Raw genomic sequence first — 132,128 nt, 5'->3', positions numbered from 1 at the left:
GGGCAGCGAGAAAGGCCGGAGCACCTGCAGCTGGCCCATGGAGGTGGCGCCCAGCAAAGATGCAGACTCCTGGACCACAACTCCCAGGGTCCTCCCTGGACTCCCGCCCCCCCCCCCCCCCCCCCCCGCGCCTGCGTGCGCCCTGACCGCGTTAGCGGGGAGCCGTCTGTCCGTGGGAGCACGGGACCTTTTGCCAGCGTCTCCGAGCTGAGAGCCGCGCTGGCTGCGGGCAGCTGCGACGTGGGCGGAAACGGAGGGGGAGCTGAGCCTGGCGGGTGAGTAGGAGCCGCACGGGGCGCCAGCTTGCTTCTCTGTGCCTCAGCGGTGTCATCTCCTAGGTCGGTGGTGCGGGAGCGCGGGAGTCCCGGTGCGGGAGGCGGGTCGCCCCCGCTGTTGCCCAGCTGCTCCATAGCGGCCCGGGTCCTGTCCCCGTTGGGCGGGAGAGATATCCTACCCGGCCTGGCCCGGCCTGCGAGGACCGAGCGGTCTGTGCTGCAGGTGGCCTGGGCAGGCGGCCGCCCCCTCCTCTCGGGCCCCGCGGGCGGGGGTGGCGCAGGAGCCCGAGACCCGGGCCAGGCGCCTGCCGGGGCCTGTGGCCGGGGGCCGGGGCGGGGGTGACCGGGGCCGGGGGCGGGGGGTGGGGGGTCACTCGGGCTTCCGCCGCCGCCGCGACTGCGTTGCTAGATTTTTTTTTTTTTTTTCTCTGATATCCCGGGACACTTCCAAAGGCACTTTGGGTTAGTTTGATAGTTTCCGTGTGCTACCTGATTGTTTAGAGCATTGGTGTCCATATTTGTAAATGAGATTGTACAGTTCTTTTTCCTCCCGTTTTTTTGTGAGCTCCTAATTAGAATTATGCTCTCCTTGGTGATTAAATCGGGAAACTTGTCATCGTTTTCTGCACTGTGGAACAGAAGAAGAATGTGCTTCTGGAAGTTTGGCAGAACCTGAGTGCAGACTGCTGGTGTTTTGTCTCGTTTCTGTCTTGCAGTGCCGAGGATTGAGTCCAGAGCCTAGGCCAAGTTAGGCAAGTTTTCTAGCACTGAGTTGCACCCCCTGCCCTGCTGCTGTTTGTGGAAAGTTAAGTGCCGTGTAGCTTTTTTCCATGACCATTGATGATTTTCAGATTTTCTATCTCTTCAAAGTCAGTTTGGTACTTTTGGTTGTCCTAGAAGCCATTCATGTCATTGAATTTTAACCTAGGGTAGCACAGTGCTCTGTATAGTTCGTTGGAGGAAAAGAAACTCATACATCTGTGATGTTACCTTTTTCAACACTAGTGTTTATTGGCCAGACGTGCTTAGTGATGGCTTATTTTATTAATGTTTTGGAAGAACCAGCTTTGGGAGTTGTTGGTGAGTGCTGCTGATTTTTATCCTTCTACATCAGTCATTTCTGTTCTTACTATTTATCTTTCTGCTTCATTTAAATGTACTTTGTTCAAGCTCTAGCCTCCCGAAAATCAAAAACTTGAATCATTTGTTTAACCAGCTGATCCTCCCCCTGAAACAGGCAAGGTGTTGGAATTCATTTTGTTGGGCTCACATGTTTTTTTGCCCTCCAGTAGCGGGGATTGAACTCAGGACCTTGCGCTTGGGAGGGAGGCAGCTGCACCACTGAGCTAATTCCCTGGCCCGAGTTGGTTGTGTTTCATCCTTGCTCCGTCAAATCTGACTCAAGGTCCTGCCGTGGTATCTCTCCCTGGGGTCCATGTGTATAACTCCAGAGAATGTCCTTCAGAATCGTGACCGTAAAGCCCATTGGAGGAGAACCAGCTTGAGGGAAGTAGAGAGTCCTGGGGTGTTTTGTGGGTTGGTTGGTTGGTTTGTATTTGGTACCGGCGATCGAACTCGGGGCCTTGAGCTTGCAAGGCAAGCGACGGAGCCACTGAGCTAAATCCCCAGTCCTGGAGAATCCTGGGTTTTTTCGTGACCTTGAGTTTTGGGTGTCTTGGATGCAGGCTAGAGATGGTGTTGGACATGGTATAGAGTGAGAGGAGAGGCTTAGGCTGGGAGATCAATTCCTGGTTTTCCTGCAGTTTACCTAGGGGCACACAGGTAGGTTTGTATGTAGGTATGTATGTAAGAACAGTCCTGCCATAGGAATCCTAAGCTCCTTGGAGCGGGCAGGGGGAAGCTTAGTCAAGTTCTCAAAGTCAGAATCACTTGAGGTGCCTGCGAAACATTGTAGATTGGTGGGACCCACCTTCCCAGTTTGTTGTTGTTGTGTGCTTGTTTGTTTTGGTACTGGCAATGGAACTCAGGACCTTCTGCTTGTGAGGTAAGCAGCCGAACCACTGAGGTAGATCCCTGGCCCCCTTCAGAGCTTTGAATACGGTAAAACCAAGTAGACCTAGAGGTGTAGCTCAGTGGTACAGTTCTGACCTAGCAAATGTGAGGTCCTGGGTTCCTTTCCCAGTGCCACCAAAAGAAAGAAACAACAAAGCAAAAACAAAATAGCCTTGGTAGGTAGGAGAACGTGCAGTTTTATCAAGTTCCTACGTGATGCTGAAGCTACTGGTCCCAGTACCTCACTTTGAAATAATTGTTTTTCAATATTTGGAATGTAACCCAGGGTCTCTGCACCGAGCTCCAGCCCCAGCCTATGTGTATATGGAGAGAGAGAGAGAGAGAGGAGAGAGAGAGAGAGAGAGAGAGAGAGAGAGAGAGAGAGAGAGAGAGACCTTGTATCCAAATGTATATATGCATGTACATATATATACATAGTATATATACATGCATATATATGCAGATGTATCGCAAGCCGGGGTGTTCCGCAGTCACTGAGTTGCCCCAGCTGAGCTGAAGTTGAGATCCTCCTGCCTCAGCTTCCCCAAGCACTGAGATGACAGGAGTGACCCACCGTTTCCACCCTTGAAGAACGCTGGTGTGCAATGCCAAGAAGGGGAGAGGCTGTCCAGGTCTTTCGTGGAAACACTCCTCCATCATCCAGGAGTGGAAGACGAGTCCTTGAGGAGACAGAGGAGGCAGCGAGAAAGGCCGGAGCACCTGCAGCTGGCCCATGGAGGTGGCGCCCAGCAAAGATGCAGACTCCTGGACCACAACTCCCAGGGCTCCTCTCCTGGACTCCCGCCCCCCCCGCCCCCCCCCCCCCCGCGCCTGCGTGCGCCCTGACCGCGTTAGCGGGGAGCCGTCTGTCCGTGGGAGCACGGGACCTTTTGCCCAGCGTCTCCGAGCTGAGAGCCGCGCTGGCTGCGGGCAGCTGCGACGTGGGCGGAAACGGAGGGGGAGCTGAGCCTGGCGGGTGAGTAGGAGCCGCACGGGGCGCCAGCTTGCTTCTCTGTGCCTCAGCGGTGTCATCTCCTAGGTCGGTGGTGCGAGCGCGGGAGTCCCGGTGCGGGGAGGCGGGTCGCCCCCGCTGTTGCCCAGCTGCTCCATAGCGGCCCGGGTCCTGTCCCCGTTGGGCGGGAGAGATATCCTACCCGGCCTGGCCCGGCCTGCGAGCCGAGCGGTCTGTGCTGCAGGTGGCCTGGGCAGGCGGCCGCCCCCTCCTCTCGGGCCCCCGCGGGCGGGGGTGGCGCAGGAGCCCGAGACCCGGGGCCAGGCGCCTGCCGGGGCCTGTGGCCGGGGCCGGGGCGGGGGGTGACCGGGGCCGGGGGCGGGGTGGGGGGGTCACTCGGGCTTCCGCCGCCGCCGCGACTGCGTTGCTAGATTTTTTTTTTTTTTTTCTCTGCTATCCCGGGACACTTCCAAAGGCACTTTGGGTTAGTTTGATAGTTTCCGTGTGCTACCTGATTGTTTAGAGCATTGGTGTCCATATTTGTAAATGAGATTGTACAGTTCTTTTTCCTCCCGTCTTTTTTGTGAGCTCCTAATTAGAATTATGCTCTCCTTGGTGATTAAATCGGGAAACTTGTCATCGTTTTCTGCACTGTGGAACAGAAGAAGAATGTGCTTCTGGAAGTTTGGCAGAACCTGAGTGCAGACTGCTGGTGTTTTGTCTCGTTTCTGTCTTGCAGTGCCGAGGATTGAGTCCAGAGCCTAGGCCAAGTTAGGCAAGTTTTCTAGCACTGAGTTGCACCCCCTGCCCTGCTGCTGTTTGTGGAAAGTTAAGTGCCGTGTAGCTTTTTTCCATGACCATTGATGATTTTCAGATTTTCTATCTCTTCAAAGTCAGTTTGGTACTTTTGGTTGTCCTAGAAAGCCATTCATGTCATTGAATTTTAACCTAGGGTAGCACAGTGCTCTGTATAGTTCGTTGGAGGAAAAGAAACTCATACATCTGTGATGTTACCTTTTTCAACACTAGTGTTTATTGGCCAGACGTGCTTAGTGATGGCTTATTTTATTAATGTTTTGGAAGAACCAGCTTTGGGAGTTGTTGGTGAGTGCTGCTGATTTTTATCCTTCTACATCAGTCATTTCTGTTCTTACTATTTATCTTTCTGCTTCATTTAAATGTACTTTGTTCAAGCTCTAGCCTCCCGAAAATCAAAAACTTGAATCATTTGTTTAACCAGCTGATCCTCCCCCTGAAACAGGCAAGGTGTTGGAATTCATTTTGTTGGGCTCACATGTTTTTTTGCCCTCCAGTAGCGGGGATTGAACTCAGGACCTTGCGCTTGGGAGGGAGGCAGCTGCACACTGAGCTAATTCCCTGGCCCGAGTTGGTTGTGTTTCATCCTTGCTCCCGTCAAATCTGACTCAAGGTCCTGCCGTGTATCTCTCCCTGGGGTCCATGTGTATAACTCCAGAGAAGTCCTTCAAATCGTGACCGTAAAGCCCATTGGAGGAGAACCAGCTGAGGGAAGTAGAGAGTCCTGGGGGTTTTTGTGGGTTGGTTGGTTGGTTTGTATTTGGTACCCGCGATCGAACTCGGGCCTTGAGCTTGCAAGGCAAGCGACGGAGCCACTGAGCTAAATCCCCAGTCCTGGAGAATCCTGGGTTTTTCGTGACCTTGAGTTTTGGGTGTCTTGGATGCAGGCTAGAGATGGTGTTGGACATGGGTATAGAGTGAGAGGAGAGGCTTAGGCTGGGAGATCAATTCCTGGTTTTCCTGCAGTTTACCTAGGGGCACACAGGTAGGTTTGTATGTAGGTATGTATGTAAGAACAGTCCTGCCATAGGAATCCTAAGCTCCTTGGAGCGGGCAGGGGGAAGCTTAGTCAAGTTCTCAAAGTCAGAATCACTTGAGGTGCCTGCGAAACATTGTAGATTGGTGGGACCCACCTTCCCAGTTTGTTGTTGTTGTGTGCTTGTTTGTTTTGGTACTGGCAATGGAACTCAGGACCTTCTGCTTGTGAGGTAAGCAGCCGAACCACTGAGGTAGATCCCTGGCCCCCTTCAGAGCTTTGAATACGGTAAAACCAAGTAGACCTAGAGGTGTAGCTCAGTGGTACAGTTCTGACCTAGCAAATGTGAGGTCCTGGGTTCCTTTCCCAGTGCCACCAAAAGAAAGAAACAACAAAGCAAAAACAAAATAGCCTTGGTAGGTAGGAGAACGTGCAGTTTTATCAAGTTCCTACGTGATGCTGAAGCTACTGGTCCCAGTACCTCACTTTGAAATAATTGTTTTTCAATATTTGGAATGTAACCCAGGGTCTCTGCACCGAGCTCCAGCCCCAGCCTATGTGTATATGGAGAGAGAGAGAGAGAGAGAGAGAGAGAGAGAGAGAGAGAGAGAGAGAGAGACCTTGTATCCAAATGTATATATGCATGTACATATATATACATAGTATATATACATGCATATATATGCAGATGTATCGCAAGCCGGGGTGTTCCGCAGTCACTGAGTTGCCCCAGCTGAGCTGAAGTTGAGATCCTCCTGCCTCAGCTTCCCCAAGCACTGAGATGACAGGAGTGACCCACCGTTTCCACCCTTGAAGAACGCTGGTGTGCAATGCCAAGAAGGGGAGAGGCTGTCCAGGTCTTTCGTGGAAACACTCCTCCATCATCCAGGAGTGGAAGACGAGTCCTTGAGGAGACAGAGGAGGCAGCGAGAAAGGCCGGAGCACCTGCAGCTGGCCCATGGAGGTGGCGCCCAGCAAAGATGCAGACTCCTGGACCACAACTCCCAGGGCTCCTCTCCTGGACTCCCGCCCCCCCGCCCCCCCCCCCGCGCCTGCGTGCGCCCTGACCGCGTTAGCGGGAGCCGTCTGTCCGTGGGAGCACGGGACCTTTTGCCCAGCGTCTCCGAGCTGAGAGCCGCGCTGGCTGCGGGCAGCTGCGACGTGGGCGGAAACGGAGGGGGAGCTGAGCCTGGCGGGTGAGTAGGAGCCGCACGGGGCGCCAGCTTGCTTCTCTGTGCCTCAGCGGTGTCATCTCCTAGGTCGGTGGTGCGAGCGCGGGAGTCCCGGTGCGGGGAGGCGGGTCGCCCCCGCTGTTGCCCAGCTGCTCCATAGCGGCCCGGGTCCTGTCCCCGTTGGGCGGGAGAGATATCCTACCCGGCCTGGCCCGGCCTGCGAGCCGAGCGGTCTGTGCTGCAGGTGGCCTGGGCAGGCGGCCGCCCCCTCCTCTCGGGCCCCCGCGGGCGGGGGTGGCGCAGGAGCCCGAGACCCGGGGCCAGGCGCCTGCCGGGGCCTGTGGCCGGGGCCGGGGCCGGGGGTGACCGGGGCCGGGGGCGGGGTGGGGGGGTCACTCGGGCTTCCGCCGCCGCCGCGACTGCGTTGCTAGATTTTTTTTTTTTTTTTCTCTGCTATCCCGGGACACTTCCAAAGGCACTTTGGGTTAGTTTGATAGTTTCCGTGTGCTACCTGATTGTTTAGAGCATTGGTGTCCATATTTGTAAATGAGATTGTACAGTTCTTTTTCCTCCCGTCTTTTTTGTGAGCTCCTAATTAGAATTATGCTCTCCTTGGTGATTAAATCGGGAAACTTGTCATCGTTTTCTGCACTGTGGAACAGAAGAAGAATGTGCTTCTGGAAGTTTGGCAGAACCTGAGTGCAGACTGCTGGTGTTTTGTCTCGTTTCTGTCTTGCAGTGCCGAGGATTGAGTCCAGAGCCTAGGCCAAGTTAGGCAAGTTTTCTAGCACTGAGTTGCACCCCCTGCCCTGCTGCTGTTTGTGGAAAGTTAAGTGCCGTGTAGCTTTTTTCCATGACCATTGATGATTTTCAGATTTTCTATCTCTTCAAAGTCAGTTTGGTACTTTTGGTTGTCCTAGAAAGCCATTCATGTCATTGAATTTTAACCTAGGGTAGCACAGTGCTCTGTATAGTTCGTTGGAGGAAAAGAAACTCATACATCTGTGATGTTACCTTTTTCAACACTAGTGTTTATTGGCCAGACGTGCTTAGTGATGGCTTATTTTATTAATGTTTTGGAAGAACCAGCTTTGGGAGTTGTTGGTGAGTGCTGCTGATTTTTATCCTTCTACATCAGTCATTTCTGTTCTTACTATTTATCTTTCTGCTTCATTTAAATGTACTTTGTTCAAGCTCTAGCCTCCCGAAAATCAAAAACTTGAATCATTTGTTTAACCAGCTGATCCTCCCCCTGAAACAGGCAAGGTGTTGGAATTCATTTTGTTGGGCTCACATGTTTTTTTGCCCTCCAGTAGCGGGGATTGAACTCAGGACCTTGCGCTTGGGAGGGAGGCAGCTGCACCACTGAGCTAATTCCCTGGCCCGAGTTGGTTGTGTTTCATCCTTGCTCCGTCAAATCTGACTCAAGGTCCTGCCGTGGTATCTCTCCCTGGGGTCCATGTGTATAACTCCAGAGAATGTCCTTCAGAATCGTGACCGTAAAGCCCATTGGAGGAGAACCAGCTTGAGGGAAGTAGAGAGTCCTGGGGTGTTTTGTGGTTGGTTGGTTGGTTTGTATTTGGTACCGGCGATCGAACTCGGGGCCTTGAGCTTGCAAGGCAAGCGACGGAGCCACTGAGCTAAATCCCCAGTCCTGGAGAATCCTGGGTTTTTTCGTGACCTTGAGTTTTGGGTGTCTTGGATGCAGGCTAGAGATGGTGTTGGACATGGTATAGAGTGAGAGGAGAGGCTTAGGCTGGGAGATCAATTCCTGGTTTTCCTGCAGTTTACCTAGGGGCACACAGGTAGGTTTGTATGTAGGTATGTATGTAAGAACAGTCCTGCCATAGGAATCCTAAGCTCCTTGGAGCGGGCAGGGGGAAGCTTAGTCAAGTTCTCAAAGTCAGAATCACTTGAGGTGCCTGCGAAACATTGTAGATTGGTGGGACCCACCTTCCCAGTTTGTTGTTGTTGTGTGCTTGTTTGTTTTGGTACTGGCAATGGAACTCAGGACCTTCTGCTTGTGAGGTAAGCAGCCGAACCACTGAGGTAGATCCCTGGCCCCCTTCAGAGCTTTGAATACGGTAAAACCAAGTAGACCTAGAGGTGTAGCTCAGTGGTACAGTTCTGACCTAGCAAATGTGAGGTCCTGGGTTCCTTTCCCAGTGCCACCAAAAGAAAGAAACAACAAAGCAAAAACAAAATAGCCTTGGTAGGTAGGAGAACGTGCAGTTTTATCAAGTTCCTACGTGATGCTGAAGCTACTGGTCCCAGTACCTCACTTTGAAATAATTGTTTTTCAATATTTGGAATGTAACCCAGGGTCTCTGCACCGAGCTCCAGCCCCAGCCTATGTGTATATGGAGAGAGAGAGAGAAAGAAGAGAGAGAGAGAGAGAGAGAGAGAGAGAGAGAGAGAGAGAGAGAGACCTTGTATCCAAATGTATATATGCATGTACATATATATACATAGTATATATACATGCATATATATGCAGATGTATCGCAAGCCGGGGTGTTCCGCAGTCACTGAGTTGCCCCAGCTGAGCTGAAGTTGAGATCCTCCTGCCTCAGCTTCCCCAAGCACTGAGATGACAGGAGTGACCCACCGTTTCCACCCTTGAAGAACGCTGGTGTGCAATGCCAAGAAGGGGAGAGGCTGTCCAGGTCTTTCGTGGAAACACTCCTCCATCATCCAGGAGTGGAAGACGAGTCCTTGAGGAGACAGAGGAGGCAGCGAGAAAGGCCGGAGCACCTGCAGCTGGCCCATGGAGGTGGCGCCCAGCAAAGATGCAGACTCCTGGACCACAACTCCCAGGGCTCCTCTCCTGGACTCCCGCCCCCCCGCCGCCCCCCCCGCGCCTGCGTGCGCCCTGACCGCGTTAGCGGGGAGCCGTCTGTCCGTGGGAGCACGGGACCTTTTGCCCAGCGTCTCCGAGCTGAGAGCCGCGCTGGCTGCGGGCAGCTGCGACGTGGGCGGAAACGGAGGGGGAGCTGAGCCTGGCGGGTGAGTAGGAGCCGCACGGGGCGCCAGCTTGCTTCTCTGTGCCTCAGCGGTGTCATCTCCTAGGTCGGTGGTGCGAGCGCGGGAGTCCCGGTGCGGGGAGGCGGGTCGCCCCCGCTGTTGCCCAGCTGCTCCATAGCGGCCCGGGTCCTGTCCCCGTTGGGCGGGAGAGATATCCTACCCGGCCTGGCCCGGCCTGCGAGCCGAGCGGTCTGTGCTGCAGGTGGCCTGGGCAGGCGGCCGCCCCCTCCTCTCGGGCCCCCGCGGGCGGGGGTGGCGCAGGAGCCCGAGACCCGGGGCCAGGCGCCTGCCGGGGCCTGTGGCCGGGGCCGGGGCCGGGGGTGACCGGGGCCGGGGGCGGGGTGGGGGGGTCACTCGGGCTTCCGCCGCCGCCGCGACTGCGTTGCTAGATTTTTTTTTTTTTTTTTTCTCTGCTATCCCGGGACACTTCCAAAGGCACTTTGGGTTAGTTTGATAGTTTCCGTGTGCTACCTGATTGTTTAGAGCATTGGTGTCCATATTTGTAAATGAGATTGTACAGTTCTTTTTCCTCCCGTCTTTTTTGTGAGCTCCTAATTAGAATTATGCTCTCCTTGGTGATTAAATCGGGAAACTTGTCATCGTTTTCTGCACTGTGGAACAGAAGAAGAATGTGCTTCTGGAAGTTTGGCAGAACCTGAGTGCAGACTGCTGGTGTTTTGTCTCGTTTCTGTCTTGCAGTGCCGAGGATTGAGTCCAGAGCCTAGGCCAAGTTAGGCAAGTTTTCTAGCACTGAGTTGCACCCCCTGCCCTGCTGCTGTTTGTGGAAAGTTAAGTGCCGTGTAGCTTTTTTCCATGACCATTGATGATTTTCAGATTTTCTATCTCTTCAAAGTCAGTTTGGTACTTTTGGTTGTCCTAGAAAGCCATTCATGTCATTGAATTTTAACCTAGGGTAGCACAGTGCTCTGTATAGTTCGTTGGAGGAAAAGAAACTCATACATCTGTGATGTTACCTTTTTCAACACTAGTGTTTATTGGCCAGACGTGCTTAGTGATGGCTTATTTTATTAATGTTTTGGAAGAACCAGCTTTGGGAGTTGTTGGTGAGTGCTGCTGATTTTTATCCTTCTACATCAGTCATTTCTGTTCTTACTATTTATCTTTCTGCTTCATTTAAATGTACTTTGTTCAAGCTCTAGCCTCCCGAAAATCAAAAACTTGAATCATTTGTTTAACCAGCTGATCCTCCCCCTGAAACAGGCAAGGTGTTGGAATTCATTTTGTTGGGCTCACATGTTTTTTTGCCCTCCAGTAGCGGGGATTGAACTCAGGACCTTGCGCTTGGGAGGGAGGCAGCTGCACCACTGAGCTAATTCCCTGGCCCGAGTTGGTTGTGTTTCATCCTTGCTCCGTCAAATCTGACTCAAGGTCCTGCCGTGGTATCTCTCCCTGGGGTCCATGTGTATAACTCCAGAGAATGTCCTTCAGAATCGTGACCGTAAAGCCCATTGGAGGAGAACCAGCTTGAGGGAAGTAGAGAGTCCTGGGGTGTTTTGTGGGTTGGTTGGTTGGTTTGTATTTGGTACCGGCGATCGAACTCGGGGCCTTGAGCTTGCAAGGCAAGCGACGGAGCCACTGAGCTAAATCCCCAGTCCTGGAGAATCCTGGGTTTTTTCGTGACCTTGAGTTTTGGGTGTCTTGGATGCAGGCTAGAGATGGTGTTGGACATGGTATAGAGTGAGAGGAGAGGCTTAGGCTGGGAGATCAATTCCTGGTTTTCCTGCAGTTTACCTAGGGGCACACAGGTAGGTTTGTATGTAGGTATGTATGTAAGAACAGTCCTGCCATAGGAATCCTAAGCTCCTTGGAGCGGGCAGGGGGAAGCTTAGTCAAGTTCTCAAAGTCAGAATCACTTGAGGTGCCTGCGAAACATTGTAGATTGGTGGGACCCACCTTCCCAGTTTGTTGTTGTTGTGTGCTTGTTTGTTTTGGTACTGGCAATGGAACTCAGGACCTTCTGCTTGTGAGGTAAGCAGCCGAACCACTGAGGTAGATCCCTGGCCCCCTTCAGAGCTTTGAATACGGTAAAACCAAGTAGACCTAGAGGTGTAGCTCAGTGGTACAGTTCTGACCTAGCAAATGTGAGGTCCTGGGTTCCTTTCCCAGTGCCACCAAAAGAAAGAAACAACAAAGCAAAAACAAAATAGCCTTGGTAGGTAGGAGAACGTGCAGTTTTATCAAGTTCCTACGTGATGCTGAAGCTACTGGTCCCAGTACCTCACTTTGAAATAATTGTTTTTCAATATTTGGAATGTAACCCAGGGTCTCTGCACCGAGCTCCAGCCCCAGCCTATGTGTATATGGAGAGAGAGAGAGAGAGAGAGAGAGAGAGAGAGAGAGAGAGAGAGAGAGAGAGAGAGAGAGAGAGAGAGACCTTGTATCCAAATGTATATATGCATGTACATATATATACATAGTATATATACATGCATATATATGCAGATGTATCGCAAGCCGGGGTGTTCCGCAGTCACTGAGTTGCCCCAGCTGAGCTGAAGTTGAGATCCTCCTGCCTCAGCTTCCCCAAGCACTGAGATGACAGGAGTGACCCACCGTTTCCACCCTTGAAGAACGCTGGTGTGCAATGCCAAGAAGGGGAGAGGCTGTCCAGGTCTTTCGTGGAAACACTCCTCCATCATCCAGGAGTGGAAGACGAGTCCTTGAGGAGACAGAGGAGGCAGCGAGAAAGGCCGGAGCACCTGCAGCTGGCCCATGGAGGTGGCGCCCAGCAAAGATGCAGACTTCTGGACCACAACTCCCAGGGCTCCTCTCCTGGACTCCCGCCCCCCCGCCCCCCCCCCCGCGCCTGCGTGCGCCCTGACCGCGTTAGCGGGGAGCCGTCTGTCCGTGGGAGCACGGGACCTTTTGCCCAGCGTCTCCGAGCTGAGAGCCGCGCTGGCTGCGGGCAGCTGCGACGTGGGCGGAAACGGAGGGGGAGCTGAGCCTGGCGGGTGAGTAGGAGCCGCACGGGGCGCCAGCTTGCTTCTCTGTGCCTCAGCGGTGTCATCTCCTAGGTCGGTGGTGCGAGCGCGGGAGTCCCGGTGCGGGGAGGCGGGTCGCCCCCGCTGTTGCCCAGCTGCTCCATAGCGGCCCGGGTCCTGTCCCCGTTGGGCGGGAGAGATATCCTACCCGGCCTGGCCCGGCCTGCGAGCCGAGCGGTCTGTGCTGCAGGTGGCCTGGGCAGGCGGCCGCCCCCTCCTCTCGGGCCCCCGCGGGCGGGGGTGGCGCAGGAGCCCGAGACCCGGGGCCAGGCGCCTGCCGGGGCCTGTGGCCGGGGCCGGGGCCGGGGGTGACCGGGGCCGGGGGCGGGGTGGGGGGGTCACTCGGGCTTCCGCCGCCGCCGCGACTGCGTTGCTAGATTTTTTTTTTTTTTTTTTCTCTGCTATCCCGGGACACTTCCAAAGGCACTTTGGGTTAGTTTGATAGTTTCCGTGTGCTACCTGATTGTTTAGAGCATTGGTGTCCATATTTGTAAATGAGATTGTACAGTTCTTTTTCCTCCCGTCTTTTTTGTGAGCTCCTAATTAGAATTATGCTCTCCTTGGTGATTAAATCGGGAAACTTGTCATCGTTTTCTGCACTGTGGAACAGAAGAAGAATGTGCTTCTGGAAGTTTGGCAGAACCTGAGTGCAGACTGCTGGTGTTTTGTCTCGTTTCTGTCTTGCAGTGCCGAGGATTGAGTCCAGAGCCTAGGCCAAGTTAGGCAAGTTTTCTAGCACTGAGTTGCACCCCCTGCCCTGCTGCTGTTTGTGGAAAGTTAAGTGCCGTGTAGCTTTTTTCCATGACCATTGATGATTTTCAGATTTTCTATCTCTTCAAAGTCAGTTTGGTACTTTTGGTTGTCCTAGAAAGCCATTCATGTCATTGAATTTTAACCTAGGGTAGCACAGTGCTCTGTATAGTTCGTTGGAGGAAAAGAAACTCATACATCTGTGATGTTACCTTTTTCAACACTAGTGTTTATTGGCCAGACGTGCTTAGTGATGGCTTATTTTATTAATGTTTTGGAAGAACCAGCTTTGGGAGTTGTTGGTGAGTGCTGCTGATTTTTATCCTTCTACATCAGTCATTTCTGTTCTTACTATTTATCTTTCTGCTTCATTTAAATGTACTTTGTTCAAGCTCTAGCCTCCCGAAAATCAAAAACTTGAATCATTTGTTTAACCAGCTGATCCTCCCCCTGAAACAGGCAAGGTGTTGGAATTCATTTTGTTGGGCTCACATGTTTTTTTGCCCTCCAGTAGCGGGGATTGAACTCAGGACCTTGCGCTTGGGAGGGAGGCAGCTGCACCACTGAGCTAATTCCCTGGCCCGAGTTGGTTGTGTTTCATCCTTGCTCCGTCAAATCTGACTCAAGGTCCTGCCGTGGTATCTCTCCCTGGGGTCCATGTGTATAACTCCAGAGAATGTCCTTCAGAATCGTGACCGTAAAGCCCATTGGAGGAGAACCAGCTTGAGGGAAGTAGAGAGTCCTGGGGTGTTTTGTGGGTTGGTTGGTTGGTTTGTATTTGGTACGGCGATCGAACTCGGGGCCTTGAGCTTGCAAGGCAAGCGACGGAGCCACTGAGCTAAATCCCCAGTCCTGGAGAATCCTGGGTTTTTTCGTGACCTTGAGTTTTGGGTGTCTTGGATGCAGGCTAGAGATGGTGTTGGACATGGTATAGAGTGAGAGGAGAGGCTTAGGCTGGGAGATCAATTCCTGGTTTTCCTGCAGTTTACCTAGGGGCACACAGGTAGGTTTGTATGTAGGTATGTATGTAAGAACAGTCCTGCCATAGGAATCCTAAGCTCCTTGGAGCGGGCAGGGGGAAGCTTAGTCAAGTTCTCAAAGTCAGAATCACTTGAGGTGCCTGCGAAACATTGTAGATTGGTGGGACCCACCTTCCCAGTTTGTTGTTGTTGTGTGCTTGTTTGTTTTGGTACTGGCAATGGAACTCAGGACCTTCTGCTTGTGAGGTAAGCAGCCGAACCACTGAGGTAGATCCCTGGCCCCCTTCAGAGCTTTGAATACGGTAAAACCAAGTAGACCTAGAGGTGTAGCTCAGTGGTACAGTTCTGACCTAGCAAATGTGAGGTCCTGGGTTCCTTTCCCAGTGCCACCAAAAGAAAGAAACAACAAAGCAAAAACAAAATAGCCTTGGTAGGTAGGAGAACGTGCAGTTTTATCAAGTTCCTACGTGATGCTGAAGCTACTGGTCCCAGTACCTCACTTTGAAATAATTGTTTTTCAATATTTGGAATGTAACCCAGGGTCTCTGCACCGAGCTCCAGCCCCAGCCTATGTGTATATGGAGAGAGAGAGAGAGAGAGAGAGAGAGAGAGAGAGAGAGAGAGAGAGAGAGAGAGAGAGAGAGAGACCTTGTATCCAAATGTATATATGCATGTACATATATATACATAGTATATATACATGCATATATATGCAGATGTATCGCAAGCCGGGGTGTTCCGCAGTCACTGAGTTGCCCCAGCTGAGCTGAAGTTGAGATCCTCCTGCCTCAGCTTCCCCAAGCACTGAGATGACAGGAGTGACCCACCGTTTCCACCCTTGAAGAACGCTGGTGTGCAATGCCAAGAAGGGGAGAGGCTGTCCAGGTCTTTCGTGGAAACACTCCTCCATCATCCAGGAGTGGAAGACGAGTCCTTGAGGAGACAGAGGAGGCAGCGAGAAAGGCCGGAGCACCTGCAGCTGGCCCATGGAGGTGGCGCCCAGCAAAGATGCAGACTCCTGGACCACAACTCCCAGGGCTCCTCTCCTGGACTCCCGCCCCCCCCGCCCCCCCCCGCGCCTGCGTGCGCCCTGACCGCGTTAGCGGGGAGCCGTCTGTCCGTGGGAGCACGGGACCTTTTGCCCAGCGTCTCCGAGCTGAGAGCCGCGCTGGCTGCGGGCAGCTGCGACGTGGGCGGAAACGGAGGGGGAGCTGAGCCTGGCGGGTGAGTAGGAGCCGCACGGGGCGCCAGCTTGCTTCTCTGTGCCTCAGCGGTGTCATCTCCTAGGTCGGTGGTGCGAGCGCGGGAGTCCCGGTGCGGGGAGGCGGGTCGCCCCCGCTGTTGCCCAGCTGCTCCATAGCGGCCCGGGTCCTGTCCCCGTTGGGCGGGAGAGATATCCTACCCGGCCTGGCCCGGCCTGCGAGCCGAGCGGTCTGTGCTGCAGGTGGCCTGGGCAGGCGGCCGCCCCCTCCTCTCGGGCCCCCGCGGGCGGGGGTGGCGCAGGAGCCCGAGACCCGGGGCCAGGCGCCTGCCGGGGCCTGTGGCCGGGGCCGGGGCCGGGGGTGACCGGGGCCGGGGGCGGGGTGGGGGGGTCACTCGGGCTTCCGCCGCCGCCGCGACTGCGTTGCTAGATTTTTTTTTTTTTTTTTTCTCTGATATCCCGGGACACTTCCAAAGGCACTTTGGGTTAGTTTGATAGTTTCCGTGTGCTACCTGATTGTTTAGAGCATTGGTGTCCATATTTGTAAATGAGATTGTACAGTTCTTTTTCCTCCCGTCTTTTTTGTGAGCTCCTAATTAGAATTATGCTCTCCTTGGTGATTAAATCGGGAAACTTGTCATCGTTTTCTGCACTGTGGAACAGAAGAAGAATGTGCTTCTGGAAGTTTGGCAGAACCTGAGTGCAGACTGCTGGTGTTTTGTCTCGTTTCTGTCTTGCAGTGCCGAGGATTGAGTCCAGAGCCTAGGCCAAGTTAGGCAAGTTTTCTAGCACTGAGTTGCACCCCCTGCCCTGCTGCTGTTTGTGGAAAGTTAAGTGCCGTGTAGCTTTTTTCCATGACCATTGATGATTTTCAGATTTTCTATCTCTTCAAAGTCAGTTTGGTACTTTTGGTTGTCCTAGAAAGCCATTCATGTCATTGAATTTTAACCTAGGGTAGCACAGTGCTCTGTATAGTTCGTTGGAGGAAAAGAAACTCATACATCTGTGATGTTACCTTTTTCAACACTAGTGTTTATTGGCCAGACGTGCTTAGTGATGGCTTATTTTATTAATGTTTTGGAAGAACCAGCTTTGGGAGTTGTTGGTGAGTGCTGCTGATTTTTATCCTTCTACATCAGTCATTTCTGTTCTTACTATTTATCTTTCTGCTTCATTTAAATGTACTTTGTTCAAGCTCTAGCCTCCCGAAAATCAAAAACTTGAATCATTTGTTTAACCAGCTGATCCTCCCCCTGAAACAGGCAAGGTGTTGGAATTCATTTTGTTGGGCTCACATGTTTTTTTGCCCTCCAGTAGCGGGGATTGAACTCAGGACCTTGCGCTTGGGAGGGAGGCAGCTGCACCACTGAGCTAATTCCCTGGCCCGAGTTGGTTGTGTTTCATCCTTGCTCCGTCAAATCTGACTCAAGGTCCTGCCGTGGTATCTCTCCCTGGGGTCCATGTGTATAACTCCAGAGAATGTCCTTCAGAATCGTGACCGTAAAGCCCATTGGAGGAGAACCAGCTTGAGGGAAGTAGAGAGTCCTGGGGTGTTTTGTGGGTTGGTTGGTTGGTTTGTATTTGGTACCGGCGATCGAACTCGGGGCCTTGAGCTTGCAAGGCAAGCGACGGAGCCACTGAGCTAAATCCCCAGTCCTGGAGAATCCTGGGTTTTTTCGTGACCTTGAGTTTTGGGTGTCTTGGATGCAGGCTAGAGATGGTGTTGGACATGGTATAGAGTGAGAGGAGAGGCTTAGGCTGGGAGATCAATTCCTGGTTTTCCTGCAGTTTACCTAGGGGCACACAGGTAGGTTTGTATGTAGGTATGTATGTAAGAACAGTCCTGCCATAGGAATCCTAAGCTCCTTGGAGCGGGCAGGGGGAAGCTTAGTCAAGTTCTCAAAGTCAGAATCACTTGAGGTGCCTGCGAAACATTGTAGATTGGTGGGACCCACCTTCCCAGTTTGTTGTTGTTGTGTGCTTGTTTGTTTTGGTACTGGCAATGGAACTCAGGACCTTCTGCTTGTGAGGTAAGCAGCCGAACCACTGAGGTAGATCCCTGGCCCCCTTCAGAGCTTTGAATACGGTAAAACCAAGTAGACCTAGAGGTGTAGCTCAGTGGTACAGTTCTGACCTAGCAAATGTGAGGTCCTGGGTTCCTTTCCCAGTGCCACCAAAAGAAAGAAACAACAAAGCAAAAACAAAATAGCCTTGGTAGGTAGGAGAACGTGCAGTTTTATCAAGTTCCTACGTGATGCTGAAGCTACTGGTCCCAGTACCTCACTTTGAAATAATTGTTTTTCAATATTTGGAATGTAACCCAGGGTCTCTGCACCGAGCTCCAGCCCCAGCCTATGTGTATATGAGAGAGAGAGAGAGAGAGAGAGAGAGAGAGAGAGAGAGAGAGAGAGAGAGAGAGAGAGAGAGAGAGACCTTGTATCCAAATGTATATATGCATGTACATATATATACATAGTATATATACATGCATATATATGCAGATGTATCGCAAGCCGGGGTGTTCCGCAGTCACTGAGTTGCCCCAGCTGAGCTGAAGTTGAGATCCTCCTGCCTCAGCTTCCCCAAGCACTGAGATGACAGGAGTGACCCACCGTTTCCACCCTTGAAGAACGCTGGTGTGCAATGCCAAGAAGGGGAGAGGCTGTCCAGGTCTTTCGTGGAAACACTCCTCCATCATCCAGGAGTGGAAGACGAGTCCTTGAGGAGACAGAGGAGGCAGCGAGAAAGGCCGGAGCACCTGCAGCTGGCCCATGGAGGTGGCGCCCAGCAAAGATGCAGACTCCTGGACCACAACTCCCAGGGCTCCTCTCCTGGACTCCCGCCCCCCCCGCCCCCCCCCCCGCGCCTGCGTGCGCCCTGACCGCGTTAGCGGGGAGCCGTCTGTCCGTGGGAGCACGGGACCTTTTGCCCAGCGTCTCCGAGCTGAGAGCCGCGCTGGCTGCGGGCAGCTGCGACGTGGGCGGAAACGGAGGGGGAGCTGAGCCTGGCGGGTGAGTAGGAGCCGCACGGGGCGCCAGCTTGCTTCTCTGTGCCTCAGCGGTGTCATCTCCTAGGTCGGTGGTGCGAGCGCGGGAGTCCCGGTGCGGGGAGGCGGGTCGCCCCCGCTGTTGCCCAGCTGCTCCATAGCGGCCCGGGTCCTGTCCCCGTTGGGCGGGAGAGATATCCTACCCGGCCTGGCCCGGCCTGCGAGCCGAGCGGTCTGTGCTGCAGGTGGCCTGGGCAGGCGGCCGCCCCCTCCTCTCGGGCCCCCGCGGGCGGGGGTGGCGCAGGAGCCCGAGACCCGGGGCCAGGCGCCTGCCGGGGCCTGTGGCCGGGGCCGGGGCCGGGGGTGACCGGGGCCGGGGGCGGGGTGGGGGGGTCACTCGGGCTTCCGCCGCCGCCGCGACTGCGTTGCTAGATTTTTTTTTTTTTTTTCTCTGATATCCCGGGACACTTCCAAAGGCACTTTGGGTTAGTTTGATAGTTTCCGTGTGCTACCTGATTGTTTAGAGCATTGGTGTCCATATTTGTAAATGAGATTGTACAGTTCTTTTTCCTCCCGTCTTTTTTGTGAGCTCCTAATTAGAATTATGCTCTCCTTGGTGATTAAATCGGGAAACTTGTCATCGTTTTCTGCACTGTGGAACAGAAGAAGAATGTGCTTCTGGAAGTTTGGCAGAACCTGAGTGCAGACTGCTGGTGTTTTGTCTCGTTTCTGTCTTGCAGTGCCGAGGATTGAGTCCAGAGCCTAGGCCAAGTTAGGCAAGTTTTCTAGCACTGAGTTGCACCCCCTGCCCTGCTGCTGTTTGTGGAAAGTTAAGTGCCGTGTAGCTTTTTTCCATGACCATTGATGATTTTCAGATTTTCTATCTCTTCAAAGTCAGTTTGGTACTTTTGGTTGTCCTAGAAAGCCATTCATGTCATTGAATTTTAACCTAGGGTAGCACAGTGCTCTGTATAGTTCGTTGGAGGAAAAGAAACTCATACATCTGTGATGTTACCTTTTTCAACACTAGTGTTTATTGGCCAGACGTGCTTAGTGATGGCTTATTTTATTAATGTTTTGGAAGAACCAGCTTTGGGAGTTGTTGGTGAGTGCTGCTGATTTTTATCCTTCTACATCAGTCATTTCTGTTCTTACTATTTATCTTTCTGCTTCATTTAAATGTACTTTGTTCAAGCTCTAGCCTCCCGAAAATCAAAAACTTGAATCATTTGTTTAACCAGCTGATCCTCCCCCTGAAACAGGCAAGGTGTTGGAATTCATTTTGTTGGGCTCACATGTTTTTTTGCCCTCCAGTAGCGGGGATTGAACTCAGGACCTTGCGCTTGGGAGGGAGGCAGCTGCACCACTGAGCTAATTCCCTGGCCCGAGTTGGTTGTGTTTCATCCTTGCTCCGTCAAATCTGACTCAAGGTCCTGCCGTGGTATCTCTCCCTGGGGTCCATGTGTATAACTCCAGAGAATGTCCTTCAGAATCGTGACCGTAAAGCCCATTGGAGGAGAACCAGCTTGAGGGAAGTAGAGAGTCCTGGGGTGTTTTGTGGGTTGGTTGGTTGGTTTGTATTTGGTACCGGCGATCGAACTCGGGGCCTTGAGCTTGCAAGGCAAGCGACGGAGCCACTGAGCTAAATCCCCAGTCCTGGAGAATCCTGGGTTTTTTCGTGACCTTGAGTTTTGGGTGTCTTGGATGCAGGCTAGAGATGGTGTTGGACATGGTATAGAGTGAGAGGAGAGGCTTAGGCTGGGAGATCAATTCCTGGTTTTCCTGCAGTTTACCTAGGGGCACACAGGTAGGTTTGTATGTAGGTATGTATGTAAGAACAGTCCTGCCATAGGAATCCTAAGCTCCTTGGAGCGGGCAGGGGGAAGCTTAGTCAAGTTCTCAAAGTCAGAATCACTTGAGGTGCCTGCGAAACATTGTAGATTGGTGGGACCCACCTTCCCAGTTTGTTGTTGTTGTGTGCTTGTTTGTTTTGGTACTGGCAATGGAACTCAGGACCTTCTGCTTGTGAGGTAAGCAGCCGAACCACTGAGGTAGATCCCTGGCCCCCTTCAGAGCTTTGAATACGGTAAAACCAAGTAGACCTAGAGGTGTAGCTCAGTGGTACAGTTCTGACCTAGCAAATGTGAGGTCCTGGGTTCCTTTCCCAGTGCCACCAAAAGAAAGAAACAACAAAGCAAAAACAAAATAGCCTTGGTAGGTAGGAGAACGTGCAGTTTTATCAAGTTCCTACGTGATGCTGAAGCTACTGGTCCCAGTACCTCACTTTGAAATAATTGTTTTTCAATATTTGGAATGTAACCCAGGGTCTCTGCACCGAGCTCCAGCCCCAGCCTATGTGTATATGGAGAGAGAGAGAGAGAGAGAGAGAGAGAGAGAGAGAGAGAGAGAGAGAGAGAGAGAGAGACCTTGTATCCAAATGTATATATGCATGTACATATATATACATAGTATATATACATGCATATATATGCAGATGTATCGCAAGCCGGGGTGTTCCGCAGTCACTGAGTTGCCCCAGCTGAGCTGAAGTTGAGATCCTCCTGCCTCAGCTTCCCCAAGCACTGAGATGACAGGAGTGACCCACCGTTTCCACCCTTGAAGAACGCTGGTGTGCAATGCCAAGAAGGGGAGAGGCTGTCCAGGTCTTTCGTGGAAACACTCCTCCATCATCCAGGAGTGGAAGACGAGTCCTTGAGGAGACAGAGGAGGCAGCGAGAAAGGCCGGAGCACCTGCAGCTGGCCCATGGAGGTGGCGCCCAGCAAAGATGCAGACTCCTGGACCACAACTCCCAGGGCTCCTCTCCTGGACTCCCGCCCCCCCCGCCCCCCCCCGCGCCTGCGTGCGCCCTGACCGCGTTAGCGGGGAGCCCTCTGTCCATGGGAGCACGGGACCTTTTGCCCAGCGTCTCCGAGCTGAGAGCCGCGCTGGCTGCGGGCAGCTGCGACGTGGGCGGAAACGGAGGGGGAGCTGAGCCTGGCGGGTGAGTAGGAGCCGCACAGGGCGCCAGCTTGCTTCTCTGGGCCTCAGCAGTGTCCTCTCCTAGGTCGGGCTTCGGAGCGCGGGAGTCCCAGTGTAGGGAGGCGGGACGCCCCTCTGGGAAGATGCGCTGCGGTCTCCTCCGCTGTTGCCCAGCTGCTCCTTAGTGGCCTGGGTCCTGTCCCCTGTGGGCGGGAGAGCTCTCCTGCCCCGCCTGGGCCGGCCTCCGAGCCGAGAGGTCTGTGCTGCAGGTGGCCTGGGCAGGCGGCCGCCCCCTCCTCTCGGGCCCCCGCGGGCGTGGGTGGTGCAGGAGCCCGAGACCTGGGGCCAGGCGCCTGCCGGGGGCTGTGGCCCGGACTACGTTGCTAGATTTTTTTTTTTTTCCTCTAATATCCCGGGACACTTTCAAAGGCACTTTGGGTTAGTTTGATAGTTTCTGTGTGCTGCCTGGTTTTTTAGAGCATTGGTATCCGTATTTTAAGTGAGGTAGTATGCGGCTGTGCTGGAAACTAAATGCATTTCAGTTGCACTGTTGGTCCTCTTGTTGTGTACTCCCAATTTACAAGTTCCTGAATGTTCCTATGTAAATGTTTGAGCCATTTTCTGAAACTATACTTTTGTTAATGATTTAGAATTGCTGGTTGTCATCGCAGTAATGAGTAAGAGTGTCTAACAAATTCCCACAAATCCAGTCTAAAGACAAATCACTAAGCGTCAAAAATTATTTGTAACGTAATACAAGTAAAAGTCACTGCAGGAGTAATTAATTTTAATAACAATGACAATAATGAGAACATTTGTGGAGCATTTTCTTTGTGCTAGTTACTGCGCAACCGTTATTTAATTAATTTCCGCAGCAGTCGATGAAGTGGGTATAATAGGATACACTAAAGCAACCGATTATGAAGCCAGCCGGTGCTAGAACTGAAATCAAGCTATGTTGGAATCAAAGCTTATTCTACAGGGCACCTTGTGAAGAGAATCTTTGTTTCATTTGAACAACAAACATAGGTTCTATATCTGCTACAGAACCTGAAAATGCAGGAAGTTTTGGCAGATATTTGAAGTGATGTGAATTGAAAGACTAATGAATTTGAGTAGTAACGTCTATGTGAGAGAAGCAAATAGGTGAGAGATCCTAAGCATCTCCGGTTAGAAATGAAAGTTGGATTTTCAGAGACAATGGTTAAAATCAGGAAATACCATCTTTGTGGACAGAGGAAAAAAGCAAGTTACTAATTACAGAACCGCATGGAACATGAACCTAAGATGCCGGGGAAGGAAGAAGACCCTAGAGGAGAAAGAGGTGTCAGAAAAGACCAAGGAGAAAGTGTCTTTTTATCAGTTACCAGAAGAAGAAAGTTATCTGTGGGTTTCATGCTAAGATGGCCAACAAGTCCGAAGAGATTTCCAAGTGAACTAGTGAAAACAGCTTCTGGAGAGGGACTCTGAGGGATCTGGGGATGGTGAGCAAACATCTGAGAAAGACTAAAGGCCTCAGTAGCCTGTGGGGTGTGATGTTCAAGTGTGGTCCTCAGATCAGTTCCTGTCCAGTAAGTGTTTGCTGTTGGTATATGGTGGGATAAGATTAGAAACATTTGGAACAATTTGTCTTTGCCGTGATAGCCAAAGGTGTTATCTGTGGACTTGTATTCTCTGTGTGTGTTCTTTTTCTATTTCTTAGTCATCCGATTTATTGTATTTTATGAAAGTGTCACTCTGTACTGGATTAAGGCAAACAAAACAAACAAACCCTTATCCTTCATGGCGTAAAGTTTTGAGAAGCAGTGTTCCTCGGCCATGAGAGCAAGGAAAGGAGAAACATTGGAGAAAATAGATTGAAGAGGAGTATTTTGGATTTGTTTTTGTTTTGTTGAAAAAAAATACAATGAAGAAAAATAAGGTATAAGAAGGAAATCTATCAAAATGCTGATGATGTGGAAGGTATAAATAAGGTCAGGGACCAGGAAGGGTAAATGAGGTTTAAGAAAGGACTTAGAGGGCTGGAGATTTAGCTCAGTGGTTCCGCTGCCTGCCTCACAAGTGCAAGGTCCCAAGTTTGATCCCTGGTACCAAAAAAAAGAGAAAGGACTTAGTGCTAGGCATACGTTTTTCAGCATTGTGATGAAATTTTCTTCTTAAAGAATTCAAAACAATATGGTTGTCTACCACCAATTTAAAGATATTTTAACTATAAGGCCACTGGCGTCATGAAAGTGCATCCTTGAGTCTACTGGGTGGTGATGGTAGTGATGGATTGAAGGCCTCTGAAGAAACCAAGCCCTGCGGCCGGGTACCGGAGCGTCTTGGAGAAGCGGCAGACAGTGGCACCTGTGTTCTTTGTAAACTGCATCAATTTCATCAGAAAGCTATACTGTGTGCTCTTCAGGTTCCAGCAGCTAAATATCTGCAGGATTCAAAGAGAAAAAAGTATTTAGAATTAAAATAAGTGGTCTAAATGTGTTGTTTGTTTTTGTGAGTTTGGTACAGGAAAGCAAACACGGACTGGCTTTTATTGTTTGCGTGATGCTCCCTACGTGTTTTACATTTTCCCAAGAAAAGTAAAGGGTAATTTCTATCTTTGAATTTCTTTTCATTTATTTCTAAACCTTTTCCTGGAGTGTAAATTAATTTTATATATTGAACCTCAAGAATTTAGTATTTTACATAGGTATTTTTTTATATTGCCCTGAAAATTGCCTAGAGAAATCTGTATCGAGAGGAGTTTACAAGGTGTTTAATGTAAACTAAAGAAAATTTGATTATTCTTCAACGATAACTGCTAACCAAATGGGGTAAAAAAAAATTGCTGTTGGCCTAGTGTTGGAAATTCATGTATGTGATTAGATTTGAAATGTGGATTTTGCTCAACTTCGGGCACAAGAATCCATTTCTGATTCAAGGAGAGAAATTGCCTTAGTGTTTAACAATGTGTTGAATTCTGTAAAATCCTGTGTTTATATTTTTCCTAAAGCCCTTGGGGAGGTGCCAAGTGGTAAATATTACCTTTTATCAAATATAATGAACAGAATTTAGAACTATGGGGCAGTGGATTTTACTGCAGTTGCAAACTGTGTATAAATGTGTTCTTTATAAATTTGTGTTGGCTATTTCACTCAGTCACACTGTTCCACAGCATCACGATCATCATGTCTTGTTCAATGGATTTAAATTTTTTTCTTTTCTTAGGGACAGCATGAATCTTTTTAACCCAAAGATTTGAATAAGAAATGTAATTTGAAAAACTAGGTATATAGGACTGCTCTCTTAGAAAGTCAGTTTTGGCCGGGGATTTAGCTTAGTGGTTCCGGTGCCTGCCTCGCAAGCACAAGGACCCGAGTTTGATCCCCTGTACCAAAATCATCATCATCATCATCATCATCATCATCATCATCATAAAATAAAGTCAGTTTTTTCTTTCTCACATTGACAGTCTGTGCCTGAAATTATTCATATTCCTGTACACTTTAGATGCATTTTCTTTTTCTTGTAGAAGCAGTTAATTTGGATGACACTAGTACTGTATACCATGAATACATTTATTGATTAAAATGTTTTGTGTATTTGGGGGTTTCTATTATTTTTATATAATTGTAGTTGAGATTTATTTTATAAAAAGTTCTGGTTTTGGGAAAAATTGATGAAATAGTGTTACTGAAATGCATTTTTTGTTCGTATTGTTTATTGGCATGGGACTTGGTCTGGACAGTATTTGATGGATTTTCCACCTTAGGTTTAAAATGCATCACCCACTTTAGGTGGGCCGAGTTGACTTCATGTGCAAATGATTTCCCATAGTGTGGTAATGTGTCACACTCTGGTAGCTGAGCGTGCTCCTCAGGCTTTCATCCTTGGCAAAAAGACAAGAAAGCCATTTGGTGCCTGGTAAAATATTTATTTTTAGAGTGCATCCATGTTCCCTAGGACTTTCCTCCTGTCCTTTGGCTTAGATTTGGAAAACCAACCCCTTGTTTCTAAGTTTTTCTTTTTCCTATGCCTGTCACTTGACTCCTCTCCCTGGTTAAAGGTAGCTTTCTGGCATTTCCAGTTGTTTGTCCTGGAAAGAATTTTAAATGGATCTGGCATCTGGGAGCCTGCCTTACAGAGGAGAAATCAATTCTTCCCATTTGATGATTTCTTAGAGAAAATTCTCATGCTCTTCTTGTGGTTGGCATGATCAATTTGCAATAGGCCTGCAAGATTATGTGTCTTAAGAGAGTTGAATTAAGAAATAGATTTATGTATGTGTGTGTGTTGTGTGTATTTTATGCTTCAAATTGTGTTTCTTACAATATTTTCTTGGAAATTGTTTCTGTGATAACTTGTTAAATTTCCAGAAGTGATGTTTACTGAGTAGTATAAAACTTTAAGGCTACTTGAACGTAGTAAATTGGTGGAAAGATTTTTTTCTCCCCTCAGCATTTCATTTTTATTTTCACCTCATAATGGTGCATTTATTTCCAAATATTTTGTACACCTTTACAACCACATTTTTAATCATTAGGATTATAGGTTCTCCTTCAACATGGATCTTTAATGACCTTCATTTTGTTGTCTTGCCGCATGTGTTCTCTTTGTGCTTTTATTATGTGATCAAATATTGTAATCTTCATTTGAACTATTCTAAGGTTTTTGTGATTTTATTTTGTTTGTTTGTTTGTTTTGGTACCGGGGATCAAACTTGGGACCTTGCGCTTGCGAGGCAGGCAACAGAACCACAGAGCTAAATCCCCGGCCCACGTGATTTTAAAAAAATAGAAAACTCTGATGTTAGAAGCCTTTAGATTTGTGTCACCAGGCAACACTGTAGGTGAGACATTTTAGTAACTCCAAGGATCTGTCTGTGCTTTTCAGTAATAAGGACTTAGTTTTTGATACAAACTTGCTATATTTGAGTTCTATATGTTGTAAAATAGAATCTAGAATTTAATAGTAGGGGCTGTATTTTATTTATATTAAACAAATATAAAAATTTAAATGGTCTACTGGCAATTATGGCTGTTTGTAGACTTTCTTCAGTTACACCTAAACAGTTGAAGAATTTGGTTCCTGTCATACACACTTAAAATAATCCAAGACATAGTCTACTAGCACATGGGTACTAGGTATTTTTCATATTGAAACACTTAAAAATATATTAAAATATTTCTGATGCTTTCATTTTCTTGTGTATTCAGCATCCTTCCAAAACAATTCATTGTACTAGAGCTCTGTATTTAAACTTAGCATTAGAAATGGATTTTGTTTTTTAGTATGTAATATAAAGATAGTCTCTAATCCATGATATTTTTGTTTGATAAACTCATATTATGTGTCTAGGTTTATTATCTTCAGAAATAAAAAATTATAGTAGTTTCAAAAATTATTAGAAAAAAGATTTATATTTTGTTTTATCTCTATTCCCTTTGTTTAAAAAGTATTGAAAGATTTTCCTTATCTACACAAAAATTATTTTGTAACTACATAAAAATGACATTTTTAGTGAATATTCATGGATTTCAACTGTATGGCTATACTTACAATGAGAGTAAAGATGTGTTTCTACCAAAGTGTTTTAAACACTGTTCTATCTTTTCATAAGAATTTTAGTGAGACTGTTTGTTAATATATCTTGTATTCCTCATCATATAAAACTAGTGAATGAGCATATTTTCAGCAAGCCACAAAGTCCATCATAACTCCTAGCCGCTTCCTTCTCATGGTTTGCAATTTGAAAGAAATAGCTCTCATGATTTGTTTAGTTTTCTAAAATATTACATGAGGATAAAAGCCAGGAATAGAAAATGCCTAAAATACTCAGTAATCTGAGAAGGGTAACTGTAACTTGGGTGAAGTTACAGATATTGATGTATAGATTTGACACCTTTCCTTTGGATTTCTTTTGATAAATCAAAATCATCGATGGTATATGTAAGTTACAATCTAAAGAAATGTGATTTTCAGGTATTTGCAAGCATTTTTATGCATGCATTGTGTAAAATCACATTGCATACCAGTGTAAGGAATTTGTTTCCTTTTGAGAAATGAAGGAATATTTACTTGTGCTCTTACTAGTTCTGACCAGGAGGACTTTATTGTTTTCTTTAACTTACAGAACATTCATGTTCTGGTGCATGTTTTGGAGTGTATACAAGTTTGTGTTTCCCATTTTAGCATGTGCTTTTATAACTTTTATACCCTGAATTTCCAGAAGTTTTCCTAAATGGGGAAGTACTTAGAAATGAAATCCCTATGTTAATCAACAATAAGCATGTATAATGGTTCTAGAAAATTCAAGCCAGAATGGCCTAATACAGTAGTAATGCCATGATACAGTAGTTGCATGCTTGGGATTTGAGTTTTGTTGAGCTCAAATGTTTAGTTCATTTTCTATAAGCATTTATCCATTTATCCATTTTGATTTTAGGAATTTTGCAGTTCCATGTGATAAGAACACCTCCTGGTCGAGGAAATGTTACTGTTGACTGGAAAATTATTGGGCAAAATTGTGAACTCAATTTTTCTAACCTTACTGGACAACTCTTCTTTCATGAGGTAATACCACAAAGAAAAGCTTCATGACAAATTTCCAGAAAAGAAACCATTGTATTTTCAGGAAAAGGGAATAGAAAATCAACACCACTTGTAGTTATCATCATTCTCTCTTCTTCATACCTACTTGGTAGTAATTTGGATAAGATTTTCATTGATTAGCTAGCTCAGCATTCAAAATCTTTACAATTAGGGCCGGGGATTTAGCTCAGTGGTTCCGCCACCTGCCTCACAAGTGCAAGGTCCCGAGTTTGATTCCTGGTACCAAAAAAAAAAAAAAAATGGGTAACAAAATCTTCACAATTAGTTCCTCTCTACTTGCTTTAAATCTGGCTTCTCATGAGCCAGTGGTTCTTATTTAATTAATTTTTTAAGCCACAGAATTCTTGTTTAAATGAAAACATGTTTGGATGTAGTTTATAAGGGCGATAAAAGCGGTAGGTAATTTATGTTCAGTAGCAACACAGGTATGGATTTCCTTCTGTTTGACACAGGGAACAGTGAACACAACGATACTTGTACATCTATTGGATGACAACGTTCCAGAAGAGAAAGAAGTATACCAAGTCATTCTGTATGACGTCAGGACACAAGGTAGTTCAGAATTCAAGTTTGAGTTGTCTTTGTTATTGTCTTTTTAGAAAAAACAAAGAAGAAATAGTTGCTATCTCTGTATTTACCAATTGATACATACCAACTTAAAAATACAACTTTAAATATTGTCTGTCCCATAGAAATATTAGATCAAATTTTAGTATATGTGCTGCCAAAGAGAGCACAGGTCCAAAAATCACTAGCAAAATATGGGAATGCTTATCTTTATGGACTAAGAGAAAAGTGCTAAAAATTTTCCTAGTTATTTATGGAATTAAAATATACTTTCGAAGGTAGAAATTTCTGAAAATAATTTTATGCTAACAAATCAGTTTGGCTTCTGGACAATTATAATACAGTATATGGACAATTCAAAATTTAATTATTTTCAGAAAATTATCTGGATACTCTCTTCAGTTTCTATTCAGTTTCTATAATTCTGATAAGCCATGTAGCTAATAAGGGCAATAATCTGTCAAGTGAAAGAAATCATGACTTTTAAAAATGCAATATAGATTGTCAGCCTGAAGATTTCTGTTAGGGATGTGAACAAAGTAAACCCTTTTTGGTTCCTTTAATATGCTTTGGAGACCAGGGTTCTATTTTAAGTATGTAGAACTTAGTGCCAAATCACGGTTAGATTTCCTAATGGAGTCCCTGCTATTTCTAGGGGTTCCACCAGCAGGAATTGCTCTGCTGGACACTCAAGGATATGCCGCTGTCCTGACGGTTGAAGCCAGTGGTGAACCGCATGGAGTTTTAAATTTTGCTCTTTCATCAAGATTTGTTTTACTACAGGAGGCTAATGTGACAATTCAGCTTTTCATCAACCGAGAATTTGGATCTCTAGGTTTGTGTTATGCTAGAATAAATTGGGTTTCTGGGCAAAGGGATTTTTACTATCCTACTTGTATGGGTGAAAGCCATTATGAAAATAAGCAAAGAAAGGAAAAATTAATATTTATTAATTCAGAGCAGTACTTTATAATAGCTTCACTTCTGAAAAATTTGAAGGAGTTATTTATTTTCACAGAAATGCTGTGTAATGGACAATCATGAATTATCCATACCATATGGTAGCGGACCGGCTGTGGATCCATTATGAGGCTGGCCTTGTATATTTTTCTCTGTATATTTTTAATTTTCTCTGAAGTAGAGGCCGGAGAAGGAAATGAAAACATGCAAGCCCTAGGAAGTCTAGGCTTAGAAGTAGCACATCCTCACTTTTACTTTGTACTATTGGCCGAAGCAAACCACAGGGCCACCCACACTCAAAGTCCAGGCAGGGAAGCAGGCCTCACCCCCTTTGGGGTGTCACTGAGCCATGACATGGGCACAGGAGAAGGGATGAATTTGGGGCAATAATGAAAGGTGCTGGAGGTGTTACAAGAAAGGCAGGGTTCACAGTGAAATGTAATTTTCAAAATTTAAATAATTCCAAAATCTTTTTTGCATCCAATTCAGTTAGGGACTATCAATGTCACATACACCACAGTGCCTGGAATATTGAGTCTGAAGAATCAAATGGAAGGACACCTAGCTGAGCCAGAAGTTGATTTCATCCCTGTTGTTGGCTTTCTGATTCTAGAAGAAGGACAAACGGCAGCAGCCATCAACATTACTATACTTGAGGTAAAGCTCTGATGATTTTCTGTGTTAAACCTGAAGTCACCGCATGGGAAGTAGGAATCGATGGAATGTTCTGACATCAGCAGTCACATTTAGTAAGAGGCTTCCCATTTCAAGGTATAAAATTTCACGCGAGGCAAGATTGTATAACTTTCAGTTTTCTCTGTATTAAAAAAATGTTGCTCTGTTCTGTGGATGTGGCTCAGCAGTTGAGCACTTGCCTTGCATTTGTGAAACCCTGGGTTTGATCCATCCCCAGCGCATGTACATGTGTATGTGTGTATATGTGTGTATGTAATTTTTCCTTTAATATAAACTTTGTATATTTTATAACCATAATCTCTAGAAATTTAGTGAATTCAGTTCCGATAGGGTTCTTTAAGTCTGATTGGTTCCACTCTGCTGGTGCCTTTAAATCAGCTTATTTCTTTTTGCGACTTTTTTTTCAAACCACACAGGAGTTCCTATTCTTGATTAGATAGGCTGGCCTGGTGTTATATATTTGATTACAGAAACATCTCGTGATAAACAGAATTTCCTTAGTGCAGTTCCCTCTACAATGGCACTGGCCTGAGAGGTTCCAGAGGAGCCCTTTGATTACTCCAAAAGACTCACTGGACCAGCAGATCTGGGGTGGTCGGAATCTTTGTGTGGAAGACCCGCTAAAACAGAGATAGCAGGAAACTCATTAGAGGCTGAGGGCAAAGAATATGATTACAGTCAAGCCTAAGGAAATCACAGGGGACTGAAATTGCATTTTAAATGATTTCTCATGTGAAATTTCGTGCTGTTTTTGGACTTAGTGTTTCAACTTCTTCAATACATTTAAATACATTCTTAAATACATTAGTGTTTCAGCTTCTTAAATACATTTATAGGAGTTTTAGAAAAATAGTACTATGGAAGGGTTAAGGGATGGATGTGAAGGGAAAGAGAAAATGAATATTACATTTGAAAAAAATGTTAGTTACTACAGTATGTATTTGGAGGGGTTTCATGTTTAAAGGGTTTTACTCTCTCAAAGTCTTTTACTTTTACTTAATTATAAATAGCATAAACCATGCATCATCTAAAGTCAGTCACTCTTATTTTGTTGATTACCCTGGCATTGTAACCTAATGTAACATCATGAAAACTCTAAATCCACAAAATAAAAGATAATGTCAGTAGGTAGCCGGTAACACAGGATTTGAAAAAAATTGTAGGGCAGTCATCTTTCAAATGTCTCATGTATGTTACCGAATACAATTATGTGGATTATTCCTTAGTTACATTAATTTTTAACCAGAAAATATTTAGCACTTTCTTTTACCTAGAGTTTACCTTTTTGAACCTAGGATTTCAGTTCCACTTTTCTTTCTCCTAGCTCTCTGCAACTTTTCTGCTCCCTGAGTAGCACTAGATTAAAACATTGTAGCCCTGACATAAAAGTAAGCGGTGTCTTAGTCACTTTCCTTGTCTCCAGGACACGATCCCTGACGCCTACAACTGAAAGGAGAAGTTTATTTTGCTCGATGGCTACAGGCCCTGGCTGGCTGGCTCCAGGGCAGGATAGCAGGGCAGAGGGGCATGGCAGAGGAAAGTTGCTCGCATCATGGCAGCCAGGAACTGTTGCTCGAAGGGAGGAGACAGGGAGGGGATGTGCTCTTCCAGATCGTGACTCAGTGGCACAGCTCTCTTGACTGGACCCCCTTCCTAACAGTAAGTCAGCCCTGTCACCCCCATAGTTCAGTCATCTTCCAAAAGCCCCTTGGGGGCCATTCTCCATCTCAGGCATAGCAGATGGCAAGCGGGGAGCTGTGGCATGGGCTGGGGCAATGGGAGTAGGTGGAAGACAGTCCTTTGATATCACTGATTCTCTAACTTATGTTTTTCCATATATTACAGGAGATAATCTAAAGACTAATTTTTCACTTTTTATGTTTTCACTTGAAATAAATCTTTATTAAAATGCAAAGCATATATTGGTGTGTGTGTGCTGATCTTTTATATACACACATGCATGCACACACACGCACACACACACACACACACACGAGTTTTTACTGCTCCATTTCTACATTTTTTTTTTTTTTGTACCGGGGATCGAACTCGGGTCCTTGTGCTTGCGCAGCAGGCGGCAAAACCACTGAGCTAAATCCTCAGCCCTACTTTGAGTTTTTGTATCACTCCTGACATGGATTTTGCTAATGCTTATGTTCTAGGCATCTGCCTGATTTCATTACTATTATGTGGATTAGTGATTAATAATGATAGCTGTAGTTCTAAAGGCCAGTCACTGTACATACATTATTTTTCTTTATTATTACAACCCTACGCCAAAGTAGCCATTCTTTCCCCTAATAAAAAGATGAAAGAATTTAGGCCCTGAAATGTGAGTAAATTTGGTACTAAAATTACAGAATTTGGTACTAGATCTCCTTGATTGCAAAGCCTATATTTTTTTTTGTGGTACAATGGTATTCTTCATTTTAAATATTGGCTATTATAGACAGTTAAATATTTTATTGTTATATTTAAAATAATTGTGTTTGTATATTTGCATAATTGGTTTACCTATTATATGGATCTAGGTTAAAACTATTAAATTTAAATAGTTTCATATTATTCAATCTAACAACTTCCTATAACCAAGTATAAGTTTAATACTTTTATGTTTGTTTTTCTAATTTAAATAATTTCCTCTATTTGCTTACAATTTAATATTTTCTGTATACTGTTTATGCAAATGTATATGTAAGAAAAAAATTTAAAACAGCTCACGAGAGTTAATTCCTTTTGAGAACATCCTTAAGGCATGTAATGGGGTTAATTTTTCAGGATGACATACCAGAGCTGAAAGAGTACTTCCTGGTGAATCTAACTTCTGTCGAGCTCATCATGGCTCCTGTAACTTCACTTCCTCCCAGACTAGGTAGGATGGACTTTTTGTTTGTTTCTTTTATTCACTTCAAATGACATAACTTCATTTTGTGTGTGTGTGTGTGTGTGTGTGTGTGTGCTGGGGATCAAACTCAGGTCCTTCCACTTTCGAGGCAGGCAGCGGAACCACTGAGCTAAATCCCTGGCCCATAACTTCATTTTTCAATCAGAAGTGACTCTTGTGATGTTTGTTAATTTCAGCTCTGTGTGAAGAGATGATGGGTTTTTATATTTATTTTAATAGAACGTATTATTACAGTTCTGTACATTCAACACTATAAAGATATTAAATATTATTATGTCATACTCTTTACATTTTACAACTATTTTATAACAATTCATTTAATCCTCAAAATAGTATTAGTGGTTTGGAAGGAATTTTCCTTTCATTTTATTTTAAAATTTAATTACCTATTTTATTAAATCTCCAAACTCTGAGGTGTTATTTTCTTTTAAGTTAAGCAGATCTTTTATTTGTTGTGTTTCCTGGTCCTTTTTTGACCTTTGATCTTTTCCTTTTCATGCTTTTAGAAAAGACTGAGTTAATTCATTACAGACTGAAAGGTGAAACTTGGACCTTGTTACAAATTTACGTAAATTTCTTTAAAAGTAATGTATTCTTCGGACACAAACTCCTATTTGCAGTTTGGATTGTCTGTAGGTGCGATTGCCCAGTAGGGGGCGATAGTGAGCAGCACTGAGGGTCGCCGGTAGAAGGTGGGCTGGACATGGGGAAGATCAACATGGGTTAGAAGAGAAGCTGGACAAATGCAGTGACCTGAGGAACAGCATTCCTCATTCCCTTCCATCTCTCAGAGTGACAACTTTGCAAACGTTGAAATAATCGTTTTCCTAGATAGTAGTATTTGGCTGGTTTTGGTTCTTTTGTAAAAGAAACTAGAAAGCTCCAAGGACTAGATGGTTTACATCAAGGATTATTGCAAGATGATTATTGTTCACACTAAGAAACTAATGACAGCCTTCCTAATTCCCATGCTCACACTGAGTGTAGCTGGAGTTGCTGACTTCTGCCGAGCTCCTGTTGGTTTGCATCTTCTTCCTGTTTTATAGATATGGGAGCAGAGGCTGAGAGAATCGGAGCAATATGCTCCAAATCATGCCACTAGGAAGTGGTAGAGCGATGCTCTTAACAGCGTGGTCTGGTTTTAGAATCTCTGTTTTTTAGCCTCTTGTTCGATGGGCGCAGGTCCCGATTTTCTGTTCTCTCCAGACACTTGCGGCTCGTGTTATCACTGAAAGGTCTGAAAGGTTTGCCAGCACTGGTCTAGAGAAAATTACACTCTCCCTCCTTCTTCCCCACGGTGGCAGAGTGGGGAGTACCCTGAACTAAGATAAAGGACAAAAAGTTTTTTTAAAAAATTAACATGCACCAGCAACAAGATGAGTTACTATTTCAAGATTGAGTAATAGGTACTGTATGAATAACATACTACACTTAATTCACAGAATACAGGATAAAAAGGTTCAGAGAAGTTTGTGTCATTTGTCCCTTTTTACTCTCCCTTTCCCTTCTTTCCTCCTGTCTAGTTTGTATTCCTGTCCCTCTTGGTTCTGTCTCACACCTGTTCTTTCTGCATCACTCCCCACCTTCCTTTTCCCATTTCTCTTTCCTCTTTTCTTGCCCTTCTCCTTCCAACGGTGCCCATTTTCCCTCCCTCCCAAAGTGGTGATATTATAAAGGTGTCAATTTTTTAAAAAATTAAAATAATAGAAATAAAGCCATGTGCTCCACTGCTTATTATTTCTTGCTGTTTTTAGTTGGTTGAATTTTTATATCTCAGTGGCTCTTACAAGCAAGAGTGTCCTTTTATGGACACTATAAGCGTTTGTGCCTTTGCTTTCTAGAAACATCTTCTGAGTCACATCAACAATAGCTGTATATTAGGAATTATATAATCTCAAAGAGACTGTCTAAATTCTGTATCAAACCGTGCTTTTAAAGGGAATTTTAAGTAAGATTGATATTAATAAATTTATATTCATTTTAAAGTATGTGTCTGTGTTTTTTCAGATGCAGAAGGCTTGACTGCACAAATTATTATTGATGCCAATGATGGTGCCCAAGGTGTAATCGAGTGGCAGCGTAGCAGGTAAGCACCAGGCTGTGTGAAGGGCATTTCCTGGGCTTACTATCTCCCATGGAGAAGTTTGTAGGAGAAACAGGATGCATTCTCTTTGTTCTTTGATAGATATGAAGTAAGCGAATTGCATGGAAGTGTGACCTTGGCTGCCGAGAGGAGAAGAGAGGCTCTGGGCCAGGTGTCCTTGTTCGTGTACGCCCAGAATTTGGAAGCCCAGCTGGGGCTGGATTACATCTTCTCCCCAGTGGTAGGTGCCAGTGGTGATCGGGGGTGACTTTTATGAATTACTTTATCATTGTTCTTTCTTCTGAATTATCATGACTTAGGTCTTGCATAAATAAATTAACCTTAATGAGCTGTTATATAAACTGTTCCACAGTAAGTCAGGAAAAAATATTTCCATAGGGTAGATTCACTTATTGCACTATTTTAGCAAATAATGTAATTTGAATTTTTAGTACTATTCTAAAGATTCATGAACTATTTTATCACAGTATTTGATACTGGAGGACACAGTATTTTGTATTAAAGAATTTATATCATAAAATGACCTCACAGTTTTTCTTATGCTTCTTGAAAATTTTAACTTGTTTTTCTTTTAACTTACGAAACACCCTTAGTAGTTTTAAGTAGGTTTTACTTTGTCTCTTCCTCCATAATCTTTTTTCTTTTCCTCTCTAATCTTTGATTTTTAAAATAAAATATTGTCCATTTAAATTAAAAAGGTATCATGCAAAAACTTTTTAAAAGGATTTCATGTAAAGTAGCTTATTCTTTACATTTACAACTATATTGTATTTCTTTTCAAACATTTTATAAAGCCTCAGGGTATATTTAAATATAAAACTGTTTCCTTTTACCTTTTTGGCCAGATTCTTCATTTTGCTGATGAAGAAAGGTATAAAAATGTAGACATTGTGATTCTGGACGATGATGTTCCAGAAGGAGATGAAAAATTTCAGCTCATATTAACAAATCCTTCTCCTGGAGTGGAGCTGGGGAAAAATACAATAGGTAATCAATGGTCTCTTTATCTGTAACCCTCTCCATCATGCTGGCTTCCCCAGTACGGGGACAAGAGATTTCTGTACTCAAAATAGAAGATGTTTTAATAAGCATTTCAGAATGTGTGTGTGGCAGTGAAATGGTGCTTTATCCTGTGTGTGTTTATGCTAATAAACAAAAGTAGGTTGATACTAAAGGTAATATTAAAGTATTTCCTCAAATATCACAGTTGTATTTAATTTGCAGGCATCTCCCCTTCAGAATACAGTTCTGCTCTCATTTCCTCCTTAGCTGCAGAAGGAGTGACAAAGGTGTTTCAGTCTCCCCTGACACCACAGTATTCTGCGTAGAGCGGTGGGTGGGGTATTGATCTCTGGGACCACTGCAGCCCTAATTCTTCATTTGGAATGGGGTGACATTGTTACTAAAACCTACCCTATCCTATTTCACTGCTTATTAGGTGCTACTTAGAGAAGGTAAAGGAAGAATAAAGGAGGAAACCGTGTGAACATACAGAACATCGGGTTAGAAGGGCTCTTAAAAACTCGCTTCTTGGGGATTTTAAGTTAATTAACCTTTGAATTCCTAGCATTAATGCCCTTTCTGTGGAAAGAAGTTTGATGTTTATATTTGAAAAATATGAAAGAATTTTGAGTAACCAAAGATTGATCTTTACCTTTTTTACTGTATTCTATTTATTGGTGTATTGATAAAATAAATTGATTATTTCTAACTGCAGAAACCTGTTTTCAAGGGTGTGGCTGTTGTTTCATGTTCAGAGAGCATATGTTTGAGATGAAATGATTTTCTTGTAGAACATAGAGAGTTACAGGTACAGGATTTTGGGAAGGGACACCATGTGCTGGTTAAGAATTGTCTATGTGTGAGCAATTCAAAATTCAATTCAAATGGATTTAATCAGGGTTCAGAGATATATGGCCTTAGATGAGGTAGGACCAGGACTTAATCCTTCCAGACTCCGAGGTCTTCTCTCATCTCCTGGCCCTTTTGGAAATAGCTTCATCCCAAAGCCAAGATTACTCACTGTTACAAGACAGATGGTGTTCAGCATCTTTTTTCTGTGTTCCACATAACAGGAAAGAGAGGACATTTAAATTCAAGTATTCCTAAAGAAGTCTTGAGATAATTCTGATTGGGATCATATAGGTTACTGCCCACCACAGTGAGGGAGGTCATTGCACTCTGTTGAGCTTACTTTAGCCTTGTAATTTTCTATTTTTAAAACTTTTATGGAAACAATAATTGCTTTGTGTGGTGTTTTGTTTTTTTTTTTGTACCAGGGATCAAACTCGGGACCTTGCGCTTGCGAGGCAGGCACCGGAACCACTGAGCTAAATCCCCGGCCCTGCTTTGAAAGTAGATATGTCTTAAACCATGCCTGATTAATGGACCTTTTGGTCATTTCCAAAAGCTTTACTAAATGCGCCTGTGCCTGCGTCTTTGTAAGCGGGGACAGTCAGGACTCCGGGTCAAGTGCAGTGGGTGCTGAGTGAGGGACAGGGTCACCGCCTCTGTCGTGTCCGCGGTCCTGGGCACTGGGGCTATTGCCCCATGTCCTCACTAGCAACTGCTTTTGTCTTAAAATTTTTATACTGATTCCAACAAATGAAAGATACGTGGTCATATTGTACATTTTTATGCATTTTTCTTCATTTTCCTTTCATTAGTGGCTTTGGCTCTGTTCTTTTTCCTTTGTGTGACCCTGGTTTTTAGGATCTTTGTGGACTTTCCCGTGGCTTGTGTTTGTATTGGTTTATAGGAAAATTTTTAGTATCTAAATTCAGTCTTTCACTGCATACATATATCACAGATATTTCTCCTGCACTGGCATACGTCTTTTAAGTTTATTATGAAGCCTTTTATTAAAAGGGTTTTTTTAAAACGTAAAGTATCAAATATTTTCTAATAATTTGTTAAATGCTACTTATTTCTTTCCATCCACTCTAAAATATTTTACATTATAATATTAGAAAATACAATAGTTATGAAAAATATACTTTATCGTAGTTTTTCTTTACATTTACTATTTAACATGGAAAGAATTTATTCATTAGTAGCGTGTGAGACAAGGATACAACCTTATTTTTGTCCTAAATGGTATAAAGCAGTGCCCTGCCATCATGGAGAGAATGAAACACCATTAGGCATTGGGTTTCAGTGTGAAGTTCTTTTGCATCGATCCAAAGCTGATGAAAGATGAGGTAGAGCCCGGCAGCTCTCGGTCCTGCCGATGTCCTGTGACACAGCTGGACGAAGCTCGGGCATCCCCTTACCAAGGAGGAGGCCGCTGCCTCCTGCCCCTCGGAGTCAGGGCCACTCTTGGGAGTTCGGGGCCCAGCATCTGCAGCAGGGCTGGCCTCACTCTCACAGGTCAGCGTTGTCCTCGGGTGCAGAGAGCGAGCACTGGGCAGGTAGGGACTGCTGCGTGTGCCCGAGAAGGGGTCGGGACAGGGACATTGGAGTGTGCACCAGCATCCGCCACAGCTGCACATTGCAGTGCTGGGGTTTTCTCCTGTGGCTCTTAGCGTTTTCGTGATGCCATCCGGGTGTGTTCCTGCACGAACGAGGCCCCTTCTCTTCCTGTTTAGACCCTCATAGCCAGTGCGCAGATATGTAGTGAGTCTGTACCTGTGTTTTCCTCTACGTGTGCAATCCTGGCCTTGCACACTGGCTCTGCCGCTTCCTAGCTTTTGAACCTCAGACAGCTTTAGCTATAGGTTCTGTGAGATGGGAATAATCATACAATCTACCTTGTACAGTTACTGTGAAAATTAAATATATGGATGAGAAAGTTAGTAAGTTGTTGATAGTATTGGTTGTTGCAGTTACTAATATTTTTATTAATGATTGTAAAAATAGAAAGCTCTTGATATTTGGGGATTTCTAAGCCTCTGTTTTTGACTCATAATAATTTTTTTCTTGTACATTTTCTTAGTAGACAAACATTTCATTTAGAAAATAGTGACAGTTTGGCCCTTCCTTTCCGTTCTTTGTGCCAGTTTCCTGGGCGATAGCCCTAGGACTCTGCTGCCTGAGCAGGGAGGAGAGATGCCGCCGCGTGTGTTGTTTCTGTTTATAATGGCAATGTTTTTGCTCTTTGAGCATTAAATGGGGTATTGCTAGTGACTCCTGGGAGATGCCATTCCACTAGCTTGACAAACATGCCTTCTCTTCCAAGATTACAGACTGTTTTTATATCACGAGGGAATATGGAATTTTATTAAATGCTTTAGACAATTTTCCTCTTTTGTTTTGTTTTGTTTTGTTTTGTTTTTTTGGCACCGGGGATCCAACTCGGGTCCTTGCGCTTGCGAGGCAGGCAGCAGAACCACTGAGCCCCCAATTTTCCTCTTTTTAAAGAGAAAAACTTACGTAAAATAATGGCTTTAGGTAACGAATAGGCCTCATTTCCAATGACACAACCACGCTCCTCTGGCATTCAGAGCTCGCTGTTTCCGCTCACCTCCGCTCCTCGCCCTCGCAGACCTGGTCACTGTACTCGCTAACGTCGATGGCCCCGGAGTCCTGTCCTTCAACAACAGCGAGCGCCTCTTCCTGAGAGAGCCAGTGGCTGCCTCGGTCTCCCTCTCCACGCAGCAGAGCGAGGCAGTGCTGTCCGTGGTCTGGGAGCCCGCACAGGGGCTGTTCGGTACCGTGACCGTGCAGTTCCCGGTGACCGAGGCCAACTACTCTGCGGAGTCCCAGGACCTGACCCCTTCCCGAGGCTACATTGTTTTAGAGGAAGGAGTTCGATTCAAGGTGCGGTGTGGCTCTTTTATCTTTAATGTTGCAGAGGGCTTCTCTAAAGGTGCAACCTACCTATCCTCAAAGGGAAAGGAAGCATTCCCAACTGAGGATTTCCTACAGACCCGGAGAGGAGTGTGTGGTCCCAATGAGGTGCAGCTGGAGAAGTCGCTCTTCATGGAGCAAGGGAGGGAGAAATAATAAAACGACATAGAGCTAGTTTGAATTTCAAGCCCATGTCAATGGCAAAATTCTCTTTATATTGTGTATTAAGCATAAACTAAAAACAAAAAAATCCCAGCCTCACTCAGACACTTCTTTTTGCCACAGTTTAAATGTAACTGCTTATCTTAGATTGCTTGTTTGGGCGTAGGAATAGTATATTAGAGGAAAAATGCTGAGTTTGAGTTGAATTATGACTGTGATCTCATGGAAGTTTACCCTCTAAATTTTTTTATATTTTTTATTTTCTATACTTGTTACTAAACTTTATTTTTAAAAACAGTTTAATTTTAAGATAGTTATACTACCTTTAGACATTTTTCTCTAGCTGGCTATATAAAATATAACTCCAAACTAATATACATAATTCTTTCATCTAAAATAGTTCATCCCGTTAAATAATTTTCCTCATGATAATTTTGTGTAAACTTCAGCATACTTTTATGCTGGGCTGTTTTTATGTTCTTGGAAATGTAAACCTTTAATTGTTCAGAGACACTTAAATCCTGAAATGATATAAAAATTCAGATTTGAAGTTTATTATGATTTTGCCCTTCTTTTGCTGTGTTCACATTTTTTCATTTTTAAATTTTAAATTATTTGTATTGTTTTTTTCCTGTTACTTTTTCATAGGGTGAAGAAAAGCCCTTTCTGTTCATTAGGCAAATTAAATGTTAGGGCAAATTGGAATAAATTTTAATGCACATAACTGCTTTCTTCCCCACATTTTTAATCATGAAATATAATATACAAATCTTAAATGTGTGCATGAATGACTTAAAAGACATATGCACACGTGTAACCACTCAGATTAAGATACTTAACAAGTCTCTCACCCAGAAGCGTTCCCTTTGCCCTTTCCCTCTTCCAGAAGAAATTGCTTTCTAATGTTTATAATTACAGACTCATTTTGCTGGTTCTTGGGCTGTGTCAATCGACTCATGGGGTATCTACTCTTTTGTGTTTGACTCCTTTCACTCAACATAATTGTTGAAATCTGCATGATTGCACAAAGCAGTAATTTCTTCCTCTTGTGTTACGGAGTAGTGTTCCAGTAAAGAGATCCCACTTTGTTGATCCAGTCTCCTGCTGGTAGAGATTCAGATTGTTTCTGATTGGTGCCTGATCCCTCACTACACTTGAGCAGTGACTCCTAGTTTACAATGGGATCAATAAAGTTATAAAGTCAGGGCAGCATAAGAAGTTAGCAAAAATGAAGATGTGAATTTAATCTTTTAATGAGTGTTATTTTAAAATGCTTAAAATATTTATGTTTTAGATACTTTCTTTCAATATATGCCTGTTTTGAAAATCCACATACTAGTACCTTGAAACAGTTCTAGCTATCACATTACGGGGATCATTATTATAAAGAAAAAAGGTGGTATTTCTCAAAACATATTATTTTCTTGTCAGAATGTGTAATAAAGTTCTGTGTGTGTGTGTGTGTGTGTGTTGCAAACTGTATTCTAGTAACTGTATCTTTTGATTTTGTTTTCAGGCCCTACACATATCTGCCATATTAGACACGGAACCAGAAATGGCTGAGCATTTTGTTTGCACCTTGTTTAACCCAACTGGAGGTGCCAGACTGGGGTCACGCGTTGAAACCTTGATAACGGTTTTGCAAAACCAGGCCCCTCTGGGGCTATTCAGTATCTCTGCCGTTGACAATAGGTATAATTTATAAGGAGATTATCACTTCAAAAACTAAGTAGGGAATGTTTTTTGACATAAAAAATGTTTGATTATTTGAGAAAGGGCCTTTTAGAATGACCTCTGGAAGATAGATTCCGAGAGGTTGTGCATTCTCTCCCGTAATAGGGAACATCCAAAGGCTAAACGTGTCTGATGTGGTGATGTTATTAGAATTTTTCTGTTCTCAGGTTTTCAAGTAAAGGCCTGCATTATTTTGTGTGTGTGTGTGTGTGTGTGTGTGTGTTTTGTTTTTTTTTTTTTACCAGGGATCAAACTCGGGATCAAATCCCCGGCCTAGGCCAGGGATTTAGCTCAGTGGTTTTGCTGCCTGCTGCGCAAGCACAAGGACCTGAGTTCGATCCCAGGTACCAATAAATAAATAAATAAATAAATCCCCGGCCTATTTTGTGTTTTTAAAAATAATAAAATCAATATATATGGCATGTACTTAATTGCTCAGACCAAATGAATGACTCTTCAAACATATATTAACATGGCTGTAGTTCTAAAGTTTCCTCTGGGAGCTACAAATGTTTATATTTTATGTCTTAAAAATACTTTAAGTGATAAATGTTTATTAAAATACAAAGAATTTCCTGACTCAGGACTGGGAATTTAGCTTAGTGGTTCTGGCGCCTGCCTTGCAAATGCAAGGACCCGAGTTCGATCCCTGGTACCAAAAAAAAAAGAAAAAGAAAAAGAATTTCCTGACTCATTTTCCCCTAGTTAGAAGTTTTTGATTTACATGTGAAGAAATTTAGAAATAGGGTTTTTTTTTTTAGAATGTATAATGTGAAGTTACTGATTCTTAATATTTTCTTAGGATTATAGTATAAGGGTACTGCATTGGGCTTTTTGGAAAAACTCCATAATTGAATGATTTTTTTAGTTCTAGAATCTAGTCTCCCTGGTATATAAAATTTGTGGATGTTACTTGAGTTGCATAAATGTAGTAACGTATCAAGTATGTGCTGGCAATGTGGTACATATTTTAAAATGTATAAATTATTCCTTTTTCTGCTTTCCACAATCCATTTTTTTCTCTTTTTAGGGCCACCTCTATTAACACAGAAGAAGCCAACAGGACTGTATACTTAAATGTATCGCGTACTAATGGCACTGAATTAGCTGTGAGTGTGCAGTGGGAAACGGTATCCGAAACAGCCTTTGGCATGAGTATGTTTCATTTCTTGTATGAGCAAAATATCCCTGCTGGGGCTTCTCCCAGGGCTGGGAGGTGGCTCCTGGGGCCCAGTGACTGAGAGCCCTGCAGAACCCAGGGCTGGGCCATGTTGCTGCAGGGCCAGAGCCACCCAGAGCCCACCCCTGTGGTGACACCCCCCACTTGAGATAAGGAAGTCACTGAGGCCTGTGCTGGGGGCTGAGCACTGGAGGCCCTGCCAGTCCTCTTACAGACATGGGGTTTCCCTGAGGCCCCATCCTGCCTGCAGTGACTGGGACTGCTTCTTCCTGGAGTTGGGTGGAGGCAGGATCTGAGGGCCACTCACTTGTTCAGGATGAAGTAGATGTCGGAGACGCCTGGGCATGGCGGCTGATCTGCATTCCTCTTATGCCAGCTGTGCACTGAGACCTGGGGTTGGAAACTTCCGGAGCCCAGGCCAAGTCCCTGGACATTTCTCGAGCTGGCAACTACATCCGGGGGGCTCCCTGTGCTAAACAGGGCTGAAAGGAGCAGCAGCAGAAGCAGGAGGAAGAGCACAGAACTAGGGCCATGACTCCCCATTTTCTTGGCTGTCTCTGTGACCGCTTTGCTTATGAACCCTGCCCCAGGGCCTCCTGGTTGACAACCTCCCCTGTGCCCAGGGGCCTTGGCTGGCCCCTGGAGCCCTGTCACCAATGCCCAATGTGCCCACACAAGTTCCCTCTCGGAGCACAGAGACTGGGAATCCTGCTGCCCCAGGTGTCCTGCTGCCAGCTGTCCCCAAGGCCCTTGCCTCCTCCTCTAGGCAAAACACTGGGATTATGATGGACAGAATGGTTGTCATGGTGACTTTGTGAGCTACAGCTCCGCCCAGGGACCTGCATGTGGTCATGATGCTGACCATGATCCTGATGCTGTCAACAAGCAGGTCCCTGGGCAGAGCTGCGGGTCACAAAGTCACCATGCCAACCATTCCGTCCATCATAACCACAGGGTATTCTGCCCTGGGGTGGGGGGAGGGCCTTGGGGACAGTCCGTGGCTGGACACCGAGGGAAGCAGTGTCCCCAGTCACTGTGCTCTCAGAGGGAACTGGTGTGGGCCCACTGCGCATTGGTGACAGGGCTCCAGGGGCCTTGGTCCCTGGGCACAGAGGAGGTGGCCACACAGGAGGCCCGAGGTGGCTGGTGTTCGGCCTCCCTGGGCTCTGGACAGGGTCCCATGAGCAAGGAGGTCACAGAGACCGGCAGCAAAATGGGGAGGCACAGCCCCTGTGTGCCCTGCTCTGTGCTCTTCCTCTGCTCCTCCTGCTGCTATGTGTGTGGCTTTCCAGAGCCCAGAGCTTCCAGGACCCTGGCTCAGGCTGGAGAGCTTCCCACTCCTATTACCCGAACTCTATCCATTTCTCAGCTACGGACACCCACAGGCCAGGCAGAGTGGGAACCAAGATGAGGACGTTCTGCAGTACTGTGATGGCGCTTTTGATGTCTACTACCTCCTTGACTCGTGAGTGCTCTTCTTACCTCGGCCTGGGTGGGCCCAGCTGTCTGTCCCCTAGGTCACTGTAGGAGGATGTGGTATGAGGGGTTATGAGCCTTTGCCAGAAGAGAAGCAGGGCCAGTGTGCTGTAAGAGAGGAGAATCCAGCCTCTGTGGCTTCCTGATTCCTGGAGGGGGACTAAGGACCCAGCAAGGTGGTAGTCTTTTGCATCCAGCTGAACATCCAAGCCTTTATTGGTCAGCTTCTCTTTGGAGTGAGTTAAAGAAAATAAGTGAGTCCCTTGTGTGCCAGAATTCTGTCCAGGTGATCTCTGAGAGCCATTACGGGAGCCATCGGTGCAATGCCCTATGATTCCAACCTGGGAGTCCAAGCAGGACCAGAGTATGAGGAGAGGGTCGGGCAAGAGGGGGAAGCCAAATAGGGGTCCCTGAGACAAAGGCTTCTGTCAGAGGAGGGATGGGTCACATCTGTGATTCCTAAAAGACTGGCAGCCTTGGGGAGGATCAGTTGGAAGGGGAAGGATGAGACTGGGTGGCAGTACAAAGAGGAAGGGTCCTAGGCGGCCTGGGGAAGGCAGGAGGGAGCCTGGGACAGGTGTGTGCACAGCAGAGGTGGCACCCACAGGCTGGAGCTGGCAGAGGAAGGAGGGAGAGTGAGGGGGGAGCAGAGGAGCTGATGTCCATCCTCCTGACCCCAGCTCTGGGCAGTGTCACCTTGCTGCAGGGGACAGGGGCTGCAGCCCTCCCCGGGCATCAGGACTGTGGTAGCTGCTGGAACACACAAACCAGGGTCGCTGTACTCTGGAAACAGAGAAGCCTGCGTGCCTCTGCCCTGAAGGGGTGTCAGCAGAGTTTAGATGGGAAGCGGGCAAATCTGCCTCTGACTGTCTCCTGAAAAGCAAAGAAAGGGCTGGATTGAGAGGCTGCAGTTCGGATCTTTCCTGCATCCCCTCCCCTATCCTCTGCTGTCCACAAGGGTCTGTGGAAATAGTTGTTCACTGTATTTAGGGAATGACGATAAGAAAAATGTCTATACATGTACAGGGCCCATGCAATTTTAAAAATATTTTCAGTCCATCTTTAGGTGAATGGGTAGATGGAAAAGCTGGAGATATGGAAGGCAATGGTACTGTGTCCTGGGCACCAAGGTTTCCATGAGGACGGCTCACATCCACCAGGTCTACTCTCTTGGTTTGCAGACTTCCTCCTTGTCTCTACCTTTCAACTATTTCATTATGACGTGTCTTGGTGTAGGCTTCTTCGCTTTATCCTACGTGGATGGATTGGATTTGCAGATGAGTATCAGTCGTGAAATTTGGGATGTGTTTGGCCAGTATTTCTTCAAGAAATGTCTCTACTCCTTTCTCTCTATTTCTGAGACTCTTACATTGTCTATAGTGGTCTGCCTGGTGGTACCCCACAGATCCCTTAAATATCCATCACTTTTCTTCTCTCTTTCTTTTTTTTTTTTGTATTAAATTCTTTTATTGGTACATTGTAGGTATCCAACACAATTACATTTCTCATTGGGAATTGTACCTTTATATAATGCATCTTGGTTCTTATTTTTTCCCCATTCCTAGCCCTCCCTTCACGCCCTCCACCCTTCCCTATTTACAAAGACTTTATTTTCATTTTTTCCATTTCTCATCAGTTTTTCCTTTCCCTTCTTTCCTTTCCCCTGTGCCTCCCACTACCCCTACCCCTTTGGACCTTTTCTTCCTATTTTACATTATCGATTATTCATTCTAATAATTGGTACATTTTAGGTATACAATATAATGACATTCATCATTGGAAATTTGCACCTTTACATAGTCTCTCTTGGTTCTTGTTTTTCACCTTTGCCCAGCCCTCCCTTCAACCCCTCCAGCCCTCCCTATTTACAAAGATTTTGTTCCTATTTTTCCATTTTCTCATATTAATCCCATTCCCTTCTATCCTTTCCCTTAGCCCTCCCACTTCCTTCCCCTTTGGGACAACGGCTCAGAAGCCCCTACCTCTGGGCCGGGAACAGTGGGACTCAGTACCTTGGTCTGGTGGTCTGGTGTCCTCTGCGCCTTGGTAATGTGGAATCAGGTGGCTGCCTGTCTGCAGTGGGGTGATCCGGTGTCTTCCGCGTGACTCAGGACCTCGGTAGGGTGTGCGCAGACCTGCCTGTCTGCAGCGGGCTGATTCGGCGTCTTCCGCATGACTCTTCTCTCTTTCATTTTCATTTCCTTGAAATACGTGCTTTAAATTATACTGTACTATAATTCAATTGGCTTATTCTTTCTTTTGCTGTTCAACTGTTCAGATTTAGAGCTGAACAGCTCCACAAAATAAATGAATATTTATACTGAAAAAAATTATATCATCCATCTATGAGGCACTTCATCACCAGCATTTCTGTTTGGTTCCTTCTTAATGTTCTCACTCTTTGTTGTTATCCTGACTTCCTTTAATTTTTTTGTCTTTGTTTTCCTTCAGTCTTTAAGCATAATTAAGACAGTTGTTTTGAATCAATATGTAGTAAATCTAAAGATTTGACATCCTTTGGAGTGGTTTTTGTTGATTAATATAGTTCCTTTGAGTGAGGTGTGCATTCCTATTACCTTGTATGCCTTGTGGAGTTTTTATTTATTCTTTTTTTGACAATTAGGTGTTTGAACATTATTATATTGTAACTTTAGAAATCAAATCCCAGCATGCTTTGGCGGGGGGGCGGGTAGATGTCTGTATTCATTCATGTATTTTGAGACTTTTCCAAACTATTTTTGCAAAGACTTCCTAGCTATATCTGATTACTGAGTTGGTGGCCCTTCAGCTCATATTCAGGTAATATCGTGACAGATTTCGCTGAATTCTGGAAGCTCAAACAAAAGTACAAACACCATAAAAATTAGGCAGAGAAAACATCCACCAGCCTGTCTTTACAGTTGGTTTGTGCTGAGGTACAGCTTTGTAACTTAGCTGAGGTTGTTCTGCATCTAAAGATCAACCTGAGTCAAAAGCCTATGTTTGGATTTCTCTAAACACAATCCTTGCTCCTGTACAAGTGTGAACCTCAAAACTCTGGACACATTGCTGGCTGTGAGCATCCTAACTCCCAGTCTCCCTCCCCTTGCCTTTGATGACCTAGTGTAGGTCCCCACAGAAAATAGGCTACTCCAGGTGTCTATGGAATTGTCCAGTTTCCTCACTCATGTTCTGACTTCTGTGAAACAGAATCAGCAGCAAATCCTTCAGATGTCCCCTAGGCAGGTGAAAACGAAAGCTCACAAGTAAAGCATGTGTGTCCCCCTGTGGTTGTGGAGAACCACTTGGCCTGGACCATGCTGGGAAGCGGGTAAGGGAAGGGTTCCACAGAACACCTCACACTTTTCCACCCTTTAGAAGGGGGCTTTTTTAACAGTGGCATGTTTGCTCCATTTCCATAAAGCACTGATGGGCATTTTGCAGAGCTCCTGCAAGATGAGCACACAAGCATTTCACTTATTTTGTAAGTTTCTGTAGGAGAACAAGGGCCCAAAGCATACTTGGCTGTTTATTCTAACATCCCTCCATGATACTAACTTTTACCTAGAATTCCATTTTTCCCATTTGTCAAGGAATGGTTTGAAGAAAAATTTAAATGCCAAATAGTAGAAAGAAACTCACAAAAAACTGAGAGCTCCTTCCCAACCACTCTCTGTGTCTGAACCCAATAGCCAAACATAGCTCCATGCAAATCTCTAGTTTTCTTTGACAATGTACAGATGTTCGTGATAACGTGTTTGTAACAACTGTCTTCTGCTGCTTTGAGATTTACCCATTGTTCATCAACTTCTTTTTATGGTGAAATTTTCTCAGCTTCTACTCCCCTATACGATTTGATCTCACATCCTTTCATCTTCTCAACCTGGTGCTGTCACAATGATGTTTCAATCAGATTTTATCAGAAGTGGAAGCCTATGAGGAGGTGGGCCCTCCCCAAGGCACCTACTTCCTGGGCACCTGACTGTGCCTGTGTCCTTTCCTCTGCCCACGAGCACTTGCTTTCTCCTGTGTCCTACAATCCAAGCCCTCTTTCAAAATCCTCACTCCTAGGACTCCCCAGGAGCAGGTGCCATAAGCAGGTGAAGAGTGATGAGAGGGAAAGCAAAGAGTGTGAGGATTAGGGAAATGAGGGGACTTGCTTCTTAATCTTGGAGTTGCTGAGGGCAAAGCCTGCATCCTGGAAAAGTCTTAGGGTCTGGTGTTTGCTTACACAGCAACTGTCAGACAGCAGTGTCACTCACATATGCCAAATACAGTGGACAGTGCATGGGGTATGAAGAAAGACCTGGCTATAGATTTATCCCGGGTATGGACATTGTGACAAATAGCCTGAAAAGAGCTCATTTTCCTCAATCATGAACTGGGAATAAGCAGACATCACAGGGTGGATCTGGAGGGAAAATGACCTCTACGTGCCTGGGACACATGTGCTCCCTGTCTGTTACCAGGAGATTGTTAGGATGATTTAGTTCTTCATTTCCTCCTGGTGTCTACACTGATTTAGACCCAGCCTAGCAGAGTAGATGGAACAGGAGGAGGTGGCTCTTGGAGTGTGACAGTCAGCACACATTTGTGTGACCTTCGGGGGTCCCACTTGTGGGCATGATCATCTCTGGAGGGGAGAAGGTGGCCTCCTGGTGGGTGCCTCTCACCCACTCACCATGGAGCCCTGAGTATCACAGGTCCCTCCGCACCAGGCGCAGTTCTCTTCTGCCCCCTGATGCTTCACCGGCAGAGCTGTGGGGACCCAGAGACCTTTGCCAGGGACATAGGGCAGATGTGACTGGTTCCCACTGGACAGGAGTCACGAGGCCCCAGGCTCCTCCTGCTCCTCACTCTCCATCTGGGGACAGAGTGGGACACAATGGAGCAGGATGCTGGAGTGGGGATGGGAAGAGCCTGCAGCCATCCCTGCTGGTCCACAGTGTGGGCACCAGGGCAGCAGTGGCCAGCCTGTTCCCTTTCCCTGGCAGTGTCTGCTAGAAAAGGCCTCTTGGGCCTGCAGGGGCTGGACTACAGGCTGGTGACAAAACCAATGTCGCACAGTCTGGGGTGCTGGTCCCCCATGCTGAGGCCCAGGTTCCCATGGGAACATGTCCCCCAGCCTCCATGCTGCTGGGGAATGTGGAAAGGAAGAGGAATCTGGGGTGTGAGGAGGAGGTATGCAAGGCAGATACAGTCTACAAAAGGTTCCCGTTCCAAGGGCAGGTCTGACATCTGGAACCCAGGAGTCCAGCAGGGAAGCCACAGGCCACATCTGGTCACCTCTGGACCTGGTGATGGCTCTAAAAGGCTTCCAATGGCCATGGTGCCAAGGTCACTACCCACAGGGACCTGGGAAGGTCACATCATGGGCAAGTGATGGCAGAGAACCCACAAGTCAGAGGTGACCAGAGACTTCTTCCAGCATGTCCCCTTCTTCCAGTTGGTGTCACAGCCATCACCTAGTGTGACCAGCTGCACTGGTCGGCCACCAAGAGTCCCTTGTGCTGGGAGGCCCCTCAATCCCAGCAGATGGCCTGGTTGGCCAGCCTCTTCCCACTGGTGGCCCTGATGACAGTCACCTCCAGGATCCCCTACTGTGGTCAGAGGCATTGGGGTGGGAGCCAGTGTTAAGGATCCTGAAGAGAAGGGGCAAAGACAGAGGCCAGGTGTTCCTTGAAAGGGCACCTCATCCCTTAACTCCTGTATCTTCATTGCAGATCCCAACCCACGTTGACCTGGGCTACCTTGTCCTCATGTTTGGAAGATTTGGCGGAGAAATATGTAAAGTATGCTTCTCTGTGATGCAGGCTGCTTGAACATCCATTAGACTTGGTGGGGTCCCTTGGGTGGGGGCACAGAGCCCAGCATGACCAGGAAGGAAAGGGGACAGGGTGCACTGGTCCTCTGGGTCTCAGCTGTGTGCCTGCCCTGCCTGGGAACCTGGGCACCTGCAGGGACACCGTCTGCCCTCCAGACCCCCAGGTTGGGAAGGAAGTCAGGAGAGCAACTCAGTAGCTGACACCTGGACACAGGGTGCTCAGGGCCAAAGGAAAGGGACAGAGAGTGTGCCAGGAAGGTTAGAGGGGAAAACAAGGATTCCTAGAGGGAAGTGGTCCTGGGCAGCTTCCCAGAGGAGTGGGAAGTGAACTTGACCTTGAAGGCTGGAGAAAAGTCAGGGTCACAGTAACCCTCAGGGTGCCCTCTAGTGGGTGGTCTGTTTAGGCTGAGGAGTGTGGGTAACTCAGGGGAGGGTTGGAGACAAATCCTCACAAGTTGCTTGGGGCCAATGTCACAAGGATTTATTGTTCCAGGCCAAGGAGGGCCTTGAATTCTTCCTCTGTGTCACAAGGAGCCATGGAAGATTCACAGGCAGGGGAGTGATATAGTGCTCCAGGAAAAAACCTGGCAACTGTAGGTGAACAGAGCCAGGAAGAAGAGCAGGAGCAGTGGTCAGCTCAGCCAAGAAGGCTGCAGCCACTTTGCCGAGGGTCAGAGGTCCTGGGCCAAGGGCAGTTGGTCAGTGGCAGGAAGGGGAGGCATTGTGAGGGAGTGGGATTTCCTGAGCTGGAAGGAGGGAGGAGGAAATGGAGGGAAAGAGGGATGGGGTTAGGATAGAAAGAAGGTGACTGTAGAAGACAGGCCAGGTGGGAGGGAGGCCCCATGAGGAATGAGGAGGCTCTGTCTCCTTTAGTGTGTGTGTGTGTGTGTGTGTGTGTGTATGTGGTTATAGCCTTGATATGAGTGTGCCTATGTACAACTGTATGTGTGCATGACGATATGTGTGACTATGTACATGTATGACGGTATGTGTGACTGTATGTGTGCTGTGAATGTATCAGTCTATGTGCATGTGAGTGTGAGTGGTAGCGTGAAAGTATGACTTTGAGTGTTGTAAATATGTGTGTACTGTATCTGTGTGTGAGTGTTGAGTGTGTGTGAATTTGCATTATTGTGTTTTAGAATGTGTAGATCAGTGTGTGATTGAGTGAGTATAAGTGTGTGTTGGGGTGCTGGCCCAGAGGCTTGGTCATGAGGTCACCCTGACTCTCCCTGGGTCCCTGGGTCCCCACAGGGGACTGCAGCATTGCCTACTGAGGCTCTTTGCCCGTATCTGAAATGACCCTGGGCACAGAGCTGTGAGCAGCAGGGTCCGTGCTTCCCCTGGGGATGTGTCCTGGCGTCAAGTTCCCTGGCTTCTCACAGCCATGCTTCTCCCCAGCCCCAACCTGCGCATGTCCTTCATTGTGATTAACACAAGGTCAAGAATTGAAATGATGCTCACCTCAAATAGGTAGGTGTTGGTGGGACCCGGGAGGTGGGCCCCAGGGGAAGAGCTGGAGGTTTGTGCTGGGCAGCAAGGTCCTCTGGTGGGTCCCAGACAGGCAGCCCCAGGGGGCCCTGTGTCCTGGGCTCCTAAGGGTGCCACAGGGAGGGCTGTGGGGAAGGTGGCCTACATGTACACACAGGCTGAACACCAGAGGGGTTCTTGGGAGCTGCTGATGGGCTAGGCGGTGAGGGACCTAGCCCCTTAATGCAGTGAGGGACCTGACAGAGTGAAGAACGGAGGAGAGGAGGAGTGCTGTCTGGGGGCAGGGGAACTGCTGCCAAGAGCCTGGGATAAGGCAAGGGACAGAGAGGGGAGCGAGTGGGACAAGCCAGCAGCCAGAGAGGAGAGGGCGGGGGCTGGGCTGGGCAGGACCTGGCTGGGCCTCCCCTGGGCAGGGCTGGCTGTGTCTCCTCCTAGGCAGGGCCCAGGCAGAGATGCATCCAAGGCCCTCAGAGCTTGGCCCACAGCAGGTCTCTGCCCCAGGAGGAAGCCGCCCTCAGCGTCTTCACTCTAGGTGGCCTTGCTGTGCGGGCTCAGCCCTGTCACAGCCAATCAGCCTGAACACAGTCTTCCTTTTCTGTCCCAGTGCTGCCACCAGAGCTGGTGCTGCCTGCCCCGATCAATCCTGTCTCTAACAGCCCCTGACAGCTCTGTCCTGGCAGCCTGAGGACAGGGCTCGGCCGCCTCAGCAGCCTGCGGCCACGTCCCCACCTCAAGCCTTTAGGGTCAGGAACACTGAGGTTCTCAGCCCCGCTGCTCACGAAGCAGCCTGGCTCCTTCCTTTGGTGGCTAAGGGAGGGGCAGGTCAGGGTCTGTGCAGTGGAGACAGCACAGGACAGGCTGAGCTTGGGACCTGTGAACCAGCCTTCATTGCTGGAGGACAGAGCCTCAGCAGGGTGTCCTTGGCTTCCACTCAGCATCAGGCATGGGGGTCTCCCTGAAACCTCAGACTCAAACTGCATGTCCCTGGGTCCCACTCCACCCTTGCTGAAGCACCCCTGGGGAGGGGTCCCTGAGGGTGGGGTGCTTGAGACAGGATGAGCTCAGAGAAAGTCAGGTTCCTGAGGGACCTGCTTTCAGCCTCCCCACCACCCAGAGGGCTCAGAGGTCAGGGACAGAAAAGGACACAAACCTGGCAATGATCCAGCACACAACTGGGTTGGGAGAGTTGCTCATGTTTCCCGTCCATGGCATTTCCACAGTTCACCCAGCCATAGGATGGCTTGAGGGCTATTTCTTTCTGTCCACTTTCCTCACCTCCATCTTTTTGCCATGAATTTTTCAGAACGACAATCTTCCATCATCTTGTCCAGTTGGAGACCATTCCCACTGGTGGGGAAATCTACCTGCAGAAGGCACTCAGACAGGTGGGGAGCCCACTTCCTGGAGTCCATGCTGGCCCTCACCTTAGAGCACTATCCCAGTCTACTGCTCTCTCTATGGTGTTTCTCTTTCCTTGCAGGCGAATGATCAGATTGCAAGAGCCAATTCCAGAGGTGAGCCCCTGCCTTCCTCCTCAGGTGGCTGCACCGAGCTGGCCGCCCTCCAGGGAGCTCTATGTGCAGACCCCATGGTTCCCCAGCCTGGCTCTGGGAGCCCATTGCTCCCCTTCCCATCCCAGTACTTTTCAGTGGGCAGAGCACCTGCCCCAGCATGGCTCTCACAGGACAGGAGGTCCCATGGGTCCACACAGGGCACTTGGTCACTCTGAGCTCCTGGACTTTCACTGGGCCCTGTGTGCAGAAGGAGAAGGCCGAGATCCCAAGCTGCCTGAGAACCACCATAAGGAGCCCACTCTCTCCCCAGGGCCAGACCTTCCTCCCCTTCTCCGTTCCTGTCTTCCATGGCCCACTTGCTCCTGGACCTGCATCTCCTACCACGAAAATGGCTGGCAGCTCTGGGCCAGAGTGGTGGGGCCCAGTGGGGACTGTGCTGGGGAAGAATGGGGTCCCCTGTCCAGGACCCCGCATGAGAGTGCTGAGCAGCTGGGCCGCTGTCCCAAGCAGAAACCTGCAGGTTGTAGCCAAAGCAGGCACTGGCACCACCCCTTCCTGGGCTGCTCTGCAGGACAGGCTGCTGCTTCCTGTGCCCAGAGATGGGCTGGGGCTGGTGGACACATGGCTGGGCTGTCCTCAGGGCAGAGGGTGTGCCTTCTGGGACCAGTAAGGGTTCAGGCTATCTGGTAGGGAGATGGCCCTGGGCAAGAGCCCCTTCTCATTCTGGGGTCTCTGGGTGGTGGGTGCTGGGGTAAGGGTTAAGGTGTGAGGAGCACCCACCTGCCTTCCGTGGGCAGTGCTGAGGCCTAGCAGTCTACGGTGGTCCTGGGTCCCCTGCTGGTCACTCTTGGACCTTACTCACCACCCCTCTTGTTTCTTGACAGGCAACAGGGTGTCTAGCATGATCATCGCTCTACTTACTGGACAACTGAAGCCAGATGTACTTAACAAATCTGTGGTGGAGGTGAGTGGGCTTGTCCTCAGCGTTCTCTGTTCCATTCTGTGCCAAAAGCTCACCCAGTTCTTTCCCTCAGGCTCACAAGGCTCGGACCATGGGAGCGTACATTTACTGCATTGGTGTCAGCGAATACAACGTAGAACAGGTATTTTGGATCGGGTGACTGGGGGCCCTCTGCAGTCCCGCTGGTGACAGATCTCCAAGACAGCTCCTCAGGGCACCAGGAAATGCGGGCAGCAGGTGTGCCAGGCAGAAGGACAAAAATGGGTTTCAGTACACCGCACCACACTGAGTGGTGCAGAGCTTCCTATGTCCTGAGCCTGGGGTGCGTGCAGGCGCCCCCACGGCCCAAGGGCATGACACTGTGCCCTGGCTCTGGGGCCCTGGTGCATCGAGGAGTCCCTGCCTTGGGGGCCAAGCCAGTTCCTCTCTCTTATAGTTGACAGCAATTGCAGACAGCCCAGAACACGTGTTTGGCATACATGGGGTACCCAGGAACCTGCATGGAAGAGTTAACTACGTGCGTGAGTGGGCAGGGTGCGAGCAGGGGGACAGCGGCATCTCTTCAGGGCCTGAGGCTCACATTCCTGTCCCTTCTCCTGCTCTCCATCTCAGATTGGAACAAGGGCCTGTCTTGAACTCAGATCAGTGGAGCCTTCCCCTCTGTGCACAGGTGAGAGCTGAGGGGTGACAGCTATGGGCAGGGCGGTGCAGGGAGTTGTGTGCACAAGTAATGTGTGGTGTGTGTGGTCTGTGGGATGTGTGGTATATGTGATGTGTAATATATGGTGTGAGTACTGGGGTATGTTGGTGCTGTGTGGCTATGTTCCGTGTGTCCTTGATTGATGTATGGGTATGCATGATGTATGTGTGATATTTGATTTATATGTGTGTTTTATGTTATGTGTATGTGTTTTATGGTATGTTTCTGATGAGTGTGATGGTGTTTTCATTTTGACATGTGTTGTTTGTTGTTCTTGGTGGATGAACTATGTGTAGTACATGTAAAAGATACATGTTGTGTGTGGTAGGGTATATGCTTTGTATATTTGTGAGTGTATGTGGTGTATATTAGGAGTATGGTAGATGGATGTTATATATGATATATGTATTGGTGGTGCGGTGTGTATGTGTCCATTGTGTGTTTGGAAAGTGTGTACATTATGTGTTGTGTTGGTTTATGAGGGGTGTTTTTGTGTGTTTATATGGTGTGTGTTCGGGGTACAATTTGTGTATGTTTGGTAAGTTTGTGGTGTGTGTGTTTGTAGTGTGTCTTTGATGATTGTGGGGCAGGGTGTGTTGTGATGTTGTTGTATGATATGTGTGGTATGTGGATTTGTGGAAATACGTTAAGCTGGTATCTAGATGGTCCCCCAAAGCTTCATGCACTCATAAGTGGGGCTTTGAGGAGTGACTGGATCATGGGTATGTGGTACTGGATTAGTCCACCAATTGTTTTAGCATAGTTCTAGGTATGGATGATGGATTTATTGAAGAAGGAAGCCCCTCCCTGGATGTGGGTGGCACCAACCAATAGTCTTGCAACTTGGATGAAATAAAAAGGGAAAGAAGGAAGTGCTGCTGCTTCCTGCTTGCCATGCCATGAGTTCTTTCTCCTCTGCCATGCCCCTCTTCCGTGCCACCCTGCCTTGTAGCCAGCTAACTATGGACTGAAACCTCTACAAACTGTGAGCTAACATAAACCTTTCCTCCCATAAGTTACAGATGCCAGATATTTTGTTCCAGCAACAAGAACCTAACTAAGACAGGATATATAGTGTGTTTTTCAGTATGACATGTATAAGGAGTGGGTATATATGTCTGTGGTACAGGCTATGTGTATCTTTGAGAAATGTGGTGTGTGATGTGTTTACATTTGCCATGAGGGGACAGTGTCATGTGGAGTAGGCAAAGCAGGGTGTGCTCTGTGATTTGTGGTGTGTGTATTTGGAATATATAAGATGTTTTTGGTGGAGTGTGGGGGTGGGTATAGTCCACATGACTCTGCATTGTGTATACATATATAATGTATATTCAATGGGGATGAAAGTCAAGAGTGACTGTGAGTATCTGTGAAATTACTTATTCTATCTCATAACAAAAAAATTTCATGTAAAATTATTAAAAATACATAGTATTTAAAAATTCTGAAGAAAACCCCAGAATTCAACAACAGATAAATAGGTCAAAACATGTTGAGTATTCCTTTCCTTAATGCTTAGTTTTAGAAGGTGTTTCACTTAATCTTGACTGAATGAAGAGACTCCTGGAGAGGTAATTGGATGGTGAGAGCACAACCTCACCAACAGGTTAACCCACTAATGAGCTCATAGACAAGCAGGTTTAGAGGAAGTGGGAATAGTTTAAAGAAGTGGGTTATGGGGCATGACCTTGGGCACTATTAACTGGTCTCCAGCTCCTTCCTCTGTGGCCTTTCCAATCTGCTCTGTTTCCTGGCTGCCATGAGTTGAGCTTTCTTCCACTACACCCTTCCTCTATGATGTCTCTGCTTTGGAAACAGCAGCAGCGAACCTGAACCCTCTGAAACCATAAACCAAAAGAAACCTTTCCTTGTTTGAGTTGTGATGTGAGATATTTTGTCCCAGTGACAGTAAGCTGACTAATACAGGAAATTGGTACCAGAAATGAATTATTGCTGTGACTGAACCTGATCCAAATAGTTCAGAAGCCTTTAAAATTGGTTTGCAGAGGGAGTTTTGAAAATTTTAGTGATGTGGGCTACATAAGCCCTACAATGCTGTAAGCAGAGGTTGATGGATGAGTGATTCTGGTAGAAACTTATTAGATTAGAATGGTGACAGGAAGAGATAGTAAAGACTGCTCATGAGGTTTTAGATGGGAATGGGAATTGCTCTGGAAATGTTCATTTTACAACTGGCAAAAAATATGCCTATATTATGTCTGTGCACTAAAACTTTGTGATGCCAACTTTAAAGGCAATGATCTAATTGACTCGATGGAGGAAATTTAAAAGCGGCCCAAAGTTCAGGCTGTAGCATGGGTACTACTGGAAAATTTTAGCAAGACTTACGGTGAGGATCAGGAGGAAAAAGCAGAGAAGAAAGATTTCTAAAACTTTCATTTGGCCAGAAAAGAATAATGTGTAAAGTGGGAGCCAAAGGAGGGATGATTGCTGAAGAGATTAGCACCATTACAAAGAAACCAAATAGTTTTTATTGAAACATCTTAAAAGGAAGGTGCCTTGAAGATATCTCAGAAATCATCAAGATGCCAACCCTTACAAAGTATCACAGTGTAAATATTTCATTTGAGGAGAGAGCTCCAGGAACACCTGTTTGAGAAGGGTCCCAGTGGAATTTGTTCTTCAGCACTCATTTCATCATTCTCAGCCACTCAGACATGCAGACACCACTGCAGCCATGGTCCAGGTGGACACAACTCAAGTTAGCAGAAGATTTTAGCACCATCCATGTGATGCTGGTTTTGCAGGCATGCAAAATTCAAGAGTCATGGGATCATAGAGGTTTCCACTCAGATTTCAAAGAAGGTCTTGGAGAGCTGGTAATATGTCACAAGGCTCTAGTTTCTGGCTGTAGACCCTGAGAGTGTAGTGCACGAACCTGAAAGAGTGAAATCAAAGCTGCAGTGGAGATCCCAGGAAGTTGGAAATGCCAGGAGCATGGAATGCCCACAAAGCCAGCACAAGAGAGAGACCATGTGTACTGCAACCAGTAAGGCTATTGGGATGGGGCTATCACTGCCTTTTGAAGTTCATATCATGCCACCACATACCTCGATGTCAGACATGGAGATATAGCACTTAATTTGCATTGCTGTGGATTTTTCTTACTGTGGTCCAATTGGTTTCTATCCCCCCATTCTTTCCATTGTTTGCCTTGCATCACTGTACCTTGGGATTATGTGACTTGTTTTTGATTCTTACAGGGGTTCACAGCTAGCTAAGAATATTTCTGCTGAGCCTCAGGGGAGTCTTTAGACTTTTGAGTAATGCTGAAACTTTTGAGTCTTTGGGGGAGGAATTAGTGTACTTTCACTTGTATGCAACTAAAAATTTTTAGTATTGAGTAGTTAGTAGTTTTATTTGTATGCAGCATTGTTGCGTCATGTCAGGCAGAATTATGGCCTGGTTATCGTATTGTGTAGAAATTAGGTTTTAAGAAGGTGTACTTAGGCATCAACTTGACAAGGTGGGTACTTGTGCAAGTTAATCTTGATTGTCAACCAGACTGGATCAAGAAACTCGTGAGAGGTCTTGGATTGTGAAGGTGCCAATGTCACAGTGGCTTAGCACACCAGTGAATTCATAGCTGAGAGGGCTATCAGTAGATGGTATCGCTAGATGATATTACTCCTGCTTGGAGTAAGTTGGACATGGGGGCATGACCTTGGGAACTATATCTGATCCCTATCCCTTCTTCCCTGGCTCTTTCACACTTGTTCTGCTTTCCCTTTGCCATGACTATAGCAGCTTTCCTTCACCATACCCTCTGCCATGACCTTTCTGCCTTGGAACCAGGTGACCATAGTCTGAAACTTCTCTTTGGATCTGTATAGATGTTTTTGGCTTTGGATTTTTTGAGGATTTGGAATTTTGTCTAGACACACTAGGATATCCTGGAGATGAGATACAAGTCTCATCAGTTATGCTTCATGTACGCTCAGTTATGTTTCATGCACACTGTGCATATGTAGCCTGAAGGTGATTCTATATATGTTAGTGCATTTGTATTTTAATCATGATTTGTCCCAAAAAGTAAATTGTGGGATTTTCCACATTTGCTCTCATATTTAAGCTTAAAAAGTTACGGATTTTGGAGCATTTCAGATTTCATTTGTACAGATAAGTGATCCTCAAAATGTTAAGAGGAATTTAGAGCTCACCCCAGAAAGGCCGTGCTGATGTGGAATTTGAAATATCAAAGGAATTCTAAATACAAATCATGGGGGAAACAAGGCAATCACATCGCTGAATAAAACAAAAGTGTTGCACAAATTCAGCACCGGTATTGTACAAGACAGAAAGTAAACCTCCATGCCTGACCCGGCACCACAGGAGCAGCCATTTGTTCCACCCCACCCCTCTGTGGAAATGACAGCACTTATCCCAAGGCTGGAAGTGATAAGGATGCCCCCAGTCCATCCCAGGTCCCTGCCTTGGTGCACTGAGGATGCTCCTAAGTGGTCCAGAGGGTGGCCACCTGTCTTTGTCATGGGCACTATGTATGCAGCCATCATCCCCATGTGGCTGGCTTCTGACACCCAGGTGGAGGGGACAGGGAGGGTCAGGCTCTTCCTCCCACAAGTGACACCTTGGCTGCTACAGCTGCTGGGTCCTGGCTTCTGTGTCCCTTGTGGGAGGCGCCATGACTGCAGGCTGTGGGAAGACAGAACTGTGCCCACTTTGAGCTCTGCCACCCACGGCCCAGGAGAGGGATGAGGTGCCAACCACCTGGGCTGCAGTGTGGTCTTCGATGGATAGAAATAGCACTGTGGGGACATTGGGGGACAGACGGACAATGATGGCATAGCATCAGGACGTGGATAGGAGCTGAGGATGGCTGGACCTGACCTCTCCACCCTGGACCTCTGCTCTGCACCCGAGCCCCTCTGATGCTGGGCAGGGTGGGGGCTGCAGTGCTGGGTGGAGGTGGGTCAGGGACCTCACCCCAGGGTCTCTCCTGCTTCTGGTGTGAAGCACCTCAGCAGATCAGCTGCCCTGACACACAGGCCCTGACGTCTGGGCAGCCAGAGAAACCCCAGGTGAGGACAGGAGCTGAGGTGACAGGTGCCTCCAGACACCAGCTCCACTGCTGACCTGTTACACTCCTGGGTGTCCTGAGCAGAGCTGCCATACACATAGTGACTCAGGGGGAAGCTGACGCAGGAGCCTGGGCCCCAGGTGACACAGAATGGGTTGGGTACTCAGGCCGGCATGGAGAGCCAGTCCATGTGCAGGGACTGGGGGACAGGGCTGTTGCAGCCCAGGGTCCTGGGCTGGGTGACCTGGGGCCACACCAGGGCCATGGTGACAGGAAGGATACAGGCCTGGGCCAGGAGCTGCTGTCAGGCCAAGGAGCTGGGAAGTGCAACTGGAAGACCCACAGGAAACCAGCCTGGGTGCTGCAGAGCTGCCCAGCTGCCCTCTCTCGTCCCTTGTGGCTTGGCCTGAGGGGCATGGAGGCCCACGCTGGTGGAGTGAGGGACTTTTGGGTCCACAGGGAGATGGGCTGTGTTCCTTGTGGTTCAGGGAGAGGCTGGGTTTGGAAGGAGGTGTCAACCCCCATTAGTCCCCCTCCTGGTAGGACAGGGGCCTCTGGTGCCCCCATCCTGGCCCTGCTCCTGGGGTCTCCAGTGGGGACCATGGGAATTCAGGATGGGAGGCCTCAGCTGAGATGGCCCCTGGCAGTTGGGTGTCTGTCATGCTGCTGTAGTCGGGGATGGTGGGAGGAGGACTCCCATGTGTGTAAGGCTGGTTCTGCTGCATCCACATGGACCCTTGGTGACAGCAGATGTGAATTTGGCCTGGGGGACACAGATAGTCAGATGCAGCTGCTGCCTCTTGGGGCCCCTTTGGATTTGTCCTACAGGTGATCACAGTGAACAGTGGTCTGAGAGAGGCCACAGAGTACAGGTCCCTCACTCATGCCTTTGAATGTGCCCTTACAGCAGCCAAGCAGGTGATTCTGAAAGGCTACGGCTTCCATAATGCAAGGAACAGAGACCAGGTCATTTGCAGATTCAAGTTCAGTAACAATGTTGCCTTCGGTAAGGAGCCCCTTTGTTTTCTGAGCCACTACCATCCTACACAGTTGTACCCCCTCCTGTCTGTCACCTGAGTCCCTGGCCCTTTGCTGACCTTCTTGGAGACTGTCACGGGGTTCCGGGCACTGAATGTTGACAGGTGAAGAGGGGCCTGGCTGGGGTGCAGCCACCTCTCTGTTCATCTGGAAAGCAGGGAGGTAGGAAGTGTCCATCTCTCCACAAGCAGGCCAGAGCAGGCCTCCCCTCAGCAGGTTTGTGTGGTGGGTGCTGTCTCACAGCAGCATCTGTCCCATCCTATCCCCACCCTTTTCTGAGAGCCTAAGACTTGCACCAGACCCTGATGGCAGGACAGGCAACAGAACTTAGAGTGCTTACAGTGTCAGGTTTGTGTAACTTTAGGTGAGGTTCTTTACTATGACAACCAAAGTATTCAGTGCAGTCCGTTCATGGCTGGAAAACTATTCTCCCTTCAGCCAGGTTGTGCTGGGCTCTCTGCTTCCCCTGACTGGGGGACCAGGTCTCCGTGGGCCAGGTAACCTGCCCTGCAATACCTCTCTACCCTGGGTCAGTGGCAGCAAGGTAGGGATAGCTTTCCACAATGAAAACCAAGTATCCCACCCCCAGAAGCAAACCCTTTCCCTGGCCAAGTGTCCTCCAGCCATTCTCATGATCAGCAGCAGAGAAGGCATAAAATGCTCGGCATTCACCTGGACCAGGGCTCAGGAGGTATAGGGAAGGTTCTATTGCTGCATGTTAAGGAACTCTTCTGAGTTTCCAAGCTCTTACAGAAACAGAGAAAGATAGATGAGGAGAAGACGGAAGGAAGGAAGAGAAGGGGAGAAACAGAAATCACCAAACATCCCCATTTCCTCCGCGGGCTGCCCCAGCTCAGTAATGATCCCACCTGGTCCCTATGGTCAAATCCCAGGGTCACCCTTGGTCATTTCAGCCCACCCCACACCCAGTCCCCCAGCTAGTCCCACATGACTGCTGTCCACACGGTGCCCAGGATCTGCGCACCCACAAAGATCCACTGCACCAGGAGCAAAACCCTGTTCTCTGCTCAGTGTCCACCTCTGGGCTCCTGTCCTTCCCTCCTTAGTGATCTCTGAATTTCCTGCCTCAGGGCCTTGGCATGTGACAGCCCCACAGCTTAGAACACACTTTACTCCCAACATTCCCTGGCTGCTGCTTGTCTGGTTACTCTGAGCTCAAACATCAGATGCTCAGGAAGAAGTGATGTTAGTGGACGTGGCTCACAGCACAAGAATGTATCAGAACCATCAAATACCTGTCCCCTTCTATCAGTCTAAGCCAGCACCTCTGCTTTCCCTTTCCAGAAGACAGTGGTAGCAGGGTAGGTGACTTGTGTAGTGATGTCCGCTTGTGTCCTTTTCTTTTAGATGAACATCCAATCAGGATGAACATGACAACCATAATTTGTCCCAAACCACAGGCAGTGAAACCTGGACAGTAAGTCACCATGGTTCTGGGTCCTAGGGGCAAGGACAGTGTGGCCTCTGTTTGCCACTGTCTCCTGTCCTGAGGTCGGCCTGCTCTGCACTGAGGCGCCCTCCCCACCTGCCCTTGTGGGTGACCTTCAAGGTGCCCAGGGAAGCACAGAAGCCCAGGCACTGCAGAGGGCAGGTGCAGGAGAGGCTGGGCCAGACATGGCTGCCTTTCCTCCGGGTCACCTTTCCCGGCCAGGACCACACAGCGCGTGATAGAAGTGTGACGGTGATGCTGTTCAGACCTCCCTGGTCCCTCAGCCACGGCCAGGATGGCACCATCTGCCGTGAGGGCCACTCACTGCCTGAGCTGCAGCCCTTGCTGAGGCTGACCTCACAGTGACTTGGGGAACCAGCTCTCATGACCCACGTGACTTCCCTCTGGTCACCCTGAATGTGTGACTTTCAGAGTCATTGTCCTGAGCAGAGCTATGAGGTCCTGGTCCCCATAGGTTGGGTCCCTTGTCTGTCCCTCCTGTGCATTAGGAACATCACAGTGGAAGTCAGCCTGAACAGTGGGAGGGACTTCCTTGCCCGCAGCATCAGGGTGAAGGCCACCGCCAACTGTGTGAGTATTGGAGGCTGTGTCCTGGGCTGTGCCGAGCACTGCCCTGGGTGCACATACACCTGGGGAGGCAGAGGCAGGGGGTCCCATGTAGGCCAGAGGGCAGCTGTGCAGACAGTGAGAACTGATTGCATGGACAGGGTAGGGTTCACAGCACACAGAACCACCAGTAACCCCAGCGGCCTCCTCTGAGCCAGCGTGTGACTCGGGAAGGCTGGGCAGACAGCCCGTGGGCCCTCATTGTGAGTGACAATCAGGGCCAGCCCTGTCCCTTTTCTCGCAGGCAGGAGGGAACACCCTAAGCCTTCTAAGCCAATTCCCCAGGCAGGAGGGGCTCCCACCCCTCTGCACAGGGGCCCACTGAGGCTCAGAGAGGGTGAGGTGAGCCCAGGATACAGAGCCAGGATATGGGCGGTGAGGCCTGGGGTCTCCTGTCTTCCCCTGAGTCCCCAGCAGCCCGGCCTCCCCAACATGGCACCTGTAGCTCTGTGTGTCCTCAGGACGAGCTGTACTGGCCCCGAGGTGAGCAGGGAGGCTGGGGTCACGCAGGGTCTCCTAGGCCTCCTTGTCCGGGCTGAGTGCAAAGCCCTGAGCAGAGCAGAAGTGCGTCCTGCAGCCTGGGGACCAGGGCCGGCCCCTCACCACTCTGGGGACGCTGAAATCTGTCCGAGCTGTGTCAGCAAAGATGAGTAGAGGGTAGCCATGAGCAGATGCTCCAGTTGCTCTCCTGCCACCTGCAATTCATGCTGTCTGTGTGCTGGCCATGGTCACATGACAATCTCCTCCTGCAGAATCGGCCCCCCACAACCACCACTAGGCGCCCCAGGCTGCGTCCACCATCACCATCGGTATCGACCACAAAAACAACGACTCCAGCCCCAGTCACTCCTCGACCCCCAGACATCGCTGTCTCCCAGACCAGCCCACCCCAGCTCACGAAACCACCAAAAACAATGCCAAGCAAAGCGCTTCTGCTGCTCACAGCAGTGCTGGGGCTGCTGCTGATCCCCATGGTGCTCTGGTGGGTCTGGTGGTTGTGCTGCGGGAAGGTGAGTCCCTCTGCAGCCAGGGACCAGGACATGGGACAGCCCCCTGCTCCAGCCTGTGGGCCATTTCCCATCTGCCCTGAGCCAGCAGAGCCTAGCATGTGCCATGAGAAACCCAGACCCCAACCCAGCCAGAATCCCATGGGTGAGGGTGCCCCAGGATCCTGGAACAGGGAAGACTACCTCCCAAGAATGTCTGCTTGTGTCGCTTTATGTTCTCCTTGGGATCCAGTGCTCAGGGCTTTGGGAAAGGAGAGCAGGCCCTGTGTCCACCCTGGCTGCGCTGGGCTCCTTTGGATTTGTCTTCATCTCTATGTCCTCCGGGGCCAGGGCTGGGCTGGGCTGGGCACAGCCTTGGGGGTACAGGGCTGAGGATGGAGGGCATCTGGGGGCTGAGCTGGGAGGCTGTCCCCAAAGGAGCACAGGGATGGGGCAGGGGCAGTCTGGGGCTCAGCTGAATGGGACCAGAAGTGTTAAGTGGCTGGGCCAGGGGACCTGGCTAGGGGTGTCAGGAGACAGGGTGCTGCCTGGGACCTGTGCTTGCTGCACCGTGGTCTGGGGAGGTGGCAACTGCAAAGCCAGGCCCAGGGGGAGGGGACAGTCACCTGCCAGTGCCCTGATCCTTGCACAGCCCCCTGCCAGGCTTCTGCCAGCCAGGGTGACCTCAGGAGACCAAGGTTCCACCATGGGGCTGTGGGCAGGTGGGGCAGAGGCAGACTTTGGAACAAAGGAGTTTGGCTGTCACTCCACACAGGGCCCTCCCCAGTGAGTGATGCTCACTGTCATTTATATCATCCCAAATCCTTAGCTGACCCTACATGCGGATAGCCACTCCCCAAGGGCTGCAGATAGGGATGTGAACAGGTGAATTTCTCTTGTAGAAGCAGAGAGCTAAGAAACCTGCTCGTCCTCGTCCTCGTCCTCGTCCTCGTCCTCGTCCTCGTCCTCCTCCTCTGGCTTCTCCTCCACCTCTGGCCCCAGCGCCAGACCCGCCACCTGACACCGCGTGCCTCACCATTGCCGTGTGCTGCTGTGCATGCCGTGGCGTGTGTGAGAACACGGGCCCGGAGGTGAGGGGCTGGGGACCACGACCCCAGCTGGGGCTCTGGGGAAGAGGAGCTCTGGAGCCCTCTGAGGGGACATGGCTGCGTGGACTTTGCAGGGATCCTGTGGTACCAGAGGACAGCTCAAGACCTCCCCCCCCCACCTTGGCCAGGCAGGGCAGCACCCAGAGGAGCTCGCCCTCTCACCCCACCCCAGCCTAGCCCAGCCCCAGGATCTGTGGCTTCCACCTGGGAGCTTCTTGCCTCTGTCTCCCCATAGCACTGCTAAGAAGCCAGCCCTTGCTAGAGACACTGAGAAGCCACTAACTGCCCTGTAAAGAGGGAGGACACCATGACCAGTGGCCAGTTCTAACTGTGGGGCCATCCTTGCCCACCCACAGGACCCAGAGGCCAGCACTTGGTCATGGAGCCAGTGTGCCCCCACCCTGGGCCAGGCTACTCCTGTCCCATCTCTGCCTTCCGCTCCTCTGCCTTGGTTTCAAGCACACACCCTTGAGCTCAACATGGGCCTCCTTACCCTCTCTGTGCCCACGTGCTACCCTACCCTATCCTGGGACTCTTGCCCAGCCACATGCCCACACCCGTTCCCCTTGACACCCTCTATGTCCTGCTCACATGCCTCCAACCTCTGACCTCCAACACCTGCTGTTAGCTAACTTGTGGCCCAAACATTCTGACCTCCCAGACACCCAAGAGTGCCAGCCTCCCCAGGGCATCCAGAATAGGGCCTCAGCATGGCCCTGGGGACAGAGCTGTCAGGAGCTCTGGTCCTGACGCTACTGGAGGCCGAGTCCTGGCCCTGCCCTTCCTTTTTGCCCCTGTGTCTTAGTTACTTTTCTTGTTGCTGAGGCAAAACATCCCACACCCGAAGTTAAAGGAGGAAAGGTTTATTTAGCTCACACTTTGTAGAAGTTTCAGTCCATGGTCAGCTGGCTCCAAGGCAGGGTGGCATGGCCAAGAGGAATCACAGACAAGACACAGTTCATGGTGGGCAGACGTCAGCAGAAACAGCAAGCAGCAAGAGACAAGGAAGGACCCTCTTTCTGTCCCTTATAGTCCACCCAGGCTACACAGCCTTGGGGCAGGCAGCGCTCACACCCAGAACTATGTCAAACCAATCAGTGGACTGACTTAGTAATCACACGCCCTTAATCCCAGTATCACACACTCTAGATCCAGCTACCTCTGAAAGAGACCCTCCTCTAGGACCACGTGAGGCTTTGGGGGGACACCTAGACACAAGCCATAACTCCCAATCTGCTTTTTAGGGCACCATGACCTTGTGTAACTTCGGTCACCCCAGCTGCCACCAGGTGCCACTGATAAGGTCTCAGCCCAGTGACCAGATAAGGAGAACACAGTTACCCTCCTGGTGGACACAGTGGGCACTGCTCTTCCCTGACCCCTGTCCTCTGGGACTGTGGCTCAGGGTTGCGTTGGGGCAAGTGCTGGGGGGACACACTGGTTGGGGGACACACCAGGTTGTAAAGATCCATTTCAGTCCTTTCCTGGGACACGGGGAAATCCACATGGTTATGAGCGTCCTCTGTGGAGGTGTGATGCTCAGGGCTGGGGGTCGCCAAAGCTTCCTGTGGCTCAAATCTATGCCCGGGTGTTCTGGTGTCCCCAATGAATCATCCCAGCAACTGTGGGAAAGTTGTGTGCACTTTCCCAGTTCACACCAGAGACAGAAACCTGCAGAGGTTGTGACCTGTCCCTGGTCACAAAGCCCAGGCCTGGCTCCCACCTCCCCTCCAAGGATGCAGACTGGCACCCCTTTCAGATCCACTGCTCAGCCCCCAGCCTGCCTGCTGTCAGATGCCTGGACTGAGCCTGGAGGCAGTGGAGGCTGGAGGGCAGCACCAGGGAAGGTGCCTCATCCAGGCCCACCCTCCAGCCAGGTGCTTGCATCCTCTGGCCCAGTTCCAGGGGCACTCAGCCATCTCCCCTCTCTCTGCTCTTCCCACCAGGGCAGCTGTACCAACTTCAACCTCCTGGAGGCGCTCTGTGCCCAGGGCCCCTTGGCTCCCCTGATCGGTCTTCAGCCCAGCCAGGACAGCCTCTCCGTGGAGTACTGCTCCCGGTGCCATCCACCCCGCAGCCCAGAGTGCGAGACCCCCTTCTAGAATACTCCCCCTGCTGCCTCCCCCTTCCCGGACAGCCTGTAGGCCTGCACTGTCACTCCCACCTCCATAGACCACCTCTCAGGCCCCGCTTACCCAGATGAGAGGTCTTCTTGCTGAATTGGACATGCCATGGAGTCTTGGATTCTAATAAACTAGAGTTGTAATTTGTTGCTGCACAGTGAGGGTTTGTCACTGGGGAGATGCTCCCCCGTCTGAGTGGTGCCCAAATATGCACTGTTATCCTTTGGATGCCAGGTATGCGTGACCCCACTGCTACCACTTTGTCTTCATCTGTCACCAAGGGACGGGAAACATGGATGTAATGTTAAGAGCTCACTGAACAAACAATCCATAATTATTCAACAATGAATGAAGCAGCTGAATTTATGCTTTTCACTTGACTTTTTCTAGGCACAAATAGGTTGAATATGCCCAGTATGGTTTGTGATCTTTATAGACTGAATGGGTGGATAGTGATGACCCTATTTTCCCCCTGTTGGCAAAAGAAATATTTTGGTGGAATGGCCCTAAGTAGATGTGTAGAGGTGGTTTTTTGCATTTCACTAGATCAGTAACTTTGAACTTGTTACTGTTTAGTAGTGTGACAGCCTTGGGAACCAGCTCTGTTCACCTGTGCCTCAGTTTCCTAACAGTGGATGAGGATACTATTTGTGTTACAGACTTGTGGGGCCCCGGGGAGATGTAGAGCGAGTAGAGCCTGGGTAGATGTCCCCACCCAGTTGGGTCTGTGTACTCCATTGTCATCCTGCAGTTTGAAGCCATCCCTACAAAGATGGTCCCTCGTTCCTGCCCCTCCAGGGCCACCTGCTCTCTGAGCTGGACTTTCCTTCTTGGGGTGCCCCTGTTATACGTGCAGAGCAGGGAAACAGGACTGGATTCAGGACCTCCAGGGCCACAGTGTCCCTGGTTGGAGAGTTGCACCCAAATATTGGGATTCCCCGGTCCCTTGAGGCTCAGAACCTGGGCTGCCGGGACTGTGGCTTGGATGTCTTGGACCCAGAATCTGTCTGTGGGGTCTGTTTCTTGGGCCAGAGTGACCAAGGCTTTAAGTCATCCTAATGATCTAGGGTTGACATAAGGACTTCCAGATTATATAAGGGAAATACTATAACTCCCAACCTGTTAGATGTCTGATATGCAGAGTTCATATTCTCTAAAATGGAAGAATGAATTCTAGGAACAACAGAGGTTAAGAGTAGGAAATATTTATTGAGAAAAGGATACTTTCTGTCTGGGACAGAAGGGGACCCAGAAAGTGGGTTGTCTATGAGCCCACTTTTCAAAGAAGTTTTAGACACCAAAATCATGAGTTGGCATAAGGTGGGACAAAACTATGGTCAACCAATGCAATTGCAAGTAGAGTCACTTAGGTAATATTGATCCAATAGGGAAGCAAGTCACCTACCAAGTGTGCATGGAAAGAACAAGGACCTTTCCTGGAAAGGATGGGTTAAGGTGTTGGTCCCCTGCCCAAGTGATATGCCTATTTAGAATATCAATCCTTGTTGTTTATCCCTGGGGAACTACATGTAGTCATTTCATCGTTGTCATGAGGCCTGGCTTTCAATGAATGAACCTCCACCCACAGTTGTAATGTGTTCTCATCCTCTGCACTGACTTCTTTGAGGGCCTAGTCCTGTCTGACTGTCTAGAATATCTCTACTTAACTTAGCTGTCTGTAATAATAAGAGTCTCAGAGGATACAGGTGGGCAGTTCAGGTGTTCACATCTGCCCAAGCCATCCTGATATAGTGCACCAAGTAATAGGAGGAACACATGATATAGAGGGAACAGATGTTAACTCCCAACATGGTAGATGTCAGATAGTCTGAGTGTGTGTTCCCCAAAATCAAAGAATGAATTCTAAGGAACAACGGAGCTTAAGAATAGGAAAAATTTACTGGGGTATAGGAATGCAGAATAAGAATAGCTTCTGAGAGATAGGAGGGGTCTCAAATGGGTTGCCAATGAGCCCACTTCTCAAGGTAGTTTTATAGCGCAAAGTCATGAGGAGTGTGTACAACATGGGTAAAAAACTATAATCGATGGATAAGATTACAAGTATAGTGGCCTAGGTAATATTGACCCAATAGCAACAAGGGTATATGGATGGCATCATTAATTTTGGTCAATAATCTGTAATCTTAGTCTTAGTCTTCTTAGTCTTAGTAGTCTTAGTCTTACTGGTCTTAGTGTTAGTGGATGGAGGCGGATGACTCACCCTCAAGGAGATAATGGTCTATCTATATGAGAAAGCCCAAAAGGGTGGTACCAATAATCTCAAACTTCTGTTCATCCCTTAGGGAAGTATGCAATCTGGCCACGGTGACTTTTAATCTTCTTCAAATGAACCTCCAGCCACAGCTTCAGTGTGTTCTCATCCTCTGCACTGACTTCTAGGGCCCAGCCCTGTCTGACTGACTAGAATATTTCTACCTAACTAGGATATCTATATCAATCTAAATAAGCAAACTAATCCAAATAAAATAAGGCAATATTATAACCCCCAACCTGCTAGATTTTTGAAACACCAAGTTCACATTCTCTAAAATTGAAGAATGAATTCCAGGAACAACAGAGGTTAAGAGCAGGAAAAATTTATTGAGAGAAAGATAGCTTCTGTCTAAGAGAGACAGAAGGGGGCCTGGAAAATGAGTTTCCCACTTACTCTGTTTCTCAAAGGCATTTTATTGAGCAAAGCCATGAGGTGAGACAGGTACAAGGTGGGACAAAACTATAGTCAACTAATATGATCCAATGGGAAATCACAAGGTGGGCCCCTAAGGTGGGACAAAACCCAATCAACCAATAAGATTACAAGTACAGTCACCCAGATAATATTCATTAAATGGGGATCAAATGAGGAAACAAGCTATGTAGCAAGCATATATGGAATGAACAAGGAATTTCCAGAAAGAAAATGAGCTAGGGAGCTTCTGGTCCCCACTTAAGGGGATTGATATCTATTTGCAATATCAATCATTGCTAATCATCCCTAGGGGAAGTGAGTGTAGCACTTTTTCTGTTTTTATATAATGTTGAACTTCAGTGGATATGTCTCAATTGTCTTTCATATTGACTCCTCAAGAGCTGACCCTGTCTAATTGTGTACAAGATATCTAATTTACTTAGCTGTCTACAATATTTACCCCTCTGAAGAAGTATCCCTAACTGTGGTTAGGGGAGAAAAGGGTATAATTTCTATCTAACTGCTTCAAGCTGAGAAGGATTAATGTGAGGGAGACTGCAGTCAGAGGCCCTCTCCAGAGAGCTAATCTCATGGTAGAAGTCATGCTACAGTTTACCAGTTACGAACTTTCCATATAAGGTTGATCTGCTGGATCCCAGTAAAAGGAATCTAGCACATTTGTTGTTTGTTACTTCTGTGTGATCACCCAGAGTTTGGCAGCTTCTAGGCAGGAATAAACAAAAATTTCAAGAAATTAGAACATATATAATCTAAGCATGAGCACTAGAATGGAAAGGCAGGTTGGGGAAAAGGCCACATTTAGGAACTGAATTAGTGATTGTAACCCACTGGCTCTTAGACTCTTTTACTGATGGAGGTTATCTGTAAGTCTGATATTTTGTCTTAAGTCTCTCTCGTTTACACTGTAAGAAGATAGAGACAATTTGAAGGACAATTTTACCTAAGAAATTTAGAAACTCTTAATGAACTCATATACATTTTACCACGGTTTTCTTAATGACCCACAACAGTGCTCAGCTATCAGTGTAGCTAGAAACTGCCAGAAATGATTAGCACTTGGAGCCCCTTTTTATATCTAGCTGTATTATTATGGTCTTGATTTAATATCTTCACTTATACTTTTCTACTTGGGCATTTAAGACTAAGTTATAGTGAGACCTGTGTCAATCAAAATTAACCTCTTGCTATCTATCAAGGTCAATTAAGTCTCCTCAAGCATTACTTTGGATCATGTATAGAGCCTCTTAGCTCTTCTGTCAGTGTCAGGCATCAGGATGGGTCATGGTCTTGCTTGACCGTGTTGCTTTTGGTGAAAGCGTGGGAGACTTTCCCTCTTGATGATCCTCATTTGGCATACTATTCTTGATTCTGTCCTCGGGCACGAGACAATCTTCCTGCTTGGGAGGTTGGGTGACTCACCAAAGTTGTAAGATCCTGTAGAAAGGTTCCCTCTTGTCCTGGCTCCTCACTGATCTTGAAGGGCCAGGGCCAAAATATTGGCTGTCTTTTTAGCCCAGTTACTTTTCTAGTTCTGGTCTCTAAACTTCAGTTGTTGAACACCCAAAAGAGAAGATCAGTGAGAGCAGCATTTTAGTAGGAGCAGTGAGCTTAACTTATAATTTTACCTGAATATCAAGAACTTTGAAATATAAAATATAGTTAGAGAACTGTTATTTTTTATTAACTATGGTTGTTCTAGTAGTTGAATCCCTGCAGAATGTTAACAGACAGCAGTTATATAGTTTTATAGAGAAGACGAGATCAAGAGCCACACATAGTATTTTATCATGACAATCATGATGATATTATTGTTACACACTTAAATGTCTATGTTACCACAGAATAGTTTTTTCGTCAAATACTTCCATCTGATCATAAGGCATTAAAGGACACAAAGAAGACTCTCACCTAATTTGTTATTCTTTAATAGGATACCATCTAAAGAGAATGTACATACCAGCCTATAAGTGTACCTTAAAAGTTTATCATGTCTAGCCTCTAATTTTAATGTGTGACTTTGTCTGGACAGTTTGGTGCCTGAGCATCCATCCCTAAGTGTGCTAACACGTATAAAAAACGCATCGCATATGTTCTTAAGAAAATTACTATTTGACTGGTTATTTCATGTAAACTTGACATGTACCTCTTCTCACAAGTACCTGGGGTGCATGAGAAAGGCAGATACCTGAGTCAAAGAAAGGTTATTACCATAAACAATACTTTGAAAGCCTGTACACCCAGAAGGCATGAATACATTTACCACACCATGAAATTAGCAACAATGAGTACCACAGCTATATTAAACACTTTGTTCCTTTAATTTAGTTTTATACCAAGAGCATCTTTTAATAAAATCTTATTATTTGCTAACAGAAAACTTAGCCTTTTGATGATAACCAATGTGAACATATCACAATAACATGTTTAGCAATGTTTATTGGTGTATGTTTTGCCTGAGGCTATGGAAATTATTGGGGTCCCCTTTGTGAACAAAGGCTGGAGAATATTTCCAGGCAGTTGCTCCCTTATTCACCAAGGGGAGTCCTGTCTAGCGGGTTTTTGAGCCTAAGGGTCCCCATTTAATTATGCCAACAAATTTTTAGATGACCTATGAGAATCAAATTGTAACAATTAACATATTACTTTGACCAATGAAAGATTTCCAAGTTATTATACACCGAAAAAAATATATATTGCATTTATAAAACCAGCCTTGACATCATTTTGATCACCTGGCAACCTAAGGGGAAGCAGGTCTTTAACTCTAATGACATTTATGTATAAGTCAACTTAAGTTTTAGGCAATATTTTTAAAATCCGAAAAGGCTAAAAATAGAAAACATTTTTTAGCTCAAATGAAACAGCTGTATATATTGTAAAAAATTTGACAGACAGACACACATAAGACGACTTGCTTATAAACCAGAGAACACTGAGATATATTTGGCCAAGTTGAATTATAATAACTTTTATAATTTTTAGGTTTGTGACTATAAATAAAACTAGTCAGAACTTTTGTAGGTCAATTAACAGAGATCTCTTGCAATAAGAATCAGAAGGAATAAAAATCCTTTACACCTGTGAAAGCAAAGACAGCTCTTTTTTTGGTAGTAGGACTTGAACTCAGGACCTTGTGCATGCCAGATAGCACAGCACCACTGAGCTACATCCTCTGCCCCAGCAAAGTCAGGTTTTTTCCCCCATTAATTTTATTGGTACATTTTAGGTATACAATACAGTTACATTCATCATTGGTATCTTGTACCATTACATGAGTCTCTTGGTTCTTCCCCCCCCCTTCCCTTACCCTCCCTTCACGCCCTCCACCCTTCCCTATTTGCAAAGACCTTGTTTCCATTGTTTTCCTCTTCTCATATTTTTTCCTTTTCCTTTTTTCCCTTCCCCTACCCCTCCCAATTCCCTGGGTCTTTTAGACCTTTTGTTCCTGTTACACAATATCAATTATACATTTTTAAAATTACAATATTAAGATCTAGGAGACATTACCACAGATTTTACAGAATTTAAAAGGATGTAGAAAGCATATTACAAAAGTCTTTTTTGAAATAAATTTGACAACTTCTAAGAAGTAACTTAGAGGACAAAATAATGACACTAACTCAGGAGGAAATATAAAATTTGAATAGCACTTATTAAAGAAAGTATATTCCTAGCTTGAAAACCTACCTATATGACAACAGCAGGCTCATAAACATTTTAACTGATAAATTATATCAAACAATTAAAGCAGAAAAAAGGAACACTTCTCCCCTCATTTTAGGAACTCAACATTGTGCTAATCCTAAAATTGGATAAAGATAATAAAAGAAAAAAGTATGAACATAGATAGAAAATTGTTTAACAAAACAAACTATTAGAAGTTTTTTGTTTTTGTTTTTCTTTTATTAGTACATGTTTGAAGTACTGCTTCAATGAATGATGATTCCATTTGTCTTGGAAGTGGGTATGTGTACTCATGGAGGTTATTAGGTTCCTGTACACGGTGTATCTTAATTCTACTTACTTTCCCCTTTTCTTCCTCCTCTCCCCTAGCCCTTGGTCTCCTGGACTCATTCCTATTTCCAAGAAGTCTTGCCCCTTGTTTCCTTCTACCTGTTCTTTACTACTCTCTTTATTTGTTCTTTGCTTTACTCAGATGAGAGATACCATATGGTATTGAAGCTTGTGTGTCTGATTTATTCACAAAACATTATATTATCCAGGTCCATCCATTTTTCTAAAAATGTCTTGAATGTATCCTTCCTTACAATGAAGTAGTATTCTACTATGGGTAGTACCACGTTTGCTTTATCCATTTATCAGTTGATCAGCACACAGACTGTGTCCAGTTTTTAGGTATAATGGATTGTGCTGCTATAAACATGGGTGTGGATGCACGTATCATTGTAATATGATGTCTTTAGCTCTTTGGGGAAGATATCTAGAAGGGGAATAGCTGGGTCATACAGAATTTTTAGTTTTAGTTCTTTGAGAAATCTCCATACTGATTTCCATACTGGAGTACTAATTTGCATTTCCACCAACACTGTAGGAGGGTTCCTTTCTTTTTGTTTTATTTATTATTATTATTATTATTGTTTACCACAGCCAAGCCAGCATTTGTTATTCTCTGACTTCTTGATGATAGCATTCTTTATGGTGGAAGGTGGAATCTTACTGTTGTTTTATTTGTATTTCTCTAGTGGTCAGAGATGTTGAGCATTTTTTCATACATTTGTTGACCATTTGTGCTTCTTCTGAGATGTATCTATAAATTACACTTGCCTATTTCTTGGCTGGGTCTTTAAATTTCTTTTCTTTTGAGTTCTTTATACATTCTAGATATTAGTCCTCTGTCTGATGAATAGTTAGAAAAAGTATTTTCCCATTCTGTAGGTTGTTTCTTCAGTTTACTAATTGATTCCTATCATGTGCAGAAGTTTTTTTTAATTTGGTCAATCCTTGTTATTCTTTCTTGTGCAATTGGGGTTATATTCCGGAGAAGCAACAGTGAGGGGCAATGAGAGAGGATCAGGATGAAAGAAGAGTACAACAACAGCAAAAATAAGACAAAGGAAAAAGTCGTGTGGTGGCTCATGCTTGTAATCTTGGCATTCAGGAAGCTGAGGCAGGAGGATTGTAATGAGTTGGCGATCAGCCTGGGGTATATAGTAAGTTCATGTCCAGTCTGAACTACATTGCAAGACCTCATCTCAAAGAAAGAAAGTGAGGGAGAGAGAGAGAGAGAGAGAGAGAGAGAGAGAGAGAGGGAGAAAGAGAAAGAGTAAAATACATGAGGGTGAGATGGGGAGCTGGCTAAAGTCTGTCATCAGTGCAGCTCATTTCCCTACCGGAGATGTCTTCAGAGTCCACAGCACCTGTCTTGGAAGTGTTAAGAAGGGGGACACACAAGAAGAACAAGCGATGTATCTGCACTGTTTCTCCCAGCACTTCTCTCCTATTGGTCAAAATCAAACCCATGTTGGAGTTAATTCTAACAGTAACTTTCAGGCTACAACACAGAAGCCATCCAAGCAGCCACCTGGGAAATGAGCACCCCGTGGAAAAACTGCTGAGATATGGCTGTGTCTGCACTGAATAGATAAGTGCAAGGGCCTCTCTGCAAGGAGTGGCTGCAGCAGCAATGTGGTGAGCTTCATTTCCACAGGAATACCGGGGGACAGGATGAGCCTGGCTGCAGACAGGATATTAGGTGTATGTGTGCTGTGCATAAGAATAGGGTGATGAGTGTGGAAAAGGAAATCGGTGAGTGTGAACATTTAGTTCATGATAGTCATTCTCACTTACACAATCGCAGCCTTCTATATGAAATTGACCGATACATAATGAAAACTTTGCTCTTTCCAAGAAAGGCCTATTCTTCTTTCTCACTGTCTGCACTTTATATCTGTTTCTCTTATATAAGCCCAATAGACATCCAGTGAACTTTTTCATGGGAAGAATCTTGGATACACAAGGAAGTGCTATCAACTTCCATAAGTAACTGAACCTGATGAATGAACATGTTCCATTCAATGAGACTGACGACACCTGATGTCAAAGTTATATAATCATACCAAAGGAGACAAAAATTTTTAAAAATCCCTCAGGAATACTGAAGCAAGTAAAATACTAGCAAGCAGAATCCATCGATGTGTACCAAAGACTTTGCACCATGACAGTGTAGCACAGCTTTTAAAATGATGGGTAACTTTATTTGTCTACCCACTGCAATCACGCATCCCGGTTTCTGAGATAAACTGGCTAGGAATAATGTCCATATAAGTAGAGAGACACCTAAGAACTTTCTCTCCTCTTTCTTGCTGTCCCTTCTCCCCTTTTTAAAACTGAGTACACACAAAAAAGCTCCGTGAACATGTACTGAGCAACAGCCACCAAGAGAAGCAGCCCTAGATGAGATCTACCATGCAAGCACACAGATCCTGGACTTATAACATCCAAAACTGTGAGAAATGTCTTTTTATTGTTTCTGTGACATTTTGTTATAAAAGCCTAAGCAGATTAATATGAGGACAGAAAAAAAGTCTCAATCTGCCTAACTTGATCTATAAATTCATTGATGTTTGACATAACAAAGAGAAAAACCATTTGCCACAGCTTGGGTATGACTTCAGTGGGTAGCACCCAAAGTTCATGTGTTGAAATTTAATCTTGTGAGGTAGTAAGAAGATGGAACTGAGGGCGCCCCACGGAGCGGCGGGCGGGCTGGGGCGCCAGAGGCACGGCGCGTCAGGTTCCTGGGCCCAGGGTGTCCCGCGGAGCTGCCCCTCAAAGCCCACGGGGAGATGGCAAACGCGACTGGCGGGCTCCTCGCGCGCCGTCTGCAGCGCGGGGGACCGGACCTCGGCCCCGCGGGACAGCGTGCCCAGAGCGGAGCCGGGAGCCCAGAGCCCAGCTGCGGTGGCCGCCAGCCGACCAGATCTGAGGCTGTCAGAGATGACTCTGGTTTTATCCCTGAATAGGTTCTGCCAGCCCATTGTCTCGGAAGGAGCTGCTGAACTTGCTGGGTACCAAGCACCATGGGAGGCTGACAGCTAGCGAGGTCTGAGGCCCCGGGGCCGGAAAGGCTCCCCTGCAGGGAGACCCGGGAGCCGGGCACCCCTGGCAGGGTCCCATTACAGGAGGATTTCAAATGCTGTAACACCCAAGATCACATACTCTAAGAGAAAGTATGTGGAAGAAGAGGATTTTCACCCACCACTCAGCAGCTGTAGCCATAAAACCATCTCGATTTTTGAGGAACGATCCTGAAGTGCACCTCCGAAGATTCGTTCTTATAAACAATTTGATGAAGAGGACCCATGGCGAAATCATCATGCAGAGTAACTGGTGCTTCCCGGCGGCCTCCCCCGTTGGCAGCGCCTCCGCCCAAGAGTGGTTCATGGCTCAAGACTGTCCTTACCGAAAATGACCGCGCATGACCAAAGAGCAGCGTAAAAAGTTCTATGCCTGCTGTTTTTACCAGGAGCGTGGGGCCACTACCTGAATCTATCCCTTCCAGTCCATGCGAGTGTCGGAAGCGCCTGCACCGCCTCCTCCGCCTCCGCCGCCTCCTTCTCTCCCCCTCTGCCTTTGCCCAGTTGTTCCCACCAGTTGAACTTCGATGTAGGCAGTGCAGCTATTTACAAGAGTGATGGCCAGACATCGGCCAGTGAAATCTTTGATACGAATGCCAGGTCTCTTGGTGTCCAGGAAAAGGCCAAATGAAACGATGAGAAGGCAAATGACATTCACAGAGGTGGTGACCCCTCAACCAGGACCCTCTGGGAAGTGACCTTGAGGTTGAGTGCAAAGGCCAATTTTATGATTTTTTTCCCCATTAACCTTATTGGTACATTTTCGGTATAAAATACAGTTACATTCATCATTGGGATCTTGCACCTTTACATGAGTCTCTTGGTTCTTTTTTTTTTTTCCCCTTCCCCTGCCCTCCCTTCACCCCCTCCAACCTATCCTATTTGCAAAGACCTTGTTTCCATTGTTTTCCTCTTCTCATATTTTTTCCTTTCCCTTTTGTCCCTTCCCCTACCCCTCCCAATTCCCCTGCTCTTTTAGACCTTTTCTTCCTGTTACACAATATCAGTTATACATTCTTAAAATTACAATATCAAGATCTAGGAGACATTACCACAGATTTTACAGAATTTAAAAGGATATAGAAAGCATATTACAAAAATATTTTTTGAAATAAATTTGACACCTTCTAAGAGTAACTTAGAAGACAAATTAATGAAACTAACTCTGGAGGAAATATAAAATTTGAATAGCACTTATTAAAGAAAGTATATTCCTAGCTTGAAAACCTACCTATATGACAACAGCAGGCTCATAAACATTTTAACTGATAAATTATATCAAACAATTAAAGCAGGAAAAAAAGAAGGAACACTTTTCCCCTCATTTTAGGAAATCAACATTGTGCTAATCCTAAAACTGGATAAATAGAAGAAAAAATAAGAAAATAGATAGAAATTTGTTTAACAAAACAAACTATTAGAAGTCAGATCTGGCAGGATGTAGAAAGTGGTTTTGTTATAGGGATGGCAGTGTTGGTTCAGCCTTGGAAGATCCACCCCCAAAAGTCATCCTTTTAACAGAGGAAAGGAAAAAGCCATATGATCCTGTCACTAGCTGGAGAAAAAGTATTGGACTAAATTCTACAGCTGTTCATGGTGAAAGCTATCAGGAGACTAGAAGTAGAACAGAACCTTCTCAACAGATTAAAGACATCCACTCCATACTTCCAGTGAGAATGCCTGGTATGAATGGAGAAGATATAATGCTTTCTCCTTAAGGTGGGGAACAAGGGCAGATATGCTTACTCTTTATCTGTCCATTAAACTTTGAAACCTAGTCCCCACCAAAATAGTCTGGCAATAAAATGACACAACTAGGATAGGACTAGCATGGCAGAAGCAAAATCTTTATATGTAGATGAAATGATCATCTACAGAGAAAATAAGAAATCTCTAGGAGACCCTAGAACTTGTACTTGAATTTAGCAGGATTAGAAAACACAAGGTATATAAAAAATTCAGGTCTGTGTATACTTGCTATAAATGAAGAACTGGATATTGAAATTTAAAAGTTATGTAGGAGGACAAAGGACCCAGAAAAGCCAAAAACAGTGTTGGAAGACATTTAGCACCCAATTTTAAGACTTCTTCTAAAGCTACAGTAATCAAGGCAGTGTTGATGTAAGGAAAGACATATAGATCATTTGAATAAAACAGAGAATCTAGAAATAGAACCACAGATATATGGTCCATTGAGTTTTGAAAGATTACTTAACATTAGCATTTTATAGACTATAAACTCGATTCAAGAGCCAAGGAAGAGAGAGTGTCTTCAGCAAATGGCACTAGAACACCTGGTATCCGTATATAAAGAATTAACCTCAACCCTTTTTTTCCATGCATGAAAATAACCTGAAGGGATCTATGAACCTAAATAAGAAAGCCTAAAAGTATAAAACTTTAAGAAGAAATTATAAGGGAAAATATTTATGAATTCAGAGTAGGCAAGAACTACCTAGGATACAAAAGCCATGATGCATAAAAGAAAAAATTGATAAATGAGATTCCGTCAAAATTTAGAACTTTAAATGACATCATTAAAATGAAAAGTAGTCCTTAAACAGACCATAATTACAATGCATATAACCTATGAGCAGAATACATAAAGAATTCTTAGAGCTCATTAATAGACAACCCAATTAAAATGTAGACATAAGATGATAAATAGCCAGTATAGCACAAGGAATGGTGTGCAACTCTAGAATCAGAAAAATACTAATCAGTACAATAATAAGATTGAATTATACACTCATTAGGGAGATGAAGTCAAAAGTTTTTAAAGCCTTGTCATGAGTTTTTCTTTTTGTTGGATTCTCCCCCTTTGCATTTAATTTGTCACACCCAATGGATTCATTCTGCTGGGTTTCCTGGGGTTGTGATCCTCATTGTCTTTCCCTAGGGTATTGTCTAAAATTTTTTGGAGTGCCGGTGTGGTATTCATGAAGTTCCTGAGGTGCTCTTTATCATGAAAGAATCTTATTTCTCCACCAATTTTGAAAGATAGTTTTGCAGGGTACATCATTCTGGGTTGGAGGCTGTTTTCCTTTAGGGCTTGAAATACATCACTCCAAGCTCTTGTTGCCTTGAGGGTTTGCATTGAGAAGTCTGCTGTGATTCTGATGGGCTTTCCTTTGTATATGATTTGTTTTTCTTCTCTCAACTGCTTGTAGAATTTTGTTCTTCTGTTGGATTTCTGGAATCCTAACTATTATATGCCTATGTGTACATTATTTTGATCAAGGCTAGCTGGAGTTCTATACGCCTCACTTATCTGTATGTCAAGTTCTTTTCCCCTCCTTGGGAAGTTTTCTGCCATCACTTCTGTGAACCGTTTTTTGATGTCATCTGCACTCTCTCCTGTTTCTTCATTGACTCCAATCAGTCTTATGTTATTCTTCTTTGCATCGTCTAGCAGCTGCTGGATTGATTCCTCATGTTCCCTTACAATTTTAAAGCAATTTTTCTTTTCCTGGTCACTCATTGCAATCTTATCTTCTATATCTGAAATTCTATCCTCACATTGCTTCATTCTGCTGCGCAGACTTTCCGTGGAGTTTGTAATCTCCTGGAAATCTGTTTGCATCTATATTATGGATTCCATTTGTTTCCTATGTTGGGGATTCCATCATGTTCCTTAGCTCCTCTATTTTTTATCTGTATCCTCTCTAGATTTATTAATCATGTCTTGCACTATGAGCACAATCTTTGCTGTTATCTGAGTAATTATTTCTGATTTCATTTTTCCCAGATCCTCTTTTGTTGCCAGTTCAGAGTCCAGGTGGTTCAGTATCACATTGTTCCATCTCGTTTCCCTTTGGGGTTTCTGTAGGTGATCTGGAAGTCTGTTTTTGAGGCTTGTTTGCATGTCTTCTTATTTCCACGGTGTGGGGGGAGTTTCTTCTGGCGCCCACAGGGCTCACCTTCTCTGCTCTAGGATCATGGAATGGCAGCAGGGGAGCTTCCTTATGGGTGCTGGGACTGGCTCAGCTTCTCTCTTCCCCTATCCTTCTACCTACCTATCCATCCCTCCCCAACTCCTTCTAACTCCCCATTTATCCCTCCATTTACTCCAAAGGGTAAAGTTGCCATACTGAAGAGTTTATTCACTATAAACATATGTTGGGCTGGCCCTTGTCTTTGATTTAATTCACACAGTTAAAGGCGACAGATTAATAACTACCACAAATTGTCATTTTCTAAGAGGTACTTGATGCTATTGTGTTGCTGATTGTATCACTTGGGCTAAGGTATCGTGATTGATCTAATCAGTTGTCCTTCCTGATACAATGAAAATGAGACAGCCTCAGCACCATTACAGATTCAAAATCTTAAGGCTAGCTATATCTGGAAGACACCTCTGAGAAGCAATCATTCCAGAAGGGTTCTAAATACATCAACAAAGATACTTACAATAAGCAACTTCAAAGTATTAACCCAGGAACTAAACCAAAGACAGTACCAAAAATAAAAATGAGAAGACATTTAAGTAAGGTGACTTCCACCTCACAAAAGTCAAATACTGGGGGAAATGAGGTGGAAAAGTCTGATAATCAACCACCTGGACACCATGAACTGATAGCACAGGAAGTAACAAAACAGATGCATGAGGCTCTAGAAAAATTCAAAACAGAAATAATCTCCAAGATAACTACAGAGATGGTGAGCAGAGTGAAAGACATGATTAGAGGCTCTAAAACAGAAACAGATAAAAATAGATGACCTCAAAAATATGCTGGAAGCCACAAATGCCCAGCATAAGAAAGAAATGGAAACCATGATTGTCAAACATAAGAAAGAAATGGAATCCATGAAACAGATTCAGACAAATATTCAGGAAATTAAAAACTCCACTGAAGGCATACAGAACAGATTAAAGGAATCTGAAGATAGAATATCAGATATAGAAGACAGGATTGCGGTGAAGAACCACAAAAACAGAGATTTCTTAAATATAGTAAGGGACCACAAGAAATCAAGCCAGCAGCTGCTAAACGATGCAAAGAAAAACAACATAAAACTGACAGGAGTCCACAAAAAGACAGGAGAAAGTATAATTGACATAAAAAAAAAAAACCTGTTCACAGAAGTAATAGTAGAAAACTTCCTGGACAGAGGTGGAGAATTGGACATACAGATAAGTGAGGCATATAGAACTCCAACTAGCCATTATCAAAAATATCTACACCTAGACATATAATAGGCAAGATCCCAGAAACCCAACAGAAGACCAAAATCCCACAGGCAGTTAGAGAAAAGAAACCAATCACCTATAAAGGAGAGCCCATTAGAATCACAGCAGACTTCTCAACACAAACCCTCAAATCAAGGAGAGCCTGGAGTGAAGTATTTCAAGCCCTAAAAGAAAGTAACTTCCAACCTAGACTGTTGTATCCTGCAAAATTACCTTTCAAAATCGATGGGGAAAGTAGATACTTCCATGACAAGGAAAACATGAGAAATTTCATGAACACCAAACCAGCAGTCCAAACAATTCTAAGCAACATCCTAGAAAAAGATAATGAAGGTCACAACTCCATGAGACCCAACAGAGGGAAGCCACCAGGCAAGGTAAGACACTAAAGGGGAAGGGGGAAAAATGAAATAAAAGAGCCAACAACAGCAAAACACCATGACAAGGATGAGTCAATATCTATCAATTTTAACTATCAATATTAATGGCCCCAATTCACCAAGCAAAAGAAATAGACTGGCAGAATGGATTTAGAAGCGAAATCCAGCAATATGCTGTATACAAGAAACACATCTAACTCAAAAGGAAATTTATAGACAAAGTACAAGGATGGAAAACAGTTCTCCAGGAGACAGGAACACAGAAAAAAATCAGGTGTAGCAATCTTATTTGCAGACAAAGTAGATTTCAAATCAAAACTAATTCAGAGAGGCAAAGATGGTCACCACATCCTTGTGAAAGGAACAATCCAAGAGGAAGAGATGACAATCCTAAACATATATGCACTAAATAGAAATTCACCCAACTATACAAAACAAATATTAATGGACATGAAAAACCAAATAACCACTAATACAATTATAGTGGGAGACCTCAATACCCCACTCTCACAAATAGACCATCTAGACAAAAAATTAAAAACAAAATTCTAGAACTGAACCGAACTATTGAACAAATGGACTTAATAGATGTTTACACAGTGTTCCACTCCACAAAATCAGAATACACATTCTTTTCAGCTGCACATGGGTCATTCTCCAAAACACACAACATGCTAGTTCACAGGACATGTCTAACTAAACGTAAAAGAATTGACGTCATCCCCTGTATACTGTCAGATCATAGGGCAATAAAATTGGAGATCAATAACATAAGAATCTGCAAAACACCCACAAACACATGGAAATTGAATAACACCCTCCTGAACAACCCATGGGTCACAGAAGAAATTAAAGAAGAAATTAGACAGTTTCTACAAGTAAATGATAATGCCAGTACAACATGTAAGATTCTACGGGACACACTGAAAGCAGTTCTATGGGGGAAATTCATAGCAGTCAATGCCCATATTAGGAAAACAGAGAGAACTCAAGTTATATAACCTAATGCAGAACCTCAAGCTCCTAGAAAAAGAAGAGCATAACAAACTCAAAGCTCATACAAGAAAGGAAATTATAAAGATCTGAGCAGAAATCAATGCAATGGACACTAAGAGAATGGTACAAAACATTAATGAACCAAAGAGTTGGTTTTTTGGAAGAATAAATAAAATTGATAAATCTTTAGCCAACCTTATCAAAACAAATGGAAAGAAAAGGCTCAAATCCATGCAATTAAGAATGAAAAAGGTGAAGTCACGACAGACCCACCAGAAATCCAGAGGATCATCAATCCTACTTTGAGAACCTGTACTCTACTAAAATGGAAAACACAGAAGAAATGGACAGATTTCTAGATACATGCGAATTACCAAAGTTAAATGAAGAAGATATAGAAATTCTAACCAACCCAACTACAACGAGTGAAATTGAAAATGTAATAAAAAATTTACCAACAAAGAAAAGCCAATGTCCTGATGGCTTCACTGCTGAATTCTGCAAGACATTTAAAGAAGAACTATCACCATTACTCTTTAAACTCATCAAGGAAATTGAAAGGGAAGCAAGGCTTCCAAATTCATTCCTGAAAGCAAGTGTTACTTTGATCCCCAAACCAGGGAAAGACCCAACTCAAAAAGAGAACTACAGGCCAATCTCCCTAATGAACATAGATGCAAAACATCCTCAACAAGATACAGGTAAACAGAATACAGAGGGTAATCAAGAAGATCATACACCCTGACCAAGTTGGATTTATCCCAGGGATGCAAGGATGGTTCAACATTCATAAATCGATAAATGTAATACACTACATTACCAGAGTCAAGGACAAAAACCATATGATCATCTCAATAGATGCAGAAAAGGTATTTGACAAAATTTAACACCCATTCATGATAAAAACCCTACAGAAAATTGGAATACAAGGTCTTTATCTCAACCTGATTAAGGCTATTCATGAAAAAACAATAGCCAACATCATATTAAATGGTCAAAAACTGAAAACTTTCACATTAAAATCAGGAACAAGACCATGATCCTCACTATCACCACTCCTGTTCAATACAGTTCTGGAAACATTAGCCACAGCCATTAGAAAAGAGAAAGAAATAAAAGGAATAAAGACAGGAAAGGAAGACTTTAAATGGTCATTATCTGCTGATGATATGATACTTTACATAGAAGATCCAAAAATCTTGGTCAAAAGTCTTCTAGACCTAATTGACAGATTCAGTAGAGTAGATGGATATAAGGTCAAAACTCAAAAAAAACAATAGCCTTCTTATACACAAACAGCAGATTCACTGAGAGAGAAATTCAAGAAACAATTCCTTTTACAGTAACATCCAAAAAAAAAGAAATATCTAGGAATCAACCTGAAAAAGGAAGCAAGAAACTTCTACACTGAAAACTATAGCACTCTGAAAAAGGAGATCAAGGAGGATGTAAGAAAATGGAAAGACATCCCTTTCTCCTGGGTAGGAAGAACCAATATGGTGAAAATGGCCATACTTCCAAAACTACTATATAGATTTCATGCAATGCCAATTGAAATTCAAACAATATACTTCACAGAACTACAGAAAATCCAAAAATTCATTTGGAACCAGAAGAGACCTGAAAGAGCAAAAGCAATTCTAGGCAACAGAGACATGCCTGGGGGTATCACAATCCCCAACTTGAAACTATACTACAAAACTACTGTGATAAAAACAGCATGGCACTGGCAAAGAAACAGACCTGAGGATCAGTGGAATACATAAGAAGATGCAGAAACAACTCCAGACACACTCAGCCACCTCATCTTTGATAAAGGAGGCAACCACCCTCACCAGAGGAAAGATAGCCTCTTTAATAAACGGTGTGGGAAAAACTGGATTTCAGCCTGCCACAGATTAAAACTAGACCCATACCTATCACCATGCACTAAACTAAGATGGAAGTAGATTAAAGATCGAAATATTAGGACAAAAACACTAAACTTGCTGGAAGATAAGTTAGGTAGAACTCTTGATGACATTGGCATAGGAAAAGACTTTATGAACAAATCTTCAGTAGCACGAGAGCTAGCACAAAGAATCAACACCTGGGATCTCATCATATCAAAAAGCTTCTGCACTGCAAGAGAAACTACCAACAGAGCTAAGAGACAACCTACAATGTGGGAAGAAATATTTAGCAGCTGTAGCTCAGACAAAGGTCTACTACCAAGCATATACAAAGAACTGGAAAGAAAAAAGACCTCCCAAATTCAAAGACCCAATTCAAAAATGGGCATCTGAAATGAACAGATATTTCTCAGACAATGAAGTAAAAGCACCAAATGAATATATGAAAAAATGTTCAACATCACTGGTCATTCAAGAGATGCAGATGAAAACAACACTGAGATTCCATCTCACCCCACAAAGAATGGCTGCTATCAAGAAATCAACCAATAACAAATGCTGGTGGGGGTGTGGAAAGGAACCCTTCTCCAATGTTGCTGGGAGGGCAGACTGGTGCAACCACTGTGGAAATCAGTATGGAGATACCTCAAAGAACTAGGGCTAGAGGTCCCATTTGACCCAGCTATTCCCCTGCTGGGGATCTTCCCCAAAGAATTAAAGGAATCATACCACAGTGATATATGTGCACCCATGTTTATCACGGCACAGTTTGTAATAGCTAAAACTTGGAAACAGCCCAAATGAACATCAACTGGAAACTGGATAAAGATGTGGTTGTTTTTATAAAATGGAGTACTACTCAGCCATGAAGAATGAGAAACTAGAGACATTTATAGCTAAATGGATGCATCTTGGGCCATACGCCTAAGTGAAATAAATAGGACACATATGTGTAAATATCAAATAATTTCTCTAGTGTGAGAAATTGAAAGTATAAACAAAGATTAAAATGAATAATTGATAACTTGAAATAGAAAAAGGTCCAAAGGTGTAGGGGTGGTGGGAGGGGAAGGGGAAAGGGAAGAAGGGAAAGGAAAAAGTATGAGAAAAGAAAAAAAATGGAAACAAAATTTATGTAAATACGGAAGGGTGGAGGGGATGAAGAGTGCACAGGCAATGGGGAAAAAATCAGAAGGAAGATACATCATATACGGGTACAAGCACCTGATGATAAATGTAAACATATTGGATACCTAAAATGCACCAATCAAAGAACAAAAAAACCACACCACTGTTCCTATGGAGGTTCTGTTTCTTTTCTTCAATTAATGTTCACTGGGTTGTTGTAAGCTTTGGGTTTATTTCTAGTTTTGAAAGTATTGATTTCGATAATTTTCCAAGTATCCTCTCCTCACTGTCATGCAGAAATGAATTATTTAACTATTCAAGAATTTCTGCCTCCTCCCAAGACTTTGTAAGAGTATTTCCTCAGGTTGTCCCAAGTCATTTTAAAACCATCAACTTTAATCTTAAAAAATTCAAACATTATTCCCCTTCCCTAACAAAATCAATTCAAATTCAGTTAAAAATTGCAATGCTGAAATTCCCAGACAGGCATCTCCAAATCTATCCCCATATAACTTTTGACCCTGGGCGCCTTTCAAACACTTCTCAAAAGATATACTCATTTCATATTAGGATGGGCAAACCATAGTACACAGACCGTTATTTCACTGGCTGGAAACTAAAAAAGATCTCTACTGTTCTTAAAGATTGTAAAAATAAATTGTAAAAAGATGAAGAGCAAGCATGTGGCTTGCAAACTTAAACGGTTTACTCACTGGATCTTCAAAGAAAAACATATTTTATTTGTGGTGGTGCTGGGACCTCAGGGCTTGCTGCCTGCCAGGCAAGTGTTCTCAGCCCCAGGATGACACTTTCTATCTACTACACTTGGAACCACTCTGAAATTGAAGTTAAAACTTCACTGAACTCCAAAAAGATGTGTCTCTGCTAAGGCTTCATTAACCATAACAAATACAGTACCAGAAACTGTGTTGCTCAACCACGCTAGTACACAGTATTGTTTGAAAATTATATATACTGGCAAACTTCTTACATATGGTACTTAAATGGAAAAGATCAACATGCTAACAAATCCATCCAGCTTCTCAATGATCCTCAAAATTGTTCTGACTCTCACAACCACTCATGAGAGAGAGAGAGAGAGAGAGAGAGAGAGAGAGAGAGAGAGAGAGAAATTATGCTAATATTCCAAATGCATAAAGTAATTATCACAAGAACTTCTGTGCTGAAGCAACTGATCTGGATTCCTTTTTCCCACTCTGAGCTCCACACTCTCCACCCTTTCCCCCATCTCAAGCTCCTCACCCTGAATCCCTGCTCCCACCTCCAGCTCCTCACCAGCTACCCTGCTCCCATTTCCAGCAGCTCACCAAAGAAGGTGAACCAGTTTCTTACCTTACTAAAACAAAACCAGTGAGAACAAGCTCTCTTAACTTCTTTTAGAGCTACTTTTACATTCCCCCTAACACTTCTCTATATAATTCTTGCTCTTGTATTCACCACCTCAGAAGAGAGAGCAGCTCTCCTCCTTCCACAGTTAGCTTCACAAGTTGTGCCCTTCATGTTCCCATGCCAAATATTCCAGACTTTGCTCCTTCAAGTCTTCCCTTTCTTGGAGCCTCCATCTCACTCCCTCCCCTGAACCTTTCCCTTCAGTCTTTCCTTCTCCTAGAAGCTAAAACTCTTCCCATGAGCCAACAGCCCTTCCCCCTCTTCCCATTCAGCAACAAGGTTCTTGGCCTACTTCCATTTTTTTATCCTTTTATTGGGACATTTTAGGCGTACAATATAATGACATTCATCATTGCAGATATGCACCTTTACATACTCTCTTGGTTCTTATTTTTTCCCCTTGCCTGCCCTCCCTTCAACCCCTCCATCCCTCCCTATTTACAAAGACTTTGTTTCTATTTGTTCATTTTCTCATATTAATTGCATTCCCTTCTTTCCTTTCCCCTACCCCTCCTACTTCCACCTACTTTTCTTATAAGCTTCCATAATTCTCTTACTTGACCAACGTTTCCATTATCAAAATCAATGGCCTCCCTCAATTTTTAAGCTTTTCTATCTTTTTGCAGTATTTGATCAGATACTTGTATTTTTCTAATCTTCTGTCATACCAACTCTCCTGGTTTTATTTTTCTAAATACTCACATATTACACCGTTAACCTGATTTTTAATTCCTTTTATCTCTTCAAGTTTAAAAGTTTTCCCAAAGTACATTTACCTACGGCCCTTTTCTCTCCATGATGATATCCCTTGAAAATCTCACCACATCTTCAAGTTTCACTTCCACTTTTACAAAGATAATTTTCCAATCCATAATCTTTATTCCTGGATGACCTTTCTCTTCCTTTCTCTCCCCTTCCCATCTTTTGGATCTTGCCATCTATCTAGTCTTTGCAATCTTTCTCCATCAACTCTCACCTCTGTCCTCTCCTATCCATCCCTACCGTTGCAACCCTCCTTTACACCACCGCAGCCCGGAGTCTAGTAGTGCTTTGACAACCATGCTTCTCCTTTCTCGGTCAATGTCCAATCCATCTAGGCACTGCTGTCGTGTTCACTGTGAACTACACTTCTGATCAAGTCGCTCTCCTACTTAAAAATCACTCAGTGTACTACATGCTACTGTACTTAAAGTGGCTCATATGATTTTTAAAAGAGAAGAACCAACTCGTGCCTTCCTACAGAATGAATGCCCTGCTGCCAACCATAATCAGGCTCTCCAGGACTGGTGCCAAACAATCTTCCAACCTGCTTCCCACTTCCTCCTCTTTCAGAAACTCTTTTCCAGCCAGACTGTTCTCTTGCTGAGGGACCCTGGTGACCACCACCCTGAAGTTCCGCCAGCCCCCAATATTTCCAGCACAGGCCGCACACATCCAAAGCTTAGCGCTATTTGTTACAGTTCTAATCCTACCTTTTCCTCAAAGTCTTTGCCGATCTCCTTTCCCATTTCCAACCTGAAGTACGATTTCCCTCTTCTGAGCTCCAGAAACACTGCCACGGTCAGTCATCACTGCAACTCTCATCAGGTGTCTTCTGGGGGACAGACCCCAGCGGGTTGGAGCTTGGATTTGGGGAAACGGTTTCCAAGTCCTGATGATTCTGGCTGCGGATGTGTCTGTGGTCATTTTAACACAGCTGTTAAAATCTCCATACCACGTTTCAGACAGGGTCTTACACCACATCCCCCAACCAGACAACAAAGGGTGGAAAGTAGTGGCAATAACTTGCACGGAGAGACATCCAACCACATCCCCGTTCCTATCAGGAGCCGCCTGAACAAGGGCTTCACTCACCGTTGGTGTCACTAAGACAACAGCATTTCAGTTTTCTGTCAAGCTACAGAAAACAAGGGCTATAAATGGAGAAGGAAAAACCTTCCAGTGCTTACATTTTTAAAAGCCTACAATTTTAGATATTAAAACTCTCCAGCAAGATGGAAGTAAACCGGTATCAATCCCCAGGAGCATACTGTCTGTTCTAAATGCAGGGCAACCTAACGTCAGTCCACGAGAGGCAGCCAGTCATTTTTACAAAGTCTGAAGCTGGCTGTTAGCACTAAGGTAACTTTTGCAGGCACAGGGCTGAGCGCTGAGCCCCGGATCCTGGACACAGCCTAAGCCCCTTCAGCGTGGGTCCCCATCTGCCCCATCTCCGTCCAGGCTGCAACCCCTGCAGGCCCCGCGCGCTCCCGTCTGCTCACTGGGTCCAGTCCACCCCATGTCTGTCCAGGCTGCAGTGCCCCCTGCAGGCCTGGCGCCGTCCCGCCCCCTTGAGAGGCCCAGCATGGCACCCCGGTGGGTCCCAGGCTGCTGCAGGGTGCGCGCCTTCTCGGGGGGCCCCCGCCAGGACGCCGGGCGGGAGCCCCCCCCCGGGAGGCCGGCCAGGTTCCCGGAGGCCTCGTCCACGCGCGCGCGGCTGCTTCTCTAGCTCGGGCTACCCAGGCGCGGAGGTCAAGAGCGGCTCCCGACTCCGCCTCTCTGCACTTCTTACTCCTGCCCTTTACCATGTCCTCCCAGACCCTGTTTGGAGGCTGTGGGTCACTTCCGGGCGCAGCCTCACACCTTGCCTGCCTGCTCATGGCCACTGTTATGGGCCACCGTTAGGGGGGAGGGGACCCCAATGGCAGAGTGCACCCCCTCCCACGCGCAAGTTCCCACCTCCTCCTTCCCTGGCACACGCCCCCTCTCTGGCCTGAGCTCCTCAACGCTGTCTCCCAAGTCCCTTGTCAGTTCAATTTCATCAAATTGAACTGCAGGTGACCCAAACAATCGGGCTGATTTTCTTTTCTTACTAGAAATAAATGTTTTTAATATATTCCCATTAGTCACTTACACATCTTTCCTTCCAAAGTATTCAAACAGTCCCACTTTTCTACCCATTCCTTATAACTATATAACAAACTGAAAGTTCTGCGTACAAATGTAACTATCACACACACACACACAAAATCTACAATGAAGTGACACAGTGCTCTCTACCCCTCAGATGCAATGAAAATGTTTATTGAAACTTTTCTTCGGGCTGGCAATTTAGCTCAGTGGTTCCGGCACCTGCCTCGCAAGCGCAAGGTCCCGAGTTCGACATCCGGTACCAAAAAAACACTTTTCTTCAAATAAGACATGAACTACTACTACAGCCAATATTTCAAGATAGGATAACTATATTTAAATCCACGGAGACGACCATGGTACTCTAGGGATACTACTACTTAGAAGACGATAAAGATAATATTTACTTCTCTCCCCTTTTGACATCAATCATCAACATTGTTTTCAACGAGTCAATTACTACAATTAATATGTACCTGACATATGCAAAAGAAGGGGAGCAGGGAAGAACCCGTGGAAAGACACTTCAAGATCATGAACTATATTTCCATCCACTATTCTATCCCGATATGAATAATGATTTATCTTAAAAGAGAAAAACGTTGTTGTTTTTGTTTGTTTTGTTTTGGTTTTGTTTTGTTTTTTGGTACCGGGGATCGAACTTGGGACCTTGCACTTGCAAAGCAGGCAGCAGAACCACCGAGCTAAATCCTTGCCCCAAGAGAAAAACTTTGAAAATAGTAGACTGGAAAAACACTATAATCTACCACACATCAAAGTAAATATTGAGCTTTAAAGTTCAAAATATTTATTTAAAATTGTCCCTAGAATGAAGAATAGTAGCTTAATGCTTCCAAACAATTCCTGCTTTTCCAACTTGATATCTAACTAAGCTTCTCTTTTCAAACTTGAATATATCAAATGTATAAAAAATGATGGAAAAATTCTGTAAGATTTTCCTTAAATGCATGACATAAATGAGATACAAACAGTAACAAATCCAAAGTATACCTTTTACTTTTATAAGGAAAGTAAAATAAATTCTATTAGAAAATGTGATTTCTCTTTGAATGGGGGAATAAAATGTATACTCTTATTTTAGCATACCCAACGTTAGACATTAACTACAATAGCTCCCTTAACTGAGCTATCTCCATTTACCTGTCCTACCGTAGCCAATATAGTTTTAGCCCTTTACTAAATATAAATGTGGATACGGCATTCTAGCCACTCTCAACTAACTATTTTTGTTACAATTAAGAACTTTTAATTTTTTCAGTGCTGGGAACTGAACCCAGCACCTCAGCACTGAGCTACATTCCAAATCTTTTAAAAATTGTTTATTTTGAGATAAGGTCATGCCAAGTCATTCAGTTATTCAGGCTGGGTCTGAACCTGGAATCTTCCTGCCTCAGCCTCCCAAAAGGCTGGAATTACAGGCATAAGCTGCTCCATCCAGCCATAATCAAACACTCCTGATCCCAGTATAACTGAATTACATGCTAAACAAGTCAGTTGTTATTCCCAAACCTGTTTAGGCCAGTCCACTTTTTATTCTTACACAAATGAATTACATTAAGTCTATGGACTGCAGTCCAGAGTTGAATGTAAACTAAGTAGAATGACTCAAAAGTGAGTTATTCCTTTCAAAGGTGTTACACTAGGGCCGGGGATTTAGCTCAGTGGTTTCGCTGCCTGCTGCCCAAGCGGCAAGCACAAGGACCCGATTTTGATCCCCGGTACCAAAAAAAAAAAAAAAAATGTTACATTAGATAAAGGTGACACAATTGCAAGATGTTAGGGAACATCACAGAAAGAGCCCAGAATCAGTTTTTCAAAAGTACCTTTCAACTCTCACTCCACTTTAGGGGAAGCAAAACTGGAAACTAGATTGGACATAATTACGGATACAGTTAACACAGTAACAATTCTCAGCATCACAAAAGATGACATTTGCTCAACATGAAAAACCTGGCAAATGAATATATATTCATATATTTTAAGCTGAAAATAAGATGTAAATTTTATATGATTTTCCTGATTTAACTCTTTCCATAATTTATGAAGTAAATGTCCCAATTTCACTGGATATGAAATATTACATACCTATACAAAACAACACTACATAGTGATAAGCACGCCAAAATAACTGATGAAAAAGTGTAAGAGGGCCGGGGATTTAGCTCAGCAGTCCCGGGGCCTGCCTCTCAAGCGCAAGGTCCTGAGTTTGATCCCCAGTACCAAAAAGAAAAAAAAAAGTATTAGAAAACATGCTCCACCAAAGCATGGATGTTCATTTTGTTCACAGATGTATATGGTTCCTGACTATAGGTGATGCTCAATGAATCCTTGTTGAAGAGAAATAGGAACTCACCATGATCACAGCCTTGCTAATGCGGATGGATCCCCTTCAGCCATACTCTGTCTCATCTTCAGATCTGTAGTAACTCAGAGTATTATTCTTCAAAACTACCCAACGATCCTGCCACCCATGAATGTAGTTTGCCCACTGGGGGTGGAAAAGGGAAGGCACAGGAGGAAAAAAAAATATCAAAGTCAGAAATCCAAACTTTTAAAACCAAAACATGAGTTCTAATTTAGTTATGAGCATAAGCAATAAAATGGTAACATGAAAAGTTGAGATTTTTGAGACTATATGATTTTTAGTCATTTTTACAATAGTTTAAATAGGCAGGAAATAAAATACAACACTTTCTTATCTCTAACATCTGAAGAATCAAGCCAAAGCAAGATTCTGATGCAAGGTTCTGCTTTGTTCTTTGCATGCTTTTATCCTCCCCCTCCTCAACCTTCATGACATTTAGAAATGGTTCTCGGCCCTGTCACAATGACCTCAGTCAACAGAAAAGTAAGTCCAGTTATAGTCTCTCTCTCACACCAGGTACTGTGCCAAGGCTTCTAAATCAACAGAAGTGTGGGGCCAAGAACTGCCAAAATTCTCCTTTTATTGTAAGTTAACCTCGTATGAAAACTGATGACAGTCATAACGACATCAAAGTAAAAATACTAGATGAGATCTTCAGTCCACATCAACTTTAATTCTTCCCCTATAGAACTCAATACTATGTATTTAAAATGCTCAGTTCATTTTCCAAGTTTCTCTAAGGATATATTTTCTAATTAATTGGTATCTGGGGTGGGGGGGTAACCAGAAATCAAACTTAGGACCTTGCACTTGGCAGGCAATCATGGCACCAAAGAGATAAATCCCTGGCCCTGGTTTATTTTCTAATAAATTGGTTTTTGAAAAAATACTTGGTATATTCTCCTTGGTATATTCTTATTCTGTACCTAAAGGTGATTTCTATGTCACTCAAACACTGATGCACAGAAATCACCATCAATAAAATGGCAAAGAAAAAAATGGAACTTCTATGAGAAAACTTAATTTTGCTTGTTTTTCTTTATGCTCTGGGGTTTTAAGTATAAACAATTCCAAAAAATATCTACTAGTTCCAAAAACTACTTCAAAATTGATTGTTTCCATGTAACGAACTGGCTCAGGTTCTTCACCTGTGGAGAAATCTTTCTTTTCCTATTCCCTAATTGAGCATGTTTGAGATAGGTTCAACTTTTAAATCTTTAAAGCCCATTTTTACAACCCTCTGTAAGAACTCACCTATACTAACAATCTCTAGGGGCTCCCTAGTCACTATTCCTTATTTGTAACTGCTTTCAACTTACCACCATTTAGATACCAACTTCAAGTAAATGACTGTTACAAACAAAACTGAACTCTCCTTCTTCTGCAAGGTGTTCTTCCCTCTGTTCCTATTTTCTTGGCTGTACACAATTCTGTAGTCAGGCAGACTCAAACCTCGTGTAGGCTTACAGTACATTACCTGAACAGAATAGCAGATACAAGATTAAATAGACTCAACTACTTCACTACTTCTTGTGAAAAGAGCTTTGAGGAGTGAATTTCTTGGAGCTTGTGTTTCTCTACTTATTGTTTGAATGGCTGAATAAAATAATGAAAATGCTTAGTCACAGAACATAATCTGTCCCTTCTCATTCCTTGTAGCTCATCACCGAATTCTATTAATTTTTCCTTCACATTAAACCCTTAAGATATGCACGCATAGCCATATTTATAGTAGCACAATACATAATAGTTGAATCTTGGAAGCAGCCTAAATGTCTGTCAAAAGATGAATATATAAAGTATGGTATTTATATATAATGGGGTACTACTCAGCCATAAGGACGGATAAACTTGTAGGAAAACGGAGGCACCTTGAAACCATAATGTTAAGTGAAATAAATCAAACACAGAAGGTTAAATATTACATGGTTCCTCTTCTATGAGAAGCTCAAAATACAAATACTGTAAAGAGAAAATAAAAGACAGTAGAAGCGTTGGGAGCCACGCTACATAATTTCAGGGTAAAATCATTTGGTTAGCCTAGTTCTCTTGCCTACAGCCCACCTATGGAATTCTGAGACTTAACTCCATTTTGGCCTCTGGTCACAACTGAGACCTCAATGATCCCATGAGGCTGTGATTCTCCAGGACAAGAAACATCCTGGGAGCTGAAAACATCCTGGGAGGAACAAACATCTACTCCGTTCCTCATTGTTCTTGGACTGTTACATCTTGTTTAGGCAGGATGTGCTGAACTCTCCGCAAGTCTTTTGTTACATTTGTTTCTCCTGATGTACTGAGGTAAGCTGGGGGCTTTCCTCTTTGCCGCCCAGAGCAGCACTGATCAGACCCAAAGCTCAGCTTCTTCTCAAAGTTTCAGGTTTCTACCTTTCCTGTAATTAATTCCCCTCGTGCTGCCTTGGCTCGCAGGAGACTAGGACTTACTGCAGAGGTTCTAGTAATGTCCCCTTGCCCTGGTTCCCTACAAGGAAGTAGGGAGATGAGGGACTGAGATGTGTCATCTACAGGTACCAACTCCCCCCAAGAAATGTAACTATTACCTGCAGCAAACATGTACTAATTTAAAAAAGGGAAAAAATTCAATCCTTACATTAGCCTTGTCTTCCACATATTCAATTATTCAATAAAATTATCAAGTTTCTTGATTCCTGAGGCCTAATAACTTTGTCTAGTATCTTCTGCTTCTTCATAAGTTACATAAACTTATTTACACAAAAGGCGTATTGCCCACACATGTACCTACATATTAATTTTATTGTGACTCCAGCTCCTCAATTTACATGGGCAGCTTCCCACTGCCTACTTTAACAGTGGATGGATTGGTATTTAAGACTCTCCATATATTTACCCTTCCTTGCTTCTCATCACTACCATTAAGATTAAACAATAAATTTAGTGTCTAGCACACAGTATTTGCATGCCTAGCTAATGAAACTGTCAATGTCTCTTGTTAGACCCCTTCCCAAAGGACCAGAGGGTCCCAAGCAATTACGTACCTATGATGTGTATTATTTCAGTATAGAGAAATCCACAAATTATAGAAGCTCCAGGACTCTACTCAGTAAATTCAAGCTGCTATTTGGGGTTTTTTTTTTAACCAGGGATTGAATTCGGGACCTTGCACCTGCAAGGGAGGTGCGGTGCCACTGAGCTAAACCCCCAGCCCTGAGCTGCTATTATTGTACCTGGAAGGCAAGTTTCCACCTTCGCTCTCAGGTTCATTCCCTTACTTCCCCATTTAACAATTCAGACAAGGCAATATTCTAGACATGACAAGAGAATCCAAACCCCTGTAGCCTACAGTCCAGCAAGCACAAATTTAAGAACAAAAAAAGATATACTTAGAACGAGAGTCAGAAGCAAATTGAAAAAAAAAACACTATGGGAAATCAAGGGAAGGCTGTCTTCAATGACCAGCAAAGAAAAAGCTCTATGAAAAGGGCAGCACTGACAGGGACTCACAGAATTTTAGGCAACAGGTAGGGGCGAGGATTCAGAAAACCATGGGGGAGATTGAGATAAACTTTATTTTACCAGGCTAAGCTGCTTTCAAGTCCTACTAAGGTGTAAGTCTTTTCCCAACAATGTTTCACCTTCACATGTGTGATGAGCACCTAAAATCACAATCTATCCACTATTCTGGGAAACTTTCATAAGTATTTCAGATTATTATATAGAAGAAAAAAACTTTGGACTGGCATATTTTTAATACAAATTCAAACACTCTCCTGTTTCAGATCCATTCTATCCTAGGGGAGAAGAAATTAGTATTGGGACTTATTGACATTACTCCATAGAAGGAAAAGAACAGAAGCTGAGTTGTAACTGTTGTTTCAGTATCAGGTACTGTATTCCTCACATGGTTCATAACTGTGAGGAGCCCAACTGCTTCCCCATATCTACAATATACACAACATTTGACCATGATGAAAAATGAAACCTTTGTTGTGTCAAGCACTATAGATAAGTAAATGATCAAGTAAAGAACTTGAAATATGTAACGTGTTCTTTAAACTTAAAAACAGGTACCGTCCCCAGTGTGTTCATTTAATATAAAGTACGCTTCCTACAGCTAGGGCTATGTAGCTCAGTTGTAGAACACTCAGCTAGCATTCGACAGACCCTAGGTTTGATACCCAGCACCTTCAAAAAACAAAACACCCTTAACTAAAATCTTCCAAAAAACAGATATAACCATAAATTTTTGAATTTCAGGGAAATGTCCTTCACAGGCATTCAGAATAATACCAAAGGGCTGGATTTAGCTCAGTGGTTCCACCACCTGCCTCACAGGTGCAAAGTCCAGAGTTCGATCCCCAGTACCAAAAAAAAAAAAAAAAAAAGAATAATACCAAAAGCTTTATTCATGTTGATTCTACATACAGAGCAACAGTCAAAATTGAACCTATTACCCTTGATAGTGGTCAAATACTGCATTTGTACACACTTAAATACCAAGGAGATAGTCTTCCCATTTTTTAATCTCTGGTATATCTACTATTCTACTCTGCATACAGTTAATACTGTACTCAGAGCAGGAGACCTTTATTCACCAGTTACACCCCTCCTCGGCACCTTCAAAAAAGTGATAACAGGTCAAAAGTACAGCATGTTTTATAAAACAATATTACAATGATACTAATATGACAATCTGCTTCTCATCTAATGAGAAAAGGGATGAAACTCTCAATAAATCATTGAAAACAACACACTTCACACTTCCCCATCTGAAAATGTTTATCTATTACACGGTATGGTCAATGCAGAGTTCTAAATTGTAAGATACATTTAATCGAAAGAAACCCTGGGGAGATTCTATCAACACACAACACAATTTGTCAGCTATATAACGAAAAGCCTTGAGTTTGACATACTCATGCCTTTCCTACACCGCTTCTCATACATAAAAGCCTAATATGAAACAATCCCACAAATGATGTCCAAATGACTCAAAGATGGAAGCAGAGTGATTTCTTAATAGCCAGTGGTTGCACATGACCTGGTATCTGATGACCAGCTTGTTGAGGGACTGGCCTCAGCTCCCCCTCTCCAAGTTAACAGCTGGCTCCAGCTATTTCTGAAAGTTTCACAGGAAGGGAGAGAAGTAGAAAACGCTATGAGTCTACTCATAGCAAAAACTTTTTAAAAAAGCATTATCAAGAGATCACTCAATTTCAGTTCTGTACATGACTATTTACTTTGCTAAGATTTTGGAAAGGAGTTTTTAAAAACACAGAAAAAAAAAATAGAATGTTTTTGCCTTATTCTGTGCCCCTTACTACAAAAAGACATTTTATTAAATACTACTCTTCTTCCTGGACTAAAGGTTGGTCTCCAATCTGACAAGCTCCAAATTACTATTAATAGTTTTATACCCAAGGCACCACGTGTCAATTAAACAGTTCTTTTCTGAAACAGGGTAAGGAGTGACGGGGAAAGTACACAAGCGCTCCACACGGATACCTCACACTACACCGAAAATGACTACCGCCTCAGATTGCGGGTCCAAACCGAGTCAACTGGCTTGTCTATACAGCCTCGGCAGCAGAGTCCCCCGAACCTTTTCCGAGAAGCACCTCCAGACTCACCTAGTTAGAAAGGTCAGATTTGAACCGCCACCAGGACCACCACCCCACCCCTCCCGGCGGCCCAGTACTACTTGGGATGCCGCCTTAGCCCAACGCAGATTCCCACGCCCGGGACAGCTGGGACTCGAGTGGCGGTGTGCAGCGCATCTCCTGAACTGGATCCCACTTCCCCGGTCCTCAGCGGCTCACAAGCCGCAGGGAAGGCGAGTAGGGCGAGTAGTTCCCCGCTTCCCCAGCCCACCCTGACCTAGGCGCTCCAGCGGCGCCGTCAGCCCCGCACCCCGGCACCTTCCGGACGGTCCGCGGGCCCGCGGAGGCTCACCTTGCTCAGGGCCGCTGCAGTGCTCCACAGGCGGCCCGGGCTCCGTCTCCCGGTCCTCCTCGGAGCCCGAAGAGTTCCAGCGCTGGTTATCCGACGTGGAGGCGCGACAGGCAAGCAGGAGACCGGCCCCCGCTCCGCGAGCTGCGCAGGCGGAGGCGCCCACCACTGAGCCTACATGAGGCCCTGTGCACAGTTTCTCTTTCACACCATCCACATGAAATAGTCCTCTTCCCATCCTAAAACCAAAGTGCCCGAACTGTGTCTTTTGAGGAACAGGCCTTCAAGGCTGATCTAAGTGCTGCCTCCTTGAGAAAGGCGTATTCTCCAGTTTCCAACTTGTTTCTCTCTACTGTCAGGAGATGAAACCCCACCTGGGATTGTGATCCCCACAGCCCAGAGTCCTGACTCTGAGCACGGTAAACGGCCTTTCTTCAAAGGGCTTAAGTACAAGCAAAGGCTACACCTCTCCCCCAACTCTGAGTCCCTGATATTTGACACACGAGTGTGTCACTGACCACTGTCAGTTCTAACAGTGAAACACACGCTCAGGGAGCCCAAAAAACATTGTCCTTTCACCTTGTAGTGAGACACTGTCATGTCTGAGTTCTTCATCACAGAGTCTATTACCATGTATTTAATTACTTAATTAAAAATAATAAGCAATAGGCCAGGGATTTAGCTCAGTGGTTTCACCACCTGCTGCGTGGGCACAAGGACCTGAGTTCGATCCCTGGTACCAAACAAAAAACAAAACAAAAAAAAACACTAAGCAACTAAAATAAGAAAAATGGAGAGTGACAAGTACAACATTTACCTCATCTGGAAGGGAGTATATGGTGATACTTTTTGAAAATTCCTGATCGCCAAAGAAAATAGTCCCTTGCACAGGAAATACATCTTGTGTAAAGTCAGGACTAATCACCCATGATATGCTAACGTCACCAAAGTTGCCTCGATTTCTTATTACACCATAAACAGCTATGGAGTACAAACATAAATTATAATAAATATGAACACATATACCAAACTTTAAAACAAGTAAAGAAATTACTCAAAATAAAAATGACACCTCTTTTCAATAAAAGCCAATTATTTGTTCAGCACATTCTCCAAGGTTCATATAAAAATATACTAGCCTAGTCATCCTTCAGCAGTTAAATGATTAATAAAAAAATAGACTTAATCTTTTCCATCACCATGTGGAATTTAAGAGTCATGTGGCACAGGGACAGAAGAGTGGTCAGTTTGGTGCAATTACAATGAGGTCCTATAGAGGACCCTAAATGCTGAAGGCCTTTACAGGAAGCTTCACTTGCCCACCCAGAGTGATTTTCTCACCATGAACTGCTTTAAAAGTAAAATATTTCTCATTTTCTGCCACTGAAATAGTTTACTAGCAGTGGCACTTACTTTGCATGTTTTTCCAACTTATTGGACTTGATTCATCCCTGGGTGTTCGAACTATATTACATATGATTAACTGAAATCATCAGTGTCCTTCCAACACTTTGTAAGAAACAGAAACAGCAATCCTAAGTATGATTTTTAAAAAGACCAATTTCTATACTACTTGTAATTGCTAAAGCACGATGGGCAAATGAAAAGAACTAACTGCTGAAGAAATGAATTAAAAACATGATTCATTTCCTATTCAGTAGATGGAAATAAAACATAAGAAACAATAAATTACCACTGTAGACATCGTCTCCTTTGCTTTCATTTATCATCACACTGAGACCGTCAGAAACAAACTCTGTAACTCCGTGAGGGTCGTCGTTTTTTAGAATCGTTATGTTAACAACTGTGGCACTTCCCAACTCACTTTCCCTTTCACCATGGCTGCTGAGGACCACCCAGTAGTACTCATCCAGCTAAGATGAACAGGCCAGATGAGAAAATGCAAAGACATTTTCACAAGTAAAATATGCAGGTATTTGACAATAGGAATATGCTCAGTTTTTCAGAAACACACAATGCCTAAAAAGGCAAAAGAGCTGATATTATTCCTAGAAATATTTTTAACATTCCCCTATCAATTAAAATATATCGGGATAAGAGTACATTATCCAAAAAGGAAAAAGATGAACATTGACACTTTTCTAAAATGGCAAGAAGTTAGGGTCATGTTGCTGACAATCTACAGTCAGCTGTGCATTGGTGTGTAAACATAATGGTACCATACGGTACCTGATTAAAACTTAAATCCACTGGCAAACTTAGTGCAAAGCCACACCATTAAAAATTTAGTCAATAAAGATCACATAAGGCTGATCATAAATAAAACTTAACTGATCACACACAGTCTCACTGTTTGGTGGGTTTAGTTATTTCTTTCTGGAGGATAAAAATACACCTTTCTGATTAGAGCATCTATCTAATTTTCCAAACATGGGTACTTGTCCCTTCTTATGTCTTCTTGCCAATGTTCAAAATATTTATTTCATGATATACCAGATACTACCAACCTTCCATAAAACACAAAGGAAAAATGCAATCCAGTACCTCAGGAATGCCATCCAGTCTTGAGAGCAACGTGATCACTATTTCCCTTTCCCCGGGTTTGAATTCCAGGACCCCCATGTTTCCATAGAATTCACTGCTATCTCTTGGCTCTACTTGGTAGTACAGAAACTGCTTTACAAGAGCTCCCTGGGATCAAATAATGTGGAGCTCTACAGATTCTCCTTCCTTAAAAAAAAAAAAATCACAAAAGTGCAAGTCCTTCTACATCATTCCTCTGAAGTGGTGAACACAGAATGAAGTTTAATACTTACATGTATAACATAGGGTCCTCTGGAAGCAGGAGAAAATTCAAAAACTCCCCCAGGATCATCATTTTCCAAAATAATTAGGTCACAGCTAGTATACCCAGATTTCAGCACCTCATTTTCTACATTAGCCCTGGAAGTCAGAGGGCAGAAAGGCACTTGTTAGCAGTAGTCTTACTTCTGAAATCTGCAGGCACCTAAGGCAATTCACAAGCCTTTCAAGTAATTAAAAGAAAGGTGATTAGAAATTAAACTTTAAAGTGAATCACTTAAGACACACAGTTTTACTCATAACCTTGTGGAAAAACTAATTTTGGCTTCATTAAATCTTTTTTCATTTGAATGAAATAAACACTGCATATGTAAACCAATATAATACCCAAAAGCTGTAGATATTTATAGCATATCAAAATTTACAGATTTTATTCCAGTTTTAGAAATATTTAATCTGTAATATGTATTTAGAAAATATTTTAAAACCAAACTTTTACTTTTATATACATTGGAATTTCTTTTAAAATCTCATTACATAAGATTATATTGACTGACTGAGGTTATATACACATTAGGTAAAATAACTATACAAACTAAAGCAAGCCACAATAAAAAATAAACACAATCATAAGTAGGTTTTGAAGTATATTTTGTGGCTTTCAGATCCCTTCTTATGCCTCAATTTTTAACCTCATACATTTTTTCCTTTAATGTAAGACATACATGGAAGAAAGAAATAAAATGGGTTTGTGACGCATAACATGCTATAACAATTTATAAATGTATCTCAAAAGAACATACTAATTTTTTTTAAAGTTCTGGCTTTCATCCTCAGTGTAGAATTGGAATGATCAAAGAAACTATGTGGTTCTGAGGGTGTAAAGGCCAGCAAGCTCTTAAGAATTTTCAATCCTGCAACCAGGTCTAAATCTTTCCAAATGTGACTTCCTATTGAACCACAAACTATTCATGATCAGACCTCAAAGTCACAATTAAAATGTAGGAACATGGAGAACAGTCAGCTCAGTTCCTACATAATAAATAACATAATTCCTTAGCTTTTGGAAATCTGACAACCAACCCTAGCATGCCAGTGACGACAGAAGAGATAATTCAAATAAAAGGACAATTATTTATATTGCTAATTCTGTCATACAATTTTCAAAGCAAATCTGCCTATATTTCACATATATCACTATCCTAATTAAAATTTCCTGTCCACATTTAGCTTATGTAGACATGAAAGCTGGATCAAAATGTAAAATATGAGCATTAAACAAATGAATTTATTTTAAAACTTTCTTGAAATATGCTACCGATATATAAAATGCAAATTCTGCAAAGTTCTATATATTTAACACTCTGATAAAAGCAAAATTGCTTAGCTACATTCATAAAAGCAATAGAAGAGTTTAAGTTATTCATTGCTAATTCTTTGTTATACATAAAAGATTCCACAATAAAGCACAATGATTGTGCTCTAGGTTATGTGTAAGCTATACGGAGATTTACAGTTTTAAATTCCTCAAAATATTTGATAACTAATTCTCAAACATTTTATCAAGCATTTTAAATGTATTCATATTTTACAACTCTTAGGACCAAATAACCTAAAAACTTCATAAAAGTCCCTGTTAGCATTAGAAAATAAAGCTACACACAGGCATGCACAGGCAAGTGGACAAGAAAAATTTCTCAAGACGTGATCATGCAGAACAGCAGTCTGTCCAAAAACAATCACTAGCAAAAAAAATGTCAAATCACCAAAAACAAGCCATTACTTTGTGCACTTACCCAAAATGCATGACAAATCTTTCAGTCTCTACCCTGTCAATACAGAAAGAATTGTGGGAGGGGGCAAAGGAGGTGAAAGCACCATTTGCCAAAATCTCACGAATACTGCTAGAAATGTAGAGTGGCAGGGTAAAAATAAAGCTACAGAAAGCCTTTCTTTCTTTCTTTCCCGAGAGCCAGTAATCTTCATGTTATGGAAACTGGGCACGGGGCTCTTTGCTATTGACAACTGCTCACCGTCCCCACTTAGGGAAGATGGCCCTATGGCAGCCAGAGTGCCAAGACCCATTCACAGCATTCCTTTCCTGGCCTCCTCCGAGCACTGCCTGCCAAGCACCTTACAGGCTCTCAGACCACAGCAGCTGAGCAGATTTCATTCAGCCCTGCTTATAATCACTTAGTGGCTTTGATTAGGTTTTAAGAAATTCCATCCTCAGATCCAGAGCCAGTTGTCCCGAGTTAGTAAAATCAAATCTCTGTAAGCACAGAAATCTGTGCCTTTCATTGTTTACACATGAATGCATCCAAGAAGTTATAAAATACAACTTTTAATTAAAACTTTATCAGGAAATCTAAGTATGTTTTCAAATATCCAATTTATTTCATTTTCAAATAAGCCTTTGGAACCCCATGTCAAAATGTAAAGATTATGAGCTTAATTTTTACAGTCAGATATACCATTTAGAAATAATGGCTTATATACCAATTACATTTAATTAATTACATTTCTCTAAAATAATCTGGTATAATGAAATTGTTTCTGATTTGGAAAAAATTAAACAGAATCTTTTCAAGTGGTATAGTATTAGAAGTACCATAAATTGTTTAGTAGGAAGGCAACTTTTGGCTATACAGTACTTAGTTGGTGTATAAAGAATTTCACTTGACATTAAAAGAAGATTATGAACTGTATTGCAATAGTGTTATTATTTTTGTTGCAACATTGTATTGCTTCATTGTAATCACACAACCACTCATTGCTTCACTTTTGTTAAAATTTTGCAAAAATTAAAAAGTTTTGATATAATAGGCACTTCCAAATCAGACATTATTCTCACATTCATTTAAGTAAATCTTTGAACACTGAAGCATAATTTCTTTATTCTTCTTCATGCAATAGTTACAAATAGAATTAAGACACTTCAATATATTTTAATCAATTTCTTCTATTTAAAAAGAATCAATAATTTCTAAAATTTTCTACCTTAGAATTTGTACTCCTTGCATACCATTTTTAACTCCATAGGAGAGAAAGAGAAAAGAGTAAAAGCAAAAAAGGAGAGAAAAAAGAAAGAAGGAGGAAGGAAGGAAGGAAAGAAGGGAGGAAGGGAGGAAGGAAAAGAAAATAGAACTTTTAAATCATTTTCATTTTCATTTCAAATGTTTACATGATGTGATTAAAAATGACTACTTGAAAAAATATGAAAAGTCACTATGAATTTGCAAAAGCATGATTTAAATAATTAAACATTCAATTGAGAGCAAAAACTCTTGGCTGAAGGACCAAAGTTTTTATGTATTGCTTTTGGTTTATAATCACTCAATTTTTCTGTAATTTTCTTCAAGATTGTTCACTGACTTAGTAGGTATTCACACCTAATGTAAGGCAAAAATGACATACATAAAAAAATAATTTTCAGTTTACTTTACATTTCACTGATTTTTTCCTCATATAAAATACCTTTTCTTAAGATGACATCTAAAAAGTATACTAGGCAAAAAAAAAAAAAAGGTACAAAGAAAATTTAGGCCAGGGATTTAGCTCAGTGGTTCTGCCACCTGCCTCACAAGCGCAAGGTCCCAAGTTCGATGCCTGGTACCAAAAAAAGATATAAAAAGTATACTAGGCCCATGTCATTTGAACTGTGTGTGCATGATATTTGGTTTTCATTTTTTGGTTTTTCTGTTGTTTTGTTTTTGTTTTACTTTTCATGGAAAGGAGAAAGTAAACATAATGTGGTTCTGAGAACAAAATAAATCGTGGTCATCCAATAGATTTGTTCTGTGCAATCTATATTTTTCTTCACATAAAAATAAAAGAACAACTACTCATCAGGGTTTTAAAATGTGTTCAGACAAAACACCTTCATAGAAATAAAACCTAATAAAGACTGGTAATAGGATATAGAAAGGTCCAACAATTATATAAAGTAATTTTTAATCACTTAATACTGGAAGAATATAGTACAAAACAGCTCATTTACCTGTGAATTTTACTCTTTCTAAATACGAAGTCTGCAACATCTTCACCTCACAGTAACCTCCTCTAATCTGTATCAGTATCAATACAATGAGGTCCGCACAAGATGAGTTTGGTTTTGATTTTTAAAAATCATTAACGTCAATTAAACACAGTAGTTTTTTGTTTTAAAAAATGATTTTCTAAATTATTGGGGAAAAACTCTCTTCAGAGATTGTGATAGTAACATAAAGTACATTGTCTCCAATAAATTCTAAGTAACTTCTTGTATAACTGAAAAGTACCCTTCAAATTTATGTAATTTTTAGCTGTCTAAAAAATAGGCCTTAGTCTTTAAATTCAAAGCAAAAATAATGAAGATTAATGCTTTCTTTTTATCCAAGAAAGCTCTGATCCTCTCCTCTGTCAAAAATGAAACCATTTTGGATGTTTTCCTGCCTTTTTGAAATATTGAAGTGTACTGACCATGCTTCAAATATATCTAATACTCCCCATAAATTCTCTAATGCTCCTTCATGACAAATAGCAAGGTAAAAGTTTACTGAAAGATATAACATTCATAGACTAACCAGAAGCCATCAATAAATAACAAAAGCCAGCATAACACTATTTGAGTTTTTTAATTTCATATAGAGAAAACAATTAGAACAAAAAGAAAATTATTTAAGAGAACTCAAACATGTAAAGGCTACTAAACAGTACCTAGGTGGATTATTACCTGTCTAGAGAAGGTGTTACAGTTTCATTCATTTCTGGTATGCCATCGCCTTTGACAGTAATGTTGATTGTTGTGTCACTTTGACCAGATAAAAATACAACAGAGCCGTTAAAGGGACTGATATCATCCTTGGTGACTGCTTGTGAGTTAAAGCCTGAGGGCTTCAAACTCCAGTAGACAGTAGCCTGGCCATCAGTTCCATCCTGATGCAGAGAAATGTATACCTTATAAAAACAAAGCAAAACAAACACACAGAACAATTTCTGCTAAAATATATGCTCAATGCATTCCATGCATCCAGTATCATCAGGTGGATATGTGGACTCCAGAGACGTAAACTATTAAATAACACCAAAAAGACAATTGAAGAGACCCTCTCTAACCATGAAGACAATTTAAGATACGTTTTTTAGTTTTGCTGATCAAATTTATTTATAAGGTCACTCCCACACAAAAACGTGTGAGACTTGGAAAGCCACGGAATCATGAAAAACAGCAACCCTGCTTAAAGAATAATTTTCCATCAGAGATTCTCTGGAAAAGAAAGCAATAATATCAAAATGTAAACTGAAAAACTAACTTTTATAATTAAAACTAGAAAATTATGTTATATGAAATGCATCCTAAAGTGACAGGCGGTAAAATAAGAAAACATTTCTAATCAATACTATATACACAGCAAAAATAAAATCAGATATTGTAGCATGGCTCCTGGTTACCCTGGGCAAGATATTTAATATGATTTTGATTTTCTGGTGCGTACTGAAGCTAATGATTCCCAAGTTTGCAAGCTTAGTATGAGGTCAAGAGATAGTTTAAATAAAGCTTCTAGAATACTGTCTCTTCGCAGTATGAGCTACATAAATGGCTGCTAATTCTTAAATCCAACTTGGCAGTTTTGTTCAAATGTACTACACTTTAAATATATACAATTTAAAAGGCTCACTATCGATCGCAATGAAGTCTTTTCAATGAAACAAATAATGTTAGATATGCTATTTTATGCTCCTAAAAGAGCCGTCATTCTTTTTCTTCGCCTTTTGACACACTTCATCTTGGGACACGCACAAATATGTTCAACCCTGACCATTCTGCTACTCATGGTCAGAAACTGAGACCAGTGAGCCAAGTAAGATTCTCAGGGGAGACAAGAAGACTAACACGGGGCTGACCCTACCCCACCTGGGGAATGCATATAGTCAAGGAGAAAAAAGGGAAACTCCTAGTTTTAATGCTATTTCCTAAGAGAGGAAGAATACAGATCTAAGGAGCCCCAAACTTTTCCTAAAAGTTAACTTTTCTCAAAGGAAAAGGCTGAAAGGGTAAATGCATAGATTTATAAGATTAAAAACAACCAACCCACACTTTTAAGAACAAACAAATGCTAAAAATAAGAACTAAGACACACCATGTAAAGATACAAGATCCCAACGAGGAATGCAACTGTATTTTATACCTAAAATGTACCAATAAACATTAATGAAAATAAAAAAGAACAAACAAATGCTTTTTAGTTTTTGAAGAAAACAGTTTAAGAAATATGGAAAATCACAACTATTTTGAAAAATGGGTTTTTTCTTTTTTGTTTTGTGGTACCAGGGATCGAACTCAGGACCTTGAGCTGCCAGGCAGACACATGCCACTGAGCTAAATCCCGGGGCCAAAAATGGGTTTTTTCTGCCCATTTACAGAATCTAATATACAAACAAAGGAAACTGCATATTCAGATGTGAGGCTTTGATGACAAACTCTCCTTATTCCTAGTCTAAGTTGCAACCCAATTTAAATCAAATCTAAGTGTGCGGGGCTTAGAGAGGGTCTCAGACAGATTGTGGCCCATGGATTAGTAAGGCAGAAGGACACAGCTGTCCCTTGATAGGTGGAAGCTTGGGAAAAAGTTGAAACAGAGCCCGCTGCAGACAGGCAGGTCTGTGCACGCCCTACCAAGGTCCTGAGTCACAAGGAAGATGCCGAATCACCCCGGTGCAGACAGGCAGGTCTGCCCACACCCTGCCGAGGTCCCCAGTCATGCGGAACACACGCCGAATCACCCCACTGCAGACAGGCAGGTCTGCGCATGCCCTACCGAGGTCCTGAGTCCCGCGGAAGACGCCGAATCAGCCCGCTGCAGATAGGCAGGTCTGCCCACACCCTGCCGAGGTAACCAGTCAAGCAGAACACACGCCGAATCACCCCACTACAGACAGGCAGGTCTGCGCACGAACTACCGAGGTCCTGAGTCCCGCGGAAGACACCGGATCACCCCACTGCAGACAGGCAGCCACCTGATTCCACATTACCAAGGCACAGAGGACACCAGACCACCAGACCAAGGTACTGAGTCCCACTGTTCCCGGTCCAGAGGTAGGGGCTTCTGAGCCGTTGTCCCACTGCTCCTGGTCCAGAGGAAGGGGCTTCCCGGTCACTGTCCCTCCCGCTACTCCCAGCCCAGAGGAAAGGGCTTTTGGGCCACCTTCTGTCTCGCTGCTCCTGGCCCAGAGGAAGGGGCTTCCGGGCCACCATCCCTCCCACTGCTCCCAGCCCAGAGGGAGGGGCTTCTGAGCCACCATTCCACTGCTCCTGGTCCAGAGGAAGGGGTTTCCCTGCCACCAACCCTCCGGCTGCTCCCAGCCCACAGGAAAGGGCTTTTGGGTCACCATCCCTACCGCTGAGCCTGGCCCCTGTCCCACCTCTCCCAGCTCAGAGGAGGTAATCCGTGCAGGTGCTAACAGCCCCCTGCGCCCCAGTCGAAATGAGAAAACAAATAAGTCTCAAAACCAGACTTCCAGATCACCTACAGCAACTCCAAAGGGAAATGAGATGGAACACTCTGATACTCAACCACCTGGACCCACTGAACTGGCAACAAAAGGGGATCTGGAAAAAATGAAATCAGAAATAATTTCTCAGATAACAGGAGAAATTGTGCCCCTAGTGCAAGACATGATTAATAAATCTAGAGAGGAGCTCAGGAATATGATGGAATCCCAACATAAGAAACAAATGGAATCCATAAAACAGATGCAAATAGATTTCCAGGACATGAAAAACTCCATTGAAAGTCTACACAGCAGAATGAGCCAGTGTGAGGACAGAATTTCAGATATAGAAGATAAGATTGCAATTAGTGACCAGGAAAAGAAAAATTGCTTCAAAATTATGAGGGAACATGAGAAATCAATCCAGCAGCTGCTAGATGATACAAAAAAGAATAATATAAGACTGCTTGGGCTCAATGAAGAAACAGGAGAGAGTGCAGATGACATAAAAAATCTCTTCACAGAAATAATGGCAGAAAACTTCCCAAGCAGGGGAAAAGAGCTTGACATACAGATAAGGGAGGCATATAGGACTCCAAATAGCCTTGATCAAAAAAAATCTACACATAGGCATATAATTGTTAAGATTCCAGAAACACAACAGAAGAACAAAGTTCTCCAAGCAGTCAGAGAAAAGAAACAAATCACATACAAAGAAAGCCCATCAGAATCACAGCAGACTTCTCAACACAAACCATCAAGGCAAGAAGAGCTTGGAGTGACATATTCCAAGCCCTAAAAGAAAACAGCCTCCAACCCAGATTGATGTACCCTGCAAAACTATCTTTCAAAATGGATGGAGAAATAAGATACTTTCATGACAAAGAGCACCTTAGGAACTTCGTGAATACCAAACCAGCACTCCAAAGAATTTTACACAATAGCCTAGGAACAGACGTTGAGGATCACAACCCCAGGAAGCAAAGCAGAATGAACCCATCTGGCATGACAAGAAATTAAATGGAAAGGGGGAGAACCCAACAAAAAGAAAAAGTCATGGCAATGACAAGTCAATACGTTTCAGTTGTAACCATCAACATTAATGGTCTCAATTCACCAATCAAAAGAAGTAGACTGGCAGAATGGGTCAAGAAGCAAAATCCAACAATATGCTACATATAAGAAACACACTTCATTCAAAAGGAAACTCATAGACTGAAAGTTAAAGGGTGGAAAACAATACTCCATGTGACAGGAACCTGAAAAAAAGCAGGAGTAGCTATCCTCTTGGCAGATCAAGTAGATTTCAAACCAACACTAATTAAGAGAGATGAAGAAGGACACTACATCCTTGTAAATGGAAAAATCCAAGAGGAACAGATGACGATCATAAATATCTATGCACCAAACACTTGTGCACCCAACTATATAAAACAAATACTAATGGACATGAAAAGCCATATATGCACTAACACAATTGTAGTGGGGGACCTCAACACCCCACTGTCACAAATAGATAGATCAACTAGATTAAAAATAAGTACTGAAATACTAGAACTCAATTGAATTCTTGAACAAATGAACTTAACAGATGTTTACAGAGTCTTCCACCCCACAAAATCAGAATACACATTCTTCTCAGCTGCATGAGGGTCATTCTCCAAAATAGACCACATACTCACACATAGAACATGTTTAAGTAAGTGCAAAGGAATTGAAGTTATCTCCTGTATATTATCAGACCACAGTGCGATAAAATTGGAGATCCATAGCAAAAGAAACTCAAAAAATTTCATAAGCATGTGGAAATTGAACAACACACTTCTGAATAACCAATGGGTCACAGAGGAAATTAAAGAAGAAATCAGACAGTTCCTTCAATTAAATGAAATGACAATACAACATATTGGAATCTATGGGACACAATGAAAGCAGTCTTACGAGGGAAATTCATAGCAGTGAATACACATGTTAGGAAAACAGAACGAGCCCAATTAAACAACCTGATGCTGAACCTCAAGCTTCTAGAAAAAGAAGAGCAGAACAACCCCAAAGCTCATACAAGGGAAGAAATTATAAAGATCAGAGGAGAAATCAATGCAATGGAGACTAAGAGAATGATACAAAAAATCAATGAAGCCAAGAGTTGGTTCTTTGAAAGAATCAACAAAATTGATAAACCTTTAGTCAACCTTGTCAGAAAAAGGAAAGAAAAGGCCCAAATCCATGCAATTAGGAATGAAAAGGGTGAAACTACAACAGACCCAGCAGAAATCCAGATGATCATCAATACCTACTTCCAGAACCTATATGCCAATAAGATGGACAACACAGAAGAAATGGACAGATTCCTAGATACATAGGAATTACCAAAGTTGAATGAAGAAGACCTAAAAATTCTGAACAACCCAATATCAACCAATGAAATTGAAAATGTAATTAAAAACATCACCTAAGAAAAGCCCAGGCCCTGATGGCTTCACTGCTGAATTCTACAAGACATTTAGAGAGGAACTGCTGCCACTACTGTTAAAACTCTTCAATTAATGTAATGCACTATATCAATAGAGCCAAGGTCAAAAACCATATGATTATCTCCATAGATGCAGAAAAAGCATTTGACAAAATCCAACATGCATTTATGATAAAAACCCTACAAAAAATTGGAATAGATGGTATCTACCTCAAACTGATAGAAGCCATCTATGAAAAACCAACAGCCAATATCATACTAAATGGTCAAAAACTGAAAACTTTCACACTAAAATCAGGAACAAGACAAGGATGTCCACTATCACCACTCTTGTTCAATATAGTTCTGGAAACATTAGCCACCGCAATTACGCAAGAGAAAGAAATAAAAGGAATAAAGATAGGAAATGAAGAAGTCAAATTGTCATTATTTGCAGATGACATGATACTCTATATAGAAGACCCCAAGAACTCCACCAAAAGTCTTCTAGACTTAATAACCAAATTCAGTCAAGTAGCTGGTTACAAGGTCAACACACAAAAATCAATAGCTTTCCTCTACACCAATGACAGACTCACTGAGAGAGAAATAGCGCAAATAATTCCTTTCACAATAGCATCCATAAAACTGAAATACCTAGGAATCATCCTAACAAAAGAAATCAAAGACCTCTTCTCTGAAAACTATGGCACTCTGAAAAGAGAGATTGAAGATGATATCAGAAAATGGACAGACATCCCCTGCTCCTGGGTAGGAAGGAGTAATATAGTGAAAATGGCCATACTTCCAAAACTGCTCTATAGATTTAATGCAATTCCAATTGAGATCCCAGCAGCATACTTCATAGAGCTCGAGAAAACAATCCAAAAATTCATTTGGAGTAAGAAGAGACCCAGAATAGCAAACCCAATTCTAGGTAACAGAGACATGGCAGGGGGTAATCACAATCCCCAACCTGCAACTATAGTACAAGGCTACTGTGATAAAAACAGCATGGTACTGGCAAAGAAACAGGCGTGAGGACCAGTGGAACAGATTAGAAGATGCAGAAACAACGCCTGACACACTCAGCCATCTCATCTTCGACAAAGGAGCCAAACACTCTCACTGGAGGAAAGATAGCCTCTTTAATAAATGGTGCTGGAAAAATTGGGTTTCAACTTGCCAAAGATTAAAACTAGACCTGTATCTCTCACCATGCACTAAGCTAAAATCAAAATGGATTAAAGATCTGAATATTGAAATAGAAACTCTGAACCAGTTGGAACAGAGGTTAGGTAGAACCCTTGAAGACATCGGTTTAGGAAAAGATTTTATGAACAAAACCTCAGTTGCCTGTGAACTAGCACAAACAATCAACAAATGGGATCTCTTTTTATTAAAAAGCTTCTGCACAGCAAGAGAAACCACCAGCAGTGTGAAGAGACAACCCACAATGTGGGAAAAAATCTTCACCTGCTCTTCCTCAGGCAAATCTACTATCTCGAATCTATAAAGAACTCAAAAAGATCAGACCTCCCAAATTTAATGACCCAATCCAAAAATGGGCATCTGAAATGAACAGACATTTCTCACACAAAGAAGTAGAAATAGCAAATAAATACATGAAAAAATGTTCAACGTCACTGGTCATTCCAGAGATGCAAATGAAAACAATGCTGAGATTCCACTTCACTCCAGAAAGAATGGCTGCTATCATGAAATCAACCAATAACAAATGCTGGTGGGGCTGTGGGGAAAGAGGAACCCTGCTCCACTGCTGGTGGGAGTGTAGACTGGTGCAAGCACTGTGGAAGTCAGTATGGAGATACCTCAAAGAACTAGGACCGGAAATCCCATTTGACCCCGCTATTCCACTGCTGGGGATCTTCCCCAAAGAATTAAAAGAATCATACCACAGTGATATATGTGCACCCATGTTCATAGCAGCGCAGTTTGTAATAACTAAAACTTGGAAACAGCCCAAATACCCATCAACTGGAGACTGGATAAAATGTGGTTTTTTAATAAAATGGAGTACTACTCAGCCATAAAAAATGAGAAATTAGAGACATTTATAGCTAAGTGGATGCACATTGAGGCAATACACTTAAGTGAAATAAATAGGACACAGATGTGTAAATACCGAATAGTTTCTCTGGTGTGAGAAACTGAAAGTGTAAATAAGGACTTAAATGTATAATAGGTCATGTGAAATAGGAAGAGAAGGGGCAAAGGGGAAGGAAGTGGGAGGGCTAGGGGAAAGGATAGAAGGGAATGGGATTAATATGAGAAAATGGAAAAATAGGAACAAAATCTTTGTAAATAGGGAGGGGCTGGAGGGGTTGAAGGGAGGGCTGGGCAAAGGTGAAAAACAAGAACCAAGAGAGACTATGTAAAGGTGCAAATTTCCAATGATGAATGTCATTATATTGTATACCTAAAATGTACCAATTATTAGAATGAATAATCGATAATGTAAAATAGGAAGAAAAGGTCCAAAGGGGTAGGGGTAGTGGGAGACACAGGGGAAAGGAAAGAAGGGAAAGGAAAAAATGATGAGAAATGGAAAAAATGGAAATAAAGTCTTTGTAAATAGGGAAGGGTGGAGGGCGTGAAGGGAGGGCTAGGAATGGGGAAAAAATAAGAACCAAGATGCATTATATAAAGGTACAATTCCCAATGAGAAATGTAATTGTGTTGGATACCTACAATGTACCAATAAAAGAATTTAATACAAAAAAATAAAAAAGTTGAAACAGGTGTGTGGGGCTGCTCTGTATGTGACTATGCTTGTATGTGTATGCAAAAATGTACATGTATACATTTTTTAAATTCCAAAGTTTCAGCGTTTCACAGCTTTACCACTATGGCCTCCAGCATCAAGCACGGGACAAAAGGCTGCCACCGCTGTCTTACCCAAGGCTGGTGTGTGGACCCCTGATATGCAGCAGGTCAAGAATACCTGTGCTACCACAACCTGATCATTAAAAAACTGATTTATGTTCACTATCATTGTCACATGTTAGCAGACTATTTGAAAGTAGTACCATTTAAACCTCCTACTCTTACCATGAGCAATTCATTTTAATTTTATTGTATCAAATATAGGAAAACTGATGGAAAAATCACACATTAGTGACATGTTTAAGTTACATATTGAAGGCCTGCTGTAAATGGTGAAGCTTTGTAAGATCCATTAACTTTATACTGGAACCCTACAAGAAAGTGTCTGTGCTGTGATAGTTAAGTGATTGCTGGCTTGACTGGATTAAGATGAGATTTCGAGGGTGCTGATGGACCAGCCCACTGATGAGTTCACAGATGAATGTAACTTAGGAGGTGGGCCAGCTGGAGGAAGTAGCTCACTGAGGGTGTGCGTTGAAGGGAATAGCTTTCCCTGGCTCTTGCCTTCCTTCTCTGCTTCCTGGCTGCCATGATGTGAGCAGCTTTCCTCTCTTGTGCCTTTCCACCATGATGCTTCAGCCTAAAAACAATGGAGCCAGCCAACTGTGGACTGAAACCTCTGAAACTGTGAACCAAAAGAAATCTTTCCTCCTTTAAGTTGTGTTATGTTAGGAATTATGTCCCAACCACAGAAAGCTAACACACGGTATGCATAACTTAAACTCACTAAACTCCATCAACAATAAAGAGCCTACTTACCACTTCAGTCGCAGAATCTTCTGGTTCATGCAAAATGATTGGAAGATTGCTAGTAAAGCCAATTTCTCCATTTGCAATGGCTGGAGTAACCAGTAAGGAAATATTTCGGATTTTCCCAAATCTAGGACTCACAGGTGGAATTGGGGGAAATCTGTTCATCAATACCACAGTTTCCAACTATAATAAACAAATAAAACAATAAGAACAGATAGCATAAAACCTTTGTAATTTAAGAAAAACCTTGAACAGCACTGGATGACAGTAAATGTAGGTAAAGGCCACCGATATCTTGACAACTTTGTTCTCCTCCTCCCTCATTCGCCTTTCCCTTTCAATCTGATCTTCAATTATTATTATTATCTAAGTCCAAAAACTATGCACTCTTAATAATCAGCTAAGCCTACCTGTCTTCTATGGAGATTTCCTTGAATTCTCCAGGCCTCTTTGTCTCACTGAGGAGCTCTACTGCTATCTCATTAAACATAGGTCTTATTATGAATTTTGAATAGTGCTTGTTTGTCATTATTACCAGGTTTATGGTTTCTAACATGCCTGCCAAACTCTTTGAGGGTCTACAGCCTTCTCAGCATTTTCCCAATACCTGACATAGACCTGAAGCCACAGCAGCTACATGGTTAGCATTTTTCAATTCATCCCTCCAGCACAAACCAAGCCCCATAGGAATCCTAATGCAGCACAAACCTTCAGCCTCTCAGATATTCTAACTTTTCAAAATCCAACTTATCAATACACTCAGTGTCACTAGAGGTATGTGGCAATACAGAATCATTTTAGAACTGCAAAAACCACAGGGATTTTAAGTTAAAATGCAATAAACTTAATGAAACATGACACATCTCCCACTCTGTAGAGCTCTCCATTAGGCTTTGTAATGCTGAAATGTTTATCAGAAAAAAGTATAAAATTAATTCTAGAGGTGGTATTTTCTGAAAAATACAAGAAACTGTACAAAGTTTATGAAACAAACTGATCAGAAATGCAATTTTACATCAGCATGGCTTATTTCCTAGTCTGTAAACATTTTTTGGTCTAGGTTCCTTAAGCATCTGCTAAGTCCAACTGTCCAACTGCTCCATTCACTCATGAACAATCATTCTTCGCATTCAGATCATGTGCTACGGGACAGCACACTGGCCTCCCAAGGCCTGCCAAAAGCTGAATCTCAAACTGATGGATTTAGCTGAGTGAGTTACCAAAGAATGAGGCCCGCATGTCTCGGATTCTCCTTTCTTCACTCCCATTCAGCTTTCCACACAGTCTCATACTTCTTGTTCTTGGGTTGTGCTTCCATTATGCATGATGCAAACCTCACAACCTTTGGGGTCCTCCCAGCTCTCCAAACCCTACAGCTGTTTTAACCCCAAGGAATCATGTCAGTGACTAATAGGCCTTTTTATCCCCTGGTGTTACATTAACTGTATGCAGTGGGAGCCGTCTGTTTCTTAAGTGAATGGAGAGATTTAAAGAACTGAGTCTGGAAGTAGCGGTGCAAGCAACTTCCCAACCAAGATCACCAAAACTCAGGCATCATATCCTTCCACAAGTCCCCTTAGTTTTCAAGGGTCATCAGAAGCAAATTCAGGCATTTTTATATAGGATGGTGGAGTGAAACAGAATTAGAAAGTTAGAAAGTTCTTAATGAAGTTTTCTTTATATAAGAATTCTCTGCAGCTACTTTGAAAGAACTAATGGATATTTTCAAAACATTAAAAGTGCAAGGTTACTAATATTAGCATAGATACTGAGATCTCTATCCACAGTAGAAACTGGTTCTGAGGCAACACAAGAAAAGAAATTAGCCAGAAAAAACCATGTTTCTGCATCAACAGCGCTCATTTATATCACAGGACTGGATGGCTGGCCAGGATGCCCAGGACAGGTGAAACCAAAACAACAGTGTAACATATCTGCCTCATCCCATGTGTTTTAATGATTTGCTTTTCATATGAGTTGTAGCCTATGCGAGAGCAGAGACAGAGGAGAGAACCAAACACTGAGAAGTGACAAATGACCTTAAGCAGGTACTAATGAGAACATTAGAATCCACAGGACACCAACAGCATATAGGAAAGCACTGGCATCAAGAGCAGAATAAAATAATCTACAGTAAATCCTGAAATACCACTCACCAAGTTATGTCCCAGAAACACTTGAAAATTTGGGAAAAGTTACACTACGTGTGAACTGGTAAAGTTAGTGTGCCTTTCCATTCAACAGAATCAATTTGGAAACCAAATGAGTTATGACATGATTTTTGTAGAAAGGTAAACTTAAAGTTGTTGTTTAGTTGTTGAACTAGATGTCTAAGTGTGTTCTGGCCACAGCACTCCGGTTACTTTAATTCTTGCTCAACGGGGCCCTGGGTCTGGGCTTGGCCATCTGCCTTTTCCACTTTACAGATCCAGAGTCCCTGCCACCTGCATTCTCGGGCATCTCACGAGGGCATTCCACAGGCCTCGGAGGAGAGGGCCACAGCTGTGAGTGAAGCTGTGTTCTGGACACATAGCTGTCCATGGGAAATCCAAGGGTCCCCCAGGGTGGAGACTGTCATCATAGGCAGAAGCACTCACGATACCAAAACCACTTGTGGGAGACACAACAAAACAATAATAATAATGAACAGTAAGATAGGGATCATCCACCATTAGTGACATCAGCGACAGGGCAAAGGCCTCCCTCTGAACAGGGACACTGCAAAAAGGCTACATTCTGACAGATCAGATGTCCCTTCAATGAGCCACCCACTAGGCCCCTTGACCAAGAGTCTTCCTGGAAGGCACAGGGAATGAGGAATGAGCAACAGCTCGGCTTCCAAAAGACAGAAGCTTTCTGAAGGAAGAGCCCGCCCCGCTGAGTGCTGCACAAGGAACACTCCCTAGGAGAAGCTCTAATGAATTTCCATAGGTAAACAGCAAGTCACCTCAAGGGTCAATCATTTTTTTCCCTTCAAATTTTTCATCAGGAACTCTAGAAGCTAAAAGGCAATACCTTTCAAGTGCTGGAGAAGTTATTTTCATTGAAGAATGTCAATCAAGCCAAATTATCAATGTGACTATAAATTTTCACAGCTTACACTGCTTAAAGACCCAACAGGTTGACCTTTAAGTACCCTTTCTGCACGTGTATATCTCAGTAAACTAAAACACAGTTCAGGAAGGGAAAGGCAAGAGATTAAGAAATTAAAGAATGCAGTAAGAAATATCTCAAGCAGGCAAGAGAAGTGTAAAAAAACATGATAATTCGACATACACGTATAAGACAGATGGAAGAGCTCAGTAGCAGAGAGAGGGTGGCAATATAGAAAGCGGACAGTTAGACACTCCAGAGAAAGCAATAACAAATCATAAAACAAATCTATACAAAAATATGAAATAAATTTAAATGTGGCAGGCATAGTTCAAAGAAATTAATGGAATATTATATTTTATTTAGCATATAATGCTTCAGGTGACAAAATGAATAATGTAATAAGATTTTAAATTTATGGATCTACTCATACTACCTGATTCTATATAAATGTATTTAATCAAAATTTGATTATTTAATTTGATTGTTTTCTCATTTTCATAATCAGCCAGTATCAGCACATGGAAAACATAAGAACTGAATGCAACTACTTTAAACTTTGATAATAAAAATAATGTTTTAGTTAATAAGAAGTTGGGCAATAAGAGTGATGAGCTGTAAGGAGACAGTTGTGGGTCCTTACTTCTTCATATTAATTAGTTGAAACTTCAGAGAGTCTATCTACAATTAACATATAAGGAAATATTTTCTTGAGTCTATTATTTAAAAGAAAACCATTTTCATCTTCCTATTTTAAATTTTGAAATGTCTTCCCTGTAGCATCTATTGTGAAAAACATTTATTCCATAAACCTCATTCCTATTTTCCCAACTTAACTCAAAAGAATGGTGACTCTCTCTCTCTTGCTCCCTGCTATAAAAGTTTGTAAAGTTACTCCATTATGTCATCCACTACAATGTAATTCACACTTCATGTCTGGTTAATTTTAAATATCACCTGATAAAAATACTAATTTTAGTAGAACCATTGTCTTATTCAAGGTTATGCATCTCAGGAGTGACACAGTCTCTTTTGATTCCCTAAATAACTTTAAAGAATAAATAAAATCTAAAAAATGAATGAGAGCAAAAATAACTGTTGGCAAACTCATACAGATAAATATATGGTCAATTTTGGACCAAAACTGAGATGATTTTAAACCCTCAATTACCTGTACTAGGAAGTGGGCCCCATTTTGAAGGAATGCATCATTTCTTATTGGTAATTTTCTAGCCACTTGGGTCTTATGCTCCGGGAAAATGAGGCAGTTTCCCCTGGATGTGTTTAAGACATCATCTTTTGCTCTCAAAGGCTCCACAGCTCCAGCAGGAACATAAAGTGCAGAATAGAGCACCCGCACATCGCCTTTAGCTCCTCCTAGTCTTGTAAAAGTCAAGGACAAGCATCGTTCACCTGGACTGCTTTCAATCCTCTGGTTTTCCATTGGAAAAAATGTTATCAGTCCATAAACATCATCACTATCCTGGATGTAGAACAAAAGCTGCAGACGAGAAAAGAAAATATTAAAGTGCAAAATTGTCACACCTGAGATTCTCAAACTCTGTATTTTCTAGGCTACTTTGATTTGCAGTGTTTATTCATATATCATATCTAAAATTATTACTTCTCATATGTAAGAGAGTAAAAAGAACAAAACCAAAATCTGAACAATTTCCTAAATCACAATCTGTGAAGCTTGTTGAAGAGTGCAGTGCTAAAGTTGGGGGTGCGGCTCTGAGGTGAAGCACTTGCTTAGCAGGCACATGACCCTGGACTGAATCTCCAGCACCACCATGAGAGAAAGAGTAAACTATTTACTTGCAGAAGGGACAATGTCGAACAAGAGAAGCAAGCCTCATTTTCAATGTCCTTCATATCACACTGAACTAAACATAAATTTGATTATATTTGGTTTTGGTTCTTCTATAGCACAGAAAAGGTGGCAGGAGAAAGTCATATGAGAGCTCTACCTCTGCTGGTTCGCTCACTTCGGCACCACCACTGATGGTGTGGGGCAGGATTCTAAGTAGATAAGCTTCGGCCTCTTCCGGGAGGTCATCCTCAATGACAGTCGGAGGAACTGAGGCCAACATCTGCCCTTGTGCAAAGCGGAGAACCCCAGAGCTTGGCCTGATATCATCGGTCACCGGTGAGGGGTCACTGATATTCTGTGTCAACACCCAGCTCACAGAGACATCCCCGTGGGTGCCACCGTTTCTAACCACTGAAATTTCTTCAAATCTAGAACTGTTTAAGAGGAATGCATGTTGTCACATTATACACTCTACATTTCCCTTAGACAGGCTTTCCCAATGCCAAATTGGTTGTTGGACACTGGTGAAAGCAGAAGCCATGACCCAAAATTGTTTTCAGCATGAAGGAGTGGATGTGTGGATGTCTCCTAAGAAACTACTGTAATAGGAATTCATCTGCATATTGAAATCATACTGAAATTATAAAGAATATAGTGAAGTCAAGGTAGAGAAAATACAAAACTAACCATTCAGCACAGTGTCTGACATCACAAAAATTAAATCTTGTAATAATATACTAAAATAATTGTAGCAATGGGTTTAATATAAATCATACCTTGATGTTGCATCTTCATCGATTATAACTGGCCTTTCAAACAGGATACTGTTGAACGAGAGGACGCCGTAAGGCTTGTCATTGGGCTTAATGGTGACTTGCACGACAGAAGGCCCTATTAGCACAGCATCTCCCTGTAAGGTCTCCTTTAGTAACATGATGTGAAATGACTCAGCGATCTCTGGCATGGCATCATCAATTATTTGAAATTTTAGATGTGACTCATGAATAAAAGGTGAAAAAACAATAGTTGTATTTGGCTGAAGGTCAATAAAGTCTAAATTTTGCTGGGCATGTGTTGTTGCATTCCCAGTGGTAACTGTGTATCTGATTGAAGCTTCATATTCATTGGATCCAATCAGATTTCCATTGTCATCCTTTCCACGAGCCACTGGAATCATAAGTATGTGATCTTCCTCAGGTACCAAGTAAATGCTCTGGAGGAATCTCACGGGAGCATCATTTTTCTTAATGATGATCTCAGCTGAATTCCTAGAGATGTTAATCTCAGCTCCTCCTTCTATACTTTTGAGTTGAATCAAAAATGTTTCATCATTTTATGGTACCTGTTGAACATAAACAGTGGTAAAACATCAATAGCCAAAAGATCTGCAAAGAAATCAAAGTATAAAAAGTTACTGTTTTTCAACAGAATTATATAAATATAAAATAATCTTTAACTGAAGGGAGCAAATAGAAAAAGGCTTTTTTATTCTCCACTTACTAAAATATTTTCCAAAAATAATCTATTTTAGATAAGAATGGAAGAGCTAACCAAGCAAAAGTGAAATCCCTGCTATGACTGTGAACATTTTAAATATGCAAACAAAAATATCAATCACAACAGAATTTTCTTGCTTTTATAATAGGTAAGCAGCACTGCTCCTATTCAGACATGAAATCACTAACAAAAATCAAATATCAGAGTTCCCAAGATGCTTAAAGTTTTGTATTGTGTGTGTTTGTCAGTTATATTCCTGTTCATTACTTTTAAATGCACATTTTTTTGGGTGGTAGTAGAGTTTGAACCCATGACCTCCCATATGTTACGCAAATGCTCTATCACTGAGCTACATTCCCCAGCTTAGATGTACAATTTAATGTTAATTAAATAAGGTAAATAATAATAAACTATATCCCTCAATAGCTAATAGCTAAAGTATGATTGGCCTTAATTTACAAGTTACAGTACTAATTTATAAAAGACTGTATTCTTGAAAAACTTCAAACACTATGATATATCACACAGATTCTCTATCATGTCTGTAACACAGAGTCCTTCCTTGTCACCTCTGAGCATTTAACAATGTCTCACCTCATCATCAAGCACTGTCAAATTGTAAATTACTGTTGCTCTGCCCAGGGGAAAGGTGATATTTCCACTAATTGGACTCAAATCTTCTTCAGGGGGGTTTGGGCCACCCTCTACCTGCAAAGGAGTATGTGATGCCATCAATAAATACAAAGCATTTCACAAGACAGGTGAAGCGTTACGGTGGTGCCAGCTGACAATAATCTCAAGTTTACTTAAAGATGCTCTTTAAGAATTGTACAAGCCTGTACATAAGCCTGCCCTTCTAATTTAACAGTCAATGTCTATAAGGTATTTCTATATCTTGACCATATTTATGTTCAACTATATAGTTCCTAAGATATTTTTATTTTTTCTCAACCATTATATTAAATCTGAGAGGAAGACTTTATAAATATTTCTTCTTGAGAGGAAGGGTATTCAAGATTAGTAAATTCCCTCAAAAAAATGAGATCAAATACAAATCAGTTCCACCACTGACTGTGGGACCTTTAGAAAGTTATTTAAAACTCTGTGCAGCATTTTGCTCATCTTTAAAATAAGCACAAGAATTTCCATTTTGCATGTTTGATGTGAAGATCTAATAAAAATCAGTATTTCAAAAAATACTGAATACTCAGTGCCTGGTCTTTTTCAGCTACTACTAAGAATATAGCAGTGGGCAAAGCAAAGCCCCTTCTACACGGGCCTTATAGTTAATGGAGGAGAACAAAAGATGAGAGAAAACACATGTGTATGTGCTAGATCATGGCAAATACTATGAGGAAAAACTCTAAGAGGATCATAACAGAGCCCAAGGGCTGGGGAAGACTGCTTTTCTGTATGCAGCAGTAATCATCGTAAGGTACACAGAGCAACGCATGTCAACAGAAGGTGCTCCACAAAGGTTACTACAACTATTTAACAAACCAAAGGCTACACACACCACAGATAAGTTGAAAATACTGTAACTTTGATAGTGTATCCCTTCTATAGCCAAACTATTTTCTAATTTTCTGTATATTTATTTTTAGAAGTATCTTCAACAATTTATTATCCTAAGTGTATGAGAAACTGCTTGAGGCTTCCTATAAAAACTTGCAAGAGTACTGTATCTTTAGTTGGTTTTTACTACACATTTTATGCTTTACTGTGATAGTCATGAGCATAAATAGAACTCTTCAATGCTACAACAGAACTGTATTATGTACATCCAAGTGTTCACTCTTGCAATTAATAATTAAGATAGAAACTGCTTAGTTACTTTCTAATACTCTAAGGTTTGAAACCAGCATATTTGATCGTGTTTTGGATCTCATAAAAAAATCATTTGAAAACTGAAATGTGAATTTCACAGAGCAGCGTGTTGTGGCAATGTTCAGTGAGAGGTAAAATGAATGTAGTTAGCACCCAGAAAATGGTCTGCCCACAGCCTCACTCACCCACGCATACCTACGGGTCTCCACGGCAGAGGCAACACATCCACTATTATTCCTGATGTGATTTATTATGACCGCATATCTAAAACACTTTGTGGTTCACATAAACATAATACATGCAAGTAGCAAGGAAAATATGTTTATATTAACCATGAAATTTATCAGACAGCAAAAGTATTTTTATTAAGTGATGTGTTCATTGTACAAAGAGACTTTATTTTTAAAACGACAGCCATCTGGTATGGCCTCTGCAGTGTCACCCTTTCAGGTGATTTCCAGGTAATCTCACCTCAAAGGCCACAGTGACCATACCGTAGGTCCCCTTCTCCCTGAGGAGAGTGAGAGGCACAGACTCATTTCTGCCTCTTGGCTCCCTCGCTGTGACTGATGAGGGCTGTTGGGAAGAGCAGAGGCAATCAGGGTTTATCAAGTGGAGGTCGGAGGTAGTAAAAATCTGTTTCCTTAAACACTCCATTTCCCCACAGGCAAATCAATTCATATTGCACTGTAGGAAAAATGGTATTTCTAGCATCAATTCACTGTAGCTAATAAAAATACTGAAATCTTTAAAAATAATATTATAAAGGGAACATAAAACTAACCAGGCAGGTAGGTCTTGAACTGATTCTACCACCCAATATCCATCCCACTGAGGAATCCTAAAGGTGATCTAGCTGAAAGCAGGTAAATTAAATTCCTCCAGGGGACCCTGGAGGTCCTGAGCTGAGTTAATCCTCCAGAGCAAGGCAGTGGCCACTGGGACACACTCGGCCTGCTTCCACCACCCCTCCCTCTCACCAGCCGGCTTCCACTGAGAAGCACAAGTGATGACTTGCCAGACACAACCACTGCCAGAAGCAAGAGTGAGAACTTCAAATGTTGAAACTTGCCCACTTGCCGACAGTAAGTCCAGGGAAGAGGAGGAGGTAATGAGCAGCAGCCACCTCTCAAGGTGACACTAAGGCTTAATATCTCATCCACAGATAGAGAGAGGGACCCCTGTCCCAAAGGGCTTGATGAGGTCCGATCCGATCATTTTTCTCAAGTGCTTACCCAGAACCTAACATGGGCTGCTTCCTAACAATTACCTTTTACTCACATAAAAAGATTAATTTCATTAATGTGTGTGACAATGGAATTCAGGTTACTAAATATCTACTTATTAAACTGAGGTTAGCAAATACTCTTTTCAATGAAGATAATTCAACTGTAAAACTCATATAGCTCACTGTAATTCAAAGATAAGGAACTAAGAAAACAACGTAAAAAACAATGAATCATAACAGTGATCTAAACTAGAAAATAACTGAAAAGCTGGGAAGTATGGCATCATGCCATAATGATACTCTGTAATATTTTTTCAAAAGACTGTCAGGAAGGTTACTGTAGCCTAAAACTTAGCTTATAAATGTTTTGTTTTGTTTTATTTTAAGAGCTGGAAACAATCCTCTCAAGAAGGGACCCATCTTCTATGTTTGTTTCAAAAACTAAAATCTTCTGAACATGAGACTGGCCAGAAGCATAAGACAGGACTTTGGTATTAAGGGAGACAAAGTAAAGTGAAACTGGGGGTACAGGGGTCGTGGAGTTCATAAAGCATGTATCAGCCGGAAAATGTTAGGGCATGCACTGACTCTAGAACTTTGCAGAGCTGTAACATCTGCTACCAAATTTTAAGTGCTGTAGGTGTTTGGTATTCTTTTGATGTAGTTTCTCATTTCATCGTCACCCCAAACATTCAGAAGGGCCTAATAAAGGGATAGTGCTTACTTGAAGTGGTATTTGGAGGAATCGAGCAAAAGGCACATTAGAGCTACAGAACAAAATAGGGAACAAATGAGTCAGAGGGAATGATCATCAGAAAGAAATTAAAAAAGGGATGACCATGATCATGGAAGCCTCTTCAATTTGCAAACGTCTTAGGTAAAACAAATGAAAGGTCTACAGAATGTGGGACAGGATGGGCTTAATGCAAGTTTTATTTAAATGTCAAAAGACAGGATGACATGAGCTAACATGAAAAATAATCAAAAATTAATGTACTACTACCTAACAACTATGAGACTCATCAAACTGTAACCATACCATGTTAAATGAAATAACTCCAAATGCATTGTCATTTGATAATATTGTTATAGTAACATTCCTTGGCCATCCAAGTTTCACATTTGCTGAAGGTTTCTAAGATAAGAGTCCAAAAATAAAGTAATAAATTAAACAGTAGAATAAGAATAATCATTTTAATAAAATTTGTATTTAAGCAATTATTTAGAATATGAATAAAAAATATTCTTTCAATGCACAGATTAAGAAACATATTCAAGTTAAGTCAACATCTAAAGAAATTCCAAATGAGAATTTCTTAAATTATAAAACCATCACTTTTAATAATATATAATTGTATAATTATAAGTAATAACTGACTAGTAATATTATATTATAAATTATGTTATGATTACTATAATGTCCTTACTAATTTACAGAATTAAATGTGCAATATGAAATTCTACTAAATGTGATTTTTACACTATAGATTGTGCTATATTTAAAAATTAGTTATTCTATCAATCAGCAAGCCACATGAAAGTAAAATGCTTAGCAATTTTTCTTATAAATCTATAGAGTTTTCTGCAATGTTTCTGTTGAACAGCAGCAGAAAGGAACATTAAAAAGAAGCAAACGTAACTGTTTCAAGTATAACGTTCCTAAAAATTTCACTCCTACTGACAGAATTATTCTTTAAAAAATTCTCCATGCCCTCTAGAAACAGTAACTATCCTGGTGCTAGTCGTCACTGCTTCAGCCTAACAGAGCAAGCCACAAAGTCCAATGAACTCAAGTGTTTTCTCAGAGGTGCTGTGGATTCATTCTAAGCAAAGGACCTCCCACTTCCATGCTTGCTTTTTTGTATCCTTCCCCTTTGAACTCCAAAGTCATGGTCACTCTTTGTGCATCTGGTGGTAGGGGAGGAATAATAGAGAAAAGGACCAAAGGGAAGACGAGGTTTTCCGGAGCATCTGTCCAAGTGATTCCCAGCAAGTTGAATGGACTCAACTCTACAGGACCTTCTAAACAGACTGGGGTTGCCAGAGACGTTTTATGAAAACCACTGCTAGTAGCTCATTTCTAGATAAAGGCAGAGTCTAAGACCAAGGGGAAGAAAGACCTACCTGTAATGTTAAGTGAAAAGTAAAAGTCTCATCCGGCTCTGACAGGTCATCATCACACACTGCTATGTACACTGTCCTGTTTGTTTCTCCAGCAGGTATAAAAGCTGCAGCATATGTGTCAAAAAAGTCACCAGTATCTTCCCCATGCAGCTATCAAACGCAAACAGAGGTGGCTTTTCTTACTTAACACAGAGTTAGGACAAGCAAAACTGACACTAATTGGAGCAATGGAAAGAAAATGTAAAAACCAAGTATCACTGAGATTTACAATAGGATGTACAAAAACATAATATTTCACAAATGGCAAAAGTCATCTTCAGAAAACAAAAGGTTGCAGGAATAAATGATTCCACATAAAAGTATTTCTTTATATTGTGAAAGAAAGAAATACACAGGAAACTAATAATTGCATAGAAAGTCATGTAGTAGATTTTCTCCTCTGATTGCTGGTTGATCTGGAGTGAACTACATCGACACTAACAAGAAGAACTGCAGCTAAAACTCTCACAGAGAAGAGGTGGATGCAGCCTGCTGAGAGCTGGCAGGAAAAGCAATTTCTTCTCCAATTAGTTTCACATAAAATGCTCTTTCCAAAACTCTCCACCTGAAATTGTATTTATGTTGTCCCACAGCAATTCCAATTAAGACCCAATTCTTTTAGCATGCTAAACTTCTTAGTGATTATAAACTTTTCTTAACTTTGTAAGATTCTACTCTGTAAAATCAGCATTGCTAATAAGATTCTCAGGGAAGTAGCAATTATGAAATTATGAAATAGCAATTTATTGTGCAAATACAAATGAGATTTTTCACATATATATATGATTTAGTACAAAAAATTAACAAAATGTATAGGGAAATTTCAGTAAACTTCTAGTCCTAATTTATAGAAATAAAATGTTTTTAAATACTTTATTAGTCAAAATAGCCGGGGATTTAGCTCAGTGACATGGCACCTCCCTTGCAAGCGCAAGGTCCTGAGTTCAATCCCCAGTACCGAAAAAAAAAAAAGAAAAAGAAAAGAAATTTTAAAAAATTGTTAGGCGAGGGATTTAGCTCAGTGGTTCTGCTGTCTTCCTTGAAAGCTCAAGGACCTGAGTTCGATCCTCAGTAACCCCTCCCCAAAAAATGTTAAATAACTAAATTGTCAAGGGTACTGGAAAACTTATTCTCACATATTACTGTAGAAAATGGCACACTATCAAGAGCCAACGAAATAAACAGAAAAATACAGAAATGAAGCTATAAAAATCATTTGACAATCCCAAATAGATATGTATATAAACAGTTTCATCACAATAACATTCATAACAAAATTGGAGGCAACCTCATTGAGAGCAGTGGAGGGCTGATTAAGACGACCAATGATGATATGATCAAGAAAAGTGAAAATAATAAAAACCTACCAGGATACAACTGAAATAATATGAAAATATTATCAAACAGAATGTATACTCAAACTAAAAATAAATACCCTCTATATCATAAATACAAGCTAAAAGCAATGTACAAAATTGTAACATTGGGTTGATTTCATAAGTAGCTTTTCTTATTTTTCTATTTCTACAGTGTTTCATATTGTGGCAATTTACCCTACTGATGAAAGTTTTATTTTTGTGAACAAAAACTTCCAAGTACTTCCGTCACAAATACAGCAATATCTTCAGCTGGTCATACGACATTACTTTCTGCTTAAAAACAAGAGACATATACACATGGCACACATAGTTGGTCAAAAATTAAACTATGCAATAATAAGTAATCAAGTTTCACAAATTCTACTTAACTTTTATCTCCATAAAAGAATTATCTAACAGAAACGAGGTTTCTTTTTTTAACTGCCATTTTTTCTTTTAAATGTTCATTAAAAATACACAATCTACAAAAAGCTACAATCATTTCTTACCGATACAAGTGCAGTAACATTTGCTGGTTCTCCTATTTTTTCAATGATAAAATGAATACTGTTGTGCTTGTTTCATTAACAACAAATTCTGTTTGTCCAGCAAACCTTATTTGTTTCTCCAAATACGAAAGGGATGAGTAAAGCTGAAAGAAGATTTACTAATAAAGATGCAGAAGGCATCCCTATGGGAAAAAAGAAAAAAGTAAGATATATCTAGTACATTTTCTTTAGCTTCTGTTGTCCACAGATGTAAATACAGAGTACATTATTACACAGAAAACAACAAGGACACAAATACATCAAATAGTAAACCATCCAATTCAGAAGTAAAGGTAAAACCTTTATCTCTTCTATGGCTCTCCTTTTGGGACCGTAATTACTTTTTGTTCTTCAGCTTCTATGTCCAAATACTCATAAGGTAAACTTTATTATTTTATTTAAAAATTTATTGACACATTAGTCTATGAAAAACAAGGAAAAGCAGATAAAGTCTACTTCCCTCAAATGAAATGGTTTGGCTTAGCCAAAACTAAAACTGTTGATGCTAAAGCTTTAACAACAAATTGATATCTTGGTTAGTGCCTACATTTTCCCATATATTTGTCTCAAGTTTTTTTTTTTTTTTTTAGTTATTGCAAGGAATTGACAATCCTTTCAAAGAAAAGGTTAATTTTGAAAGCTTAAATTTCTTCCATTTTACTAGGTAAAATGCTAATATCACTTCTTAGAAAATGTCCATGCTGCTTTAAAATAATCAAACTGAGCAAATAAGGAGAGTGAATACTATCTTCTTTTCCCTAACTCTACAGCCTTCTTCCCACAATGTGTGTGTTTGTGAGTCATAGATACTGTTCCTACTTTTAGTGCTGTGATTCAAGTGCTTTCAATAGTACAGAACCGCAGTGGCCTCTTGAAAGCACTGCTGTTTTGTGATGTAGATGAACCTCTAAACATGTGAACAATTCATCTCATGGGTCGTTAAGATTCCAGTGGGTCTATGTGAGCAGTCACACGAACATAACAAGTTCACACATTTCAGAGGGGAGTTGCACTATGTACGCCGGGAGCCAAAATTCTTCCTATTAATCTTTACCTTGGCCAAGAAGTGATAAAATTTTCATGCATGTGGTATTTCCACATAACTACATGTAGTGTTATAATTAGGAATCACCAAATACATGAATCCTTGAAATATTTTAGGATATAAATGCAGTTTTCTCAGCCAACTACATTCAAACAACCCAGTGTGAGATTGACCAATGAGCTCTTGCATGATCTCGACTGCAAAATCCATAGACAGACATACAGAGTTTGGAAGGAGTGGAAGGAAAGGAGACTCTGAAGGACTAGGACATGTCTTGCACCTGTCTCTGCTCTCCAAGCAAGCCTGCCTTAAGGCTAGGGGATTTGGGAGAAGAAATTACAAAGGGAAAAAAATGAGAGAATGGGAAGGCAAAAAGCAAAGCAAGGATCAGAAATGCTCCCCCATGATTCTCATGGGTGAGGCGGTTCTGAGTCAAATCACAGCATGTGGAGAAAATCTTTTGTAGAATTCTATAGTAGAATGATTTCACACTTCACTTAGGACAAATAGTGGGAAAGAAATACCTAGATATGGAAAGAAGGGACAATAAGGTAGTAATTTAAACCTTGGTTACTGAGATTTCTGGGGGAAAAAATCTCAAATCCTTGAACAGATGTGGAAGAACTTGAGGAAGTTAAGACATCTGACATTCAAAGTGAGAAAGAGTGGCAGTGAGATTATAAGATGAGGGAATCACAAACAGCTGTGCACAGTTCCCCAAATTTGCCCTGCATAAGAACCAACCCAGGTAGTTGTTAAAATGTCAATTCCCACTCCCAGAAACTTTGTCCAGTTGGGGCCCAGGAGCATGCATTTCATAAGCATCATTGTTCACTCTGATTCAGCTCACCTTCAGGGTACACTTAGAAATCTCCTCTCCCGGAGTGAGGAATGTGTCCTTGGATGGACCCACAAAGGCCACATTTCCAGCTTTAACTACTGAGTTTTGTATGCTATAGAGGTGAACTTACTACAGACTTCCTCATGTGTTTTTTCTAGCTATTCTGACATTGCATTTTAATACTGCATGCATCCTAAAGAAAAATAGTAATGACTTACAGAAGTACTCATAAGAGCAAATGCTTTTATAGTTCTATTTTAGGTACTCTGTAAACACAAATGTATAATTTCCACAGCATCTCTGTGAAGGTCGGAGCATCACTGGCCCTGTTTCATAGTTGTGGAAACTAAGCCAGAGACAGGTCAGTGAATGTGCAGAGCATTCAGCTAAATGAGTGGCAAGGGAGGATTTGCCCCTGAGACCATGACCGGGCTTTCCCAGAAACCCTGGTACACTGCCTCTTCCATCTCATTCTTACAAATCTTCAGCTTGAATAATACGGTAGACTGTTCATACTACATGTTCCCCAGAATTCAGACACTCTAAACTCATGCAAAATAACCAAACTGCCACAAAACTCAATTCTGAGTCTTGTAAAAGTTTATACCTTATTATTCTGATAAACATTACATGTGCTTAAATGAAGCTACAGTTCTGTTGACTACTTTAAATATTTAACAACATCTTTTAATGTCAGGATCAATGAGCTCAAATACTGCATTCTTGCCACTTCTCAGGCAATTAGAGCTCTAAGAGCTTGTGTTTATGTCAGTAAATTCATTTTGAATTGGTCCACGTCAGTGAGTTTTGAGATCATGCAAGATGAACAAGCAAGCATGGTGGAAATGCCTCAAGCTGCGTGACATCATTGCTAACAGCATCTCCTTTGCTTTCATCTTTCCACACTGTGAGAAAGGTTGTTGGGGCAATGCTGACATTTGCTAGAAACTGAAAAAAATGAAAAACAACTTTGGAAAAGAGGTTTCCATTAGAAAAAAAGCCATAATTACACAAAAGCTGAATAGTCTCTGTTTTTCAGAGTAACTAGGTACATTTTTCTTTATACTGAAATGTGGTGTTTGGAACTTCCTTTATTTTTTATTAAACTCAGAAAACCAAGCATTGGTAACTGACATGATTACTAATGTTACTAATATTTCACCTTATTTCTTCCTTTCTTTCAGTAATTGTTTTCCTTGTCGTGAGTGC

The 132,128-nt window shown here is 43.4% G+C and overlaps 3 protein-coding genes and 1 pseudogene across 39 annotated transcripts; 3 read left to right on the top strand and 1 right to left on the bottom strand.

Annotated features, from left to right (window-relative positions):
• Positions 1–20,780: 20,780 nt before the first annotated feature.
• Positions 20,781–43,298, top strand: LOC147829320 (adhesion G protein-coupled receptor V1-like). 3 transcript variants are annotated; one of them, XM_087206418.1, is made up of 14 exons: positions 20,784–21,149; positions 27,552–27,679; positions 28,171–28,270; positions 28,941–29,120; positions 29,735–29,902; positions 31,365–31,600; positions 32,720–32,813; positions 34,854–34,932; positions 35,032–35,170; positions 35,796–35,937; positions 39,434–39,708; positions 41,417–41,592; positions 42,665–42,789; positions 43,130–43,298. In XM_087206418.1, the coding sequence occupies exons 6-14, from the start codon at positions 31,469–31,471 to the stop codon at positions 43,132–43,134; spliced, it is 1,167 nt and encodes a 388-aa protein (XP_087062544.1). In that variant the 5' UTR covers positions 20,784–21,149; positions 27,552–27,679; positions 28,171–28,270; positions 28,941–29,120; positions 29,735–29,902; positions 31,365–31,468; the 3' UTR covers positions 43,135–43,298. The 3 variants fall into 3 exon arrangements, with proteins under 3 accessions (XP_087062546.1, XP_087062544.1, XP_087062543.1); XM_087206417.1 differs by lacking the exon at positions 43,130–43,298 and having other exon boundaries at positions 42,665–43,123; XM_087206420.1 differs by lacking the exons at positions 41,417–41,592; positions 43,130–43,298 and having other exon boundaries at positions 20,781–21,149; positions 42,665–42,778.
• Positions 43,299–44,183: 885 nt separating this feature from the next.
• On the top strand, positions 44,184–67,306 carry LOC147829319 (anthrax toxin receptor 1-like). Its single transcript, XM_087206416.1, has 15 exons — positions 44,184–44,279; positions 49,993–50,061; positions 51,495–51,566; positions 52,888–52,969; positions 53,065–53,098; positions 53,983–54,062; positions 54,133–54,201; positions 54,496–54,576; positions 54,672–54,729; positions 60,726–60,824; positions 62,225–62,294; positions 62,816–62,897; positions 63,686–63,943; positions 64,822–65,010; positions 66,975–67,306. The coding sequence occupies exons 3-15, from the start codon at positions 51,508–51,510 to the stop codon at positions 67,128–67,130; spliced, it is 1,317 nt and encodes a 438-aa protein (XP_087062542.1). The 5' UTR covers positions 44,184–44,279; positions 49,993–50,061; positions 51,495–51,507; the 3' UTR covers positions 67,131–67,306.
• Positions 63,744–130,244, bottom strand: LOC147829317 (adhesion G protein-coupled receptor V1-like). Of its 35 annotated transcripts, none has more exons than XM_087206400.1 (18): positions 128,995–130,238; positions 127,089–127,238; positions 126,004–126,099; positions 124,208–124,312; positions 122,504–122,617; positions 121,189–121,754; positions 120,570–120,846; positions 119,771–120,100; positions 115,513–115,689; positions 106,636–106,859; positions 103,718–103,750; positions 101,936–102,062; positions 100,852–101,849; positions 99,976–100,139; positions 99,162–99,891; positions 93,219–98,839; positions 89,428–89,631; positions 69,733–71,404 (listed from the first exon to the last, which is right to left on the bottom strand). In XM_087206400.1, the coding sequence occupies exons 6-13, from the start codon at positions 121,587–121,589 to the stop codon at positions 101,817–101,819; spliced, it is 1,602 nt and encodes a 533-aa protein (XP_087062526.1). In that variant the 5' UTR covers positions 121,590–121,754; positions 122,504–122,617; positions 124,208–124,312; positions 126,004–126,099; positions 127,089–127,238; positions 128,995–130,238; the 3' UTR covers positions 69,733–71,404; positions 89,428–89,631; positions 93,219–98,839; positions 99,162–99,891; positions 99,976–100,139; positions 100,852–101,816. The 35 variants fall into 35 exon arrangements, with proteins under 35 accessions (XP_087062517.1, XP_087062526.1, XP_087062529.1 ...); XM_087206403.1 differs by having other exon boundaries at positions 99,162–99,397; XM_087206404.1 differs by having other exon boundaries at positions 99,976–101,032; positions 101,664–101,849.
• On the top strand, positions 75,918–77,768 carry LOC147829318 (SERTA domain-containing protein 4 pseudogene; annotated as a pseudogene).
• Positions 130,245–132,128: the final 1,884 nt, after the last annotated feature.

Source organism: Heterocephalus glaber, unplaced genomic scaffold (assembly GCF_053883595.1).
Source record: "Heterocephalus glaber isolate CG9 unplaced genomic scaffold, H.glaber_assembly_v1.0 deba00000674, whole genome shotgun sequence".
NCBI lineage: Eukaryota > Metazoa > Chordata > Mammalia > Rodentia > Bathyergidae > Heterocephalus > Heterocephalus glaber.
This window is presented reverse-complemented; position numbering and strand designations above follow the sequence as displayed.

Excerpts from the sequence above, each read along its gene's own strand:
- LOC147829319 (XM_087206416.1), top strand. The coding sequence starts at position 51,508 with ATGTCCTTCATTGTGATTAACACAAGGTCAAGAATTGAAATGATGCTC. Across the intron at positions 52,970-53,064 it reads TGCAGAAGGCACTCAGACAG|GCGAATGATCAGATTGCAAG; the intron begins GTGGGGAGCCCA and ends CTTTCCTTGCAG. Across the intron at positions 54,063-54,132 it reads TTAACAAATCTGTGGTGGAG|GCTCACAAGGCTCGGACCAT; the intron begins GTGAGTGGGCTT and ends TCTTTCCCTCAG.
- LOC147829317 (XM_087206391.1), bottom strand. The coding sequence starts at position 121,589 with ATGATTCCAGTGGCTCGTGGAAAGGATGACAATGGAAATCTGATTGGA. Across the intron at positions 120,847-121,188 it reads GATGAAGATGCAACATCAAG|TTCTAGATTTGAAGAAATTT; the intron begins GTATGATTTATA and ends CCTCTTAAACAG. Across the intron at positions 106,860-115,512 it reads AAGATTCTGCGACTGAAGTG|GTATACATTTCTCTGCATCA; the intron begins GTAAGTAGGCTC and ends TGTTTTTATAAG.
- LOC147829320 (XM_087206417.1), top strand. The coding sequence starts at position 31,469 with ATGGCAGAGGAAAGTTGCTCGCATCATGGCAGCCAGGAACTGTTGCTC. Across the intron at positions 34,933-35,031 it reads ATCGAGTGGCAGCGTAGCAG|ATATGAAGTAAGCGAATTGC; the intron begins GTAAGCACCAGG and ends GTTCTTTGATAG. Across the intron at positions 41,593-42,664 it reads ATCTCTGCCGTTGACAATAG|GGCCACCTCTATTAACACAG; the intron begins GTATAATTTATA and ends TTCTCTTTTTAG.